We start from the raw sequence: 144,179 nt of genomic DNA on the forward strand, positions 1-144,179 counted from the left end.
CCAGATATGTAAAATGTAAGCTCCATAAGGACAGAGATTTTTCAGTTTTTTTTCTTCATGTCCCCAATGCACAATTTTGGCACATAATAAACTCAATAAATATTTATTAAATTGAATTGATAGATTCCAGATTAAGGAAATACACTGAACAAATAGGAACTGGATTCAAAAAACAGGTATTTAATATTGACTAGAACAAAGGATGCCAGATGAATACTATAAGAAATAAAACTGGAAAAGTAGGCTAGATGCCAACAATGTCAAATACTGACTGTTACTTACCAGCTGTGTCACAATCTCAATTCTTTCATTTACAAAATAGTGGTAATAATATATCTACCTTCTTGGATGTTGTGAGGAAAATGTTTTTTACCTGGACTTTTGCAACAGCTTCATAACTGATCTTCCTACCTTCAATCTTTCCCTTCCCAATCTTTCATACAATTGTCAAAATAATTTTCCTAATTCATATCTCTCATCTGCTTAGAAACCTTCAGTGACTGCCTTTTATTAGCTATAGAATCAAAATTAAAATAAAAATTCCTTAGCCAGACATTCATGGTTAATTCAAAATAATATCTGGAACAAAGATTTTAGAGTTAGGAAGGACTATTTCTAGTTCAATATTTTCATTTTTTCAAATGAAAAACTAAGGAATGAACATAAAAGGATCCCAAGTAACAGAAAATGGCATAAGCTCATCATTGGTTGTTGGGTTATTCCAGACTCTCAGTAAACACAGAGATTCAGAGCAAGAAGGAACAAAATCATCTGTCCAGACCCCTCATTTGGTAGACATATAGGTCAAATGACTCACCAAGGTCACATATAATACAGATCCCAAATTTTCTAATTCTAAAATCAATGTTCTTTCTACTGCATCACATAATATGCATATAGTGAACACCCTCCCAGCATTATTTATCTCCTGTATACCTCCTTCATACTACCTCACATTCATCTGGTCTCATGTCCCTTCTTCACATTCCTATTTTCATACTTTTGATCATACTATTCTTCTCACTGAAGACTCTCCACCAAATTCTATTTCTCCCAAACTTTCATAGTCATCCTAAATCCCAGCTCCTCTAGGGAGTACTTCTCTTTTAATCCAGTCTAGTGACCTCCCTCTGCCACTCATGTGTGTCCTTGGAAAAATCACTGAACCTCTTTGGACCTCTTCTTCCTAATAGATAAACTTAGGTGTTTGGACTAGATGACCTCTGAGGTGTCTTACAACTATAAATGTTTCTATGAAAACTGAGAGTCAGAATCATATAATCCAAAATTATTTTTTCATACAGTGTGTTGTGCTGTTTTCACACACACACACACACACACACACACACACACACACACACAAACACACAGAAAGTCTCTCATCTCTTCTCCCAGATTGTGAGCTCCCTGAGAACAAAGGTCAAGTCTATTCCTCCCATGTCTTCCCCTGACAGATGGTGAATTTCTTAATTCCAAAACCCAGGTCAGTCACAGACTCTTAGTTTGAAGAGAACTCAGGGGTCATCTAGATCAACACAAAACTGAAAAAGGATTCCCTCCACAATATACCTAACAACTCTAATCAATACTAAGTTTTCCCTTACATCAAACTTATAACACTCTCTGAAGCTTCAATCCAATGTTTATAGTTCTAATCGCTGGTCCAAGTAATATAATTTTATTCTAATTCCTATTGTAATCCTTGAGATTCTTAATAATAGCTATCATTTCTACTCCCCACTTTACTCTCCTCAAGTCTTCACTCTCCCTCCTAAGTAAAATATACCTAATGCTTTTAAAAGTCCTTATATATCATATTTTCCAGTTCTTTCATTACCCTTTCTGTACACCTTTCAACTTAGTGATGTCAGAATCATTTCTTCCTTGGATCTGGACATTGTGATTTTTTTGAACCTAAGTAAAGGTTTTATATTTTTATCTTTATTAAATTTGATCCTGTTAATTAAGTACAGTGTTCTAGTCTGTCAAAAATCTTTATGCAACTTAGGTTGCATCTGGTAGCCAGCAAGTTAGTATTCCTCTCAGATTTGTATCAGATGCAGATTTGATAATTTTATACCTTTATCCCAATTATTGAAGCTTTCTTGATATACTTATGTGGATAAGTGTGACCTGATGTGGATAAAGTGACCTGATATGTGGATAAGTTAATTAAGTTTCCCAAGTTTCAATTTCTTTACCTATAAAACAAGACAACATATCCTCTATGGTTCTTCCCAGTTCTTGGATCTATGATACTATGAAAAGTTGCATATGACTATTTGGGGAGTCAAGTCATAAAAACTTCCAAATCCACTTAATTTTACTTGTCTAGATTATATTTTTTCATTTTCTTACAGGAACAGCATGAAAAACTCTGTCAAAGACTTTGCTAAAATTTTACTAAACTAGTCAGGTAGTCCTGTAAGTAAAAAGGGGAGAGGGGTGGCTAGGTGGCACAATGGATAGAGCACAGGCCCTGGAGTCAGGAGTGCCTTAGTTCAAATCTAGCCTCAGACACTTGATAATTACCTAGCTGTGTGGCCTTGGGCAAGCCACTTAACCCCATTGCCTTGCAAAAACCTGAAAAGGGGGGGGGGGAATGTGGCTAGTTTGAATTGATTTGTTAATAATAATTATGTGATCACTACCTCCAATGTTCACTATTTAATTCTTTGATAAAGCTTTCTAAATTTCTTCCAGGAATCAAAGTAAAATTTATTGGCAGACTTTTCTAGTATGTTTTAAACATCAGGACAGTCACCAATTCATTGTTACTTCTCCCTTTAACATATCTCCCATTTTCCTCCTCAGTTTTTCAAAGACCTCTGATAGTAGTTTGTCAGTCACACCTACTAATTGTTTCTGTATCCTGGGAGGTTGTGTCAAGTCTTAGTGACTTGAAGCCATCAAGAACAGGTACTCTTTCTCAAGTTTCTCCAGAGGTGATAACCTCCTGTTCATTTTTGTTCTGGGTTGGTTTTTTTTTTTTTGAGTCTCTTTATAGAAAACAAAATCAAAATAACAGTTGAGTTCAACCTCTCCATCGTGTGTTGTTCTCTAGTGACCACTCTGATCATTAATCCTGTCCTTTTTTTCTATCTTCCTTTTTTCCCCCAATATAATTTTTTTAAACCATTTTTGTCTGTAGTTTAAATACTAAAGTACAAAATAAATATAAATAGTGGAAAATGTGAAAAGAACAAGAATAAAATTCTTATTCTGGAAAAGTGAATGAATATCAGCAAATCCCAGAGTAAAAAAATTAAACACCTCCTTTAAGGTCTTTGAACACAGCACTAATTAACAGCCCTAAATCACTCCTGCACCTAGACCCTACTTTTAATACTATGTTCTGCTCCCACACACTCCTGAACCTAATCTAACATTCCACTAATTCATACAGGAAATTTCTGCTTCACAAGCACACATAGGAATATCAGTTCCATTACTATGTCTGTGTGCCAGATTGTGAGCTTCTTGAGATTAGCATATAGGCCTCAGGCTTTTATTCATTCAATTCAATAAATCATTCAGTAAAAATTACCATGTGCAAAGAATTGAGCAAGTCACTGAGCACACAAGGAAAAAAAGATAAAAATGTTCCCTGCCTCCAGGGAACTTATATTCTATTAAAATTCTCTTCTCCCAAAGCACAGCTTGAGGTGTAGGGAGTGTTCAAGGAGTACTAGAATCTCTAGTGTGAGGGCCTGAAAAACTTTCATCCAACCTGTGACTCCAAGAAGCTCTAGCATGTGCAGCAGCTACATCCCAAGCATGTGAGCAGATAAGGACAATTTGTTCCAATGACTATGAAGGTGGCTGGAGCAAGCCTTGGGGAGCTCTTAGAGTTTGATCAGATATAAATATGGCAAGTCCACCTCATTTAAATCCTCTTCAAAAGCAAAGAACAAGGGGCAGCTAGGTGGCGCAGTGGATAGAGCGCCAGTCCTGGAGTCAGGAGGACCCGAGTTCAAATCCACCTCAGATACTTAATAATTACCTAGCTGTGTGACCTTGGGCAAGTCACTTAACCCCATTGCCTTGCAAAAAAGAAAAAAAACAAAAGATAAGCAAAAGCCTAGCTGAGCTCATGGTATAAGGATGTGTATACTCACTTGGTGATGGTGTTTGTTGATTGTTAACCTGCAACCTACCCCTTCAGTTGGCTTTTTTTTTTGCACAATTTGACTAGATATCATATTGAATATTACTCTACAATTGAATAAAACAAGTTTTGACCTTCCCATGACTTTATGGAATAAAACCAGTTGGTTTTTTGCTATTTTTGTTTTGTTCTGGTTTTTTTGCCTCATCAACACAACAATGATTGTAGTACTCATACAAAATTTAGTCCAAAGTGGGCCCCAAGCAATGTAGAGTGTGAAGAGAAGGGTATCTTTTCTCCTTTCCTCAGAAAAGGTTCTAGTTGGGGTTTCCATGAACTAGGTTGGGCTGTTTTAGCTCTGTGTTTTAGAATGCTTGAGTTCTTATTAAAACAGTGGTAAAAGTCATAAAAAGACAGACTACAAAAGACCAACTAGGAATGCAAAAAAGTCTTGAATTTACTTCTATGCAGATACATTGTAGGAAAATTTGTCTGTTGAAGTCACTCTTCTCCTTCTCTGAGAAGTCTTGGCTGATTCTCCTCAGATGACAAGTACTCCTACTTTCTCAAATTTTTCTGTTGTTCTCAAGGTCCAGACTTGTACCTATTATAGTCCAATTAATGCCATACATATTTGTATAAAAATAAGATTCTTGACAATCACCTTATGTCCTCAATAATAGAGATCCTTAATGTTTATGAGGTTGAATTATGAAGCATTACAAAGTGTGAAATGTTGGGCATTAGGTTGTCCTGGGAATTTGTGTTGGGAGTAAAGGTTGTTGAGTGGATGTACTGAAATTGAGACTGGACTGGATATGAGGATATGTCAAGAGTAAGGATATGTTGAGAATGACAAAGCTCAGTTTGTGAGCTCAGGAGTGAAGTACTGGGATGGAAAATGTGTTGAGTTGGAGAAGTTTCTAAAAATGAGGATGTGCTGAAAGTGAGTTGCTTCTAAAGGATAAGACCTTCACAAGTGAAACTACATGAGAGTTCTAGCCATAGGAGGCATCCCCACAGAATGAATAGGGCACTGTGCAAATGGAGGTCCCAGTAGATCCAGCTACCAATGCTTTTCACTATTTTAAAATATATTTTCTATCTCTGGGCCTCAATTTCCTGTCCAACACAACTTCAGGGTCTCATGAACCAAGGGCTCAGCGACTTTACCTTTTAGCCATTCCTTTTACATTTTGCCTCAGGGGATAGACTCCTAGCTAGGCAAGTTTCCTTCCTGTAGAGTCCTTCATTCCTCATATTCTTACCAGCATTATGCTATAAGATTTCCTCTGCTTTCCCACCCAGCCTGAGGCCATTACCTCCCATCACCAGAGCACCCCTTTCTCAGCAGTCAGCACCCTCCTATTCCTTTTTTCTGAGAATAGGAGATTGGGAATTGAGAACTGGCCATGGTTCAGTGGCACAGGCACACTCTCTGGGAGGGAATGGGCTACTATTTCCAAGTGTGAATAGTATTCAACTGGAGCAGACTATCTTCTACTTATAAGAGGCTTGTCTTTCTTAGGGTGACAGTGCTATTGAGGACTCCTGAATGAGGATGGGATCTTGAGGCCCCCCCCATACCCAGTCTGTTGTACTTCGTACTCTTTCCACCACTAGCCTCCACAGCAATGGTATCCTAAGTAGTGTCTTAGCATTGCTTTTGATGAGTTCCCCCCCGCCAATTTCCCAGAATTCCTAATTATGGTTCAACTACTAGGGCTCAGTGCTAAATACCCAATAGTAGTTTAGTAGATAAGGGCCCCCCCCAACACCTTTGACTTTGATGCCCCATTATGGTTATTAGTTATAAGGGCCCAAGAAGGAGTTACTACCTGGAGGGGAAAAAAAGGAAAAAGTGCGGTCAAAAGCATCTTCTGGGGGGGAGATGATAGGGAGATGCTGAAGTGCAAATTGCACTGGATTTGGAATCAGAAGACGAGTTCGAGGTAGAGCTCTGATACTTACTATACCATCTTGAATTGATCACTGCTCCCCTTATTTTCCTCAACTGTAAAATGAGGTCAGGTTTAATGATTATTGAGATGCCATACAGTTTTAAATCTTATAGTGCTTTGAGTATTTCTGCATCTCTGTTGCCCCCATGTGGCTAACTAATTTCATGGTTCCCTGTGAGCTCTTCTGGTCAAAATTTAGTATTGAGGGGGGCAACTAGGTGGCACAGTGGATGGAGTCAGGAGTACCTGAGTTCAAATCCAGTCTCAGACACATAATTACCTAGTTGTATAACCTTGGGCAAGTCACTTAACCCCAGTGTCTTGTAAAAAACAAAAACTAAAATAAAAAAAGATTTCATATTGAGGATAGAAGGAAAATATTCCAGGCCTCTAAGACAAAAAGACTTCTTCCTGACTCAGAGACACCTACTCCAAGACAAGGTAAAAAAAGTTTGAATGACATGATAGAGCTTCCAGGGTGTTGGAAGTTTTAATTGGACAGAAAGGACTTTTCCCTTCACTTGCCTTAAAATTGTTAATTCTTCCTGTTCAGGGCTGGGCATTCGTCTGGGTCTAGACAAGGGTCTGGAAAGAGAGTAAGGTGCAGAGGGAATTTCTATAAGAGTGGTCTCCAAGGCCTGGGATACAGGGTTGGAAAGTAGGCCCATAAGCCTAGAAGAGCAATGTTTCATGTTTCACAAGTGACCTGGATGCAATATACTTGAGACATCTCCCTCTAAGGCTTGGGGTGAGATACAGACTGCTAAAGGGCAAAGTGTGAGGTGACAGATTGAGAGACATCTAGGATGGAATTTATGGAAATTTAGGGATTATCTAATAAAATTTTCTTGTTTCAGAGATGAGAATCAATGATAGAGCCACTACCAGCTCAGTAACTGGCATATAGTGGGTGCTTTATAAATGCTTTTTGATTGGATTGATTGATTGATTGGTTAGAGGTCCAGGAGGTCTGACTCCGAACCTAATATTCTTTCCATTATACCAAGCTTCTTATATCAAGGGTTTGAATAAAAGACTGTGATGTCTCATCCATGTAAAATATGCCCTGAAGATTCTGTCTAATGAGAATCAGACAACTTCAGAAAGGGAATGGAGTTTAAAAAACAAAACTTCCCTAGATTAAGTTCTGGGTCCTCTCTAGCCAAAGGAAAGTGTGCCCTCTGGCGCCTACCCTGAGACATACCTGGGTCTTCTAACTGTATCATAACAGTCTGACTGCATCTAACTGCAGGTCTTTTGCAGGGTGGGGAGTCATAAAGGGAGGAAGTCAGAGGCCCATGATTGCTTTTATTTGTCCTTTCTTTAAGAGGACTATGACATCAGGAAGGAAATGTTGTGACTTGTAAGTGAATTAGATCTAAATAAAGGCATGCTGTACAAAGTCACCAGCCTCGCTCTCTCCTCCTGAGCCACTGGGTCCAGTGGCCAGCTATTGATCAGGACAAATGGAGATGGTCCCAAATGCAGTGGAAGGTCTTGGTCTTTTTAAGCTAAGGTCTTTCCCCAGGTCTTAGTTTGGTGTTTCCTATTCAATAATTAAGGCTAGATAAAAATGACGCAAAGAATGGTCTCTTTTACTTAGTCAAAAAAAAAATTGGGGAGGGAAAGAGTCTCAGGGTTTCTGGTCAAAATAGGGGCCCATACAAGGATATAGGGAATAGTGACATGTTAGGAAATTGGATGTTGAAAAAAATTTCAGGAGCTTTCCTAATTAACTGGGGATCAAGAGAACTTAGGCTATCCCTGCTCTGAACTATCAGATCCTAGAAAGGCAGAGGTCTTTCTTCTATGTGGGAAAGATTAATATCAAGGTACTGACCCATAGAAGGAAGGAGAGGATAGTCCCACTTCCTTCTGTTCTAATCAGACCACATCTGGAATATTATGTTTAGTTCTGGGTGCCACATTCTAAAAATTATAAGCTAGAGATGATTCTGAGAAGAATGGATGGTGAGGAGACTCGGCACCATGCTTTGAAGGATCAGTTGAAGGAACTGGAAAAGTTTGCCTCAGAAAACTGGTAGGAGGAGCAGTGAGAAATGGGATGGGCTAGCTGTTTACAAGGATCTAAAGCACTCAACATGTGGAAAATAGATTAGACTTATTCTGCTTGGCTCCAGAAGCCAGAAATAGGAATAAAGAATAGTTGGAGAAAGAGAGAGAGAAAGGAAAGGAGGGAGGGAGAAAGAAAAAAGTACATATAAATATGCACATAAAGAAAAAATTCCTAACAGTCTATCCTTGGGAGTAGTGCTGGAAGTCTATGAACAAAAATCTGGATGACAATTTGTCATGTTAGGGGTCCTCTTTAAGTATAGTGGACTAAATGATTTTCCAACTCTAAGGGGGTCTCTGTCTCTGTTTCTGTTTCTGTCTCTGTCTTTCTCTCTGTCTCTCTGTCTCTGTCTCACTCTATCTCTGTCTCTATCTCTCTGCTTCTGTCTCTCTCTGTCTCTACCTCTGTCTTTCTCTCTCTCTCTCTCTCTCTCTCTCTCTCTCTCTCTCTCTCACACACACACACACACACACACACACACACATATTTGGTGGGGGGCAGTATTCACAAATCTCAAAGAACAGGAAGGGAAACCCAAGCAAAACCCAAACTTCTGTCACAGAATGTCTGGAGAAGAAAACCTGGTTCTAAAATGGGGCTCCTAAACACTGCCCAGGGTGAGTATTTATTCTGATCATTCCATCCCACCACAGTCCATAAGTACCATGCATCTTCAGGTTGAAGGGGAAATGGAGAAAGGAAAGACATGAACAAAGACACCCAACCATCCTTCGTGCTAACAGTTTAGGAATTCCACTGGACCTTTTCAGGACTAGAGGTCTGCAGTGTCAGATTCTTACATTCATATGTCCCTTCAATGTAATAAGGGGAAAAAAGGCATCCCTGAAACTAGTACAAAACAAATAAGACTGAGTTGCTCATTCTGGAGTCTGGTTCACTCTAGAGCAAAGAAACTCAATCTATAACCAAAGTTTGGTTTCTATTAGAAATAGGGTCAGGGTTCAGTCTCAGCCTATTTTCTCCAGGGTCAAATGCTCAGGAATCATTCAACAGCTTCCCAGAGGGAAGGATACTATTAAAGAGCCCCGTTCTGAATGCCTAGGTCAGAGCTCTTCAAACAACTCAGAAGTAGGAACAGGTAGGAACTAGTCTAGTGACTAGACAAGAGAAAATCTAGATTCAGGGACCATGATACTTTTGTATTTGTGAATGAATTCAGGAAGTCCAGAACAGATGGGTAATCTATATACTGAGGGTCTTTGGAATGGGGTATGTCTGGATAATACGGGTGATGTCTCAGTAAGATATAAAGTAAGTAAACATCTCCCAGGGAAAGTGACCTGGAGTAGGCAGATTAGGAAATCCTAAAGACAGAGAAATAGGAAGCTGCATTTTTACCACCCCCATAGAACCCCCAATTCATAGAGCCAATCTGCCACATGCATCTCACATACTTTGAGCCCATTTCTGAATCCCAAAAGTACCCTTGGACTTAAAATAATTGAATATTAACTCTGAAGGCCCAGATGGAATAGAAAATTGTGAAGGAGTCTTTAAAATGACAGATCCACAAGCCTAAATTCAGGGAACATGGGAAGTACTCTCATCCTCCCTTTGCTCTCTCTATTCAGCAAAGGGAGGATTCATTCCCAGGGCTACAGCTCAATTAGCCTGGCCTGGATTATGTAGCCCTGACAGTCCTTAAAATGCCCTGGAAAGTTCTCTGGCCCAGGTAGGGTGGTCCAGGGATTGGAGGATCCATTTGGTTTTCAGGGACACCCCAGATGTATTCCTGAGATGAAGAGACCTCGGGGATCCCAGGCTGAGCCTGAGCGTAGGAAAGACAGGAGCTCCTCCCATTCTGGCTCTGGCCCTGTGTCCCATGAGAACTGCATTTGCTCCTTTCCCACCACCAGTCCCTTCACAGATTCATGTGCCCGAGCTTCATCCACATGAGCAGGGGCCATGGGCTGCAGTACCTGTCACGTGTCCAGTGTGTCCCGAGTAGGGGAAGGCCCATGTGGGGCCCCAGGGCCACTGTGAATCGGTGGTGCATGAGGCACTGAATTGTGTAACAATTGGGGTGGGGGGGGCTGAGGAGGTTGCAATTCCAGGGCAAGTGCCCCATGAGGGGGTGGAAAGTCGCGAACCTGGCGCCGGTACTCCAGGAAGGTACAGGTCTTAGTAGCCAAAGCTACCACATTCTTGCCAATGAAGATAGTAGAGACTCGGCTGTCATGGAAGAGCACCATATTGGCAGCACGCACCAGGACAGTGACCACATTGACAGTGACCAGGCTGAGCACAGGGTAGAGCATCATCTTCTGAGGGGAAATATGCTCACCCTGCATGCTGATCTCACTGAGAGACACACAGGGTAGGATGAGCAGCAACATGTAGCAGTAGAAAAACATAAGACCCTCAGCCCAGAGAGGCAGCCCTGTGCGTGGAGGCTCCCAAAGGTTGGCCTGAATGTCCAGCAGGTCAAGCAGATCTAGGGCCACCCAGAAGAGGCGGCCACGGAGATCCTCTTTTTTGCGGAAAGTGCGTACATACTCCATGCTGTCTAGGGCCACAAGCAACAGGAAGAGGCCTGGCACACACACAGACAATAGGAGAGTCAGTGCTTTGCGTGCAACTGGATCAGCAGCCCCACGTCGGGTGGCCTTGTAGTTCTGGAAAATGAAGTAAAGCTTGATCTGTAGCACAAAGATATAGAGGAACCAGAGGATCATGGCATAGCCACGCTTTGCAGTTCGCACCTCTGCCCCAACCCACACAGCCACATAGCGCAGGACAAGCAAGAAGCAAACATCACCCACCAGCACGATGATACATACACCAATCTTCCGTGGACCCTGGCTCTGTTCCACAAGGTAGGCATCCATGAAGGCCATGCTACTCATGATGACCACTGTGGTCAGGCACACATGGCGCTTGTCTGGTGGTGGAAGCACCATGGTGAGCCTGAGCTGCCTCTTGGCCTTCTTCCTTCCTCCAAGAACCTCACATTTGAGGGTCAAGGATGCAGTCAGAATTCTGAAGTTGACTCTCTAAGCCCTGGGCTCCAAGTCAACCTGCCAAGTCCCTTTTGGAGCTTGAAATCAGGTTCCTCAATCTTAGGATCTGTGGTCAGTCCCTTCTCAAAAAAATGGAAGGTAGCCAGAGATAAGGGCTTCTTCAGTCCTCAGCACCCTCCAAGCTCCAGATGCAGCTTGATCCAAGACTTTCATCCAGCCAAAATGGAGAAAAATTCCTTCACACCATGGAGAATGAGAGACTTCTTCAAGAATGAGATAATGACACAGGGGAAACCTTCCTAAATGTAGGGATGATAATGAGCTAAGCACCACAACTGTGCTCTGGAGCTTCTCTGTGGGCCTTCATCTGTCTGGCCTCCAACACCACTCCTTCAGACCTTTCTCACAACTGGACCTTGATCTGGGCTCCAGTACCACCTGAGAAAAACAGAAGAAACATGGTGATGGCATCAGAGTGCGGTCTTGGCTACACGAACCAGTCCTAGGAAGAGACCCTCCCCTCACTTAGGGACCTAGACTGAGTTTAAGGCAGCCCTTTCTTCTGGATGAATGGTCAACCAGAGAGGGATCCCTATCCATGGGGTTTTCTACTATCACTAATACTTTTTCAGCATTTAATCCTCTATCTCTTGGTCATGCCCCAATTCATAGCCTTAGTCTCCATCTACATCCCAGGGACTCCTCAGTGATTCTGTCCCTTCTACTCCCTCAGCTTTCCAGTTCTTTAAGCTTCACAGCCTCAGTCCCCAAGTCTATCAGCCCTCTTTGCTACTTCCTACAAGATCATCTAAAGAAATACCAGGCTGAGTTTTCCTTCAGCAGGTGGCCTGTATTCCCATAAATGTCCTCAAAACGTGCCCATTGTAACTTTCAGGCTCTGGAGAGCTCTGAAGGCCAAGGGGAATGAATCACTTCTAAGATTTTCTATTGATTAGAACTTGAAGCTGATATGCATATTAGAGATTATTTAATTCAAACTTTTCATTTGTTAAAAAGGAGGTGTTACCAAGAGTCTCAAAATGTTGTGCCTCCTTACTTAGTGGAAATTTTAAAATAATTTTTCTTTTCTTTCTCATTTTTCATAGAATCCTAAATACAAAGTGAATGACAATGTTGTTAATGATATTAATTTGTCTGTTTTTCTGTTTTATTTGTTACAATTAATTGCCTTTGCCTATTACTGTATAGATTATATATTTAATGATAATAAATGCTAGCATTTATATATCACTTTAAAATTTGGAGACTGTTTATAGATATTCTTTCTTTGATACTCATAAGTCCACTGGAGGAAAAGTATCATTTTTATCCCTATTTTACAGATGAGGAAAATGAAGCAAACAACAAGGATTAACTGATTTTGGTCCACGATCATACATCTAATAAATTTGTAAATATAGATTTGAATTCAGGTCTTCCTGACTCTGGGCCTACAGTTCTATTCACTATGTCCTCTAGCTAACTAAATAACAACTTAGCATTATTAGTTTGATACCTATAAATTTTACATCATCACTGTTTTTAACATGGAGATTGATAGTTTTAATAAGTATTTTGATGTTTTGAACTGAAAATCTATAGAGGTCTCCTGATTTTAAGAGATATTCAGAAACTGAAACAAAGTGCCACCTTAATACAAAAGTTAAAAGAAGCTCAAAAGTAAAAAAGCAACTTAAGAAGGCTGAAGTATGGCCATTGGGATTTTGGGGATCACCAAATAGGCATAGGAATTTGGGAGTCACTGAAAGATGAATGAATTCACACGCTCTCCCTAGGATGTTAAAACTGTTCAGTATTTTATTATAGCTAATTATGACAAATATTCAGGTTAAAACTCCTAGAAAAGTAGTAGCCACTTTAAGAATAGGTTAAGTGAAGTCTGAGTGAGAGTGAGTGAGAGAGAGGAGGGAAGAAACAGCCCCGGCCATGGGGCATGGGAGTACATGGCCTAGGAAGGAAAGAGAGATGCAGACATCCTGCAAGGCGGAAGGTGGAGACAAGAAGATCCCAGAAAGGGCAGTGCTTCCTGTTAAATGCCCTTTTGTGGTAGGCTAGACAAGGAGTGGCCCTTGGGGAGTGGTCTTACACCTTGGGCCAGGTATCTTCCAATGGCAAGCTACATGCTGGTCCTTCCTGTCCCAAGGTGCACACCCTCTAAGTTCAACATGTCATGCCAGCATCTATGGGAAGGTGAGATGAAGGGGAAATCCCTCCCCCTGTGATGGGAACCAGGTAGAGGGTTGAAGGCTGGGAGTTGGAAATGAAGAGACAGGATATAAATTTTACATTAAATAATGAAACAATAAGGGTCAATTTACATCTCAAAAGCAAAGACCCTCCATCCATTTAACAGCCTTTAAGATTACAGAATTTGTTTCTGCTGTATTCTTAATTCTCTTCATCAGAAATCCAGGGAAGCTAGGGGGCGTAGTGGATAGAGCCTGACCCTGGAGTCAGGAGGGCCTAAGTTCACATCTGGTCTCAGACACTTAGTAATTACCTAGCAATGTGACCTTGGGCAAGCCACTTAACCCCATTGCCTTGCAAAAAAACAAAAAATAATTAATTAATTAAAAGAAGGTTGAACTCCAGCTTGCTTTTCAGAACAAATGAAAAACATTTATTAGTCCCTGGTCTTAGGGAGCTTATATTCTAGTGTGTAAGGGTGGTGTGAGGGAGTGTGTATATATACACATGGACATATTTAAATATATACACACATATATACGTATACATGAGTATATGTTGATGTAGATAAAGATGACATAGATGGTTAAGGTGGCCAGGGAAGGGAATTAATGGTCCAGCAAATCGCAAAGATGGAGAATAATCCATTAACATACTCTTTTAAAGAGGCAATAGTTGTGGTATTTGATTACATTTCTTTGGGGGGGAGGGAGATGGTATACAGGGTGGAATATGACCAGTGTGAAGCCAAATTTCGTTGGGGTTTTTTTTGGCAAAGCAATGGGGCTAAGTGACTTGCCCAAGTCACACATCCAGATGTCTAAGGTCACAGCTAAACTCAGTTCCTCCTGACCCCAGAGGCAGTGCTCTTATCACCTAGATGCCCTGAAACCAAATTTCTTAACTCCTTTTAGTTATGCCCTCTGGTGGTCCACTTTGGAAGTTGTAGCAGCACAGAAGAATTTCTGTCAAAGGTGCTCCATAAAATAAAGCAAACACTGTTATATAAAGACCCAATAATTTTGCTTAAGTCTTGGGAGAACCCCAGTTCAGATGAGGAAGAGGAAGAATAGTGGCTAGAGGCAGTATACTTACAGCCAAACACCTCATTTGTAAAGTCCTTTAGAAGAAAGAGATCAACTATCAAGTTTAGTAATAATAGTAGTGCCTATGCTATCAAGCAACTTAGATACAGATGCAGAAAGATCAACAAATCATCAAAGAATTAGAAACATTAGGTCTATAAACAAGTTAAATTTTAATGTAGTAGAAAAATTTATTTAGCTAGTTGTAAACATTGATAAAGTATATTAAATTTTGCTTTGTCCTTTTTGATACATATATTTAGAGTTTTGCATTTATGTATTATATTCAGTGATACTAATTATCCATTGTTATCATATTTAAGCATTATCACTATTACAATATTGCAGTTTTCTCATTTAAATCTGCCTGTCAAATGGCACTTTGTATTATAAAAATAAAAAGATTCCCCCAGTGGTTTTCAAAGGATTTAAATTTTTTTTACAATGGGGAGAAAAGGAACAATGGGGAGAAAATGTAAGCCTCTTTCACCAACCATTTAGCTATGGGCCAATAACAAGAAAGCTACAAAAGACTTGTGGACTGTATAGAAGTCCCACACATTTAAACTATTATTATTTTATTCAAAAAAAAGATTCACAAAACATGAAACTAAATATATTTGACAATCAAGAAATGGCATTATTGATGAGTCACTTTTGCATAGTCTCTGTATGATCAGATCACTGACTTTGTTAGAGTAAAGATCAAAATTAATGCAAAAATAAAAATATTCTTATTTTTACAACATTCAGTTAAAAACAATCCAATTTGGCATTTTAAAATGAATTACTGATTTTTTTAATGGGATATAAATAATGGAAACAACAGACAATACATACATAGTTGAAGAAGTTCAACCAATGCAAAGGAATTGGCCTAATGAAGAGATACAAAGAACTTTAAAAAAAGCATGTTTGTCAGTAAACATTTAGTCAAGTGTTTGTCATATGTGCTATATGACAGTTAAGAAAAACAAAAATAATATAAACTCCTTTGTAAAATTTAATACAAGAAGATAGTAGAAGATCGAAATCAGCATTTTCTCATAAAACTAGTTTTTTAAAAAAGCTTGGTAATGGGCAGCTGGGTGGCACAGTGGATAGAGTACCAGCCCTGGAGTCTCTAGGACCTGAGTTCAAATGTGAACTCAAACACTTAATAACTGCCTAGTTGTGTGACCTTGGGCAAATCATTTAACCCCATTGCCTGTCCAAAAAAAAATACTAATATATTTGGGAGCAGCTAGATGGCACAGTGGATAGAGTACAGGCCCTGGAGTCAGGAGGACTTGAGTTCAAATCCAGTATCAGACATTTAATAATTGTCTAGCTGTATGACCTTGGGCAAGTCACTCTTAACCCCATTGCCTTAAAAAAAATTTTTTTTAAAAGCCTGGCAATCTAAGTAATATAAACTAAGAAATCTAAAGAAAATTAAAACAGAATGGATGACAGACAAAAAATTGAAAATGATATAGAAAAAATTTATCATGAAAATAACTAGTATTTATAATGTACTGTTTTAAAAATATTAATTCATTTTATCCTCATAACAACCTTATGATATAGAGGCTATTATCCCCTTCTTACAAATGAGGAAACTGAGGCAGGTAGCAGTTAATATGAAGAGGGTCATATAGAATCATAATCAGTAAGTATCTGAAGCAGGATTTGACTCAGTTCTTCCTGTCTCTAGGTCTAGTACGGCCAATGGTAGCCAATGGCCACCTAGATGACAAATTTTTTTTCATCATTAAGTAAAGAGGAGCCATATTTTGATTCCAATATCAGTATGCCAGATATACCAGATAAGGTAGAAATGTCACTAAGAACAAAGCCAGAAAAATAAAGTAGATTAGACTTAGTGTACAAAAAGGAGATCTACACAAAAGGTTTTTTATTGTTATATAGTCATTTTTCAGTCACGTCCAACTCTTCGTGACCCCTTTGGGGGTTTTCTTTGTAAAAAATACTAGAGTGGTTTGCCATTGCCATTTTCTTTCTCAGTTCATTTTACAGATGAAGATACTGAGGCAAAGAGTGTTGTGTTACTTGCTCAGGATCACATAGCTAACGTCTGAAGTCACAATTGAACTCAAGGAACCCAGTACTCTATCTACTGCATTGCCTACCTGCCCCACACAAATTTGATGAAGAGAAGATGCCAAAAGCATGAGGGAAAATCCTCAGACCTTATCAATACTGGAAAGATGACTAACTTGTTTCTACTTTCCCATCTAAATAAAAATTTTATGAATAATAATAAATTATAAAATAAAATTATTTTCTATACACATATAACAAAGACATCCTTGATGTATTGATGTATTATAGAGAATAGGCAGATTTTTACAAGTCGTTACACAGTAGATCACATCTTTACTATGACACAGCTGTTTGAAAGATATATAGAATTTAAGATTTCACCATTCTTTTTGTTTGTTGACTATAAAAATAAGCTTTTGAATCAGTAGAAGAAAATTCTGCCTTGAAAGCTCTTCTTTTATAAGGTGTCTCCCATTATTAAATTTTTGTAATACTTCTTGAATGACATAACAGATAACTTTGATGCGTATCTGATCATTATTATCAGGCAAAATATAAAACAAGAAGATATTTTTGTTAAATGTGTTCATAACTGTGATAGAGAAGGCCCAGAACAGAACCCAAGTTGAAGAAAAATTCCCTATAAATGGTGAGGTCCTCCAGATGGTCCTGTTTCAAACAATACTGCAGAGCCTCCTGGAAGAAATCTATAACCACTCACACAGGACTGGATATTGATGGACAACCTATGGAATTGACCTATCAGGAAACAAAATTTGTACAGACACTGCAAAAGGATAATTGAGTTCAGAATTAAAGAAGAGGATTAAAGTAGACCAAAGTGACTATGAGCAATTGCAGAATTCCTTCAAGGATCTTCTAAAGCAGTGTTGTTGAAGGACTGTGAGTTCTGGAGCAGTCTAGTCTGTGAAGAATTAAAGTTATGTGTCACTCAGGATGCAATGCAGATTTACAAGATAGAAGGGTTTTCTTATCTTTATTGTATAACTTAGCACTCCATCAATTAGAAGTGATGATGATGATGGAACTCATTGCTTCACCCTTGATTTTATTGGAAAGAAATGTACTTCTTCTCTATTATATTTAATGTTGGCTCTTGGTTTTAGAAAATTATTATTTACCACACTAATGAAAAGTCTATTTGTTCCATCATTAATGTGTATTTTATTTTAAGAAAAGTTTTAATATAATCATAATTTCTTATATTCCTGTTATTAATGTGGTCAATTATAACTATAAACTATAAAGGTATATATAATCATGTTTATAAAATTATGTACCTAATAGCATTCCTGCTATTAAATCCAACCTAAAAATAAGATTTGTGATATATTGCCATAGTCTCTACTAATATTTTATTGAAAATTTTAGCATCAAAATTCATTAGGGATATTGGTCTCTAGTTTTCTTTCTCAGTTTTGATTCTTCCTGATTTAGAATTGAAGACCAAATTTGTATAATAGAAGGAATTTGTAAGAAATGAAGAAAGAGAGCTTCAGGTATTCAAATTATACATATCAGTATTGTAAAAATGACCAATTCTAAAAAACTTTGAACTTTTAATAATAAAATAAACAACAATGATTCCAGAGTACTGATGAAAAATAATACTGTACACACACACACACACACACACACACACACACACACACACACACATATATCACCTCAGAGAGATAACAGACTAATATGTGAAATAAGAAATGAATTTTTGGACATAGACAGCATGAGAAATTGTTTTAACTCTAATATAAAAATTTTGTTTTTCTTCCTTTCTTTATCTATTTATTCCCAGCGGATATGAGTAGTAATATGGATGTGGGTAGAGTAGATAAAAAAATCTTGAAAACTGAAAAAAAATTAAATTAATAAAATAAGGAACTATGAAGAAAAAAAAAACAGACCAAAGACTATTGTCAAAGTACATGACAAAAGTGAAGAATCATTGTTGAATAATTAAAGTCCTCCTGAAATCAAGAGAAAGTCAGGGAGGCCCCCAACATGTTGTATAGACCCTTGACAAAAACTTATGGGAGGGGTGGCTAGGTGGCATAGTGGATAAAGCACCGGCCCTGGAGTCAGGAGCACCTGGGTTCAAATCCGGTCTCAGACACTTAATAATTATCTAGCTGTGTGGCCTTGGGCAAGCCACTTAACCCCATTTGCCTTACAAAAAAAAAAAACTTATGGGAAGGCATAAGCAAGGGTTGAACGACATGGGTTGCAACCTACATGGTTGGAGACCCTCCTTGATTTATGAATGAATACCGAAGTTATATCATAGATGGAATTCATATGAAGAAATCAGAGTTGCTTAAATAATTGAGTATACAACTACTTCCACTCCAACAAGCATTTTTGGTACCTACTGTGGGAAAAGCACTGGGTTAAGGACAAGAATACAAAGACAAAATGAAATATAGTCCCTAACCTCAAAGAGTTTATATTCTACTGGAAGAATGTACATCTCGTTTCTTGAACATGGATCACTCTGTTTAAATAAGCATGTTTCTCATTCAGGAGGCTCTATAATGCCTCAGTTAGGCACCATATATAGAGCTTCTAAAGGACCTCACCATCCCTTGTCCATTTAGACTATGCCTCAATTGATGCTAATAATCAATAGTTCACTGAAAATAGTTATCTCTCTGGCTTATTCTTATATATCCTGTACTATACAAAATTTCTATCAATGACTTAGATCAAGGATAGAGAACATGCTGGTTGAATTTAGAGATTATACAAAAAAAATGGAAAAAATGGACTGGAGGATAGAAGTGGGATGCTAAAGAATCTCAAAAAGTAGGGATATGTCAAAACTAAGAAAAATAAATGTAAAAATCTTACATTTGCATTCAAAAAAAATCAAGTACTAGAGGGGTGAGACATGTTAAGACAACAGTTAATGTGAAAAAGACCTAGGAGTTTCGGTGGACTGCTAAATCCATTTGGTAACATAAAAGTCAAATGCGACATAGCAGTGAAAAGTCTAAAGATATCTTAACTTATATTAACAAAAATAAAATATCTAGAAAGAGGAAAACTGTAGTTCTACCATTACTGACCAGCGGGGCAGATCACAATGGAGTCCTGCATCCTATTTTTGGGTACCATAACTTGAAAAGGATACTGACATGCTTCAGTGCCACCAATCAATCAATCAGCAGTTATTTTTTAAGCAACTACTTTAAGCCAGGCTTATGGTTGGCACTGGGGATAGAGAGTCAAAAAAGAAACAGTTCCTTTATTCAAGGAGCTAATATTTCATCATGGGAGATATGAACACATATAAGTAAATACAAAATAAACAATAAAAATGAGACAATTGGGGCTGGGGAAAGTAAGACACTAGTAGTTTAAAAGAACAAAAAATGTCTTATGCAGAAAATGAAATGAGCTAAACTTTGAAGGAAAGGAGGAATTCTAATAGGGAGAGAAGAGAAGGAAAGGGATTTCAGGTGAAAGCCTGGAATAAGAAGATATGGCATTAGGAGATAGCGTGTTGTATGTAAGAAATGGGGAAAAGTTCAGTTTCATAAACTATGGAGTTCATGCAGAAGAATATATAATAAGGGTGGAAAAGGTAGACTTGGTCCAAAAGAGCTTTAAATGTTAACATTTGAATTTAACCCTAGATGTAATAAGGAACCATTAAAATTTATTGAGTAATAGAGCAACATTCAGATAGGTCATTAAAGAAAAGCCCTTTGATAGCTGTGTGATCAGAGGGAGGAGAGACTTGAGGAAAGGAAACCAATTAGTAACTGAGAATTATTCCAGAAGAGAGTGATGAGGACCTGAGCTACAAGAAGCCATATGATTTTTTTAAAAGGAAATAGAAATGAAAGACAATGTAGAGGTAGAAAAAGACAAGGATGGGAGTTAGGGGATGAGGATTACTCTTTGTGGTAGTATACACAACAGAAATAGAAAAATTCATGGAAGTATGTAGGGGAGATAGATGAATTTTATTATAGACATGTTGATTTTGAGAGGCCTTCAGTTTGAGGCCTTGAGTTTGAAATAAACCATTGATGATTAAGATCTGGAACTCAGAGATACTAGGTCTGAATATATAGATCTTAGAATCATCTGAATAGAGATAATATTTAGACTCAAAGATGATCATGAGGTGAACAAGAAAGAAAATATAGGATAGAGAGAGGGCCCTGGTCCTATGGGGGCGGGGCAGATCCAAGATGGTGACAGAAGAGTCTCTCTTAGGTGCTCTCTCTCAAAACTTATAAAATAAGGACTCTAAATTTTCAAGAGACAGAACCCACAGAGGAATCCAATGAGGCAATTCTTCAGCCCAAGGTAACCTGGAAAATAGCAGAAAGGCTCGGCTCCACAGGGTTAGAGGGGTGGCCAGAGTGAAAGAACTTCAGCCTCTCAGAGGCAGCCCCAGGACACTGGGAGCTGCGTCTTACAGTGGGGGGGGGGGGCAGTTTCCTGACCTACACTAAGGGAGTACAGGGCACAACCTGGAAGATCAGCATGGGGTCTCTGCCAGGAGAGCCCAAGAAGCCCAGTTCTCAGGACACTCAGCAAGCAGCATGACTGCAGCAGCCCAAATCCAGGAACTGAAAGCAGGTGGAGCTGGTAAGCAGGAGCCCCTAAGGCAACTCAGCCTTGAGTGCTCAGCCTAGGTAGGGGAGTAAAGAGAGACTTCCAAGGTCTGTCCTCTGGCCCCAGAACAGGATTCTGGGGCTCTGACCACACTCAGATCCTGATCACAGTCTAGGCTCCCCATAGAACAGCAGCCCCCCCTCCACCTCAGCTTAGGCCAAAAAGATAAAACGGTTTAAAAAATTATTGAGAAGAAGAATGCTTTAAAAAGCAGAATTGGCCAGATGAAAAAAGAGATAAGAAAGCTCTCTGAGGAAAACAAATCCTTCAGATCTAGAATGGAGCTGAAGGAAGCTGCTGACTTTACAAGAAGTGGGGACACAATATTTCAAAACCAAAAGAATGAAAAAACAACTGATCTGGAAAACAGATTCAGGAAAGATAATTTAAAAATTATTGGAATACCTGAAAGTCATGAACAGGAAAAGAGCCTTGACATCATTTTTAAAGAATTCCTACAGGAAAATTGCCCTGATCTCCTAGAAGCAGAGGGAAAAATAGAAAATGAGAGAATCCACCAATCTCCCCTGGAAAGAGATCCAAAAATACAACCCCCAGGAATATTATAGCCAAGTTCCAGAACTCCCAAGTCAAAGAGAAAATATTACAAGCAGCCAGGACACAATTCAAATATCATGGAACTGCAGTCAGGATCACACAGGACTTAGCAGCAACTACATTAAAGGCTCATAGGGCTTGGAATACAATATTCCATAAGACAAAAGAACTCAGAATACAACTGAGAATCAGCTACCCAGCAAAACTGAAAGTCCTCTTCCAGGGGAAAAGAAGGACTTTCAATTAGCCAGGGGAATTTCCAATGTTCCTGTTAGAATGGCCAGAGCTGAACAGAAAGTTTGATCTTCAGGTACAGGACTCAGGTGAAGCAGAGAGAGGAGGGGAAGGGTAAAATATGAGGGTCTTAATGATGATGAACTACATGTATTCCGGCATAGAAAAATGATACTGATAATACTCATAGGAAACTTTTCATTTAATAGAGCAGGTAGAAGGAACTTTTATGGATGAAGTACAGGAGAGAGCTGAGTTTGAAAATACAATATATTGTAAAAATGGAGTCAGTATCTAAAAGGGAAGTGCACTGGGAGTAAGAGAAAGGAGAGGTAGAATAGGCTAAGATATTTCAAGATTTTTTTTTATTACAATGAGCTATTTCCATGAAGGGGGGGGAGGCAAGGGGAATGAGAAAACCTTCACTTTCATCAGAGGTGGCTCAGAGAGCAAACAGCATATATACTCAATGGGGTATAGACATCTAGAATAAGAAGGAGAAAAGAGGGACAGGGGGATGGGGAGGGATATGAGTGATGGAGGAGAGGGTGAACTGTGGGGGGAGAGTGGTCAGATATAACACATTTTCGTTTTTACTTCTTGCAAAGGGCTGGGATTGGATGGCCTGTCCCAGACCACAGGCCTTAGGGGTGGTAGGTGGGGCTCGGGACCTCTTGGCCCCAGGGCCAGTGATTAGTCTGCTGTGCCACTCAGCAACCCTACAGCACATTTAAGAAGAGGGACAGAGTGAAAGAAGAGAGAAAATATAGTATATGCTAGTGAGGAAGCACAAATGGAGGGAGTTGTGATCAGCAATGGCAACTGTAGAAAATTATGGAAGTAGCTTTTGTGATGGACTTATCCTAAAGAATGTGATCCACCCATGACAGAGCAAGTAATGTTGGAACACAAACTGAAGCACATTTTTATTATTATTATTGTTGTTGTTGTTGTTGTTGTTGTTGTTATTGGGGGGGGCAGATGGGGTTCGGTGGCTTGCCCGGGGTCACACAGCTGGGTGATTGTTGGATATCTGAGACCAGATTTGGACCTGGGTGCTCCTGACTCCAGGGCCGGTACTCTGTCTACTTTACCACCTGGCCACCCCTACTACTACTATCATTATTATTATCATTATTATTATTATTATTATTATTTTATTTTATTTTATTTTATTTTATTTCTGGTTTTTTGTTTTTGTTTTTTCAGGGCAGTGGGGTTGGGGGTGCCTTGCCCAGGGTCGCACAGCTGGGTGATTGTTGGGTATCTGGGGCAGGATTTGGGCTCAGGTGCTCCTGACTCCAGGACTGGTGCTCCGTCCAATGTGCCACTTAGCTGCCCCTATTATTACTATTATTATCATTATCATTATTATTATTATTTATTTACTTACTTACTTACTTACTTATTTTTCCCTCTTTCTTTTATTGCTCTTGAGGGTCTATATTTTTGGGGGAGGGGCTATTATGTTTACTCTTTTATTTTGGGGGTGGGCTTTAGGTTTTTGCAAGGCAAATGGGGTTAAGTGGCTTGCCCAAGGCCACACAGCTAGGTAATTATTAAGTGTCTGAGACTGGATTTGAACCCAGGTACTCCTGACTCCAAGGCCAGTGCTTTATCCACTACACCACCTAGCCACCCTTATGTTTACTCTTAAACAAGAATATTTTAATAATGTGTAAAAAACATCATTTGTACAAAAATAAAATAAATATAAATTTAAAAATTAAAAAAAGAGAGGGCCCTGGGCATAGGGTTTCCCAGAATGATAACCAGATGGTAAAGGAACTGAAAACTGAAAATTGTGCTACATTAGGATCACTTGAACAAATATGGAATGATTAGCCTAGAGAAAAGAAGAGATGTTAAATAGAAGAATGATTAAACTTTTGCTTGATGGCAAAAATAATAAAAGTGATCAGTTTTGTTTCCATATAAGGAAAGATGTCCTAACAATTAGTTGTCCAAAAGTGTAATGGATTTCCTTCTTTAAGTTGTTTAGCACTAATTTGCAGGCATTATAGTATTCAAAAGGATAACTTATCTAAAATTCTGTAAATGGAATTTATGCTCAAAATTTAAATTAGATGACCCCTGAGTCCTCTTTCATTTCCAAGATTTTTGTGTTTCTATGATTCTATGACTTAAGGTGCAAGTAGAAAAGAGCCTGGCTCTCTATACTCTCCTTAACTATTACACTCTGTCATACATGCATTCTGCAACCATTTATTAAGCATCTAAAAGATCTAAAGCTCTATATACATCTCAAGTGTTTACATCTTTATACAAACTTGTCCCTTTCTCCCTCATCCAGGACTCAGTCTTCCATTGATAGGCCTGTTGAGACTGAGTCAGAGACAACTATTATACTTAATTTCATCCTCCCCTGTTCAGTTCTCTTTGACCTCAGACCTGCAGGAACTGCTATCCATAGTAAATATTTTCCTCACTTATAACTAAAACACTGCTCTAAGGTTGTTGTCATATCACCAAAATATTATCAGTTTCTGACTCATTAAAACATCACTCTCAAAAAGAGACTGGACTAAAAATTACCTAGCTGTGTGACCTTGGGCAAGTCACTCAACTCCATTGCCTTGCAAAAAGCAAGAGAGAGAGAGAGAGAGAGAGAGAGAGAGAGAGAGAGAGAGAGAGAGAGAAGAAAAGGCTAAGTATTATTCCAGAGCAGAAGGAAACATGTAAAACTATTTAATTCGTGTCTCCACCTTTATTTCCGGGAGCTAGAATCTTCTGTTGTTTTCTCTGCCTGCCTCTCTCAGTACCTTTTTTTTTTAAGGTTTTTGCAAGGCAATGGAGTTAAGTGGCTTGCCCAAGGCCACACAGCTAGATAATTATTAAGTGTTGGAGGTCAGAATTGAACTCAGGTACTCCTGACTCCAAGGCCAGTGCTTTATCCACTATGCCGCTTAGCCACCCCTCTCTCAGTACCTCTTTATGAATATGTACTACTATATGAATATGTACAAATTTCTTTGACTCTCATTCCCTTCCTCTGCCTCTTCCTCTCTAGTCCTTCTATTGTCTCTTTCTGACTGTTTTTTTATCTCTGTGTCCTTCCTTTCCATCTTTTCCCATCTGCCTCTATTCCTCCATTTCTGCCTTTCTTTTGTCCTTCCCAGGATTAGAAACTGGCTTCTCTATTTCACTTACTCTATTAAATTCATCATATTTTTATGTCTAACTAAATCATTGCTTCCGCCTTGATTTCAGAGGCCCTCTTTTCTTTTCCCCTTTTCTTCCTAGACCCAATTTTATGCTTTAAACTGGTTCTTATACTTTTCTTCATCCAAGGCTCCTAGTCTCCTCCTAATAGTCCTAGAACCAGGCCTCCCCCAAGGGAATTGGGAAGAGAAGGTATAGCAGTCTTGCCCTCTAAATCCTGGACAAAACTATTCAACCATTTTGTGTCACTATTTCCCAAATTCAGACTTTGTCACCCAGGCCCTTTCCCACACTCAAGCCATTCCCCAGGTACCTATACTCTGCTTCCCCATTATCTTGGGTCCTTACTCTCAAGACCCAGAGCCTGTGCTTGTCCCCTCCCTCACACATACTTCCTAGGCCACGTTTACATTTAATTTTCTAAGCATACTACTCTTACTACAATAGAATGTAAAATCCTTGAGGAGAAAGTCTCAGTTATATCTTCAAATAACCATCTTTCATCTAGCACCCAGTAGGTGTCTAATAAATGTTTGTTGAATGAATGAGCTTATGAATGCTCTTCAAAAACAACACTGGTGATGTATCCAATTTGACCCCATTATAATTCATGGATTATCTTCTTCACTCTACTCTAATCTTTCCCTCTTCCTCCTTAAGAGACTGTTGGCATCTTCAGACTCCAGTCCCATACAGACATTCCCAAAGAGAACTGCTTCCCTAAAGTCTAAAAAGGAAGAGAGGTCTGTCTGATTGACCCTAGCCCACCCCTCCCCCACGCTCCTACCCCATGATAGGTCGGTTTAAGGTTGTGTTTTAGCTCCAGTGCTAAATCACCCAAATACTGCTGGGGCAGACCTTATGTTCTGAGTCCCTCAACCCTGACCCAAAAGCATTTCTCAAAACTCAGGTACCTCCAGTTCTCTCAATCTTTAATCCCAATCACTTGGGGATTCCTGGTGCACCCTAGTATTTGATTCATTGCCTAATTCTTGGCCTAATTGCCCTCTCCCCTATTTACAAACCCCCACTAACTCCAGTTCTCCTATCTCTGCCCCGCAATTCCCTCCATCTCCATCATCTCTCTTCCTCCTATATCCACACCTCCCCCTCCAGAGAAAGGAGATGCGGGGCCTCTGGATGGAAGTGGGGGGAGGGGAGCGGCTAAGCCCTCCGGGGCAAGGAGAAGGGTCCTCTCATCCGCAGGCCCATTCCGTTCTGTGTCAGATGCTCAGTTCACTAGCCCCAGGGATGTCCCACGTCACCCCAAGCCCTTCCCGGATCCAGGCGCACTTCCCCCCAATCTCCTGGTCGGGCTGCGGCCCACCTCCCTACCAGGCACCACCACTGTCCAGGTGCTGAATCGTCTCTGCTTCCAAGGCTCCCGGGTCCTTGCAGGCGGCAATCAGAGCGCGGGGTGCGGGCCTGGGCGGCCGGCCCCGGCCCCGGGCCCCGGGCCCCAGTCTAGAGCAGGGCTTTGCAGCAGGCGGAGACTGTGACTGGATGGCGGGGGCGGCAGTGGTCCCAACCCTTGCTGGAGCTAGAAATGCGGCTCCTTCCTCCGCCCCTTTCCCCTCCCTTAGCACCTCCCCCCCTCTCCGTCCCCTCCAAGGTGGAGCCCCCTCCTCCTCCCACCCCCCCCAACCTCCAGCACACTGCGTTCTCTTCTGGGAAGATAGCCACGCCTAGTCTTAAGATTGGGGGTGGGAAGACCGGGATGGACAGAGAAACGGCCCCAGGGTCAGACGTGGGAGAAATCGCCCAAATCAATTGAGCCCTAAACCCAAGCAACCTGGTACCCCTCCCCCACACCTTCATCCAGTCCCGCCCCTCTGTCCGAGCTGGTTTCTAAGGCGACGCTGGCAGAGATGCTCCCGGGAACTATTTGGATGGGACTAAGGATTCTCTCACCATCTTCCATCCCAATAAGGCATCCCTCAGTGGTGCGGGGGCCCTCCAGCCTCAGGTCAGATCTTGGATGAGAATGCAGATTCATAGACTGAAACTTGGGGTTTCTTTGCCCACAAAACACAGGCAGACATACAGACATTTTCTTTCATAGACACAGAGGAAGAATTTGGAGTTTTATTTATCCATAAGCACAAATCAGATGAAGGAGAAATCATCTGAGGTTTCTAATTTCAGGGCCCCTTCCACTCCTGCTTCTAAGTCTTAAGGAGGCTCTCAGATTTACTTCTAAGTCTTTCTTCCATGAATCTGAAGGCTTTATCTCTAAGTACTCTCTTTACACATCAACATACAGCATTCTGCGTGTACAATATTTTATCCTTTACAAAAGTCTCAACCTCTTATGTCACTAAACTTTATCTGCAATCTGATCATCACACTTTTCATATGGATCACCATCCAGTTCCAGCATCTTCCAGTCACATCTCTAGAAAAAGAAGTTAGCCTGATGTGTCTTTAGGACATTGAGAAGTGGTTGGTGAAGAAGTAGTAGGAGATATAGCTAAAAAGTAGTTTGGAACCAGACTAGAAAGGACCAGAAATGTTGAACTATCTTTATGAGAGTCTATGCACATTATTAAGAGAATACTGGGGCAGAGTTAAGATAATAGAGAGAAAACAGGAAGTTTTCTGAGCTCTCCCAAAATCCCTCAAAAACAATAGTAAATAAAGCCCCTAAAAGGATTCTGGAGGGACAGAACCTACAGAAAGGTAAAGTGAAACGATTTTTCCCCACTCAAGATATCTTAGGACTTCAGAAAAGATCTGGCTCACTTGGGTAAATGAGGAGGACAGTCCAATGCAGACCAGATGCAGAAAAGTCAGCAGGAGGATCTTAGTCCCAGTACAGATCAGCAACTGAGGCTCCTAAGTCCTGGAAGTAGGCCATCTATGAAGCTTCCAACCCCAACACTGAAGGCATACTGTGAGCCCCAGAACCCCAGCACAACAGGTACAACTAGGCTACCTCTCCCCAGCTCAGCAAGCAAGCTCCATCACCTCAGGCCCTAGCTGAAAGGCCAGACCCCTGGCCTCCAGCACAAGAAGTCTAGGACAGTGCCCTCTGTATCCCAGGAAGAAAACTCAACTTCAAAAAATGAGCAATAAACCAAAAAGTCCCCTAAACATAGAAAGCTTCTATGGTAACAGGGAAGATCAAAACATGAACTAAGAAGAAAAATGGCAAAATACCTAGATGTGAAGCCTCAAAGGGGAATATGAATTGGTCTGAAGTCCAAAAAGTCCTCTTGGAAGAGCTCAAAAAGAATTTTAAAAATCAAGTAAGAGAGGTAGAAGAGAAACTGGGAAAAGAAGTAAGTGTAATACAGGAGAATTATGAAAAAAAAGAGTCAACAGCTTAGAAAAGGAAGTCCAAAAAAAAAAAAAGACTGAAGAAATGGTATAGTGGATCAAAGGATATACATAATTTTATTGACCTTTGGGCATAGTTCCAGATTGCTCTCCAGAACGGTTGGATCAGTTCACAATTCAACCAAAAGTACATCAGTGTCCTAATTTTCCCACATCTTTTCCAACATTGATCATTTTCCTTTATTGTCATCTTAGCCAATTTGATAGATGGGAAATGGTACCTCAGAGTTATTTTAATTTGCATTTCTCTAATCAATGATTTGGAGAATTTTTTCAAGACTATCAATAGCTTGAATTTCCTCATCTGAGGAAATTCCTTTTCCTTATCCTTTGACCATTTATCAGTTGGAGAAAGACTTGTAGTCCTATAAATTTGATTCAGTTCTCCATCTATTTAAGAAATGAGAGCTTTATCTGAAATGCTGGTGGTAAAAAACTTGTTTCTAGATTTCTGAGTTCCTTCTTTTTTTTAAGATTTTTTTTTTCTTTTTGCAAAGCAAATGGGGTCAAGTAGCTTGCCCAAGGCCATACAACTAGGTAACTATTAAGTGTCTGAGGCCGCATTTGAACTCAGGTTACTCCTGACTCCAGGGCCAGTGCTCTACCCACTGCACCACCTAGCCACCCCTCTGAGTTCCTTCTAATATTGGTTGTATTAGTCTTGGTTTATGCAAAACCTTTTTATCTTTACCAAAATTATTTGAAAGGTTAACTATTCCTTGCTCTCCTAATTGGCTTATAGTTTCTTCCTTTATGGCAAAAGTAACTTCCCAAATAATAAATGGTTAAAAGCAGTTTTCAGATGAAGAAAAAAAAGCTATCATGTCATACAAAAAATGCTCTAAATTACTATTAGAGAAATAAAAATTAAAGCATTTCTAAAGTATCACCTATCACATCAGCTAACATGACAGAAAAGGAAAGGATAAATGTTGAGAGGATATGAGAAAACTAGGACACTAATGCACTGATTGTGGAGTTGATTCAGCAAAACCTCTCTGAATCCCAAGAGATCATAAAAAAAAAGTAAAAGCAGCTGTTTTTGTTGTGACAAAGAATTGGAAATTGAGGGAATGCCCATCAATTGGAAAATGGCCAAACAAACTGTGGTTTAAGAATGTGATGTAATAATATTGTACTATAAGAAAGATTAAGCCAGCAGATTTCAGAAAAACTGATATGGAAAACAGATTTAGGAAAGATAATTTAAAAATTATTGGAATACCTGAAAGTCATGATCAGTAAAAGAGCCTTGACATCATTTTCAAAGAATTACTACAGGAAAATTGCCCTGATATCCTAGAAGCAGAGGGCAAAAATAGAAATGGAGAGAATCCACCAATCCTTCCTATTTGATTTGACCCAACATTTAACAAAAGCTGACACATATCAGGTATTTAACAAATGTATTGATTTACTCTTTGTATCTCACTATCCTTATCTAAAATGATGGTATATACCAGTTGACCTATAAGTTCCTTTCCAGATATAGTCTATGATCCTATGAATTTTCACTTTTAAGATTGCCTATCTGACCTAAGTAAGTTCAATAATCATGAGAAACATTGAAATGGCTCTCTCTTTACCATTATTTCCTCTTATTGGTTAGTTATTATTATCATTAGGTGATTTTCCATGATCTCTAAAAAGTGATACAAAACAAAAAGTGAAGGCGATTTCCAAGTTGGAGGGAAGAAGCTAGGAAACTATTACAGCTTTTCTCAAAAAAAAATTTAAATGAAACTCCTACACAGACCCTGAAGCTTCAGATCCCACAAAAAAAAAAGTGAAACAAGTTCTCAACTCAAGATATCTCAAGAGGAACCTCAGAAAAGCTCTGTCTCATCTGGGTAAAAAAGAAGGGGAAAGGGAGAAGAAAAGGGAAATGGGTCGATAGAAAGAAGGGTTGAACAAGAAACAACAAACAGAAGCAAAGCACTAGTGAGGAAGAATGAGGGGAAAGAAAAAGAAAAATATAAATAGGGTAAGAGAGCATAGAGGGAAATACAGAGTGAATAATTATAATTGTAAATGTAAATGGGATGAACTTTCCCATAAAATGGAAGCAGAGAGTAGAATAGATTAATCCAGAAGCCTACAATATGTTGTTTATAAGAAACACATTTGAAGCCTGGAACAAAATACATTATTCTTCAGTTGAAGTAGAAAAAGCAGGAGTAGCAATCCTGATATCACACAAAGCAAAGGCAAAAAACAGATCTCATCAAAAGGAGGCAATAAAGCAATATCAATATTAAACATGTATGTACCAGGTGGTATAGCAACCAAATTCTAAGAGAAAAAGCTAGATGAGTTAAAAGAAGACAAAGACAGGAAAACTATAATAGTGGGGAAGCTGGATAGAGACCAGTCCTGGAGTCAGGAGGAAATGAGTTCAAATCCAGCCTCAGACACTTAATACTTAGCTGTGTGACCTTGGGCAAGTCACTTAACCTCATTGCCAAGTAAAAATTAAAAAAAAATAGGAGAGCTCAACCTCCCTCTCTCAAAATTAGATAAATATAAACACAAAATAAACACAAGAAAAGAAGATGAATATAAATTTAGAAAACATAGATATGATAAACCTCTAGAGAAAATTGAATAGAGATAGGAAAAAATATATACCTTTTTATTTTTTTTTTGCAAGGCAAATGGGGTTAAGTGGCTTGCCCAAGGCCACACAGCTAGGTTATTATTAAGTGTCTGAGACCAGATTTGAACCCAGGTACTCTTGACTCCAGGGCCGGTGCTTTATCCACTACACCACCTAGCCGCCCCTTAAAATATACCTTTATCTCTGTAAAACATGGCACCCACACAAAAACTGACCATGTACTGGGGCATAAAAAAAACTAATAATCAAATTCAGAGAGGCAGAAATATTACATGCATCATTTTCTGATCATTATGCAATAAAAATTATATGTCATAAGGGGTCATGGAAAAATAGACTAAAAATTATTGGAAACTAAATAACCTAATTTTAAAGAATGAGTGGATCAAACAACCAATCACTGAAATAATCAACAATTTCATCCAAGGGAATTACAATGAGACATCTTACCAAAATGTGTGGGATGCAACCAAAACATTTATTAGGGGAAATTTATATCTCTAAATGCTTATATGACTAAAATAGAGAAAGAGGAGTTTGATTAAGTGGACATACAACTAGAACAAATTAAAGATCCCAATTAAATACCAAATTAGAAATTCTGAAAATCAAAGGAGAAATTAATAAAATTGAAAGTAAGAAAACTATTGATTAATAAATAAAACCAAGAACTGATTTTATGGAAAAAAAAACAAAGAAAATCAAATTACCCAGTATCAAAAATGAAAAGGGTGAACTCATCATCAATGAGGAGGAAATTAAAGTAATAATTTGGAGACATTTTGTCCAACTGTATGCCAATAAATCTGAACATAAATGAAATGGATGAATATTTACAAATATTTACAAAAATATAAGTTACCCAAATTAACAGATGAGGAAATGATCCCATTTCAGAAAAAAGAAATTTAAGAATATTTTAAAAATTTAAATCCCAAGGAAAAACCCCAGGGACAGATGGATTCACAGTGAATTCTACCAAATACTTAAGGAACAATTAATTCCAATTCTATACATAAACTATTTTTTAAAATAGGTAAAAAAGGAGTTCTGCCAAATTTCTTTTATGACAGCAATTTTGTACTTTAACCTAAATTAGGAAGAGTCAAATAGACAAAGAAAATTATAGACTAATGAATACTGATGCAAAAAATTTTAAATAAAAATTTTAGCAAAGAGATTTCAAATTTTTACAAGGATAATACACCATATCAGGTAGAATTTATTCCAAGTATACAGAGATATATCAATATTAGGAAACAAATCAATATAATTGACCATATCAATAACAAATTTAAGAGATATCATGATTATCTCAATAGATGCTGAAAAAGACTATTTCAGAATACATTTTTATTAAAAACATCATATAGGAATAAATGGAGTTTTCCTTAAAACTATCAATAAGAATTATCTGTAATGGAGATAGACTAGCAGCATTTCCAATAAGATCAAGGGTGAAACAAGGTTGCCCATTCACCATTACTATTCAATATAGTAATAGAAATGTTAGCTCTAGCAGTAAGAGAAGGAAAAAAACTGAAGGAATTAGAATAGGTAATGAGGAATCAAAACTCTCACTGTTTGCAGATGATATGATGGTATACTTTGAGAACCCTAGAAAATCAATTAACTTGAGAGGGGGCAACTGAGTGACACAGTGGATGGAGCACCGGCCCTGGAGTCAGGAGAACCTGAGTTCAAGTCTAATCACAGAGACTTAAAAATTGCCTAGCTGTGTGACCTTGGGCAAGTCACTCAAACCCCACTGCCTTAAATAAAAATAAAAATTAATTTAAAAAAAGGAAAAAAACTACTTGAAACAATTAACAACTTCAGCAAAAAAGCAGGATAAAAAAGAAATCTCAAATCATCAGTATTTCTACATATTACCAATAAAGTCCAAGACCAAGAGATAAAAAGAGAATTCCATTTAAAGTAATTATAAACAACATAAAATACTTGGAAATCTATCTCTCAAGACAAACCAGAAATTATATGAATACAATTATAAAATACTTTTCACAAAAATAAAGTCAAATCTAAATAATTGTACAAATGTCATTTGCTCACAGTTAGGTCAAACTAATATAATAAAAATGACAATTCTACACAAATTAAATTACTTATTCATCGCCATACCAATCAAATTATCAAATAACTATTTTACAGAGCTAGAAAAATAGTAACAATTACCTGGAGCAACAAAAGGTCAAACATATCAAGGGAATTAATGGAAAAAATGTAAAGGAAGGTGGCCTAGCTGTACTAGATCTAAAACTATATTATAAAATTGCAGTCATTAAACTGTCTGATACTGGGTTATGAAATAGAGAAGTGAGGGAAGCGAGATTATGTGAAAAATTGTAAAATTCAAAAATAAATAAATAAATAAATAATAAAAGGAGACAATTGGGGAAAAAAGAGAGAAGTGGATCAGTGGATTAGATTAGGTACAAAAGAAACAGTAATAAATGACAATAGCAATTTAATTCTTTGATAAACCCAAATTCACTAGCTTCTGGGTTAAGAACTCACTATGCAACAAAACTGCCAGGAAAACTGGAAAATAGTATGGCAAAAACTAATCTCAGTTCCACATCTCACACTCTGTACCAAAATAAGGTTGAAATAGGTACAGGATTTAGACATAAAAGGGTGATATCATAAACCAATGAAGAAAACAAGAAATATTCTTTTAGATTTATGAAGAGGGAAATTTATGATCAAAAAAGAGGTAAAGAACATTATAAATTGCAAAATGGATTTCAACTACATTAAATTAAAAGTTTTTCTACAAATAAAACCAATAGAGCCAAGAACTAGAAGGAATACAGAAAGCTTGGAAACAATTTTTACAGCTAGTAATAAAGGCTTCTGACAAAGGCTTCATTTCTCAAATATATATAGAGAACTGAATCAAATTTATTAGACATTTCTAAGTCATTCTCGAATTGATAAATGGTCAAAGAATATAAACAGGTAGTTTTCATTTGAAAAAATTAAACCTATTGATGGTCATATGAAAAACTGCTCCAAATCATTATTGATTAGAAAATGGAAATTAAAACAACTTTGAAGTACCATCTCACACCTATCAAATTTACTAAGATGACAAAAAAGGAAAATGATCAATGTTAGAAAGGATATGGGAAAATTTGGACACTAATACACACTTGGTTGAGTTGTGAATTGATCCAACCATTCTGAAGAACAATTTGGAACTACAGCCAAAATTTAATCAAACTATGCATACCCTTTGATCCAGAAATACACTTACTAGGTCTATATCCCTAAGAGATCATAAAAAATGGGAAAAGTTCCAAATGCACAAAAATTTTTATAGTAGCTCTTTTAGTAGTAGCAAAGAATTGAAAACTGGGGTGGGGGCGTGAATGGAGCCAAGATGGCAGCAGGAAAAGAGCCTCTCCTAGGTGCTCTCTCCAAAATATTTCAAAAATCTTAAAATTATGACTCTAAATTTTCAAGAGAAATAACCCACAGAAAGATCCAGTGAGGCAGTATTCTATCCCAAGGTAACCTGGAATATAGTGGAAAAAATCTGTTCCACAGGGTTAGAGGGGCAGCCCAGTCACAGTGAAGAAATTTCAGCCTCCTAACAGCAGCAGTTTTCTGACCTGCACCCCAGGGTGAACCAAGCACAACTTGGAAGATCAGCAGGGAAACCTCTGCCAGAACAAGTGCAAAGCCCAAGCCCTGAGTGCAGGCATGATACTTAGAACAGCCGGCAGCCCAGATCCAGGAAATGGAAGCAGGCAAGCAGGAGCCTCTAGGCAGCTGCACCCTAAGTGCTCTGCCCACCAAAGGTAAGGGAGAGGAGGATGGAGAGGAGGAAGACTTTTGAAGTCTGTCCTTTGTCCCTGAAATATGACTCTGGGGCTCTGACCACATTCAGATCTTGATCACAGTCTAGGCGCCCCCAATAGAACAGGAACCTCCCCCACTCAGCCCCATGGCAGAGAGGTGCACTTGTAGTCATTCACAGACCAGGAGAGCAGTCAGAGCCTCACATACTGAGGTCCTTGTGGGGATGTCTCAATAAAAACTCAAAAGCTCAGGAAGCACCCCAAAACCAGCCACAGGCTAGTGAAATGAGTAAGCAGAAAAAAAAGAACCTAACCATTGACAAACACTTTGTCTGTGATTCCAAGGAGGATCAAAATACTCAATCTGAATATGAGGAAGTACAAGCTTCTGCATCTAAAGACTCCAAGAAAAATAGAAGTTGGGCTCAGGCTGACAGAGCTCAAAAAAAATTTTGAAAATCAAGTAATGGGAAAAAGAAATGAGAGATGAAGGAAAAACATGAAAACAAAGTCAGCAGCTTAGTCAAGGAGATACAAAAAGAAAATACTGAAGAAAATAACATGTTAAAAATCAGCTTAGGTCAAATGGATAAAACAGATCAAAAAAATTATTGATGAGAAGAATGAAAAGAATGCTTTAAAAAGCAGAATTGGCCAGATGGAAATAGAGATAAGAAAGCTCTCTGAGGAAAACAAATCCTTCAGATGTAGAATGGAGCTAAAGAAAACTGATGGCTTTGCAAGAAATATTTCAATACCAGAAGAATGAAAAATTAGAAGAAAATGTGAAACATCTCATTGAAAAAACAACTGATCTGGAAAACAGAATCAGGAAAGATAATTTAAAAACTATTGGAATACCTGAAAGTCATGATCAGGAAAAGAGCCTTGACCTCATTTTTAGAGAACTCCTACAGGAAAATTGCCCTGATCTCCTAGAAGCAGAGGGCAAAATAGAAAATGAAGAGAATCCACTGATCTCTCCTCAGAATGAGATCCAAAAAAAACAACCCCCAAAAATATTATAGCCAAGTTCCAGAACTCCCAAGTCAAAGAGGAAATATTACAAGCAGCCAGAAGGACACAATTCAAGTATTGTGGAACTGCAGTCAGGATCACACAGGACTTAGCAGCAACTACATTAAAGGCTCATAGGGCTTAGGCAAAAGAGCTCAGAATGCAACCAAGAATCAACTACCCAGCAAAACTGAACATCCTCTTCCAGGGAAAAAGATGGACTTTCAATGAACCAGGGGAATTTCAAATGTTCCTTTTGGAATGGCCAGAGCTAAATAGAAGGTTTGATCTTCAGATACAGGACTCAGGTGAAGCATGGAGATTGGAGGAGAGGGGGGGAAATATGAGGGGCTTAATGAGGATGAACTGCATGTATTCCTGCATAGAAAAATGACACTGATAATACTCATATGAACCTTCCCAGTTAATAGAGCAGGTAGAGGGAGCTTTTATAGTTGAAGCAAAGGAGAAAGCTGAATTCGAAGATAAAATATGGTGTAAAAATGGAGTCAATAGAAAAAAAGGGAAATGGAATGGGAGAAAGAGAAAGGAGAGGGGGAATAGTCCAAGATATTTCACATAATAAGATTTTTTTTTATTACAATGAGCTATTGCAATGATATGGAAGGGGGGAGGCAAGGGGGAATGAGGGAACCTTTGCTCTCATCAGAGGTGGTTAGGAGAGGAAACAGCAAATATACTCAATGGGGTATAGACATCTAGAATAAGAAGGAGGGGAGAGCAGGGGGAAGGGGTGGGGATGTGCATAAAGGAGGAGAGGATGGACCATGGGGGGAGAGTGGTCAGATATGACACATTTTCTTTTTTACTTCTTGCAAGGGGCTGGTATTGGAAGGCCTGCTCAGGACCATAGGGCCAGGTGGATTCTGGGCCTAAGGGGTGGTATGGGGGCTCAGGGCTTCTTGGCCCCAGGACCAGGGATCTGTCTGCTGCGCCACTCAGCGACCCTACAGCAGAGTCAGAGTGAAAGGAGCGAGAAAATATAGTTTATGGTAGTGGAGAAATAAGAAAGGAGGGAGTTGCGATCAGCAATGGCAACGTTGGAAAAATATGGAAGTGACTTTTGTAATGGACTTATCATAAAGAATGTGATCCACCTGTGACAGAGTTGTTGGTGTTGGAACAAAGACTGAAGCACATTTTTTTGTTATTATTAGTTGGGGGAGGGTGCGGGGCAAGTGGGGCTCGGTGGCTTGCCTGGGGCCACATAGCAGGGTGATCTTTGGGTGTCTGGGGCCGGATTTGGACCCAGGTGCTCCTGGCTCAAGGGCCAATGCTCTGTCTGCCACCCAGCCACCCCTACTATTACTGTTTTATTTTATTTGGGGTCTTTTTTTTTCTTTTTGGTTTTTTGCAGGGCAGTGGGGATCTGGTGGCTTGCATGTCACACGGCTGGGTGATTGTTGGGTTTACAAGGTTGGATATGGTCTCGGGTGTTCCTGGCTCCAGGGCTGGTGCTTCGTCCATTGCGCCACCTGGCCATACCTACAATTTATTACTATTATTTTTTTTTATTTTAATTTTCTCTCCCCTTTACTTTTTTCACCCAAGCAAGTCTATCTATATTCATGGGGGGAGGGGTATTTTGTTTACTTGTAAACAAGAATATTTTATTAATGTAAAAAAAATTTGTACAAAATGAGAATAAAAAAATAAATTAAAAAAAGACTCACATGAAGCATAGAGAGTGGAGAAGGATAAATTATGAAGAACTTAATGATGAACTGCATGTATTTCTGCATAGAAAAAATGATACTGATAATACTCTTATGAACGTTCTCATTTAACAGAGCAGGTAGAAGCTTTTATAGATGAAGCACAGGAGAGAGCTGAATTTGAAGATAAAATATATTGTAAAAATGGAGTCAATGGCTAAAAGGGAAATGTCCTGAGAGTAAGAGAGAGGAGAGGTAGAATAGGCTAACATATTTCATATAAAATTTTTTTTTGCAATGATATGGAAGGGTGGAAGGGGAAGGGGAACAAGGGAACCTTCACTCTCATCAGAAATGGCTCAGAGACTAAACAGCATGCACACTCAATAGGGTATAGACATCTAGAGTAAAAAGGAGAGAAGGGGAACAGGGAGTGGGGATGTGGGTGATAGAGAAGAGGATAGATCATAGGAGAGAATAGTCAGATATAATGCATTTTCTTTCTTACTTTTTTGCAAGGTGCTGGGATTGGGTGGCCTATCCAGGACCACAGGGCTGGGTGGTGCTATGTGGGCTTGGGGCCTCTTGGCCCCAGGGCCAGTGCTCTGTCTGCTGAACCACTTAGCTACTCTACAGCACATTTTAGAAGAGGGACAGAGTGAAAGAAGAGAAAATATAATATATGGTAATGGGGAGGAATGGATGGAGGGAATTACAATCAGCAACAGCAAGTGTGGACAAATATGGAAGTAACTTCTATGATGGACTTATGATAAAGAATGTGATCCACCTGAGACAGAGCTGATGTTATCAGAACACAGACCAAAACACATTTTTTTCTCTTTCTTTTACTTTATTTCTCAAGAGGTCCTATATTTTTTTGTGGGGGAGGGGGTATTATGTTTACTCTTAAACAAGAATATTTTAGTAATGTACAAATAAAGTCATATTAACCCCCCAAAAAAAGAAAGAAACTAGGAGGAATGGGAATTCAGGGAAGCATGGAAGTATTTGCATGAACTGATGCTGAGCAAGATAAGCAGAACCAAAAAACATTGTACACCCTAACAGCAACAGGGGGGTAATCATCATGCTTGATGGACTTGCTCATTCCAATCAGTGCAACAACCAGGGACAATTTTGGGCTGTCTGCGATGGGGAATACCATCTATATCCAGAGAAAGAATTGTGGAATTTGAACAAAGACCAAAGAAAGACCTGTAATCTAAAAAAACAAAAACAACACATTATCTTATTATACAATTTTGCTATCTCTTATACTTTATTTTTCTTCCTTAAGGATATGATTTCTCTCTCATCACATTCAACTTAGATCAATGCATACCATGGAAATAATGTAAAGACTAACAGACTGTCTTCTTTGGGGGGTTGGGGGAAGGAAGCAAGAATGGGGTAAATTTGTAAAACTCAAAATAAATTAAATCATTTTTTGAAAACTGAGGGAAGGCCTATCAATTGGGGAATACCTAAACAAGTTATGGAATATGTTATATAAATTGTTCTATAAGAAATCATGATGTGTGGCCTTGGGCAGGTTTGTATGGCCTTGAGAAAGCCACTTAACCCCATTTGCCTTGCAAAAAGAAAGAAAGAAATCATGAACAGTCAGACTTTAGAGAAGCATGGAAGGACTTGCATGAACTGGTGTTAAGTGAAGTGAGCAGAACAAAGAGAGCATTGTACACATTAAAACAATATGAAATGGGGGCAGCTAAGTGGTGCAGTGGATAAAGCACCAGCCCTGAAGTCAGGAGGACCTGAGTTCAAATCCAGCCTTAGACACTTAATAATTACCTAGCTGTGAGACTTTGGGCAAGTCACTTAACCCCATTGCCTTGCAAAAAGAAAAAAAAAAGCACTATGAAATGATCAACTATGATGGATGCAGCTCTTCTTAGCAATTCAGTGATCAAGGACAATCCTGAGAGGCCTGATGAGGAAAATGTCATCCACATCCAGAGGAAAATTATGAATTCTGAATGCAGAGTATACTATATTCACTTTTTAAAACTTCTTTTATGGTTTTCTTTCTTTCTCATGGTTTTTTTCCCCCTTAGTTCTAATTCCTCTTTCACAACATGACTTATATGGAAATATGTTAAACACAATTGTATATGTTTTGCCAGATTGTTCACCTCCATGGGGAAGGGGGACGGATGGGAGCATGGTAGAAAAATGTGGAACTCAAATTTGCAAATGGATGAATGCTGAACATTACCTTTGCACGTAATTGGAAAAATAAAATTTAAAAAAAAGAAAGAAAACAAAAGGTCCTGAAGAATGAGACATGTACAAAGTTCTTTTGTTCAGAGAAAAAGGAATTTAATTTTTCAAACTATCAATGAACTTAAGTTTGGTTCTTTATAAAGTAGTAGAATTAGCTATAAAGGAGTTCAGTTGAATTAGCACTAAGCCTGAAATGAGAATCTAAGTTCTAAAACCTTCTAGTTACAGCTATATGACCAGGAGAGAGTAATTTAGCCTCTCTGAAGCTTTGATTATAAAAGTCTTAAGAATCACTACAAATCATGAGTTTATCAAAAAAAATTATGCCAATATTTCATTTCCTTGAGAAAAATTATAGATGAATGAATGAAACAGACATGTTATATTAAGGTTATAGCAACACAACTGACAATCTCTCATGCAAGCACCCAAGATCAGTGAATGACAAGAATTTATTGTCTACTATTTGCCAGGTACTGATAGATAATGAAGTTCAGGCACATAACTACATAAGCAATACTGTCTGGCTGAAAGATAGTTACTGACATTTCATTCTGCTAGTGTATGGTGTTTTCCTGACCATGTTCCAAGTAACCTTGACCTAGCTTTCTGTTTACCCACTTGGATTCAATTTGAACCATACCTTTCCCATACCTTTTTGGTGAAATTAGCTAAAGTTAACTACTGGCACTCAGTAGACCCCTTCCTGGTTATGTTCTAATCTTTCCCAACAGCATAGTTAAGAGTGGCTTAGGAACTGGTTGAATTACCAAATGGCAATTAATATCGAAAGATAAGTTAGGTTACAATTTCCCAGGCACCTGTACTTTATCCTATTCTATTTAGTAGGTCTACCAATTATGGAAGTAAAATCAATTCAATTCAACAAACATCTATTAAGAACCTAAAACACCCAAGTAATTGAGAATGCAAATCTAAAAAATGACAATCTGTGCTCTCAAGGAACTTACAGTCTATAGGAGGATGGGGAAAAAGATAAAAGATACAAAGTAGAAAATGATGGGAACACAAAGGAGATTCATACAGCACCCTATGAATGATGTTTGACCTTTATTCTCGAAGAAGACCACAACATCAGAGAAATGATGCCATGACCTACACATGAATTGGATCTGAGTGAGAGGATGCTATGCTAAGTCATCAGTCTTATTTTCTCTTCCAGAGTCACCTGGGTCCAGTAGTCAGAGAACAGGACAAGTGGCGATGGCCCTGGATGTAAGGTAATCAGGGTAAAGTGACTAGCCCAGGGTCACACAGCTAGTAAGGATCAAGTGTCTGAGGGCTGATTTGAACTCAGATAATCCTGACTCCAAGGGCTGGTACTCTATCCACTGCACCAACTAACTGCTGAGGGTTACATGTAGGAGCTGAGTCTTGAAAGATGATCAGTGTGCAAAAAGATGAAGATGAGGAAGTAGAGCATTCCAGGGATGAAGGAACAGCTAATGGAAATATATAAAATGGAGTTGGAGAAGAAAAATGAAACTTTGAGCATGGGAACAACTTCTGGCTAGAGCATAAACTACATTAAAGGGAGTTTAAGGCTAGAAAGGTAGTTTAGAATCATATTGTAGAGGGCCTTAAATGCCAGATGTAATACAAGGCAAGGACATAGTCCTGGTCTGCCCAGGTCAAACCCACATCTGAAGTATTCTGATACTACATTTTAAGAAGGTATAGACAAAAATTACACAAGTCCAGATTGTGACAGGGATGTGGAAGCAACTAAATTCTTGGAAACCATATAGAAGGATAAACTGAAGGAATTAGGTATGCTTATCCAGAGAAGCCATGGAGTAGACATGATCACGTCTACATATACCTAAAAGACCCTCATAGGGAAGAAATGTTAGTACTATTTGTTTGGCCCCAAAGGTGAGAGCTAGAACTAATGGGTTAAAGCTATGAGCAGGCAGAACTCCTAGAACTGGAGATCCTCCAGTGGAGAGTGATCACTATGCTTGGAAAGTTGTAAACAAAAAGGTAGCCTAGGGAGAGAAGCACAAAGAGACAGAGATAACTACAAAAGAAGCGATTAGTGGCTGGCAAAAGATAGCTCTAGTCTCCTCTGAGTTCTAGCTCAGATTCTTGGTTTAATTCTTCCCTCCACAATCATGATCATGAACTGGCACAACATCTGAAAGAGGGCAAAATTTCAAAACTGAGACCAGACCAAGAAGGCAGAGATTTCGCCTTTCACTGCCTAGGATATGGTGGTGGGATCCAGATGACTCCATCCACTTCATGTGCCAGAATGGCCAGTTCTTCTTGACATTCCTTCTGTAACCTTCTGAGTGTTTTCTCCAGGCTAGTTTCTTCCTTCTTTAGTACCTGGATTATTTTGGTCATTTGGTAGGTCCCATTATTCCCAGGCTCTTCAGCCTTTCTAAATACGAGTCTCTGCAGCCTGTGGGACCAGGTCTTGAAATAGTCCTGCTCCAGAGCTACCAGCTCACACTCCACAGCCTCCTGGATTTCCTTCTTCCTAGCAGTACTTAGCTCTGGCAGCCTTGGGAGACTCTTACACTTCCTGACCTGAAAAAACAAAGAAGCCATAAACAGTAAGGTCCATTAACATCATACATCATTAGGCTACTTCCAAAACCATCTCAACTAGCAGGGGAATCTTACATTAGAAATGGATACAGAAAGTCAGCTGGGGCCTCTTGGTTATAATTGAGCTCTAAAATCACCAAAATTTCACTAGTGTCTTTCCTTCAGGTTAAGGCAGTGAAAGTCTAGTTTATCAAGGCATTTTACCCATGGCAGGGGAGAGGGAGTCACTCCCTAACCAACAGTAATAATATCTAGCATTTATCAGTATTTATTCTGTGTCAGGCAGTGTACTAAGTAATTTACAATTATTATTTCATTTGATCCTTCACAACTGATTGGTCCTCTACTTCCCAGTGTCCTTGGTCTTCCCAGGCATATTTGCCATATAGCTTCCAAGTATTCTGTAGGGGCAGCTAGGTGGCACAGTGGATAGAGTACTAGTCTTGGAATTAGGATAGGAGTTCAAATCCAGTCTCAGACACTTGGCGCTTTCTAGCTGTGTGACCTTGAGCAAGTCACTTAACTCTGATTGCCTCACATTCAGAACCATCTCTAGTAGTCCTGATTCACATCTGGTCACTGGACCCAGATGACTCTGGAGGAAAAAGTAAGACTGGTGACTCAGCACAGCACCCGCTCACTCAAATCTAATTCATGTGCTTTTCATGGCATCACCTACCTCCCTGCAAGAATGAAGGACAAACATCAAGTAGGTGGTATTAATATCTCCATATTTTCAGAAAAGAAAATTCAGGCAAAGTATTTGAGGTCACCTTTGAACCCAGACCTTTTTGACTCTAGTATCCTATCTACTGAATCACCTAGCTTCTGAGATATTTGTGCATGAAAGTCATGTGACAAACCAGCTTACAACAAAATGCAATGAATACTGATTTTAAATTTTGAAACAAAATCCTTTCAAATAGACCATAATGATTTATTTAAAAGATCATTACTTATGAACAAATTGGATTCGTGCCAGGGATAAACACATGGTTCAACCCTAAGAAAACAATGAATATTATTAATCACATTAAAATATTTCCAAATCACAAGATTAGTATAAAAGTCTCTGACAAAGTACATCCATTTATTTTCTATTATATTTATAACTCATTATTAATTTCAATCCAGGCTCTTTATTACCTCATTCATAGATTGTCAGTAAGTCAGTCAATCCTCAAAGTACAAGTTCCTATATCTTGGGCAGGACCCACTCAACTAGGAGACTCTACTTCTGTTTGGAGTGTAAACAGAATCTAATCTAGTTAAAATTTTTGCCCTAAGGAAATAATTCCAAGTCCTTGAACCCCTCCATTGGAATATAGGGTGACCTAGCTTATGAAAAAGAAAACCAACCAGATTGATCTAGGAGGAGATGGATTCCCAGTCCAAATTGCTGGAGGCAGTTGATTCTCATGATCAAACCTTATTCTCAGCAGGAGTTGAAGACTTTTAGCTCACTTCCTCATTTAAATGTTCACTAATCAGGATTGAATTCTCCTGCCCTGGGAATTCCCTTCCAAAAAAATATTTAAGGTTTTTCATTGTTTCTATTATATATCTTTGGCTACCAGCAGAAACCACTGATCATTATTTTATTTACTATTAACTAGTCTAAATAATTAATTACTAATTATCCAGAAACCATTCATCAGAATCATCAGACTATGGAAGGAATCAGAGCTTTTAGCGCATATGGAAAATTTTTCATAAGGGGGAACTTTCTGTTAGAACTTTAGCTATGCCTCAACTCTCTCCATATTACTAGCACTTAGATCTTCTCTGGCTAAGTTTATATGATCCATATCTGCGTTTGTGCTATTCTCTGTTAGAATAGGCTCAGATTACCAGACAAGGCAGGGAGTCCTTGGGAAGAATAAAGTTGGAAACAGCAACAGCAACGGTCACTTACTACTGAAGACTTGTTCATCTCATGACCTTTTCATCACAGACACTGTCTTCCATTTACCTAAACACAGTAAAACTTCCTGGATGCATCCTAATAGCAAGCATTGGTATCTATTAGACTATGTGATTATAAGAAGAGACAGGATGTGAGAGTACAAAGGCAATGTGTGGTGCAGAGTGCTGGACTGATTATCCTCTCTAAGCTAAATATTCACATTCAACCAAGGTAATATGAAAACTAGAAGAATTAATATCAAGAGATTAGAGGGTCTCTCTGAGCCAGAACATTTTGTTGCTAACTTGGAGGGAAAATTGAGCCAAAACACAGTTGACAACACTGGAACAGTTGGCAACAGTGGAAGAGAAAAAGAGTGGGCAGCTTTCAGAGACCTAGTATACGGCACTAGTGTCAGAACACTCGGAAACACTGAGACTGGTTTGATGAAAATGATGGGGAAATACAGAAACTGCTAAATGAAAAACAAGAACTCCACAGGGTTTGATTTCAGGATATCTTATCCATTTCTAGGATTTAATTCCATCAAAAGTAAAGGACAGACTTCCAGCTAAGATGGTGGAGAGAAGACAGGCACAGTTCTAAAGTCTCCTGATCTTTCCCCATCTATCATACGAAACAAAGGTCTTAACAGAAATCTGACCCACAAAACCCAGAAAGAAAAGCCAGAAGGAAGAACATCTACCTCAGGATTTGTCTCCCACAGCACCCTTGGGTGAATCCAGGCAGTGAGTCTGGGTGCAGAGGGTGGATCAGCCCTGAATTGGAAATCAAGTAAATGTCCTTCAATTGGGGAATGGCTTAGCAAACTGTGTTATATGTATGTCATGGAACACTATTGTTCTATTAGAAACAAGGAGGGACAGGATTTCAGGGAAGCCTGGAGGGATTTGCATGAACTGATGCTGAGTGAGATGAGCAGAACCAGAAAAACACTGTACACCCTAACAACAACATGGGAGTGATGATCAACCTTGAAGGACTTGCTCATTCCATCAGTGCAACAAGCGGGAACAATTTTGGGCTGTCTGCAAAGGAGAGGGCCATCTGTATCCAGATAAGGAACTGTAGAGTTTGAACAAAGTTCAAGGACTATTCCCTTTAATTTAGAAAAAAAAAACAGATATTTTGTTGTCTGATCTTGTTACCTCTTAGACTTCTTGTCTCTTCTTTAAGGATATGATTTCTCTCTCATCACACTCAATTTGGATCAGGATACAACATGGAAACAAAGTAAAGACTGACACATTGCTTTCTGGGGGGGGGGAGGTAAGTAAGATTGGGGGGAAAATTATAAAACTCAAATAATGTCTTTAATAAAAATAAATTAAAAAAACAAAAATTAAAAAAAAATAAAAGAATCCAAGGATACCTCCCTTGTCCATCTCTATAAAGATTAATGGGGATTGAATGTGACAATCACAGGGGTATTTCTCTTTTAGTCATTGCCAGAGTCCTTCTCAATAGGCTGATACTTCACCTAGATGATGGTCAACTCCCTGAGAACCAGTGTGGCTTCAGAAAGGGTAGAGGAACAGTTGATATGACTTTTGCTGCCTGACAAAGCTAGGAAAAATGCCAGGAACAGAATAGAATAGAATAGAGGTCTGTAAACATTTGTAGAACTGACCAAGGTCTTTGATACCATCAGTCATGAGAGCTTATGGAAAATTATGTCAAAATTTGGTTGCCTGGAGAAGTTCATCAGTATTGTACATCAGTTCCATGATGGTATGCATGCCTGGTTTCTGGATAGTGAACAATGCTCTAGAGATTTTCCAATGGAGTAAAGGATGTGAACTTGTTTCCATACTTTTTAGCATGTTTTCAGCCATATTATCAAATGCCTTCACTAAGGATAAACATGGCCTCAAGGTCAGGTATGGCACTGATGGGAAATTCTTAAACTTGAAAAGGCTACAAGCCAAGACCAAAGAGGAGGGACTGACTACAAACTGATTACAGAGTTGCTGTGCTGACCTCATTGCTATATGCCTATGAAACCTGGACAGTCTACCAGCGCCATGTTAGAAAACTGAATTGCTTCCATTTAAATTGTCTTAGGAAGATTCTAAAGATCATTTGGCAGGAGAAGATACCAGACACTGAAGTCCTTTCTCAAGCTAGACTGCTGATCATTCCATCATTAATTACTACAGAGAGTGCAACTATGATGGACAGGACACATTGTTAGAATGCCAGACATATGCTTGCCAAAAGAACTGTTTTATGGAGAACTTACATAGGGCAAGCAAGGAGGTAGGAAGAAGCGATACCAAGACATCCTGAAGGTCTCATTGAAAAACATTAGAATTGATTGTACAGCATGGGAGACACTGGCACAGGACTGCCTGCCATGGTGTGCCCTCATCAGTGAGGGTGCTGGACTCTATGAGGAATGCAGAATTGAAGCAACTCAAAGGAAATGTGACATCCATAAATTTAGAGTACCCACTCCAGGTGTTCACATGGGCTATTTGTGCCTGATCTGTGGTAGAGCTCTCTGAAGTCATATTGGTCTGATCAGTCAGACACACTGTAAATAGTGATGTCCGTTTTGGTCTTTCATAAAGAAGGACAAGAACCAACCATTCTCAACAGTAGAAGGTTTATAATAATAGATGAACCTTGGACATTTCAAAAATGTTTATTCAGTAGAAGAAAAAAATCACATTAAAGTAGAGGAAATGCTAAAAGAACTATGTCCCAGGGGCAGCTAGGTGGCTGGTGGACAGAGCTCTGGCCCTGGAATCAGGAGTACCTGAGTTCAAATCCAGCCTCATACATTTAATAATTACCTAGCTGTGTGGCCTTGGGCAAGCCACTTAACCCCATTTGCCTTGCAAAAACCTAAAAAGAAAAATTATGTCCCATAATTAACCTGTTCTGTCTGCACTGACCAAGTTCCTTACATTAACACTTGACACTTACCCCCTCCCATCCCATTGGCCTTGACTTCAGGTACAAGACAAACCTCCTATCAACAAACAATGGATAGCCCACCCTAGCCAGGAAGGATTAATTCTTTGAGTTACCACCCCTCATCTACCCATTCCTAATTACCTCTTCTGCTCAGCTACTGCCCTCATCACCATATCCCTAATTAACACATCAACCTGCACCTTTAAAAGTTCAATCAGTACAGCTGCTCGTTTTCCTTTGGGAAGCTAGCCTGGTCTTGGGAAGAGTCATTCTCTAAATAACCTCTCATGCTCCTCTACCTCTCTTTATGTTCCTTATTCCCCTACTGCTGCTTCTGTTAATCCCCTTAGTAGATAAATGGATTATAACTGTCCCAACTGTCTGTACTCTTTCTTAGCTCCTGCTAACCACAGCAATATCTTAAAAAAACTGTTTTGTCCCTAAATTCTTCTGGGTTAGAGTCAATCTTTTAAGTGAATTTTTTCACATTTGCTCAAATCTTTGAAACCCTTTTTCCAGACACATTTTCAGACATAATTCAAAGCTTTTAAGAGAAAAGGGAATCTTAGAATTTAAAAGAGAATTTGAGGATTGCCTAAGAAGGAATAATGCAGGAAGAAGAGGTAGGAGTTGTGTATCTCAAGGATAGATTTTCTTTTTACCAGATGTCAAGATCCCAGGATTTCTTTAAAGGTTCCCTTCACTGATTTTATAAACTGAATTTCTATTGATAAATTATGCAACAGAAATTTAATGACTGCTAACTGACTACTTGAAGCCAAGTATAAAAATGAATTTTGTAATAACTCAAAGAGTCACTGCTGGTAGGTAAATATTCCTCCTGTTTCCTTATCCCTAAAATCTGTGAACTATTAGGAACAAGATCTCAGATTTCAGAATTCCATACTCTCTGATGGTATTCTGTTCCCTACAAATTCCTCACCCCAATAAATATTTAAAACTATAAAAATATGTTTTTGTTCTTTAAAGGTATGGTTGATCAGTTTCTCTATAATAACCTCAAATGCAAACACCAGTGTAGCAAAGCAAATATGAGGCAGAGAAAAATGTTCTATGCTGATCATGTTAAATAATTAACATTTCTTGGGGAGGCTAGGTGGCGCAGTGGATAAAGCACCAGCCTTGGAGTCAGGAGTACCTGGGTTCAAATCTGGTCTCAGACACTTAATTACCTAGCTGTGTGGCCTTGGGCAAGCCACTTAACCCTATTTGCCTTGCAAAAAAAAAAAAAACCTTAAAAAAAATAATTAACATTTCTTTCTGTGCTGATTCCATCCCTTTGTTCAAAATTATCAAAACTACTTGATGCCTACCTACAAACCTATATTTTGAACCACTGTCCATCTTAATGAAACTACTTTAAGACACTAAATTGACCCCTTAGGGTATATGTTATATATGTATATGTTATCCATTCTTTAATACCTCCCTAGCTCCACCCAACGCCTCCCTTATACTTTTCACAGAATGTACATCTCTACCTACTCCCCCTAGATTAATCCTAGCCTTTTCCCAGCTAACTCTGCTTATCCCCTAGGATCAGCCCAGTTGCAATACCCTTGCAACTGTCCTTAATTTTTTCTCTATGTGCTGCTTTCACTTTTTTGCCTATTCTCTTAGGATTAGTCCCATTGCAACAATCTCTCAAATTTCTTCTGCTAAATTTCCCTAAAAAAAACTTAGCCTATATTACTACTAAATTTATTTACTTGTACAGTCACAGTAATTCATAAATAAACTTTTTAGTCCCTAAATACCTCTGGGTCAAGAGTTGATCTTTTAAGTTAATTCATTCACATTCTCGAACCCTGGACTAAACTACCCTGCAATATTTCCTAGCATCACTAAAATTTCAGCAAATTATGTATAAATGTATTAAGACCTTTGTGAAAGCTGAATGTATATGAAATTATGCAAATTATGAAAAATGCAAAAAAATTTAATTTTAAAAACAATTAATTATAGCTCAGGAAAAGAAGAGTTGTGATAAGACAGCAGTTAATATGTGTTAATATAATCAATAAATAATGTCAATATTATGTGAAGTCTGGCTGAGTAAGTAAAGGAAAATTAGGTAATTTTAGTAATGAGTTTAGAAAATTTGGAAAAAGAAATAAGAGCAGGGCAGCTAGGTGGCACAGTGGATAAAGCACCGGCCCTGGAGTCAGGAGTACCTGGGTTCAAATCTAGTCTCAGACACTTAATAATTACCTAACTGTGTGGCCTTGGGCAAGCCACTTAACCCCATTTGCCTTGCAAAAAAAACCTAAAACTAAAAGAAATTGGAGCTTGTGGGAAAATATGGAAATTAGATAAGAAGGCTTAGATTTTTGAACCATAAAAAAATTTTTATGAAACTCCATTTGAAAGTCAATAGACGGGCAGCTAGGTGGTATAGTGAGTGGATAGAACACCAGCCCTGGAGTCAGGAGTACCTGAGTTCAAATCCGGCCTCAGACACTTAATAATTACCTAGCTGTGTAGCCTTGGGCAAGCCACTTAACCCCACTGCCTTGCAAAAACTTAAAAAAAATGAAAGAAAGTCAATAGAGGGGCAGCTAGGTGGTACAGTAGATAGACCTGAGTTCAAATCCGGATTCAGACATTTAAAAAATAATTACCTAACTGTGTGACCTTGGGAAAGTCACTTTGTCCCCACTGCTTTGCCCAAAAAAAGTCAATAGACAAAGTTATAGAAAGATAGGAGAAATTTGATAATTTACTAAGTTGACAGATTATTGTCACTTAAAACATCTATTGCAATGCATTAAATGAAAATAGTGAATTCCACAACATAAAATGCTTGGAATAAATAAGCTCTGTATAAAATATAATACAAAAATAAGCGAAATTATAAATTGAGGTTCTATATGATAACATTTGGAAAACAAAAGCAGGGATAACTAATTTTAATCTGATCTCATTTTAAGTGAAACATTATTAATATTATAGTATAATAGTCATTATAGTTAATTATATGGTTTTAAACTGTTAACTGAGTTATATGATTTGCAAAAATAATGCCTAGTATTAATTTAATAATTCATTGTTTAGAAATAATACAAGAAAAGTGAACTATTCCTTAATTCTTTTGGAATATAAAATTAATGTATATATTTTTTAAATTCTTTAGATATGTAGGAGATAGTAATAATGTTTTCTATGAAGTTAGCACAGCAAGGAACCCTTTAAAATGTCACTTTTGAAATTTAGTATGCTAAAATCTTAATAGATTAGCACTTAATGTAATGCTAAAGAAGGAAATATTCTTTTATCTCAGCAGTACTTGACACCTACACAAAAAACTGACCATGTATTAGGGTATTAAAAAAGCCTCACAATAGTACCACCTCACACCTCTCAGACTGGCCAATATGATAAGAAAGGACAATGATCACTGTTGGAAGGGCTGTGGGAAATCTGGGACACTATTACACTGTTGGTGGAGCTGTGAACTCATCCAACCTCTCTGGAGAGCAGTCTGGAACTATGACCAAAGGGCAACAAAAATGTGCATACCCTTTGATCCAGCAATACCACTACTGTGTCTATACCCTGAAGAGATGATGAAAAGGGGTATAAACATCACTTGTACAAAAATATTCATAGCAGCATTATTTGTGGTGAAAAAGGATTGGAAATCAAGTAAATGTTCTTCAATTGGGGAATGGCTTAGCAAACTGCGGTATATGTATGTCATGGAACACTATTGTTCTATTAGAAACCAGGAGGGAAGGGAATTCTGGGAAGCCTGGAGGGATTTGCATGAACTGATGAGATGAGATGAGCAGAACCAGAAAAATATTGTATACCCTAACAGCAACATGGGGGTGATGATCAACTTTGATGGACTTGCTTATTCCATCAGTTCAATAATGAGGGACAATTTGGGGCTGTCTGCAATGGAGGATACCATCTGTATCCATAGAAAGAACTGTGGAGTTTAAACAAAGACAAAGAACTATTATTTTTAATTTAGAAAAAAAAATGATATCTTATCTGATCTTGCTTTCTTATACTTTGTTTCTTACATAAGGATATTTCTTTCTCATCACATTCAATTTGGATCAATGTATAGCATGGAAACAATGTAAAGACTGGCAAATTGTCTTCTGGGTGGGGGAGGGAAGAAAGATTAGGGGAGAAATTGTAAAACTCAAAATAAATAAAAGCTTTAAAAAAAAGCCTCACAATAAAATCTGGAAAACCAGAAATATTAAATGCATCCTTTTCAGATCATAACAAATAAAAATCACATTCAATGATGGGCATGGAAAGATAGATTAAAATTTATTTGGAAGATAGAAAGAAGTCAGGTCCTTCCCTAAGCTTGCCTAGGCTTCCCTAAGAAACAATGATAATTAAGCTTATATATAGATTCTGAAACTACAGAACCCAAAATAGAACAGAGTGGAATATTATCTAGCTTTAAGAAACTTCAGAAAAGGTCGGTATCACTAGGGCTGAAGGTGAAGCATGACCTATGACGGGGAACTAAGTGGAGCACAACTCAAAACAGGGAGTTTAGACCAGTCTGGCCAGGATGCAGAGGAGGCCAGTTTGAGGCTCTCAATCATGTAGATTTGCCATGGATCCCAGCTCAGTAGGTCAAAGGCACAACAGACCAACTGGGGGGCTCCAATAACGGTATGCCAGACCAAAATGAGTAAAAAAAAGTCAACAAAAAGGACATAAGGAAGATCACAATACCATCTCAGAAGAGAATGGCAGAAAAAGTACTACATGTGAAGTACCAGAAGGGAGTATGAATTGTCACCAGCCCAAAAAAAAGACTTTTCTGAAATATTCTCTGATGTCTGAAGAACTAAAAAAGGATTTTAAAAATCAAGTAGAAAACTTGGGAAAAGAAATCTAAGAGAAATTCAACATCTTGCAAAAGGAAGCATAAAAATTGACTGAAGAAAACAAATTCTTTAAAAATACACTTGAGTGGGGTGGCTAGGTGGCATAGTGGATAAAGTACCATCCCTGGAGTCAGGAGTACCTGGGTTCAAATCTGGTCTCAGACACTTAATAATTACCTAGCTGTGTGGCCTTGGGCAAGCCACTTAACCCAGTTTGCCTTGCAAAAACCTAAAAAAAATAAAATAAAAGTAACATGTGAAATTACTTAAAAATTAAATAAAACAAAATACACTTGAGTAAATGGACAAAGAAAAGAACTCTAAAAAGTAGATCAAATGGGGTGGTAGCTAGGTGGTGCAGTAGATAGAGCACTGACCCTGGAGTCAGGAGCACCTGAGTTGAAATCTGGTCTCAGACACTTAAAAAGAAAATAAAGTGACCTTAGGCAAGTCACTTAATTCCACTGGCTGGCAAAAGCAATAAATTAATTTTAAAAATAGACCAAATGGAAAAGGAAATGCCAAAACTAATTTAAGAAAATAATTCAGTGAAAAAATAGAATTGGACAGGTCAAAACTAATGAGAAGCTAAGACACATCAAGATTCAGTCAAGCAAAATTTAAAAAAAAAATGAAAAACTTGAAAAAATGTAAAGTATCTCAATGGAAAAACTGACCTAGAAAAAAGATCCAGAAAGATAATTTAAGAATTATTGGACTACCTGAAAGCCATCATCAGAATAAGAGCCAGGACCATAACTTTCAAGAAATTATCAAGGAAAACTATTCTGATATCCTAGAACCAGAATTAAAATAGTCACTGAAATAAGCTACTGCTCATCTCCTCAAAAGGAACCCAAAATGAAAATGTCAAGGAATATTGTAGACAGATTCCAGAATTTCTCCTATCAAGAATAAAATAATGCAGGGAGTCAGAAAGAAACAATTCAAATACCAACAAGCCACATTAAGGATTATGCAGGATCTGGCAGCACCAATATTAAAGGATTGAAAGAGTCTGGAATATGATGTTCTGAAGGGTAAAGGAGTATGGGTTACAACCAAGAATCAATTACTCAACAAAACTGAGCACCCTCTTTCAGGGGAAAAGAATGAACATTTAACAAAACAGAAACTTTCAAATTTTCCTAATGAAAAACAAAATTTGGGGGGGGTGGGGCAGTTGGTACAGTGGATAGAGTACCAGCCCTGGAGTCAGGAGGACCTGAGTTCAAATCTGATCTCAGATACTTAATAACTGCCTAGCCGTGTGACCTTGGGCAAAGTCACTTAACCCCATTGCCTAAAATAAAATTTAAAAATAAATAAAAAATAATAAAAAGAAAAACAAAATTTGATGTTCCAACCATGAGACTCAAGAGATACATAAAAAGGTAAACATGGGAAAAGAAAACAAATGTTATTCAATAAGATTAAACTAGTTGCATCCGTACATGGAAATATGATACTTATAACTCTTGGGAACTGTATGTCTATTAAATTGAGTATACGTAGAAGGTGTGGGCATAAGTTTTTTTGTTTTTTGTTTTTGGGGTTTTTTTTTAGATTTTTCAAGGCAATGGGGTTAAGTGGCTTGCCCAAGGCCACATGGCTAGGTAATTATTAAGTGTCTAAGGTCGGATTTGAACCCAGGTAACTCCTGACTCCAAGGCCAGTGCTGTATTCACTGTGCCACCTAGCCGCCCCAGCATAAGTTTATTTTGATGGTATGATAAAAAATTAATTAAGATATTAAAAAAGGATCATACTGGGAAGGGAGGAAGAGGGAGGCAGAATAGGATAAATACAGTCCCTGAAGAGAAAGAAAGGACTATTTCAATAGAGGGAAAATAGGAAGTGGTTAAGAACTGACTGAATCTTAATTTCAACAGATTTGGCTCAAAAAGGTAATAACAAATACACTCAGTAGGGATTAGAAATTTACAGAAAATAGGAGGGAAATGGATGGGAAGGGAAGAAGGGGTTAGATAAAAAGAGAGAAGAAAAGGAAGGTAAAAGGAAAAGGGAAAAAGGGGAAAGAAAAGAGAGGGATACTGAAAGAATGGAGAGCAGATTGAGGGAAGCAGTAGTAAGAAGCAAAATACTGGTAAGAAGGAATAAGTTGAAAGGAAGAAGTACGGGGCAGCTAGGTGGTACAGTGGATAGAGCACTGGCCCTGGAGTCAGGAGTACCTGAGTTCAAATGCAACTTCAGACACTTAATAATTACCTAACTGTGTGGCCTTGGGCAAGCCACTTAACCCCATTTGCCTTGCAAAAACCTAAAAAAAAAAAAAAAAAAAGGAGAAAGTACAAATGGAGGAAAGTTAAGATAGAGGATAATACAGATTAGTAATCATAACCATGAATGTGAATGGGATGAACTCTCCCATAAAACAAATGAGGATGGCAGACTGGATTAACAACCAAAATCCTACCATATGTAGTTTACAAATAACACATTGGAAGCAGAGAGTAAATGTAGAAGGCTGGAGAAGAATATATTATGCTTCAGCTGAAGTAAAAAAGCAGAGGTTGTGATCCTGACCTCGACAAAGAGAAAGCAAAAATAGATCAAATTAAAAGCGATAACCGAAGAAACTATACATTCCTATAAAGTACCACAGACAACAAAGCAGTATCAATACTAAACATAAATGCACCAAGTAGTATTGCATCCAAATTCTTAAAGGAATTAAATTATTTACAGGAAGATATAGATAGCAAAACCAAACTGATAGAGGACTTCAACCTCCAGCTCTCAGAATTAAATAAATATAAAATAAACAAGAAGGAAGTTAAGGAGGTAATTAGAATTTTAGAAAAGTTAGAAAATCCTAGAAAATAAACTAAAAAACTACTTGAAACAATTAGCAACTTTAGCAAAGTGGCAATATGTAAAATAAACCCATATAAATCATCATCAGCATTTCTATATGTTACCAATAAAACCCAAGAGCAAGAGATAGAAAGAGAAATTCTACTTAAAGTAAATGTACACAGCAGAAAATACTTGAGAGTCAACCTGACAAAATAAACCTATGAACTATATAATAACAATTATACACTTTTTACACAAATAAAATAAGATCTAAATAACTGGGGAAATGTCAGTGGCTCAGGGGTAGCCTGAGCTAATATAATAAAAATGACAATTCTACCTAAATTAATCCTCTTATTCAGTGCCATATCAATAAAATTACCAAAATATTATTTTAAAGAGCTAAGAAAAACAGTAACAAAATTTATCTGGAGAAACACAAGGTCAAGAATATCTAGGGAATTAATTTTTTAAAAAATGCAAAGGAAGGTGGATTAGCAGTACCAGATCGAATATTATAATTCAATAATCATCAAAACTGGTACTGCTAAGGAATAGAGTGGTAGATCAGTTAGGTACAAAAGAAACAGTGCTAAATGACTACAGTAACCTATTTGATAAACTCCAAAGTCTCCAGCTTCTGGGACAAAAACTCACTATTTGAAAAATAGGGGAAAATGGAAAAAAATAGGGAAAATATTATGGCAAAAACTAGACAAAGACCAACATCTCACATACTATACCAAGATAAAGTTTAAATGGGTATAGAATTTAGACATAAAAGGTTGTACCTTAAGCAAATTAGAAGAACAAGGAATATTTATCTGTCAGATCTATACAAAGGAAAGGAGTTTATGACTAAATGAGATGGTGAGAATTATAAAATGCCAAATGGTTAATTTTGGTAACATTAAATTAGAAAGATTTTACAAATATAACCAATGCAACCAAAATTAGAAGGAATGCAGAACATTTGGGAGATCTTTTTTCTTTGTTTTGTTTTGGCAAGGCAATGGGGTTAAGTAACTTGCCCAAGGTCACACAGTTATTAGTGTCTGAGGTCAAATTTGAACTCAGATCCTCCTGACTCGAGGGCCGGTGCTCTATCCACTGCGCCACCTAGCTACCCCTAATGCAGAACATTTGGACAATTTTTACAGCTAGTATTTCCAATAAAGGACTCATTTCTAAAATACATAGAGAATTGAATCAAATTTATGAGCATAGAAGTCATCCTCCAATTGACAAATGATCAAAGGATATGAATAGGCAGTTTTCAGATGAAGAAATTTAAGTTATCCATAGTCATTTGAAAAAACGCTCTAGGGGTGGCTAGGTGGCACAGTGGATAGAGCACTGGCCCTGGAGTCAGGAGTACCTGAGTTCAAATTTGGTCTCAGACACTTAATAATTACCTAGCTGTGTGGCCTTGGGCAAGCCACTTAACCCCATTTGCCTTGCAAAAAACTAAATTAAAAAATGCTCTAAATCAGTATTTTTTACTGAACTGATAATTTGAGGTACCACCACAGGAGATGTGGGAAAACTGGGACAATAATGCCTTGTTGGTGGAGTTATGAACAGATCCAACCACTCTGGAAAACAATTTGGAATAACACCCAAAAGTCAATAAAACTGTTAATACCCTTGATCTAGCAATACCACTACTTGGTATCTGTATCCCAAAGAGATCATAAGAAAGGGAAAAGGATGCACATGTACAAAAGTATTTATAGTAGCTCTTTTTGTAGTGGAAAAGAATTGGAAAAGGAAGGGATGCCCATCAATTGGGGAATGACTGAAAAAATTATGATATATGAATGTGGAGTGCTAGTATTCAATAAGAAATCAGGAGTGGCAGCCCTAGAGGAGGCCCTGAAGGATCTGAGTTCAAATCATCCACATCAGACTCTTGAATAGATGCCTAGCTGTGTGACCTTGGGCAAGTCATTTAACCCCATTGCCTTAAATAAAAACTTTTTAAAAATTAATTTAAAAAAATCAGGAGTGGGCCAACTTTAGGAAAGTCTGAAAAGATTTGCATGAACTGATACTGAGTGACCCAAGCAGAACCAGGTTGAACACAGTACCCATTAACAGCTGTGTGTCATCACATCACACATCAACTGTAATGGATCAACTATGGTGCCTCTCAGCAGTTCAGTGACCAAGCACAATTCTAAAAGACTTGTGATGGAAAATGCCATTCACATTCAGAAAAAGGACTGTGGAGGCTAAATGCAGATCAAAGACTATTATTTTCCTTTTTTTCCTATTTTTCCTCATTTTTTTTTCCACTCTAGCTGCGATTCTTCTTTCACAACATAATATGGAAATTTGTTAAACATGATTGTACATATGATTTTTATCAGACACTTGCTGTCATGAGGTAGGGAGAGGAAAAGAAGGGAGGAAGAAAACTGGAATTCAAAAGCTTACAAAAAGGTGAATATTGAAAATTATCTTGGCATGTAATTGAAAAAATAAAATAATTCAAAAAAAAAAGAATTAAGTTTTCTCCAGTTACTATTTTCTTCAAACATCCTTTATTGAATATAATTTTATTATAGTGTGTGATGCCTCTTTTGCTAAGTTCTTTATTCCTCAACAAATAATCAGTTTTTGTAAGAGTGCCATACATCGTTGAATTGTTCATTAAACTCCTTTATGTTCTCATTCAAATCTCTAACTATCTTTCTCTAAATTTTCTAAAGTTCTACTTAGTTCCTTAATTTATTTGTTGTTTAACATTTGGCTATATTTATCCAGGTTTGCAAGTCATACATTGAGTTCCTCCACTGTCACTTTTCTCCTGCAATTAAATAAACTTTTCTTTAAGCATTTACATACCTTAGCTGCATATGTGTGTGTGTATTTTTAGTATTGATATTGATTCATTATCTCTTGTAGCCTTATCTGAAATCATGATTGCTACTATCATTTTTAGTTCAGCTGAAGCATAATATATTTTGTTCTAGACCCTCATTTTAAATAGATGTAAAACTTTATGCTTAAAATGTGTTTCTTGGGGGCAGCTAGGTGGCACAGAGTATAGAGCACCAGCCCTGGAGTCAGGTGTACCTGAGTTCAAATCCGGCCTCAGACACCTAATAATTACCTAGTTGTGTGGCCTTGGACAAGTCACTTAACCCTATTACCTTGCAAAAAAAATGTGTTTCTTAAAATAACAAATTGTTGAATTCTCTACTGTTTTTATATATGAATGAAATGGATTACTATTGTTCTAGAAGAAATGATGAGCTGGCAGATTTCAGAAAAAACCTGGAAAGACTTACATGAACTAATGATGAGGAAGTGAACAGAACCAGGAGAACATTTTACACAACAACAACAACACTATGTGCTGATCAACTATGATAGACTTAGCTCTTCTCAGCAATACAGTGATCAAAAACGATTCCAAAAGAGTTGTGATGGAAAATGTTCACATCCACAGGAAGATCTTTGGAGACTGAATGCAGATCAAAGCATACTATTCACTTTTTTTAATTTTTTTTCTTTCTTGTGGTTTTTCCTTTTTGTCCTGATTTTTCTTTCATAACATGACTAATATGGAAATATATTTAACATGGTTGTGCATGTATAACCTATATCGATTGGTTACTGTCTTGAGAAGAGGAGAGGGAAAAGAGGGAGGGTGAAAATTTTACCAAAAAAAAGTTGAAAACTATCTCTACATGTAATTGGAAAAAATTAAAATACTATTAAGATAAAAAAAAATTCAGAGTTCAATAAATCCAAAAGTATATTATTACTTAAGAAACAACTCTTTGTCGGGCAGCTAGGTGGTGCAGTGAATAGAGCACCAGCTCTGGAGTCAAGGACCTGAATTCAAATCCAGCCTCAGATGCTTAACAATTACCTAGCTGTGTGACCTTGGGCAAGTCACTTAACCCCACCATTGCCTTGCCAAAAAAACCTAAGAAACAACTCTTTGCATGATAAATATGGCTAGGAAAATTAGAAAGTAGTCTGGTGAAAATTATATATGTGACCTTAATAGTAAAGATCTCATCACAAATAAATCAGAATTTTAAAAATATATATTTCCAACCTGTGAAGATATTGTTAATCAAATAAGGGATAGAAGCAATTACAAAAATTAAGAGATCATTTTGATTGCATGAAATTGAAAAGGGTTTACACAAATTAAATTAATGGATTTAAATAGGAAGAAACTTAATTGAATATGAAAAAATCTTTATATCAAATTTCTCAGATAAAATTTTGGTATTGAAACTATATAAGACAACTAAGAAATACCTACAGGATCTACAGGGAGACAGAACAATATTCTCATTCTCTACAGTCTTTGACATTGTTTATACTCTCTCCTCTTTGAAACTTTTGAAGTTACTGGAACATCACTCTCCTCTGCTTTTCCTCCTACCTATCTGGATCACTCCTTCCCTGCCTCCTTTGCTAGACCTTTCTCCTGATCATGCCATCTAACCAATGGTGTCCCTCGGGATTCTGTCCTGAGCCCCCTTCTCTTCTCCCTCCATACTACTTTATTTGGTGAACTCATCAGTTCCCATGGATTTAATTAAGGGCAGTTAGGTGGCACAGTGGATAGAAGGCTAGGTCAAGAGTCAGGAAGATTCATCTCCCTGAGTTCAAATCTTGCTTCAGAAACTTCCTAACTGTGTGAACTTGGGCAAGTCACATTGCCTTGAAGTCAGGGCCATCTCCAGTTGTCCTGATTCACATCTGGTCACTGGACCCAGATGACTCTGGAGGAGAAAGTGAGGCTGGTGACTGAGCATAGCATCTCCACTCAAATTCAATTCACATGTTTGTCATGGCATCACCACCCTGAGGTCATGGTCTTCTTTGATATGAAGGACATCTACCTATCCTGTCCCAATGTCTTTGCTAACCTCTGATCTACAACTATCTACAACTATCTTTCAGACATCTCAAACTGGAAGTCCATTAGACAGAATAAACTCAATATATCCAAAACTTATCTTTGTCTTTCCCCCTAAATGTTTCCCCATCCTACCTTCCCTATTCCTGGAAAGACCAACATCATTCTACCAACCCCTCAAGCTTGAAACCCTGGAGTCATACTGGACTCCTCATTCTCTCACTCCCCATATTCAATCTATTGCCAAGATCTGTCATCTTCACCTGTGTAAAATCTTTCAAATACACCCTATTCCTTCTTTTGAAGCTGTCACCTCTACTATGTCCCTCATCATCTTAGGATTTCATTATTACAATATCCTAATGGTGGGACTACCTGCCTCAAGTTTCTCCCCACTTCAATCCATCCCCCATTCATCAACTAAAATGACTTACCTAAAGTACAGGTCCAATCATATCACTGTTTCTACTCAATAAACACCAGTGACTCCCTACTGTCTTCAAAAGCAAATAGAAAATGCTCTGCTTGGCATTCAAAGTCCTTATAACCTAGCCCTGCCCTATCTTTCCAGTCTTATATCTTACTTTCTAACATACTCTTCAATCCAATGACACTGGTTTCCTCCAACACCATGCTCCAAATCTCTTCTCCAGGTATTCTCTCTGGCTGTGCCCAATGCCCAGAATACCTTCAATTATCTGCTCTGACAACTGGTCTATCCTCTATTAGTACTGTTCAAATATTTTTCAGTCATGTCTAACCCTTCAAACACATGTGAGATTTTCTTGGCATTTTCCTTCTCCAGCTTGTCAAAATATTTTGGAAATACCATTTCTCAGAGCTAAGGTCCAGAGTGCAGGCTGTACCCTGAGCCTGGCATAGCAATAACCCTTTGCCCTCTGGATGACCTCACCCTCTAGCAAAGTGTTTTGGTGTTCACTGAGGGATTAAACTCCCCTTATTTCCCCTAGGTATAGCATTTATTCACAATTCCTGTTCCATATACTCCTGTCACAATTCCTGTTACTGTATTCCTATTCCTGTCACAGAAATCTGGTTGTGCACACCACAAAGCAATCATATCCCCAAGACTTGAGACAATGACTGTTCACATGGGACTCAAGAATGCCTATATTGTCCCAAGAAATGCCAACCATAAGGACTGTCTCAAGACTTAAGATTCTATATAAGTGGTTGCAGCATTAAAGTCCTCCTTCTTAGGAGGTGGAGTTTCTAGCTGCAAGCATCATTTGCCTCACTCTAAAATTAAACTTCTGTTTCCTGACTTTTCTGTCTCTAGTCTGCTCTATTTCAGCTCCAGTCACCACAGGTTAGAGGCTAGTTCTGGTTCAACTTACAAGCTTATTTTACAGATGAGGAAACTGAGACAAATAGGGTTAAGTGCTTTGCCCAAGGTCACAATGCAAGTAAGTATCAAAGGCCAGATTTGAACTGAGGAAGCTGAGACTTCCTAACTTCAGGCCAGACACTCCCTGAGGAAGGTAAGAACTTTCTACAGATTCTTTCTGTATTCCCAGTCTTAGCACAATGTTTTAAAAAGAAAAAAGTTTTTCAAGTAGCCCAATTATTAAGTTATCATTCCTTTATTGTTTGGGGTTTTTTCAATTAATAAAAATTCACCTTTTCTCCCACTGAGAAAGAAAAACAAAATGACTATTAGCATATATATAGTCAAGTAAAATGAATTGCCACATTGGTCATGTACAAAAATAATAATGTCTCAATTTTTATCAAGTGATGAGCAGCATCTTTCATGATGAGTCCTCAGGAAAAGTGGTTGGTTATTCCATTGATCAGAATTCCTAAATCTTTCAGATCCATCTATATAATCTTGGTCAGAGCTCTACAAGTTCCTAGTCTGGATCTAGATCTGAACAATACACTTGTGGACTTAATCCTTTTTTGTAGAACCAGCAGACAGTTGATAGAATTAGCCATTATCAGTCATTTGTAAAGTTCTGCTGGTTCAAAGTATCAGAAGACAGTACAGGTTCCCCATTGGCCCAGGATTCTAACCCTAGGTATTTACCCTCTTGAGTCTTTCTAGGGGGAACCCTCCACTTTTGCTGCTTTGGGACATAGCATTTCAAACTATATACATTCTATTTCCTAGTTTTATAGACACCAGTCCTGGCTTTACTAGAGGACCTCTATTATTATTTCCTGTTGGCTTCTGGCTAACTTTTGGGGCTTTTGTGATTCTTATTCAATTTCTTGGGGGCAATTCAAGCTGATCTGAGATACTTCCTCACTGTATGACACTGGACAGGTATTTAACTCTGTTTGCCTCACCAGTACAATAAGCTGAAGAAGGGAATATCAAATCACTCCAGTATCTTTGCCAAGAAAATCTCAAATATGATTACCAAAAGTTTGATATGACTAAAAAATGATGACAACAAATTCAATTTCTTGAACATTTTTTTTGGTCTGGTACAAATTTCAAAGTTTACTGGCATAACTAAAGAGAAACTAGATTGTCTGCCTAGGGGAGGAGGGAGAGTATTACAAGCATTGAGGACAGCCAGAAAGATGGAACATCTTGCTTAAGAAAGCCAGTATCAACATACTAGAGAATGTGGCAGGTAGTAAGATACAAAAGGACTGGAAAGGTACATGGGGGCTAAGTTAAGAAGGGCTTTGAATGCCAAATAGATCATTTTATAATTATCACAGAAGTGATAAGAGAGCCACTTGAATTTCTTGAGTAGGGGAGTTAACACAATTGGACCTTTGTTTTAGGAAAATCACTTTAGTGGGTGGATGAAGGATGGATTGGAATGGAGAGAGACCCTGAAAAATGGGAAAGGTGGAAGGGAAAGGAGGGGCACAGACAATGAGTTCTACTTTAGATATGTTTTAGATTGGAGGTCAAACATTAGACAAAAATTAGGGTTTTGTAAGGAATGGCAATGAGATAGGTGAAGAGACAATAGATTATGATTGGAAAGGGAATTTCAGAATTATTGAACATAGAGATCATTTGTAAATGATGGCAAGAGAAAGGATATGACCATATTAGTGTGTGACTGAGGAGAGATGGAGAAGTAGCTCATAGGATCTGAGGAAATGAATAGTTAAGGTATTTAAGGGAGAGTCAAAATATACGTATGCTGATGTCCTTTATATAAGGGCAGGTGTTAGGGAGGAGAGAAAAACTGTAAACCAGATACAAAATTCATTGAGAAGGGACGGCTAGGTGGCGTAGTGGATAAAGCACCTGCCTTGGAGTCAGAAGTACCTGGGTTCAAATCCAGTCTCAGACAGTTAATAATTACCTAGCTGTGTGGCCTTAGGCAAGCCATTTAAACCCATTTGCCTTGCAAAAATCTAAAAAAACAAAAAAAACAAAAGAAAATTCATTGAGAAAGAAAAGGGAGTAATGGGGGGAGGGGTGGAGAAGGAGGAGAAGGAGGAAATGTACAAATAAAAAGTACCAGAATTTTTGATTGTGTAGTAGATATAAATAGCATGAACCTCAAAGGAAGAGAGTTTACTGAGTAACAAGATAGAGATAGAACCTAGAAATATCAATGAAGAGTAAGGAGTATTCAGATTCCTTTGCCTCACCCAGGAAGCAGAGGAGCATTAGTAAAGATTCAGCCAGTACTGAAAAGGGTGCCAGGGAGACCAGATCATCTGAGGGAGTCAAGTTTAGTAAGAGATAGTAGATGAAAGAAGTGGAAGAGGAAAGGATTTAAGAGGAAAAGAAGCTTTTTGCCTATGGAAGAAACATTCTAGTGGGTCCAGAATTGCTGAGATGTAAAGGACATGATCAGATGTGAGAATGTTCATTGAATGGAAGTCACCACTTCTCTTCCCAAAGGAGGCTAGAGATGCAGTTGGAGGCAAGAGCAGTATGAGATGGTAGGCACATGACCAGATGATAAGTCCTGCTTTAGCACTCACAAGAATGAAGATTAAACAAGAAAAGAAATATAGCAGAAGATGAAAATTGAGTCTGCAAACAGGGAAAAAAAGTCCCCCTTTTCCACCAACCTTCCTTTTAATTTTCCCTCAAGAAAACTGGTACTACAGAAGATGGAATGCCTGAGATCAAAAGGATCCTTGCTCCTCTTTACACTAGAGGTTCCCTACATCCTCGTTGTGAGAATGGAATGGCAGCAGGAGGGGAAAGTGGTCTTGTGCTAGCATAGCTCTAAGTTGTTACTTTGGAGCAGATGGAAGACACTTTACCTCCTTCCCTCAGGAGAGTTGAAATCTCCAGCAAAGAGACTGGAAGGCAAGGTCTGCAGTCAGAGGTACATTTGACTCCTTTTCTCACCTGAGGCGGTTGGAGAGGAAACACTAGCAGGAAATGGTATATGTACATGAGAAAGTCCTTTATTGAAGATGTCTTGTCCAGTCCCTTGCCACCCTCCTTCTAGGGAGGTGCTGTGCCCAGCAGATGATGGAAAACATAGGCACTCCTAGTTGGGAGGAAAATTTGGCTCCTCCTCTTACCTGAAGACTAAGTGTGTTATTAAATTTTTATTAATTGGTTGTTGATTGAACATGACTTTCAAATGGTCATCCAGTCACTCCAGGTAGCGCTCCAGTGAAGGCAAGTCACTGCTGCCTTTGAGATAGCTCTGATTGTTAAGAATCTTTCCCTTACATTTGAGTTCTAAAGGTCAGGGGAAAAATTGTGCTCACTTACCTGATAATAAGGAATCTTCTAGTATGATGTTCCTCATACCTGTCAGATTGTGCCATTTCCTCCTTCCTCCCACCACCAAGAGGGAAAAAGGAGTCAGAGGTTCAGAATTGAAATTGTCCTCAGAACAACTGAGAGTTCACTGAAGATATTAAAAGCATCACCTGAGACTGGCTGAATGTTTACATCCTAGAATCCCTCTCTAAATTCCCTATCCCTTATCCTGAATACCGAAGAGATACTGACTTCCTAGAGCCTGAGTCAGATCTCAGGGATACAGAAAAAGAATCAAGTGACTCAGATCAATTCAATGAGGACAAGGATTGAGCTAGGAATGGAGCAGACCTGAAAGAACAATGTAAGTTATTAAATCAAACAGTCTCCAAATCCCAAGACCCAAGTTAAGCCTCTGCCAATGTGGGCCTAATCCTTACCTTGGTGTACCATGCTGCTCTCTGCTGATTCACAGCCTCCTCAAGCCTTTGCCTCAGTGCCACTAGGTTCTTCTGTACTCTGTCCACCTCCCCAGTTATGTACGTAGGGTTGCAGTATTCTAAGATCTCTGGCAAAAATACATCCTGCTTAATGGTATTAGGAATACCTACAGGACTTACATCCAGCACTGTTTCCTACAAAAAAAGAAAGAAGTCTCAATCAGGTAACTGAACTTCAGTCCTGATTCAGAATCATTTCACTCAAATCCCTGCCCGCCAAATCCGCTCAACCCTCTCCCAAAGTAAATGAATCAATACTCCAGGTTCCTTCAGGCTCATCCTTGCTCTTAAAAAAACAAGAGACACTTGGCCAAATAAACAATATACTGCTATAGCGGTCCCAGTCTTGCAAAGACTTGCAAATGCCCAACTTTAAGAAGTTTGGGAAGGGGGAAAAGGAAGGCGGTACTAGAAATGGCAAAATGAAGAAAATGAAGTAACAAGTAAAATCACAAACATTCAAAAAACTGCACATACATTTTACTTTAATTTGAGGGTTTGTTTGGTTTTTGTGGGGTTTTGCAAAGCAATGCGGTTAAGTGACTTGCCCAAGGTCACACAGGCAATTATTAAGTGTCTGAGGTCAAATTTGAAGTCCTCCTGACTCCAGGGGCCCATGCTCTATCCACTATGCCATCTAGTTGCCCCAACTTGAGAGTTTTTGTAACAAATTCTGTATAAACACTAGTGAGTTGATTTTCCTCCTAAAAAAATGCTTGATCAGTCTCTACCTGTCTTTGCCCAATTCTATTATCTCTGGGTCAGCCATTCAGAGAATTCTACTCTCCTAGCCACAAACTAGGAAGAAATTTTTGCAGGAAAGTGAAACACTAGACATCCTTTGCACAAGCACTGATCAAAAGCAGCTCAATCTGTACACTCCAACAAATTCTGATTTTATAAGTATACCATCTCTCTTATCCCCAGCCTCTGAATCATTCTCTAATCTCTAATAAAGCAACATGAATCAATCTTGATGGACTTGCTCATTCTACTAATGCAACAACCAGGGACAATATTAAGATATCTGCAATGGAGAATACCATCTGTTTCCAGAGAAAGAATTGTGGACTTTGAACAAAGACTATTACCTTCAAATTAGAAAAACAAAGCCATTATCTTACTATATAATTTTGCTATCTCATACTTTATTTTTCTTCCTTAAGGATATGATTTCTCTGTCATCACATTCAACTAAGATCAATATATAACATGAAAACAATGTAAAAACTAACAGAATGCCTTCTGTGGGGGGTGGGAAGCAAGAATGGAGGGAAAAATGTAAAACTCAAAATAAATAAAATTTTTCTTAAAAAAAAAAGCAACAGAAAGGGCAGCTAGGTGGTGCAGTGGATAGAGCACCGGCCCTGGAGTCAGGAATAACTGAGTTCAAATCTAGTCTCAGATGCTTAATTACTTAGCTGTGTGGCCTTGGGCAAGACACTTAACCCCATTGCCTTGCAAAAACCTAAAAAAATAAAAAATAAAAAAAGCAACAGGAAGACACAATAGAGTTATGAGTCTGGAGTCAGGAAGAACTATATTCAAATCTAGACTCATATACCAGCTGTGTGATGTTAAAAATTCATTTAACCTTTTTCTGCTTCAGTTCCCTTATCTGTAAAATGGAGATATCACCCACCTGACAGGATAGGGTAAAATAAGATATTTATAAAGTACTTTATAAACCTTAAAGTGCTATATAAATGCTAGCTAAGTGGCAGTAGTGGCAGTAATAGTAGTAGTATTATCGTTTCCATTCATCATCTTCTCCTCAAATCTCCCATAAAATGTTACAATCTTAGGACTAAATGGAAATTTTTGAGGACCTCTTACTCAACCCCAGTTGAAGAAGTCTCTACTCCAAAGCTTCTAAATCTTTTTTGTGTCATGGGCCCCTTTTGACAATCTGCTCAAGCTCATAGAATTCTTTTCAAAATAATGAGGATTGGGAGGCATGGGAAGAGGGGAAGGGGGAGGGTGGTAATTCATAATTGAAGGAAATGTTAAATTTCAGAAGTTAATGAAAATAAAGATGTAATTTTTTTTCCTATTCAAATTCATGGGTTCTCTAAAATCTATTTATGGATCCCAGATTAAGAACCCTTTCTATCCACCTTTCCTAATTAGCTTCTGCAGTGTACAATCAGTGAAAGGGAATTTTCTACCTATTGAAGCAGTACATTCCCATACTGGACATATTCAGTTTTTAAGTTACTAAAGTCCTGCGGATTCTACCTCCAAATTATTAATCAAATTCACCTCCTCCTCTCTTATTTACTCTGCCACTACTAGCAAGAAGTCTTCATTACCACCTTCCTGGACTATTGCAATAGTTTCCTTATAAGACTTTTCATCTCAACACTCTCTCTCTCTCTACTCCAGTCTGTTTTTAACTAAGTTATCTAAGCTCAAAAGCCAGGAGTGGATCCCCACTCTCTAAGCAAAATTCAAACTCCCTTGCCTGGAATTCAAAGACCTCCTAAAATCTTGTGCCACCCTATTTTTCTAGTTATATATGTAATCCTCCAATAAACTGTGAATTCCAAAAGGTCAGAGGTCCTCTACTATCAGAACTTTATATCTCCTTCAGTACCAAGCACTATGTTTAAGGACTTAATTAGTAAATTAATAGTTAATCAATTAATATATATTTGTTGACTTGATTGAATAGCTAAACCAAAGCTATTTCAGAACTAGAAAACGTATACTGGTTTTTCCAAAGGGCAAAATGTAGAACATCAAATACAGCCACCAAATCTCATCACAATGTGTGTCCAGAACTAAAATAAGATAAAGGGGGGAAAAAAGTCAAGAAGGGAATGAACAAAGCTCAATGACAACCTACGAAAAAGTCAAAGAAGTCTGGAGTAGAATAACCAGAAGAACACAGAATGTAGACTCCATGGTGAAAGGAAAAAGTTGGGAACAATACATTGAGATGTACTCAACAGAGAATTCAAAAGCCTTCATCTTCAGGCAAAGATCAGAAAACCTGGATTCAGTTCTCTCTAATAATTTAATGGATTGCATGCACCTAGTATCTCCGTGTATTCAACAGTCACCTTTAGTGCTTGGGATCTTTATCTCCAACTCCTCCCTGTGAGCTACTCCTACCTCTCTACAATCTCCCTCTCCAATTCTCCCCTTTCTCCCTCAAGAACTCTTCCCCACACCCAACTAACTTATCTTTATCTGAACCACTGTCATCAATCCTTGTCAGTTTTCTCTCTATCCTGTTCTTCTACTCCTACTCAATCTTTTCTAGCTCATTTTTTGCAAATCTAGGATTTTCCTTATCCTGACCTGCATAGGGATGACCACCCCAATCTCCACGAATCTCTGCCTTCAATTTAGAGAGCTGGTAGCAGCTCTCTAAATTCCTACTTGTTGCTGCCCCACATTCCCTGTCTTCAGGGGAAGTCTCCTTCTCCCACGCACAAACCTCTCCTCTCTCTCCAATCCCTTCTTTCTCATTTGGATATTCCCCTAACAACGGACTGTTTGAAGGGGGAGATCTACCACAATGTTTTTTCTGAAACCCCATTTCCTTAATTTTCTCCAGCTCCTTCTCCCATTATGGCTCCTTCCACTTTCAACCCTACAAATCTCTGAAAGAAAAAGGCCTTGCCAAAAGAGGGAAGCTCTTCTCTTGTCTCCAAAATTACTCCTTCTAATTCATCCTGTTCGTTCTTGTTCGTTCTCTCTCTCTCTCTCTCTCTCTCTCTCTCTCTCTCTCTCTCTCTCTCTCTCTCTCTCTCTCTCTATTCCCTCCCTCTTCCTATCTCTTACTCTCCTCAAACTCCATAGTGGCAATAAGTCTGACAGTTCACACATTTCTCTATTGTAGCATGGATAAAAATGCCTGATATGAGTTTGGGATCCATTCTTGGTCTGGTTCATGGTCTTTCTCTAGGTACTGGCATGGTATACTTTGTACCAGGTCCTGACCCCAATGACTACCCCTCTCTACTTCCCTATGCCCAGGTGGGCTGGAAAAATGACTCAATGTGACTTTTGCTTAGATTTTTTCCCCATCACAGCACATTTTCTAGATTTCTTTAAGGTTTATGAGGAGTGAAAGCTCCTCATTGCACTGCTTCTTGCTACTCTGTCTTTCTCTAGTAAAGTTCTAATTGCAAAATGGTAAGTTATGAATCTTTCCATGTGTGCCTCCTTCTACTGCAGGAGACAACAGCCTTGAATTCTAACTCCAATGCTTTTTTATCCTATGGCCACTCAGTCCAACTCTAATCACAGTTTTGGAAAATACTTCAAAAAGGGAAGTGGTAACCCTAAAAGTCAATATGACTTCATCAAGAACAAATCTATAATTCCCCTTTTTAGCAAGATAACTAAGTTGATAGAGATCAAGAGAATACTTTAGACATTATATAGACTTCAAGGAAGTATTTACAAAATCTCTCAAGCTATTTTTGGATATAAGATGGCAAGATGAAAGCTAGATAATACTGCTGTTAAATGGGACTGTCAATGACTCAAAGGAAGACTTCTAATGAAGTGCCCTGAGTATCTATCCCTCATGCTACTCAACATTTTAAGCAAAATCTTGGATCATGGCATAGATAGCAAGCTTAACAAATTTATAGACAACTATCCTTCCCAGCTTCATGTTAATGTATTGTATGAAATCCAAGATCCAAAAATATCTGGGCCTAGAACAATGGATCAAACTTAATAAAATAGAATATAATGGAAAAAAATAAAATTATATATATATATATATGTATATACATATAGATAGATAGATAGATAGATAGATAGATAGATAGATAGATAGATATAATTCTATAGTAAACTTCAAATTCAACTTCCAAAGAACAAGATTAAGAAGACCAGGTTAGGGTAGCTAGGTGGCACAGTTGATAGAGCACTGGCCTTGGAATCAGGAGGACCTAACTTCAAATCCAGCTTCAGACACTTAGTAATTACTTAGCTATGTGACCTTGGGCAAGTCACTTAACCCTATTGCCATGCAAAAACCAACAGAAGAGGAAGAAGAGGAGGGAGGAGGAGGAGGAGGAGAAGGAGGAGGAGGATATATAAAATTCTACAGTAAACTTCAAAATAAACTTTCAAAGAACAAGACTAAGAGGACCAGGTTAGGGTAGCTAGGTGGCATAGTTGATAGAGCACTGGTCTTGGAGTCAGGAGGATCTAACTTCAAATCCAGCCTCAGACAATTAATAATTACTTAGCCATATGACCTTGGGCAAGTCACTTAACCCTACCGCCATGCAAAAACCAACAGAGGAGGAGGAGGAGGAGGAGGAGGAGGAGGAGGGGAAGGAACTGGCTAGATAATAACTCATGAGGGAAAAGTGGAATCAATAAAACAACATAGGAACCAAAAAAGCTAATTCTACTCAAGATGAATTAAAGGAGCTATGGTGTCCAAAAAAAGAGAGAGATAAAATTTCCATTATACTACACCCTAATCTTGCCACATAGGGAATAATGAGTTTAATTCTATGCACCACTTTTTTGGACAAACATTGGCTGTAATGTACCCAGAAAAGGTTAATCAAAATAAAGAAAGAACTGCAGAATATTCTATCAGTTTCATAAAAATAATCTTTATCACTTGAGAGTGTAATCTTGTGGCAAAGTACTGAAATGGAATTATGAAAAACTGAGTTTGCATTATGCCTCATGGTCTTAATACTCGTATGATGCTGTGTAGGCCATTTAAGATAGAACCTTCTGGATCTAAAACTATGATCTTAATCTTTAAGGATGTTTAACCTAGAAAAGACAAGATTCAATGAGCACATGACATCTGTCTTCAAGTATTCAATGAGCTGTCATGAGGAAGAGAAATTAATTTAGTTCTTTTGGTCCCACAGGACAGAAGAAGGAGCAATAGGAGGAAGTTAAGAGAATCAATTTTAGTATTAAAATTTTGAAAAACGTCATAAAAATAGAGCTGTCCAAAAGAAGAATAAGTTGTCTTGAGAAATAACAGCTTCCCTCTCATTTAGTCTTTTAACTACAACTGAATGAGCATTTGTTTGGACTGTCATAGAAAAGATTTCTGATACAGAAAGATCCACCTTACATAAACCTGATGCAATGTGAAATAAACAGAACCAGGAAAACAATATACCCAACGTAAATGGAAAGAACAAATAACGAAACAATAAAAAAAAGAACAAAAAAATGACTGGAAAAGATATGAAAAGATACCTCCTCCCTTAACTCCTTTGCAGAGTGTATATGTTTGCTGGAGGGAAGAGTAGCCACGTTTGTGGAAGGAATAGTATTTTCTGATTGACCTAGATTTTTTCTCTTCCTCTTTTCTTCTTTCCTCTTTAAAAAATTTTTCCCCTCCAGGAGATGAGTAAGAGAAGGAAATGAGGGATAAAAGCAATGCAAAGACAAAAGATATCACTGAATATTTTTTTTAAAAGGCATACAGGCAGTGGAGAGCTCTTGTTCACCAGATATCGCCAGTTACATAGCTTCTGAATTAACTTCTAATTCCTAGATTCTAGGTTTCAGGACCTCCTATGCCAGAAGCTATCAGTATAGTTCCAATCTCAGGTCCTCCCAGAATCTTACAATTTCAAATATACATCTGATCTTCCATACATTCTGACTATCTTACAATATAGCTTCAAATCATAAACTAACTCTCTCTTTTCTTACTTCTCTAAGGTTCTCTCTTAACAATTAAATCCCTTTTTTTTGACAGTCGTTATTCTAATTGCTCCCTCTTTAGCTTCTGACACTATCCATCACCCTTTCCTTCTCTATACTCATACCTGCCCTGTCACAATTCAATAAACATTTATTAAGAATTACTATGTGCCAATTGTCTTCTAAACTGCCCCGATCATTCCTTCTCAGTCCCTTTTGCTAGATCCTTCTCTTCTCTAAGGGGCTGTTCTGAAACAACTCTCTCTCTCTCTCTCTCTCTCTCTCTCTCTCTCTCTCTCTCTCTCTCTCTCTCTCTCTCTCTCCCTCCCTCCCTCCCTCCCTCCCTTAGAGTGATTTGATCAATTTAATTAAGATCTATATCACCACCTAATTGATCTCCTTGCTTCTAATCTCTCCCATCACTAGTCTAACATGCCTTTCCCTAAAACTTCTCCCCTTAAAATTTCTCAGTTTAATTAGCACCTCTCTCCTGAACTCCAGGAATTAATTATCTAGTGCTTGTAGAATATCCTGTCATTACTTCAAGCTCAACATGTTCCAAACAGAACTCATTTTCCCCAAAAATCTGTCCTTCTTCCAAACTTCCACATTTAACTTGGGGCTATCACCATCCTGGAGTCATCAATTGGAAATCTTGGAGTTGTTGTCCTGGCCTCTACTCTTGCTCAATTCTTTTACCAATCAATTAGCTACATCTTATTGATTCTCTCTCCATTACATCACTTAAATCCATATAGCCTCTATCCTAATTCAGATCTACATCATCTCCTAATTGATCTCCTTGCTCCAAATCTCTCCCATTACTTTCCCCAAAATTTCTTCCCTCAAAATTTCTCAGTGTTTCCCTAATCAGTGGCTTCAAGAATCAAATACAAAATCCTTTGTCTAAAATTTAAGCAGTCTACAACCTGACTCCCACCTGCTTTTCAACTCTGATTTCATATTACTCTTCTTCATGTATTATTTATTCTAATCCTTTACTATTCCTTTTATATACATGCACTTCATCAACTGCTCTATACCTCTGAACAATTGGAAACCTATGTTTAGAATGTATTACTTCCATACCTCCACCTCCTGGAATAGCTGTATTTCTTCAAAAAATTGCTCAGATGACACTTTCTAGATTTCTCCTAGTTCCAGCCATGTTGAAATTATCTTAAATTCTCATCCAACCATTCTGGAAAGCAACTTGGAATTATCCCTCAAAAGATCTTAAACTGTATATATCCCTTGACCTGGCAAGAAAGAGGAGAAAGGACTCAAAGATACAAAAATATTTAGAGGAGTTCTTTTTGTTGTGACAAAGAATTGGAAATTGAAGGAATGTCCAATTGGGGAATGACTAAACAAGTTAAGATATAGGAATATAATGGAATATTACTTGCGCTGTAAGAAATGATGAAGGGGATGATTTCAAAACATATATGAACTGATGAAAAGTGAAGTGAGCAAAAACAGGAGAACAATTTCTACAATATCAGCAATACTATAAAGAGAACCAACTTTGAAAGACTTAATAATTTTCATCAATAAAATGACTGCCCACAATTCCAAAGGACTCACGTTGAAACATGCAATCCAAAGAGAGCTGATGGATTCAAAATGGAAGGAGAAGCATATCTTCTCTCTCTTTTTTCTGACATGGCTTAATGTGGAAATTCATTTTAAATGACTTTATATATTTGTAATAAGTTTTGTTTTCCTTGCTTTCTCAATGGGAAAAGGAAGGAAAAGAGAAAAGGAGATAATTCAGAACTGATAAAAGTTTTTAATAAATTATTTTAAGTTTTTAAAAAAGGAATCACAATGTATTATTTTGTCTGCAATATGTCTACTTATTTGTGTTCCCATTCCATTCCTCAAGTAAAATATAAGCTCTTTAATGGTAAGAATTATTTCATTCTAGCCTTCATATTCCCAGCACAGAGCCTTGTACATAATAGGCACTGAAAAATCAGTTGAATTAAAAAAAAAACCTCCAAGTTCATTTATTTCAATCTATTTTTTTAACTTGAATCTGTGATTTCATTGACAATGAAAAGCCAGTGGGGAAAATTTGCTCTACTAATGTAGATCTGTAACTATTCCATTACTTAGAGAGAATTGCTTAGAGAACTAAGAAGTTGGAGGAATTTTCCAGGATCAAAAAGGCCAGTTTCTATCAGAGGAAGGACATAAACCTAGGTCTTTCTCATTCTTTCTATACATACCTGTACCAAAATCCCTTTTACAATATCCCTAAAAAGTGGTTATCTAAATCAGCTCAAATTCAAATGATGAACCTAATACCTTACAAAGTACCTCTTTCTACTCTTTGAAATATCTAATTTTTTGTTTTCCATTATATCAAGTCTAAATCTGCTTCTCTGTAATTTCTACCAATAGTTCCAATTCTACTTTCTGAGGATAAGCAGAATAAGATCTGAGTTTTCTTCCATTTGATAACTATCACATGAAAATCTCATTCACATCTCTTCTCTAGTCTAAATATCCATAATTCCTTTAGTGATCCTCTATGGTCTCCAGCTCCCTCACCATTTCCAATAGCCTCTTAAACATATTCAAGAATTCCAAAGTTCATCCAAAATGTAAGATCCAGGACTTCCGGCCAAGATGGTGAAGAGAAGTCAGGTCCTGTGCTAAGGTCTCCTGATCTTCCCTCATAAATAATATGAAACAAACCTTTTAGTGGAAGTTCCATCGACAAATCCCAGAAAGAGAAGATAGTAAAACAACACGTACCTCAAGGTCTGTCTTTGGGGATTGGGGGTGTGGCGAGTGCAGAATGCAGACAGCCAGCGGGGGAGGGGCGAGAGCCAGACTAATATAAGGCGGGGGGGGGGGGGGGGGGGGGGGGGAGATTTGCTGTGGGAACCACTTCACTCTGAGAAACAACCAGAGAGTGGAGGCGTGGCCATGGGACTGACAGGAAGGGGTGGAGGGTATGTTCCAGCCTCTAGCACCCCTACTGGCCAGGAGGAGATATTACACCCAGTGAGAAAAGCCTCCAACACCCTCTACTAGCCACTCAGTGAGCAAAGCCTCCAGGACCCCCTACTGGCCAGCTGGAGATACTACACTCAGTGAGTAAAGCCTTTAGGGATCTCAATACCAAACCTCTATGAACCAGCCCCTCCCTCAACACAAGATCTTAGGAAAATGAAGAAAAGCCATCAGAAAGGGGGAAACCATAGAAAAATTCCTAGAAGGAAAAGACCCTAATTCAGAGAGACAAAGAACCCCTGAGGAGAATATGATTTGGTCTCCAGCACAGAAAGATTCCCTTGAAGAAATCAGGAAGGAGTTTAAAAATCAACTGAAAAATTTGGGAAAAAAACCCAGGAGAAAATTAACACCTTCCAACAAGAAAAACGAATCCTTGAAAAATACAATTGGATGAATGCAAAAAAGAAAATAATTCTCTCAAAACCTCAAATGATCAAAGGGAAAACTTGTTTTTTAGATTTTTCAAGGCAATGGGGTTAAGTGGTTTGCCCAAGGCTACACAGCTAGGTAATTATTAAGTGTCTGAGGTCGGATTTGAACCCAGGTACTCCTGACTCCAAGGCTGGTGCTCTATCCACTGTGTCACCTAGCCGCCCCTCGCGCCACCAAGCCGCCCCTAAAGGGAAAACTCTTACAAAAATAGAATTGACCAATTGGAAAAGGAGTTGCAAAGGGTAAATGAAGAAAATTCTTCCCTAAAAACAAGAATGGAGTCTATGGAAACCAATGATTTTATGAGAAAATAAAAATTGTTAAACAAAACCAACAAAATGAAAAAAATGGAAGAAAATGTTAAATACCTCATCAGTAAAACCACTGACCTCAAGAATAGATTGACTAAAGGTAACCTAAAAATTATTGGTCTTCCTGAAAACATTGAAGAGAAAAAAAGCCTGGACTCAAGATTACAAGATTTAGTGATAGAAAACTGCCCTGATATCATGGAACCAGAGGGAAAAATAGTTACTAAGAGGGATCCCAAAATGAAAACACCAAGGAATATTGTAGCCTAATTCCCAGAACTATCAGATAAAGAAACAATTTACATATCATGGAGCCACAGTAAGGATTACACAGGACCTGGCAGCATCAACATTAAGAGATCGAAGGTCCTGGAATGCAATATTCTGAAAAGTAAGGGAGCCTAGAATGCAGCCAAGAATTCACTATCCAGCAAAGCTGAGGCTTCTCTTCCAGGGCAAAAGATGGACATTTATTAGAATAGGAGAATTCCAACATTTCTGATGAAAAGACCAGAGCTTAATAGAAAATTTGGACTTCAAACAGGAGACTTAAGAGACACGTGAAAAGGTAAAACTAAAAAAAAAGGGGGGGGGATTGTTATCAAGTAAGATGAAACTGGCAATATCCCTACCTGGAAGAAAGACTTTAACAACTTGCAAGAATTGTAACTCTATTAGAGAGAATTTAATTATCCAGAAGAGATGGATATACATGACTTATTTGAAAAACTGTTACCCAATAAGATGAAACTGGAAATATTCTTACCGGGAAGAAAGACTCTAATAACTCTCAATAATTGTAATTCTAGTAGAGAGAATAGCCAGAAATGATGGACACTCATGACCTTTCTGTGACTCAGATAGAATGATTTAAAAACAATACTTCCTTAAAAAGGAGGACAGTAAAGAGATGAGAGGATAAAGGAGACTGAATGGGGGATATCTCATTACATTACAAAGGACTTATTGCAATAGAGGGGAATATGAGGAGGTGAGAACTGCCTGAATCTTACTATCATCAGATTGGCTTAAAGTTAACATATACACACTCAGTTAAGAAACTTATCTTACCTTTAAAGTGTTAAAAGGGGGAAAGGGAAGGGGGGAGGAAAGGAGGAATCAACAGAAGGAAGGAAAGGAAGAAGGGGCAAAGCGAAAGGGGAAAAAGGGGAAGGGGGTTGGATATAGGAGGGCAAACACACTGAAGGTGGTAGTATTCAGAAACAAAACAATGGGGAATATGGATAAAGGAAAAAAAGGAGAAAATACAAACAGAGGGAAGATAACATGGAAGGCAATAAAGAGTTAGTAATTATAACTCTGAATGTGAATGGGATGAACTCCCTTAAAACATGAACATATTGTAGAGTGTATTAAAAACCAGAATCCTACAATATGCTCCTTACAAGAAACTCATCTGAAGCAGAGAGAAAGATATAAAGTAAAGGTAAAAGGTTGGAGAAAAATATATTTGGCTTCAGTTGAAGTGAAAAAAAGCAGGGGCAGCAATCCTTATCTCAGACAAAGCAGCTGCAAAAATAGATATTATTAAAAGAGATAAGGAAGGAAACTATATCCTCCTAAAAGGTACCATAGACAATAAGGTAATTTTAATACTAAATATGTATGCAACCAGAAGTATAGCATCCAAATTCTTAGATAAATCTAACCATAAAATAAACAAGAAGAAAATTGAGTAGGTAAATAGATTGTTAGAAAACCTAAATATGATAGATCTGTAGAGGTTATTGAATGTGGACAGATTTTCTTGCAGGACATGGCACTTGCACAAAATTTAACCATGTACTAGGGCACAAAAACCTAATGATCAATTACAGAAAGGCAGAAATAGTGAATACATATTTCTCAGATCACAATGCAATAAAAATCATATGAAATATGGTACCAGGAAGATACAGACCCAAAACTAATTGGAAACTAAATAACCTCACTTTAAAGAATGAATAGAGCACCAGCCTTGGAGTCAGGAGTACCTGGGTTCAAATCCAACCTCAAACACTTAATAATTACATAGCCATGTAGCCTTGGGCAAGCCACTTAACCCCATTGCCTTGAAAAATCTAAAGAAAAAAAAAAAGAATGAGTGGATCAAACAACAAATTACAGAAAGAATTATTTTATCCTAGATGATGACAATAATGAAACAACATACCAAAACCTATGGGATTCACTCAATGCAGCTATCAAGGGATATATTATATCTTTAAATGCTTATATGAATAAATTAGAGAAAGATGAAATCAATGAATTAAATATGCAACTAAAAAAATTAGAGAAAGAATGATTTAAAAACCCTCAGTTAAATACCAAATTAGAAATTCTAAAAATTAAAGGAGAAATGAATAAATCGAAAGCAAGAAAACTATTGAACTAATAAATAAAACCAAGAGCTGTTTTTATGAAAAAAAACAATAAATTGATAAACTTTTGGTCAATTTGATAAAAAAAAAGAAAGGAGAAAACCAAATTGCTAGTATCATAAATGAAAAAGGTGAACTCACACCAGAGGAGGAAATTAAAGTAATAATTCAAAATTATTTTGCCCAACTCTATGCCAATAAATTTGATAATCTAAATGAAATGGATGAATATTTAAAAAAATATAAATTGCCCAGGTTAAATGAAGAAATTAAATACCTAAATAACCCTATCTCAGAAAAAGAAAATTCAGAAAAAGAAATTCAACAAGCCATTATTGAACTCCCTAAGAATAAATTTCCAGGGTCAGATGGATTGACAAGTGAATTCTATCAAACATTTAAGGAACAACTGGTTCCAAATCTATATAAACTATTTGTAAAAGTAGGTGAAGATGAAACTCTCTTTCTATGACACCCATATGGTGCTGATACCTAAACTAGAGTTAAAACAGAGGAAGAAAATTGTAGACCTATCTTCCTGATGAATATAGATGCAAAAATCTTAAATAAAATATTAGTAAAAGTACTACAACAAATTATAACTAGGATAATACATTATGACCAAATATGATTTATTCTAGGAATGTATGGTTGGTTTATTATTAGGAAAACTATCAGTATAATTAATTATATCAATAACAAACCTATCAGAAATCATATGAATATATCAATAGACGCTGAAAAAGTTTTTGACAAAATACAGCACCCATTCCTACTAAAAACACTAGGGAGCATAGGAATAAATGGATTGTTCCTTAGAATAATAAACAGAATCTATCTGAACCCATCAACAAGCATTATATGCAATGGGGATATGCTAGAGGCATTGTCAATAAGATCAGGGGTGAAACAAGGATACCCACTATCACCACTACTATTCAATATTGTATTAGAAATGTTAGCTTCACAACATGGGCGAAATGATCAACCTTGATGGACTCGCTCATTCCATCAGTGCAACAATCAGGGACAATTTGGGGCTGTCTGCAATGGAGAATGCCATTTCTATCCAGAGAAACAACTGTGGAGTTTGAACAAAGTTGTTCAGGAGGATTACCTTTAATTTAGGGGAAAAAAATTGATATCTTATTGTCTGATCTTGCTATCTCTTATACTTTATGTTTCTTCCATAAAGATGGGATTTCTCTCTCATCACATTCAATTTGGATCAATATATACCATAGAAACAATGTAAAGACTGGCAAATTGCCTTCTATGGGGCGGGGAGTAAGATTAGAGGGAAAAATTGTAAAACACAAAATAAATAAAATCTTTCAAAAAAATTAAGAAAGTGAAAAAAAAGAACTGTTAGCTTCAGCAATAAGAGAAGAAAAAGAAATTGAAGGAATTAGAACTGGGAAGGAAAAGACAAAACTCTCACTCTTTGCAAATGACATGATGGTATACCTAGAGAATCCCAAAAAATCATCTAAAAAAACTACTAGAAATAATTTGCAACTTTAGCAAAGTACCAGGATATAAAATAAAATCTCATAAATCCTCAACATTTCTATATATGATTAACAAGATGAAGCAGAAATAGCTAGGAAGAGAAATCCCATTCAAAGTAACCTTAGAAAATATAAAATACCTGGGAGTCTACCTGTCAAGGCAGACTCAAAAATTTTTTAAAAACAATTACAAAACACTTCTCACACAAATAAAATCAGACTTAAATAACTGGACAAATATCAACTGCTTGTGAATAGGCCGAGTAAATATAATAAAAATGACAATTCTGCCAAAATTAAACTACTTGTTTAGTGCCCTTCAAATCAAAATTCCAAAAAATTACTTTAATGAGTTAGAAAAAATTGTAAGAAAATTCATATGGGGAAATAGAAAGTTGAGAATCTCCAGGGATTTAATGAAAAAAAAAGTACAAAAAAAGGTGGCTTAGCCCTACCAGATGTAAAATTATATTATAAAGCATCAGTCATCAAACCTAACTGGTATCACCAAAGCAATAGAGTGGTGGATCAGTGGAATAGTCTAGATATAATAGCAGGAATTGATTATAGTAATCTGCTGCTTGATAAACCCAAAGAGTCCAGCTATTGGGATAAAAACTCTTGGATAAAAACTGTTGGGAAAATTGGAAGAAACTATATACCAAGAAACCTATACCAAGATAAGATCAAAATGGATACAGGATCGAGACATTAAAAAAAACATTATAAGCAAACTAGAAGATCAAGGAATAGTTTACCTGTCAGATCTATGGAAAGGAAAGTGGTTTATCACCAAGGAAGAGATGGAGAACATCATTAAAAACAAACTAGATAATTTTGATTACATCAAATTAAAAAACTTTTGCACAGATAAAGCCACTGTAACCAAGATCAAAAGAAATGTAGTAAATTGAGAAACAATTTTTACACCTAGTGTTTCTGACAAAGGACTCATCTCTAAAATATACAAAAAACTGAGTCAAATTTTTCTGAAAAAGACAAGCCATTCCCCAATAGACAAATGGTCAAAGGATGTGCAAAGGCAATTTACAGATGAGGAAATCAAAGCAATCCATAATCATATGAAAAATTGCTCAATCACTAATTATTAGAGAAATGTAAATTAAAACATCTCTGAGATACCACCTCACACCTCTCACACTGGCCAATATGACCAGAAAGGACAATGATCAATGTTGGAAGGGATGTGGGAAATCTGAGACACTAATACATTGTTGGTGAAGCTGTGAACTCATCTAACCTTTCTGGAGAGCAGTATGGAATTATGCCCAAAAGGCAATAAAAATCTACATACCCTTTGATCCAGCAATACCACTACTGGGTATTCTGAAGATATGAAAAAAGGTAACAACATCACCTGTACAAAATGTTCATAGCAGCTCTGTTTTTAGTGGCAAAGAAATGGAAACTGAGGGAATGTCCATCAACTGGGGAATGGCTTAACAAACTGTGGTATATGTATGTGATGGAACACTATTGTTCTATTAGAACCCAGAATGGATGGGAATTCAGGGAAGCCTGGAAGGATCTGAATGAACTGATGCTGAACAAGAACACTGTACACCCTAACAGCAATATGGGAGTAATGATCAACCTTAATGGACATGCTCATACCAACAAGGCAACAATCAGGCACAATTTTGGGTTATCTGTGATGGAGAATGCCATCTATATCCTGAGAAAGAATTGTGGAGTTTGAACAAAGACCAAGGACTATTACCTCTAATTTAAAAAAAAAAAATGTTGTCTTATTATGTAGTTCTGGTATTATCTCATACTATATGTTTCTTCCTTAAGGATATGATTTCTCTCTCATCACATTCAACTTAGATCAATGGATACTATGGGAATGATGTAAAGACTAGCAAAGTGCCTTCTGTGGGGAGTGAGGGGGAGGAAAGCAAGATTGGGGGAAAAATTGTAAAACTCAAAATAAATAAAACCTTTCTAAAATTTAAAAAAAATGTAAGATCCAGACTTGGTTATAGTACTCTTGATCTGTCTAGAGAAATCTGACTACAGCAGGATCTCCATTGCTCTGAAAATTATACTAAAGGCTTTTGAGACTCCCAAACTCATTCAGTTTGCAGTTAATAAAACTATCAGATCTGTTGTCTAGTCCTCTCTATCATCCTGTACTTTCAATGTTTTCTGTTTTTTAAACTGATATGTATTATCTTTATATTTATACACATATTATCTTTATATTACATATTATCTTTATATTTAACCATCTTTTTCAATCCTGCCATCCAACTTAGTAGTTGTTGGTCCTAACACAGAAAGAGACTGAGGGGAAGAGTTTGACAGAGATAGTTGACAAATTAACTAAAGCAGGGGAATGCTGCAAACACAGCATTAGTGAAGAGAATTCAAGCTTATAAGAATCCATGCCATCCACTTCTGAAATTAACTGTCACTATCTGAACAGAGACCTAACTAAAAAGAGGTGCATAGGTACCCGACTTTAATGTCTCTCATGACAACCCATCCACATGCTCTCAGAAGCGCTGACTCAAAAATATCCATGTGGGGGCAGCTAGGTGATGCAGTGGACCAGCCCTGGAGTCAGGAATACCTGAGTTCAAATTCGGCTTCAGACATTTAATAATCACCTAGCTGTGTGACTGTGGGCAAGTCACTTAACCCCATTGCCTTAAATTAAAAAAAAATCCATGTATATCCTTGTTTTCCTTTCCCTGAAGAGAAAATGAAAAAACACTGCAGATACAGGAAAAAAATTTGCATTTCTTATTTCAAAGCACAAAGCATAGATGATTCTGACCAGGCTATACAGAAGGGGAGCTAGCCCAATTATCTTCATTTTTTTATCTAGTTGGCTAATCCTAATAGTATTGCTGAAACCCAGGCATACTTTTTTCTTTCATACCTGCCTTGCCAAAGCAAAAGTTAGTTCTATCTGTGTGTCTCTTAGGACCCTGAGTTTCTGACACATTTAATATATGCGAAATAATCATTGTCTCTCTCCTAGAGCCAATTTGGGAGGTTAAAGAGTGTTCTGGTTCTGGGAATGTTTTTTTTTTAAGTGACTGAATCTGGTTCTGGGCTACTGCCCTAACTTAAATCATTTTGTCTTACCACCATGAACTATACCACAATTCTTGAAGTTAATTTGATTCTGACTATGATTACCCCAAATCCCAGCAGTGATTTTAATGAACAATTATTATTTCATCCAATTAAGAGGTAATTTTAGTACCTGAAAGCAAATAAAATTTAATGCTATTTATGTTTCTGGTTCTTCTAAGGCTGATAGTCTACTTAAAATCAATGAAAGCCAGAAAAACAAAAAATCAAATTCTTACCATTATTCAACACAGTTCAAGGAAAGATGTGCAATTTGAACATGTTATTTATTGAGGGGAGAAAATGAAGTTGTTTGACATTATAACTTAGAAATAAAGTTCAGAAGTCATTAACAAATCTGAATTTCCAGGTACAAAATAAAATACATTCATGTACTGAAGTATAGACATGTTCTTTGATAACACACAGAGAACTGATTAGTCATTTGTTAATCTGTCCTCTTCACATTAATCCCCAAGGATTGGAAAGAATACTGATGACTTATCAGCTAATAGCACTAAGGATAGGAGAGTCCAAGGGAAAAAAAAAGAAAAGTCACTATCAGATCCTCCTATTACTAATTTACCATCCATTGCCAGTATACCAGCTCCATATGCTTCCACTCCAGAAAAGCTTCCAGGCAAGAGTTTTCTGATTCCAACTGCAGCAACAGCTTAAACAGAAAAAAAAGCCAAAATGAAAAAAAGGGAGAAATCAGGAGGCACCTATATAGAACATCACCTTCTTAGTCACCCAGACTCAGATGAATGGTCTCTCTGCTTCAAGTCTCTCCCCACTCTGGTCTATCCTCCACTCAGCTGCCAACATAACCTATCTAAAACTCAGGTCTGATCATGCCATCCCCCTGTTAATAAACTCCATTCCCTATAGACTCCAGGATCAGATATAAAATCTACATTTGGTACTCAAGCATTTCATGACCTGACCCCCTCTCATCTTTCCAGTCTGTATACTTTACTTAATATTCAGTCTTAAGGTGATATTGGCCTCACTGTTTGTTTCTCTTGAAAGATTTGCCATCCTCCAACTCTAGAACATTTTTCCTGGCTCTCTGCAAGCTTAAAATTTTCTTCTTCGTGTCTCTGTCTCCTGATTTCCTTCATGACTCAATTAAACTCTTACCTTCTGCAAGAAGTCTTTCCAAGTTTTCCTTAAACTTCACCAAACACACACACACACACACACACACACACACACACACACACACAGAGTTCCCATTTTACATAAATTTCCACTATACAAATTTATATAAATAATTCTGAAAAGGGAAAAAGATGGACTTTCAATGAACCAGGGAAATTTCAAATGTTCCTGTTGGAATGGCCAGAGATGAACAGAAGGTTTGATCTTCAAATACAGGACTACAGGACTCAGGTGAAGCATGGAGAGTGGAGAAGGGGAAAATATGTGGGACTTAATGATGATGAACTACATGTATTCCTGTATAGAAAAATGATACTGATAATACTCATATGAACCTTTTCATTTAATAGAGCAAGTAGAAAAAGCTTTTATAGATGAAGCACAGGAGAAAACTGAATCTGAAGATATAACGTGGTGTAAAAATGGAGTCAATAGATAAAAAGGAAATGAAATGGGAGAAAGAAAAAGGAGAGGAGGAATAGGCTAAGATAATTCATATAATAAGATTTTTCTTTATTACAATGAGCTATTGCAATGATATGGAAGGGGGAAGGCAAGGGGGAATGAGGGAATCTTCACTCTCATCAGAGGTGGCTAGGAGAGTAAACAGCATATATACTCAATGGGGTATAGACATCTGGAGTAAGAAGGAGAGGAGGGGGACAGGGGGAAGGGGGGGTGTGAGTGAAGGAGAGGATGGACCATGGAGGGAGAGTGGTCAGATATAACACAATTTTTTTTATTTCTTGCAAGGGGCTGGGATTGGATGTCCTGTCTGGGACCATAAGGCCGGGTGGATGCTGGGCCTAAGGGGTGGTATGTGGGCTCAGGACCTCTTGGCCCCAGGGCCAGGAATCTATCTGCTGCACCACTCACCTACCCTACAGCAGAGACAGAGTGAAAGGAGAGAGAAAATATAGTACATGGTAGTGGAGAAGTGCAAATGGAGGGGGTTGCAATCAGCAATGGCAACAGTGGAAAAATATGGAAGTAACTTTTGTGATGGACTTATAAAGAATGTGATCCACCCGCAACAGAGTTGTTGGTGTTGGAACACAGACTGAAGCACATTTTTTATTATTATTGGGGGGGGGGGGGACTTGTAGGGCAAATGAGGCTGGATGGCCTGCCTGGGGCCGCATGGCTGGGTGATTGTTGAGTGTCTGAGGCCGGATTTGGACCCGGGTGCTCCTGGCTCAAGGGCCAGTGCTCTATCCATCACCCGGTTGCCCCTACTATTATTATTACTATTTTATATTATTTTGGGTCTTTTTTTTTGTTTTGTTTTGTTTTGCAGGGCAATGGGGTTGGGGTGGCTTGCATGGGGTCACACAGCTGGGTGACTGTTTGGGTATATGGAGCCACATTTGGGCTCGGGTGCTCCTGGCTCCAGGGCCGGTGCTCCATCCACTGCATCACCTGGCCATACCTACAATTATTACTATTATTTTTTTAATGTTAATTTTTTTCTCTCCCCTTTAATTTACTGCTCATGCAGGTCTATATTTTTTGGGGGAAGGAGGTATAATGTTTAATCTTAAACAAGAATATTTTATTAATGTGTACAAAATAAGAATTAATTTAAAAAATAATTCTGAAAAAAATGCTTATTTCAAAAAAAGGCTGATAACTTAAAGGTACATTTCTGTTTCTCTCTCCCCCTCCCCCCTTCTCCCCCTTTCTCTCATTCTCTTCATCACTACCCCTCAGGTCAGCTCTCCATGGATTCCCACCCATTCACACCAAAAGAGAGAGAGAGAGAGAGAGAGAGAGAGAGAGAGAGAGAGAGAGAGAGAGACCCTTAAAAATTGCCCTCCAGAACAGATGACTGAGAGACTATCACTGTCCCAAGATGGGGACTTGGCTTGAGGAGTCAAGATGGTTAAGAAACAAAAAGGAAGTTGCCTGAATTCTCCCCAATTCCCTTAGAAACAACTTTAAATCTCACCTCAAAATGAATAGTGGCATAAGAGAATCCACAAAAGGAAGGGTAAAACACTTTTTTCAGTCCAAGATAACATCAAACAACTGCAGGAAAGGTCTGTCCCACAGTCCAGCCCAAGCAGTGCCTAGTCAAGCCAGGAGAAGACCCTAACCCTAGCACAGATAAATAAGGCAAGGCCCTGCAGCCTTGGGTCAACAGACCAGTGGTACAGCAAGTCAGCTCAGAGGTCTTTAGTCCTAGCACAGCAGAAGTTTTGAGAGAATTAATTTCTTTTTGCATTTGCCCATTTGAAGATCTGAGAGATCTGTTTTCTTGTTGCAAGGTAATGTCTCTCCCAAATTTTCTAGTTGATTTTTAAACTCCTTCCTTATTTCTTCAAAGAAGTCTTTCTGTGCTAAAGACCAGATTGTATTCTCCTCAGAGGTTCCAGGTCTCTCTGAGTTGGGGTCTTTCCCTTCCAAGAATTTTTCTATGGATCCATCTTTCCACTGACCCTTCTTCATTTTGCTAAGACCTGAGTTGGGGTGGGGGGGAGCTAGTTCACAGGGGCTTGGGATCGCTAAAGGCTTTACTGAGTACAGTTTCTCTGGCTGGCCAGTAGGAGGTGCTGGTTGCTTTCTCTGGAGTGTCTGTGACCTTGGTTGAGGCCCTCTCCCTTTCCTTGAAGGGAGGAGTTGGAGCTATTGAATTCTTTTGCCCTCAATCAATGGTGGGCTTTACCCTGGCCTGAGGTCATTCCTCAGCTGGGCTGGTTCTTCTGCTCCCACACCTGGGCCTGAGGCAGAAGTAGTTTGCATTTGTTTGTTAGGTAAGAAGTCTGAGTTGTAAATGGGACTCAGACCAGAGGAGCCCAGGGATGGTGTCTGCAGCTCTCACGCTCCAGAATTCCCCCCCCAGCCCTGTCCAGGATCTCCAGGGGGACAGCTCCAACACCAGTGCCTCTGCTCCCCCGAAGACTCATGTCCCCGCGGTCTAGCCCCACCTCTGATCCAGCAGGTCTGGCTCTCCCGCCCTCAGACGTCCGGTTCCAATTCAGCTGCTAAATCTCGCTGATTAGGGCTGATCCTCCCTCAGAGCCCAGACTCAACCACCCAAATTCGGGTCAAAGCTGCTGCCAGAGACAAATCCTGAGGTAGATGTTCTTTCTCCTGGCTTTTTTTTTCTGGGTTTTGTGGTCGGATTTCTTTTAAGAGGTTTGTTTCATGTGATAGATGGGGAAGAGATCAGGAGACTTTAGAACTGTGCCTGTCTTCTCTCCACCATCTTGGCCAGAAGGAGAGATTGATTTTCAACAAGATTAAAATGTTTACATTTTCTTTTGGCGGGGAGGGGTTTGCAAGGCAATGAGGTTAAATGACTTGCTCGAGGTCACACAGCTAAATAAATATTAAGTGTCTGAGGCTGCATTTTAACTCAGTTCCTCTTGACTCCAGGGCCAGTGCTCTATCCACTATGCCACCTAGCTTCCCAAAATGTTTATAATTCTATATGGTAGTATAATATTTGTAACTCTTAAGAACTTTATTACAATAAGGGCAATTAAAAAGAAGAAACATAGACAGAGGGTGTGGATATAAGGTGTCTTTGATAGAATGGTACCCAAAAACACAAAATAAAAGGGTGAGAAAGAAGACTGCACTGGAAGTAAAAAAGGGGGTGGGGAGAGTAAAATGGGGCAAAATATCCTACATAAAAGAAATATGAAAAAGTTATTATAACTAAAGAAAAGAAGAGGGGGGGAAAGGATAGGGGCAAAATTTAAGCCTTAATCTCATCAGAACTGCTTCAGACAGGCATCCATGTTTCACCTCTGATTTTATTGGAAGGCTTAAAAAGATAATAAACTAGAAAGCTATCTTCATTTAGTTAATGCTTGTTGGTGGCACTAAATATTTTTATTATTTTAAGTAAAGTTTCCTTTATTCCTATGCTCTAGAGTATTTTTAATAGAAATGGGTGTTGCATTTTGTAAAAGAAATTTTCTATTATTCTCGATTTAGTAAAAAGACTTTATGAGATAGTCATGATGTTTAATTAATTAATTATATGGTCAATTATGCTAATATTTTCTTCATGTTGAACTAGTCTTGCATTCCTCATGTAAATCTTACCTAGTCATTTAATGTTTGCCCTTCATTTTCTTTTTTAATTTATTTTTTTATTAAAGATTTTATTTGAGTTTTACAATTTTTCCCCCAATCTTAGTTCCCTCCCCCTACCCCCCCATGGAAAGCAATCTCAGTTTTTGTTTCCATGTTGTACTTGATCCAAATTGAGTGTGATGAGAGAGAAATCATATCCTTAAGGAAGAAACAAAAAGTATAAGAGATAACAAGATCAGACAATAAGATATCTGGGGATTTTTTTTTCTAAATTAAAGGGAATAGTTTTTATGTCCTAGTACATGGTCAATTTTTGTATAAGATCCATGTACTGCAGAGAAAAAGGCATATTCCCTTCTATCCCCATTCAATTTCCTACATAAGTCTACCATATCTAGTTTTTCTAACAATCTATTTACCTCCTTAACTTCTTTCTTGTTTATTTTATGATTTGATTTATCTAGAACTGAGAGTGGGAGGTTGAGGTCTCCCACTAGTAGAGTTTTGCTATCTATGTCTTTCTGTAGTTCTTTCAGCTTCTCATCTAAGAATTTGAATGCTATCTGACTGGGTGCATATATATTCAGTATTGAAATAACTTTATTGTCTATGGTACCTTTTAGGAGGATATAGGCAATGGGGTTAAGTGGCTTGCCCAAGGCCACACAGCTAGGTAATTATTAAGTGTCTGAGGCCAGATTTGAACTCAGGTACTCCTGACTCCAGGGCCAGTGTTCTATCCACTTCACCTAGGTTCCCCTTTCCTTATCTCTTTTAAAGCTATCTATTTTTGCAGCTGCTTTGTCTGAGATAAGGATTGCTACCCCTTCTTTTTTCACTTCAGCTGAAGCAAAATATATTTTGCTCCAGTCTTTTACCTTTACTCTATATGTACCTCTCTGCTTCAAATGAGTTCCTTGTAAGCAGCACATTGTAGGAATCTGGTTTTTAATCCACTCGGCTATTTCTCTTAAGGTAGAGTTCATCCCATTCACATTCAAAGTTATGATTACTAACTCTTTATGGCCCTCCATACTATCTTCCCTCTGTTTGTATTTTCCCCCTTTATCCATATTTCCCAGTATTCTGTTTCTGAATACTACCCCCTTCAATGTGATTGCCCTCCTATATCCACCCCCTCCCCTTTCTTTCCCCTTCCCCCTTTTTTCCCTTTTCCCTTCCCTTCCTTTTGTTACTTCCCCTTTTTCCCTCCCCCTCCCTTTCTCTGCCCCCCTCCCCTTTTTTTTCCCCTTTTAGTACTTGAAAGGTGAGATTTTTTTAAGTTAACTGAGTATGTGTTTAAGTTGACGTTAAGCCAAGTCTGATGAAAAGAAGATTCAGGTATTTCTCATTTCCTCCCTTCTTCCCCTCTATTACCATAGGTATTTTGTACCTCTTAGTGTAATGAGATTTACCCCCATTCAATCCCATCCCTCCTCCCATCTCCTTCCTGTCCCCCTTTTTAAGGAGGTAGTGTTTTTAAAATCATTCTGAGTCATAGAAATTTCTGAGTATCTGTCACTTCTAGCTAAGTACATTCTATCTTAATAGAGTTAAAATTCTTGAGAGTTATTAATTAGTCTTTCTCCCAAGTGGCATTATAGCCAGTTTCATCCCATTGGATAGCAGTCTCATAGATAGGTCATGAATGTCCATCACTTCTGGCTAGGTATATTCTCTCTGTTAAGTTACAATCCTCAAGAGTTATGAGAATCTTTTTCCCCATGCTGGGATATAGCCAGTTTCAACTTATTGGATGCAAGTTTTTTTTTTCTTTACCCCCACTTTTTTTTAACCTTTTCATGTGTCTCTTGAACCTCCTGTTTGATGTCCAAATTTTCTATTTAGCTTTGGTCTTCTCATCAGGAATTTTTGGAATTCTTCCATTGCGTTAATTGTCCATCTTTTCCCTTAAAAGAGAAGGCTCAGCTTTGCGGGATAGTGGATTCTTGGCTGCATTCCAAGCTCCCTTGCTCTTCGAAATATCTCGTTCCAGGCCCTTCAATCCCTTGATGTTGATGCAGCCAGGTCCTGCACAATCCCTACTGTGGCTCCTTGGTATTTAAATTGTTTCCTTCTAGTTGCTTGAAGGATTTTCTCTTTTATCTGACAATTCTGGAATTTGGCTACAACATCCCTTGGTGTTTTCATTTTAGGATCTCTTTCTGGAGGGGATCACTGTATTCTTTAAATAACTACTTTGTCCTCTGGTTCCATGGTATCAGGGCAATTTTCCATCACTAGATCCTGTAATATTAAGTCCGGGCTTTTTTTCTCTTCAATGTTTTCAGGAAGTCCAATAATTCTCAGGTTGCCCCTCCTCGATCTATTCTCGATGTCAGTGGTTTTGCTGATGAGGTATTTTACATTTTCTTCTATTTTTTTCTATTTTTTTATTTTGTTTGATAGGCTCTTGCTGTCTCATGAAGTCATTAGTTACTACAGACTCCATTCTTTTTTTTAGGGAGGAGTTTTCTTTATTAACTTTTTGCAATTCCTTTTCCAATTGGTCAATTCTACTTTTGCAAGAGCTTTCCATTTGACCAATTGAGGTTTTGAACTATTTTCTTTTGCATTTGCCCAATTGAGGATCTGAGAGATTGTCTCATTTTGTATTTGTCCAATTCTATTTTCCAATGATTTGTTTTCTTGTTGCAAGGTGTTAATTTTCTCTTGGGTTTCTTTTTCCAAATTTTCCAATTGATTTTTAAACTCATTCCTTATTTCTTCAAGGAAGTCTTTCTGTGCTGGAGACCAGATCATATTCTCCTCAGAGGTTCTAGGTCTCTGAATTAGGGTCTTTTCCTTCCAAGAATTTTTTCTATGGATCCACCTTTCCAATGACCTTTCTTCATTTTGCTAAGACCTTGAGTTGGGGAGGGGCTGGTTCAGAAGTTTGGTGTTGGGATCGCTAGAGGCTTTACTCACTGAGTGAAATTTCTCTGGCTGGCCAGTAGGAGGTGCTGGTTGCTTTCTCTGGAGTGTCTGTGGTCTTGATTGAGGCCTACTCCCTTAGCCTGAAGGGATCGGTTAAAGTTGTTAAATCCTTTTGCCTTGGGGGCGGTTAGGTGGCGCAGTGAATAGAACAACAGCCTTGGAGTCAGGAGTACCTGGGTTCACATCCAATTCTGTTGAAAGTAAGGTTCAATGGATGGCTAGGTGGCACAGTGGATAAAGCACCAGTCCTGAAGTCAGGAGTACCTGGGTTCAAATTCAACCTCAGACACTTAATAATTACCTAGCCGTGTGGCCTTGGGCAAGCCACTTAACCCCATTGCCTTGAAAAAAAAACCCTAAATCTTTTGCCTTTAATCAATGGTGGGCTCTAGCCTGGGGTAAGGTCATTCCTCTTCCTATTGTCAGCTGGACTGGTTCTTCTGCTCACACACCTGTACCTGAGGCTGAAGTAGTAGGTAAGTGTGTTTGTTCTGGGAAGAGGCCTCAGACTCAATGGAGGCATGGACTCAAGAGTTCCTCAGACCCGAGGAGCCCAGGGATGATGTGTCCACCGCTCTCCTGTACTGGAACTCTCCCCCCACCCTGCAGGCAAGCTCCAGAGGGTCAGTACCAACACAAGTGCCTCTGCTCCCCAGTAGACCCAAGCCCCCACCCCACCGCTGATCCAAGTAGGTCCTGCACTCAGGTTCCAATCCAGCCCTTTATCAGGCTGATCTGTGGCTGATCCGCCCTCTGCTACCGGACTCACCCAGGACTGCAGAAGACAAATCCTGAGGTAGATGTTCTTTCTCCTGGCTTTTCTTTCTGGGTTTTGTGGGTTGGATTTCTGTTAAGAGGTTTGTTTCATATCATAGATGGGGAAAGATTAGGAGACTTTAGAACTGTGCCTGTCTTCTCTCCGCCATCTTGGCCGGAAGTCCCCCTTTGCCCTTCATTTTCAAAGAAGACCATAACATGAGGAGGTGATGCTATAACAAGCACATGAATTGGATTTGAGGAGGTTTTTAAATAAAACTAGTTTTTAATTTTTTTTATTTATTAGTTCAATGGCATTTTTTACTTTCAAATTCATTAATTTCTCCTTTGATTTTTAGAAATGTCAATTTGATGTCTATTTTAGGATTTTTAATCTATTCTTTTTCTAACTTTTTTTGTTGCATACCCAATTTATTGATTTGCTTTTTCTCTATTTTTATTGACGTCAGCAATTAGATATAAATTTTCCCCTAAGTACTGCTTTCGCTACATGCCACATCCATAAATTTGTGTTCCCATTGATGTCATTTTCTTTAATGAAAACTATTATTTTTATGATTTGTTCTTTGACCCTTTTTTTAGGATTAGATTATTTAATTTACAATTAATTTTTAATTGATATATATCTTATTTTTCTTGGGGGGGATTTTTGTCAGTGTTTTCTGTGGCCTCCATTGGGCAGAGGCATGGGGAAAATGAGTGCACAACTATTGGCTAGTACCAACAGAGAAACACTGCACTACCACATGAGTACACTCTACATCTGGCAGAGACACACCTTAGCCACAGGACTAGAGGATCCAAGAAAGGGGGGGCAGGGACTTGACACATAGCCAACCCAAATGGATGCAGCAGTGGGGCAATTCAGCAAAAACTTAGAATCATACACACACACACACACACACACACACACACACACACCCTTGACAGCAACATGGCACTACCTCACAGGAAGCAAGGCCTCCTATCCCAAGACGAGGATAGGATACCTGGGAGCCAACTGTCCATAGATAACAAACATCTTGAGCCTTCCCCAGGAGAGTTCAACCAAGGGATGGTATCCCCAGAAGGCAATCAACAGGGGAAGAGTCAGGAAAACAGTATAAAAATTATTAGAATGTAAATGTAGAAACCAACAACAAAACAATCAGAATTGAATGCTCTGAAAGTATGATAACCAAGCTTGATCCCAAAGAAGAAATATAAAAAAGCCCCTCCTCCAATTTCTTAGTTTAGGTGGAAAACAACAGATTGCAACAACATATATAATGTTATACATTTCCAATATATTAGTCAGTTTTACTGAACAGCTTCCCCCCCCCCCCCCACTATATTATTATTTGTTATAAAGGAACTGGTTCTCCCAGAAGGTAGAGCTACATTGGGAAATGTAAGTGACATAAAATTTATCAACTAAAAAAATTTTTAAATAACACTTTTCCTGGGTCTAAGAAATCCCTGCAGTTTTACTAGTCTTACTTGCTTGCTACTTTCTGGGAACCTGAGTAGCTCTGTTTCAAGTACAGAGAGATGGCCAATGCTCTGGTCAGGATGACAGTGTCTTGTGTACAAATGAATCTGAAATACATAAAAATTAATTTAAAAAATAAGCAAAAGTTAACATTGTTCATTTCCAAAAAAGATGGTAGGAGGAGGGGCCGCTAGGTGGCGCAGTGGATAAAGCACCAGCCCTGGTGTCAGGAGTAACTGGGTTCAAGTCTGGTCTTAGATACTTAATAATTACCTAGCTGTGTGGCCTTGGGCAAGCCACTTAACCCCATTTGCCTTGCCAAAAAAACTAAAAAAAAAAGAAAAAAAAGATGGTAGGAGGAAAGCTTATTAAAGAGTGCAGCCAACTAATGCTCCCCAAGTAAATAAAAACTGGCATACCAAAACAGAAAGAGAAGGAAAAAGGGAAGAGAAGGGAGAAAGATGGAGTAAGAAGGAGGGGGGAGGGACAGGGGGAAGGGGTGGGGATGTGAATGAAGGAGGAGAGGATGGACCATGGGGGGAAGAGTGGTCAGAAATAACACATTTTCTTTTTTACTTCTTACAAGGAACTGGGATTGGATGGCCTAACTGGGACCATAGGGCCAGGTGGATGCTGGGTCTAAGGGGTGGTAGGGGGGCTCAGGGCCTCTTGGCCCCAGGGCCAGGGATCTATCTGCTGTGCCACTCAGCTACCCTACAGCAGAGTCAGAGTGAAAGGAGAGAGAAAATATAGCACATAGTAATGGAGAAATACAAAAGGAGGGCATTGAGATCAGCAATGGCAACAGTGGAAAAATATGGAAGTAATTTTTTTGATGGACTGATCATAAAGAATGTGATCCACCCACGACAGAGTTGTTGGTGTTGGAACACAGACTGAAGCACATTATTATTATTATTATTGGGGGGGGGGGGGTGCAGGGCAAATGGGGCTAGGTGGCCTCCCTGGGGCCGCATAGCAGGGTGATTGTTGGGTGTCTGAGGCCAGATTTGGACCCAGGTGCTCCTGGCTCAAGGGCCAGTGCTCTATCCGCCACCCAGCCACCCCTACTACTATTACTATTTTATTTTATTTTGGGTCTTTTTTTTTTTCTTTTTTGGTTTCTGCAGGGCAGTGGGGTTGGGGTAGTTTGCATGTCACACAGTTGGGTGATTGTTTGATATACGGGGCCAGATACGGGCTCAGGTACTCCTGACTCCAGGGCTGGTGCTCCATCCACTGCGCCACCTGGCCCTACCTACAATTATTACTATTTTTTTATTTTAATTGTAATTTTTTTCTCTTCCTTTATCGCTCAAGCGAGTCTATATTTTGGGGTGAGGGGGTATTTTGTTTACTCTTAAATAAGAATATTTTATTAATGTATAAAAAATTATTTGTACAAAATGAGACTATTAAATAATAAATAAATAAATAAATAGATAAATAAATAAATAAAAGAAAAAAGGGAGAAAGAGAGAGCAAACATAATAAAATACTCAAAAAATAATTTCAAAAAAAGAAAAGGGTAATAAGCAAGAAGAAAAAAGTCTCTAATATTATAAACAATTTTGCATTGCTAAAATATGCCAAAAAAAGTAACAAATTAATTTCAACTATTCAGGAAATGAAACCCAGCAAAATTCACATCAGACTAGAAAAAAAACTATCACCTTAAAGGAAATAAAGGGAGATCTCAGGTCTATAAAGAAAAACATGAAATTCTTGGTGAGAGTTATCAGTAAAATTGAATCAAGACATGAACATCAGTATCTTGGTGCCTTGTTTTCAGCATTTACAATCCTCTGTGTAATTTGGCTTATTTATTTTTATAACTGTCAACTTTCAAATATTATTCCTTAAATGTTAATGAGATGATCTAGCTTAAATGAGTCACTTGTAAAACTTTCTATAAACCAATTTTTCCCTACTGCCTCTCACTGGTTTATGAGGTGATCATCTTATATATATTTACAGTTTTTTTAGTAGATTGGATTAGAGTTCTTTTAATTATAGAAGTAGTTTCTCATTTTTATTCTAATCTGCTGCCACTCTTTCTACTCTCCTCTCCTATACCCACTTTTTCATTGAAATCAAGTACACATTTGTTTAATTTGGACTGTCTTAAAATTAATTTAATTTTTCTGCTTTTCTTCCTTTAAACAAATGTTTGTCATGAGCTCTGCCAAGTGAGATGACCAAATATCCCAGAAAATCATTTCCTGTTTTAGGATTCATGATGAAACCATTTCTGCAATTTTTTTTACTCTTCTAGTTTTATTTATAGCAAGAATATTATTGATATGACCTTCAGTTTTTCCACATAATATGTTGCCTTGGTAATTGGACCACTGTCCCACTTTTAAGAATATCAACAGTAAAATCAATGTCTATAGATAGTCTCTGTAATTCCCTTTCCTACCACTCAATCCATGCCACTAAAGGAGTCCTAGCACTCACTTGGATAAGCATTGAGAACGTGCATTTACCTCAAGGCTACTGTGAGGCATCACAGCAGGACTTTAGTGAGAAAATACATGATCATTTCTATGAATCCAATAACACTCTCAAAATTAATTTGCATTTTAATAATCAATATTAACATCTGTATAAGTTTGATAAATAATAATAAATCACATTGTAAAAGATCATATGTTCACTATACAAAAGATGTGTTTGTTGCTTATGGTCACCCAAATATTTTGTTGGAAATAAAGATAAAAATGATAAAGAAAAAAATGAATCAAGACAGAGCGATAAAAATCAACAGCATGAAAAAAGTTATAAAAATTATAAAGACATTCAATTTTGAATGTTTGTTGTTTTTATATTTACATTGTAGTCAATGTGTACAATGTACAGTTTTAAATACTGCTTCCTTCAATTTGAATCAGGTCACATAAGTCTCTTAAATCTTCACAACTTACAGTATCAAAAGCCTTGGTCAGATCCACACAAGCTGGTTAACTAGATTAATTTTGAATGCCAAACTTATCCCAGTTTCATGGCACTCTTCTTCACTGTGACCACTCCAGAAAAACATTTATCTAGCTCCAAATTCAGTAAGCTGGCCTTCATTTGCCAGTCTTATTTCACTCAGGGTTGCCATTTGTATGCAATATCTGCTGAGTCTTCATGAAACAGGAGCTGTTCATCTTTAGGTCTCCTGGATTTTGTGTTGTCTATAAGTGTACACACATTCCATGTAATGATGGTGAGTGGAATCATCTTTGCAGAAGGTTTTGTGCTAGTTTTGTGTTTCAACATTTGAGACAGGTAAAAATGGCAAAATTGTATAGAGGACTTTTGATTCATGTGTAAATTGGTTTTATATGAGGCAGAGTTGCACAAAGTCATCAACCTCACTCTCTTTGCCAGAGTCATCATAGTCCCAGTGGCAAGACAACTGGTGATGGTTTGAGATGCAGTGGATGACTTTAGCATCTTTGATATCTAACCAACCTTTAAGTGCTCCACAGAGGCTGCTTCAGCTGCTTTCATGGCTATTAGAATGAATTGTTCTTAGTCCCCCCATTCCACCAGGGAAAGAGTTCAAATACTTGGGGTAGATACCCCTCCCAACTCACCAGTGGTTATCCTCAACCTGGTTTACCATTTCTGCCAAATGGTCTGACACCTGTGCATGATACAGCTTCTTGGAGTCAAAGGTCAGAGATGGGTGGATCAGGTGGACACCAAAGTGTAAAGCAGCCCTAAAAAGGGTTCAAAAGCCCTCACACCAGAGATACTAGGCTTCTTTTAACACAACCACACCCCATATGTGTGTGTATATATATATATGCATATATGTATGTATGCATGTATGTATGCATGTATAGCTATATGCATGCTATCATACATACTTTATGCTGGATACTGTGGAATACCAAAATAAATATTTATCTGAACATCATATAAACAGGTAAAATGTATTTTGTCCTATTAATTTATAGAAGAATGAGTTACTGTGCTATGGACCATGAATACAAATAAAAGGTAAAACAACAGTCCCTCCCCTCTAGGACAATCTAAAAAGGAAAGACAATATGAGAATAAATAAGTATGGTAAAGACAGTATAAATAGATAATCTGAAAGAGGAAAGGCATTAGCTGCTAGGACCCTTTCCTGATACCTTATTGATCTGAGTTGAGCCTTTTAGGAAGCTAGGGAAAATGAAGAGGTAAAAGTGAAGGCTATCAAGATCCCCAAGTCCAGACCACTCCTCTCACTTCTTTTTTTACTATTAGGAGACATAACATTTTCAAGAGTCAAGGTCCAGCAAGCAAACTGTGCCCTGAGCTTGGCATGTCAACAATCCTTTGTGCTCACCCATTTAGAGCAGACACCAGTACACATGGCTAATTTCCCTCCTCCAAAAGAATAAAGTAGTCAATTTTTTTTTCCTATATCCTCCTTAGTTTTATTTTATTTTGTTTTTCAGAATTAATGGTTGTAGCATAACCTCTGTGAAAAACCTCTGGAGTTCTTTGGTCTTTAATTTCAAAGAGGAAAGAACATCCAGACATGTATAGAAAAAAATAGAAAAAGGAATGTTTTGTGTGAGAAACTGCAGATAATGTAGCTTGATCATACTATTCATGGCAGAAATTAAGGTAGAAATTAAAGTGTAGGAAGACTGGAAGAGTAGAGCTAAGTGGCACAGTGGATAGAGCACTGGCCCTGGTGTCAGGAGGACCTGAGTTCAAATCCAGTATTAACTAGCTAATATGACCTTGGACAAGTCACTTAACCCCATTGCTTCACAAAACAAAACAAAAAAAAAGACTGTAAAGGTTAGAAATGGAGCCAGGTCACAAAGAATTTTAAATGCCAAATAAATAAGTTTATCTTTGATCTTAAAAAAAAAAATCACTGAAGTTTGCTAAATCAGGAGGTGTCATTTTAGAAAAATCACCTTGGCAGCTGATAGATTAGATAGTGAGGATATATTAAAGTGAGGAGAGACTTGAAGCAATAAAACCAAGGGATGAGGGCTCAAGCTAGAACTGAAAGCGTGAAAAGAGAAGTTATAAAACTAAAAACAACTTCAGATAAGGAGGCCCATTTTGGACGTGAACTGAGTTTGAGAGTGCCGATGGAACATCCAGTTAAAGATGTTCAAGAGGCAGTTGAAGATGTATAACTATAGCACAGCAAAGAGATTATTAGGGATGAACAGACAGATCTGGAGACATATGATGATTGGACCCATGGGAGTTGATGAGATCACCAAATGAGATAATATAGAAGAAAAGAAAGAGCCTAGCACATAATCTTGGTGAATACTGATAATAATAGAGAAGTCAATTAATGAGACAGAAAAGGAGCAATGAGACAGATAAGAAAAACAAGGCAGCAATGTCACAAAAACCTAGAGATAAGAGGATCTAGAAGAAGATAATGATCAAGCAGGTACAAAATAATATAAACATTTGTATTTAAAAACAAAGGAAAATATAGTAAGAGGAGGCCAGTCCTTACCTTATTCAGGAGAATACATTGTTCTTGCTGGCTGGCATGCAAATTTCGCCAATGGAAACGCAATTTCCCAAGAAGCCAGTGAATATAACGAATGTCTACACGTCCCTTAGGGCCAAGGGCCAATGGGACTGGATAGCTGGTCAGGTCCTTACACTGAAAATGCATCATATATATTTCTCAAAAATATGCCATACTAATAATGCTATTCCAAAATATATCAATACATGCTCATGTACACACACACACACACACACACACACACACACAGATAAACACATTCTTTGCTCCTACAATCATTCCCACTCAGTAATTCCAAAATGGCAACATCTCCCCAAGAAGCATCTTAGCCACCCACCCCTAACCAGACCATGACTCCAACCATCTTTCTCAACTACCTTGTCCTCTCCCCATACCTCTAGCCAATGCCTCGGAAACCCTCAAAGCTAGTTCCATTCAGGATATACCTTCATAAATCCCAATTGTACATAGGAAATTCCTGCAACTTAGTCATACTCCAGCATGCTCCATCCACCCTTCAGGTAATACATCACCCTTGAAACTCAGTCCTACTCTGTACATATCCCCTAACTATAATAAATAAAGCTCTAATAGCTCAGCTTTAATGACAAGGAAGATCAAAGCACACACTCAGAAAAAGACAACAAAGTCAAAACTACTATATCCCAAACCTCAAAGACAAATATGAATTGATATTAGGCCCAAAAAGAATTCCTGAAAGTGCTCCAAAAGAAATTTAGAAATAAGAGAGGTATATTAAAAAATTAGGAAAAGAAATGAGAGCTGCAAAAAAAATCATGAAAAAAGAATTAACAGCTTCATAAAGGAAGCACAACAAAAATGAAAAATTAACCATTTAAAAAAAAGAGAATGAAAGTTAAGAGGCACAAAAGTTTACTTAAGAACTTCTAAAAAAAGGCAAATTGACCAAATGGAAAAGTACTAAAATTCATTGGAAAAAAAGAATTCCTTAAAAATTAGAATTGGGCAAATGGAAACTAATGCCTTAAGAGGCAGCTAGGTGAACCAGTGTATAGAGCACAGGAGGAACTGAGTTCAAATTCGGCCTCAGACACTTAATAATTGCCTAAGTGTGTGACCTTGGGCAAGTCATTTAACCCCATTGCCTCAAATAAATAAAAAAAAAATTTTTAAAACTAAGGTATCAAGAAACAATAAAATGGGGCAGCTAGGGTAGCACAGTGGATAGAGCACCAGCCCTGGAATCAAGAGTACCTGAGTTCAAATCCAGCCTCAACCACTTAATAATTACCTAGCTATGTGGCCTTGGGCAAGCCACTTAACCCCATTGCCTTGCAAAAAACAATAATTAAATAAACAAATAAATAAGAAACAATAAAACAAAGTCAATGGAATGAAAAAATAAATGGAAAACAATTGATCTGAAAACAGATCAAGAAGAGATCATTTAAGAATTAATAGCCTGCAGAAAGCCATGATCAAAAGTAAAACTGTCCTGATATCTTAGATCCAAGGGGTAAAGAAATTGAAAGAATCCAAAAATTACCTCCTGAAAAAGTTCTCAAAAATGAAAACTCCCAAGAATATACAACAAAATTCCAAAGCTTCCAGATCAAGCAAAAAATACTATAAGCATCAATAAAGAAACAATTCAAATATTGTGGAGTCACAGTCAATATAACACAAGATTTAACAGCTTCTATGTCAAAGGACCAGAGGGCTTGGAATATGATATTCTGGAAGGTAAAGGAGCTACCATATTTCCCTGAAAGTAAGACTAAGTTGTATAATAGTTTTTGCTCCAAAAGATGCATTAGGTCTTATTTTCAGAGGATCTCTGGAGATAGGGAGTCATTCCTGAAATCATTATTTGATCTATTCTTCTCTCTGCAACAAAGTACTTCGTGTATTAACACAAGAAGTGCCAGCTGAATCTGGAGACTAGCAGATCTCTTTGGTCACCTCACAAAACAAGTGGCATCTTCTTATAAGTGCTTGTGTGTACCAGGCTTTTTCGGTTTCAAGAACATAAATCCAAGAAATTTTATATTTCTTTTGCCCTTACTGATTAAGTAGTAGGGCTTTATTTCCATTCATGTTATTCATGCATTTTGTCTGTACTCCAATGGGTCATCTAACAATAAGTTTCCAGTTCATCTGTTTATATAGATGTTTACCTTTCATCCAAAAACTTGGAAATTTGGGAATTTACAAATAATTATAATTTATATTATCATTTCTTTAACTATTAATGTCAATAAAATTATTTATTTATATTTAATTCATATTAACATTATTATTTTGTAAGTCAATGCGTCCATCATGTGTAGCAAAATGCAGCCCTCTAGCTGATAATCTTAACTGGGCTTATGTAGTGCTTATATTCCAAGAAACCTGAAAAATCATGTTAGGTCCTATTTTCCAGTTATGCCTTATTTTTCGGGGGAGGGTAGTACATCCAAGAACCCAGAAGAATCATGTACCTAGCAAAACTGAGTATAAACCTTCAGGGAAAAAAACAGACCTAATGAAATAGAGAACTTTCAAGATTCATGTTAAAAAGACCAGAGCTAAATAGAAAATTTGACTTTTCAATATAAGACTCAAGAGAAGCATAAAGAGGTAAATAGGAAAGAGAAATAAGGGATGCAATAAGGCTAAATTATTTACATTCCTATATGGGAAGATGATACTTTCAACTCCCAAGAACTTTCCTATTATTAGGGAAGTTAGGACTATACAGAATCAAAGGATGTGAAACTAAGTTAAATATGATGGGATGATATCTGAAAAAATAAAATTAAGGAATGAGAAAGAGAATGTACTAAGAGAAAGAGGAAAGAAGAAGAATGCGGTAAATTATCTCACATAAATTTTTAAAATGGAGGACCAGATGGGGGAAATGGAGAGAGTACCTGAAACTTTCTTTTTTTTTTAGGTTGTTTTTTTTTTCTTTGCAAGGCAATGGGGTTAAATGGCTTGCCCAAGGCCACACAGCTAGGTAATTATCAAGTGTCTGAGGCCGGATTTGAACTCAGGTACTCCTGACTCCAGGGCCAGTGCTCTATCCACTGCGCCACCTAGCCATCCATTGAACCTTACTTTCAACAGAATTGGCTCAAAGAGGGAATAGCATACACACTTAATTGAGTAAAGAAATCTATATATCCCATAGGGAAGTAGAAGGGTAAGGGAATAAGATAAGGTGGATGGGGAGTTCTGATAGAAAGGAAGGAAGATTAAGGGAGGTAGTTGTTAGAAGCAAAGTAGAATAGGCTAAGTGCTTTACAAACTGGGAGGTGGTTATTATTATTCCCATTTTTCAGATGAGGAAACTAAGGCAAACAGAAATTAAGTAACTTGCAGTTAGTGTCTGAGCAAGGTGGCATTTGAACTCAGATCTTCTCAACTCTAGGCCCAGGGTCCTATCTATTGTACCACCCCACTGCCCCTAGGTAGTCTCTGAGATTCCTTCTAATGCCAAGATTCTGCCATTGGCTAACTGTCTTTTTCACTATACTTCCAACATGAGTAAAGAGAAGCTGTTCTGGGATTGATAGGCTGGTAAAAGCTACAATTCACTAGCTGAAGTCTAGTTAGGCAGTAAGTAACTACATAGGATCACAGATCTATGGATTTCCTGGGAAGCAGAGCCACCTACAGGTATAGGGCAGAAACACCTGTCTTATGCAGTTCATGTATCAGAATGCACATTCATGGTGCTCATGTATACCCACTGTGGCACACATGGTGGGAGCATGAAATTCCCTCAGAGCAGAAACAGATTTGCTACTCTTTAATACACTTATAATTTGCTTGGTTGCAATTCATGTCTCTCAGGTCCAGTGTGAAATGAAAAGAGAGAATTAAATGGTTGGGGAGGGAAAGGGGGAGAACCCTGATATATAAGGTTAGTGGCCTGAGTTTCCAGAAAATGATCAGTGGATGAAAATTCACTGGATGCTAGGCAAGTCTAACATACAAGCATTGCTTGCTATACTAGGAAAAAAGTTGCAGAAGATTTAAAACTCAGAAGGAATGGGAATATGTTCTAAGATCTGAAGCATTAAGGAAAATCTGTTCTAAGTTAGTCTGAAATACTAGTTAGTAATAGAGGGGTTAAGTTTCACCAAAAGGAGAAAGCAACTTGCATGTAACTGAAAAAGGACATGACTACCAACACCCAGGGTAGATATATACACAAAGTTAAACAGGGCTACCTACCTCTAGTCTGTGATTAGTGTCTAATGCATCTTTGTTTCATTTTACTTTACTTTAGTTACCTAGTAAAGCTAAGTGATAAAATGGATAAAAGAACCAAGCCTGGAATCAGGAAGCCCCAAGTTCAAATCCAACCTCAAACACTTACTAGTATAGGTAAATCATTTAACTTGCCTATCTAACCTTTCTCAGTTGTAAATTGATAATAGCACCTATCTCCCAGAGTTGTTATAAAAACAAAATGAGATATTAATAAAGGTCTTGGTCTGGCATAAAGCTGATGTTTAATAAACGTTTAATCAACTTCCCCTCCCTTCTCTAGTTGTCATTGTCTTAAAGACAAAAGTTTGTAGAATTCTGAAATTGCAAAATCTAGTGGAAGTTGATGGCCACGAGAGAAAAATCTAAAGCAGGTGTTTGGGTCATCGAGAAAAACAATTCCTTAAAAATTAAAATTGGACAAGTGGAAGCTAATGACTCCATGAGACACCAAGAAACAATAAATTAACAAAGTCAAAAGAATGAAAAAAATAAAAGAAAATGTGGATTATCTCATTGGAAGACTAAACTGGAAAACAGATCAAGGAGAGATCATTTAAGAATTAACTGGAACTTACATAGCAAAATGGATTAGAAACCAGAATTCAACAATATGTTGTTTACAAAAGACACAATTCAAACAGAAAGACACACACAGAGTTAAACATGATTAATATGGATCTATGTTTAGCATGGTTATATATGGACAGCCTATATTAGATTGCTTTCTATCAGAGGGAAAGGGGAGAGGAGAGAGTAAGAAAAATGTGAAACTCAAAATCTTGCCAAAAAATGATTGCTGAATGTACTTAGAAAAGTAAATAAATATTTTTTTAAAAAGAAAGAATAAAAAGATGCACAGGGGTTCGGTGGATCTGGTTAATAAAACCAATAAAGGGCCTTGTACCCAAAAGATACTTTATTAAATGAATAAAGATCAAGCTGAACTCTACTTTCCAATGAACAAAGAGACTTTTAACATAATTTTTGAGATATAATGAAATTATGTAATTTTTCTGAACTCTATTGATTTAAAACTATTTATTTCCCTGTACTTAGAAGCACTGAACACTGGTAGTATATAATTGCTAACTCTAAGACAGGAGAAAAAGCCAAAGGTTTGTTTTCTATCAAGCAGTGGGCCGAGAAAAAGGAAATTCAGGTTGGAAGTATTGGGTTATGATATGAGGAAGAAGTAGAAAAGTCATTCCCTGGAGATCAAGGAAGAAAAGTTAACAGGTATCTCCTGTGCCCAAACAATCCCCAACCCCCAAGAATGAGAACTCACTGAGCATATCCAGACAGCATCGCCTCGGTGTGTACAGTTTAGGCAAAGAAATCTCTCTGGCAGACTGAGGTATGCAAGTAGCCAAGAGAAGGCCAGCAACAACTCACAGCTGCCATGAGAGTCAACTTCAGGAATCTGGTAAAAATGTCTTCTCCCATAGCCATGGCAGTAGAGTACCCATTTCACAAAACGGATCTGGCCCTCTGTGAGGAATAAATAAGAATAGAAGTTCAAGTCTCTCCAGCACATTCTCTCTTTCTTCCCTTACTAGTACCCTAAAACCCTGAGAGACTAATCTCACCACTCACCATCCCATTCTACTCAGTCCTTCTTCCCCTGGTCTAAATCTGGCCCATTTCTTTACAAAGTCCATGCTGGCCTATCAAGCTTAAAGTGATTATCTTCTCTGAAATCTAGCCTTTAACAACTTAAATCCTCATCTGGGATTTTGCACTTATCATACTGAGTCTTGTAGAAATGTTTATCTTTTTAATACAAAGAGCATCCCTCTATCCCCAAGTTATGAGCTCCTTTTGGGCAGGGTCTAAATCTGATCCTTCCTTTTCAGAATCACATAATGTGAAAATTCAGGAATTATCAGATTAGAAGGAACTTCAAAAGTCATCTAGGGCAGCACAGCAGATAAAGTGCTGAGCTTAAAGTCAGGAAGACCTGAGTTCAAATCTGTTCTCTGACATTTATTAGCTTCATGACCCTAGGCAAGTCATTTAACCTCTCTGTCAGACTCAGTTTCTTCAACTATAAAATGAAGATTATAATAGCACTTACTACTCAGTGTTACCATGACAATTAAATGAGATAAGATTTTAATTATTTAGCACAGTGCCTGACACATCTAGTAGACCCGAAATAAATATGCATTTCCTTTCTTCCAATCTGAACCTGAGTAAGAAATTTCCTCTAACAAATGTCATCCAGTCTTTGTCCAAAAGCTTCTATAAAAAAAAGAATCCATTACTCACCCAGGAAGCCCATTCTATATTGAAGGACCTTAAATTGTTAGGAAAATTATCAACCCAAAATTTTCTTCTTTACATCTTTATCCCTTGCTCCTAGTTCTGTACTCTGAAAAAAGGAGGAAAAAGTCTTATCTCTTTTCCATCTGATGGTCCTTCATTATTCCTTTAAGTCTCCTCTTTTCCAGGATAAACATCCCAATTCCTTCAACTAGGCCTCATCTAGAATAACTTCAAGGTCTTTCACTATTCCAGTAAGTCTCCTCTCTAGTTTATCCATTACCTTCCTCACACTGAACATAATATTCCAGATGTGATATGACCAAGGCAGAACAGAACTAACCACTCCCCAGTACTACATACTATACCTACTCAGATCCATTACCATTTTTTTGGCTACTACTATTTGTTGATTCTACCTCTGCACACCCTCAAATCCTTTGGAATTGCCATTTCCTTCATTCTAGAGTTTCTCTTTTTTTTTCCTTAAAAATTTGATTTATTTTGAGTTTTACAATTTTTCCCAAATCTTACTTCCTTCCCCCCCACCCCCCCACAGAAAGCAATTTGTCAGTCTTCACATTGTTTCCATGTTGTACACTGATCCAAATTGAGTGTGATGAGAGAGAAATAATATTCATAAGGAAGAAACAAAGTATAAGAGATAACAAAAATCAGACAATAAGATATCAGGTTTTTTTTTCTAAATTAAAGGGAAAAGTCCTTGAACTTTGTTCAAAGTCCTCAGTTCTTTATCTGGATACAGATGGCACTCTCCATTACAGACAGCCCCAAATCAAATTGTCCCTGACTGTTGCACTGATGGAATGAGTGAGTCCATCAAGGTTGATCATCACTCCCATGTTGCTGATAGGGTATGCAGTGTTTTTCTGGTTCTGCTCATCTCACTCAGCATCAGTTCATGCAAACCCCTCCAGGCCTCCCTGAATTCCCATCCCTCCTGGTTTCTAATAGAACAATAGTGTTCCATGACATACATACATATACCACAGTTTGCTAAGCCATTCCCCAATTGAAAAAACATTTACTTGATTTCCAATTCTTTGCCACCACAAACAGGGCTGCTATGAATATATTTGTACTAGTGATGTTTTTACCCTTTTTCATCATCTCTTCAGGGTACAGACCCAGTAGTGGTATTTCTGGATCAAAGGGTATGCACATTTTTGTTGCCCTCTGGGTGTAGTTCCAAATTTCTCTCCAGAAAGGTTGGATGAATGCACAGCTCCACCAACAGTGTAATAGTGTCCCAGATTTCCCACAACCCTTCCAACAATGATCATTATCCTTTCTGGTCATATTTGCCAGTCTGAGAGGTGTGAGGTGGTACCTCAGAGAAGTTTTAATTTGCATTTCTCTAATGAGTAATGATTTAGAGCAATTTTTCATATGACTATGGATTGCTTTGATCTCATCTGTAAGTTGCTTTTGCATATCCTTTGACCATTTGTCAACTGGGGAATGGCTTTTCTTTTTAATTTGACCCAGTTCTCTGTATATTTTAGAAATGAGTCCTTTGTCAGAAATATTAGTTGTTAAGATTGTTTCCCAGTTTACCACATTTCTTTTGATCTTAGTTACACTGGTTTTATCTGTGCAAAAGCTTTTTTAATTTAATGTAATCAAAATCATCTAGTTTGTTGTTAGTGATGTTCTCCATCTCTTCCTTAGTCATAAACTGCTTCCCTTTCCATAGATCTGACAGGTAAACTAGTTCTTGATCTTCTAATTTGCTTATAGTATTGTTTTTTTATGTCTAAAACCTGTATCCATTTGAATCTTATATAGGATGTGAGGTGTTGGTTTCACCTAAATTTCTTCCATACTAACTTCCAATTTTCCCAGTAATTTTTATCGAAGAGAGAGATTTTATCCCAATAGCTGGACTATTTGGGTTTATCAAACAGCAGATTACTATAATCATTTCCTGCTATTGCACCTAGTCTATTCCATTGGCCCACCACTCCTAATTTCTTAGCCAATACCAGACAGTTTTGATGACTGATGCTTTATAACGTAATTTTAGATCAGGTAGGGCTAAGCCCCCTTCTTTTGCACTTTTTTTCATTGAATCCCTAGAAATTATTGACTTTTTATTTCTCCATATGAATTTACTTATAACTTGTCCTAACTCATTAAAGTAATTTTTTTTGGAATTTTGATTGGTAGGGCACTAAACAGGTAGTTTAGTTTTGGTAGAATTGTCATTTTTTTTTTATTAGCTCTACCTATCCATGAGCAGTTGATATTTGACCAGTTATTTAAATCTGATTTAATTTGTGTGAGAAGTGCTTTATAATTGTTTTCAAAAAGTTTCTGAGTCTGCCTTGGCAAACAGACTCCCAGTTATTTTATATTGTCTCACTTTACTTTGAATGGGATTTCTCCTTCTAGCTTTTCCTGCTGTATCTTGCTAGTCATATATAGAAAAGTTGAGGATTTATGAAGGTTTATTTTATATCCTGCAACTTTGCTAAAATTGCTAATTGTTTCCAGTAGTTTTTTAGAAGATTTCTTGGAATTCTCATCATGTCATCTGCAAAGAGTGAGAGTTTTGTCTCTTCCTTCCCAATTCTAATTCCTTCAATTTCTTTTTCTTCTCTAATTGTTGAAGCTAACATTCCTAATACAATATTGAATAGTAGTGGTGATAATTGGGCATCTTTGTTTTACTCCTGATCTTATTGGGAATGCCTCTAGCCTCTTCCCATTGAATATAATGCTTGTTGATGGTTTCAGATAGATACTGCTTATTATTCTAAGGAACAGTCCTTTCATTTGTACACAATCTAGTGTTTATAGTAGGAATGGGTGTTGTATTTTGTCAAAAGCTTTTTCAGCATCTATTGATATGATCATATAATTTCTGATAGGTTTGTTGTTGATATAATTGATTATACTAACAGTTTTCCTAATATTGAACTAACCCTGCATTCCTGGGATAAATCCAACTTGATCATAATGTATTATCCCAGTGATAACTTGTTGTAATTGTTTTGCTAAGATTTTATTTACAATTTTTGCATCTATATTCATCAGGGAGATATGTCTATAATTTTCTTTCTGTTTTAACTCTTCCTGGTTATAAGCACCATATTGGTTTCATAGAAAGAGTTAGGCAGAGTTCCATCTTCCCCTATTTTTCCAAAGAGTTTATATAGAATTGGAACCAATTATTCCTTAAATGTTTGGTAGGATTCACTTGTGAATTAGTCAGGCCCTTGAGATTTTTTCTTAGGGAGTTCAATGATGGCTTGTTGAATTTCTTTTTCCTTAATCTCCTCCTCATTTAACCTGGGAAACTTATATTTTTTGTAAATATTCCCCATTTCACTTAGATTGTCAAATTTATTGGCATAGAGTTGAGCAAAATAACTGATTATTACTTTAATTTCCTCCTCATTGGTGATGAGTTCCCCTTTTCCATTTCTCATTTAATTTTTAGAATTTCAAATTTGTATTTAATTGGGGATTTTTAATTTGTTCTTTCTCAAATTTTTTTAGTTGCATATTTAGTTCATTGATTTCCTCTTTCTCTAATTTATTCATGTAAGCATTTAAAGATATAATATATCCCCTGACAGCCGCTCTGAGTGAATCCCATAGATTTTTGGTATGTTGTTTCATTATTGTCATTATCTAGGATAAAATGATTAATTCTTTTTATAATTTGTTTTTTGATCCACTCATTTTTTAAAATGAGGTTATTCAGTTTCCAATAAGTTCTGGGTCTATATCTCCCTGGCCCAATATTTCATATGACTTTTATTGCATTGTGATCTGAGAGAGATGTATTCACTATTTCTGCCTTTCTGCAGCTGATCATTACATTTTTATGTCCTAGTACATGGTCAATTTTTTGTATAAGTGACATGTACTGCAGGGAAAAAGGCATATTCCTTTCTATCCCCATTCAGTTTCTTCCATAAGTCTACCATATCTAGTTTTTCTAACAATCTATTTACCTCCTTAACTTCTTTCTTGTTTATTTTATGATTCAATTTATCCAAATCTGAAAGCAGGAGGTTGAGGTCTCCCACTAGTAGAGTTTTGCAGTCTATGTCTTCTTCCTGTAGTTCTTTCAGCTTCTCCTCTAAGAATTTGGATGTTATGCCATTGGGTGCATACATACACACACACACACACACACACACACACACACACACACACACACACACACATATCACATATATTCAGTATTGAAATAACTTTATTTTCTATGGTACCTTTTTAGGAGGATATAGTTTCCTTCCTTATCCCTTTTTTTTTAAAGGCAATGGAGTTAAGTGGCTTGCCCAGGGTCACACAGCTAGGTAATTATTAAGTGTCTGAGGCCGGATTTGAACTCAGGTACTCCTGACTCCAGGGCCAGTGCTCTATCCACTGCGCCTAGCTGCTCCTTTCCTTATCTCTTTTAAAGCTATCTATTTTTGCAGCTGCTTTGTCTAAGGATTGCTACTCCTGCTTTTTTCATTTCAGCTGAAGCAAAATATATTTTGCTCCAACCTTTTACCTTTACTCTATTATATGTATCTCTCTGCTTCAAATGAGTTTCTTGTAAGCAGCATATTATAGGATTCTGGTTTTTAATCCAATCTGCTATTCGCTTACATTTTAAGCGAGAGTTCATCCCATTCATATTCAAAGTTATAATTACTAATTCTTTATTGCCCTCCATGCTATCTTCCCTCTGTTTGTATTTTTCCCCTTTTACCCCTCCTTTATCCATATTCCCCAGTATTTTGTTTCTGAATACCACCCCGCTTCAGTGTGTTTGCCCTCCTATATCACTCCCTCCCCTTTCTTTCCCCTTTCCCTTTTTCCCTTTTCCCTTCCCTTCCTTTTGTTAGTTCCCCTTTTTTTTCTCCCCCCTCCCTTTCTCTATCCACCCTCCCCTTTTCCTGGAGTTCTTTCTCTTAAACTCTTTCAATCTACTTGTACTTAACAGAATCATGGCTCCCCTCCCCATCTCCTAACCCCCAAATAATACAGCATCCTCTTCCCCAAATACTGTCATACTGGTCAGAAAAGGCAACAAGAATATTGTTCTCCACTGTAACTTCTATTTTCCCCTTCTGTCATTGTCAATTCTCTCCCTTTTTACCCAATATAAATCATAGTGATTATAGTTTACCAGCTCCCAAATCATTCTTCCTCCATTCTCAAAGAGTTAAGCATCCAGCTCCTTGTCTCCCTCAATTCCTGTCCTTTCATATTCATCTAGATCCTCTCTCAGATACCCTCCCTATCTTCCCTGTCCTTTAATTTTTCTCAAATCCCACAACTTCTCTTCCATTCTACCTCAAATATGCACAGGAATGGTTACACTCAGAATCATTATCTAAGAAAGTTCCAATAATAAAAAATGATGACATTCCTTTATCTTACTTTAAGCAACTATCTTTCCATCTTTCTCTATGCCTTATCTGTCCTGAACTTATTCTTTGTCCACAAGTTGTTATCAAAGAGGACCATGTCATCAAATACATGACAGTGTGTCTTATACATTAAGTTTATTACATGAGGGGAATGCTATACAAAGATATCTTTCTCACTGCCTTTTTTAGAATTCTTTCACTTCATGGCCTGATTAATAAGAAACAGGACTTTGGTGAAGATCTGGATATGGCAAGAGTCCTTGGTCTTATGAGTATGGCTTCCCTCCCTTATCAGTGAGGCACCACAGCTCTCCTACAATGCTGAGCAAAAGTAAGAGCATGTGATTTTTGGCAGCAAAAAATGGCAACAAGGCACATCCAAACTTGTCTCTTAATGGACTAATCATCAGTTCAGTGACTTTTGTAAATAGTTTTTCTCCAGTAAGATAAAGCTAACCTGTTTCACAATGGACTACTCAACAGTACGAGACAAGCCTAAAAAGTAACTAAACGGACAAATTGCTCCATCAACTAAGAATGGCTATGCACCATCACCCACATGATGACTGCCAATGCCTCCACTACTCAATATTTTCTTAGATTCCTGCTCTGATCTCAGTTTCTCACTTTCTCAGCTTGTCCCTAGAGTTAACCAAGGTCAGCTCCTCACTATTCTCTACTTTTAAATTACCATTCATTCCTTGCCAAGTTCCAACAATGGATTATTCTCACCATCCACTTCCTCCCTCCCTATTCACCTGATGCTGGATGGGGTTGGAAGAAGTCATAGAACAAAAGTTAATGAAGAATTACAAATTTGTAATATATCCAAGCTAACATCAAATGGACTCTCACCCTATAGCAAGGTAATTCTTTTATTCCTCGATTCCCTCTCTTACCACAGAAACCATCCCCAACCTTCTCTTTTCTCAACTCCTTTCCTTTTCCCACTCCTTTCCATTTCTCCATCTTCTCAGTTGAAAGTCTTGTTTTATTTTACTGAGATAGCTAAGATTATTTGAGCTCTCTCTCCTTTTCACCTCAACCACCTTTACATCTCCTATTCTCTTTTCTTCCAATCAGATAAAGTGGTATGCCTTCATTGGCAAGGTCAACACCTCTACATGTGTCCATCCCATCCCCTCCCCTCTTCTCCAGCAGATTGATTTCCCCAATCAGTCTCCTCTCATCTTCAACCTCCTCTAGACTGACTCCTTTTCAACTGACTTCAAATATGCCCTAGGCTCCACATTCTCTACTAGACCATAGGCCCCATGTTAACATATATGTGTGTGTGTGTCCTCTCTCACACTAGCTTCTAGAAAAAGATAGTCCTCATTGCTTTCACTTCCTCCCTCATTTAATCCTCCAACCTTGCTATCTGGCCTTTGATTTCATCACTCAAATGAAATTGTTCTATATATGCTTGGCAATTAGCACAGCAAAAATGATAATGATCCTAAAGTTTCCAATTACAATCTCTGAATTGTCAAATTCGATGGGGGATGGAATTCTTAGACTCTCTCCTTCTTGAACTTCTGGCTATATTCAACATTGGTGACCACTATCTCCCCCAATATTGTCTATGAGTTTTCATAACACCACTCCTTTCTGTTTGATATCTCCACAGTGTCACAACTCTCTCCTCCCTAAGTTTTCATGACATTGTTCTCTCCTAGTTCTTCTATCTGCATGATCGATCCTTCTCAGTATCTGATCCTTCTTGGTCACTTGGTCACTTAGTCACTTTTTCTAAATTAATAAATTACAATAATAGCTGCTGTTAACATAGTACTTGCTATGTGCCAGGCAATAGGCTAAATCCTTTATAATTATTATCTCATTTGATGCTCACAAAAATATCACCAAATTTTATAATTCCTATTTTTCCCATTAGGAAAGTGAGACAAAGAAAGGTTGACCTAGGTCACAAAGTTAATATCTGAGAATAGATTTTAATTCAGTTCTCCCATACTCCAGACCCAGAGCTCTATCCATTGTGCCATTCAGTAGTGCTCAAATCGGTCTCCAAAGTACTCATGTACCAGGCACAATGCTATGTATCTCCCGGTACATGAGTAGATGTATGATAAAAGCTTGTTAATGGGCTGTTGAACAATTAATAAAATATTGGATTTGCATTCCATTATAATAGGTTCCATATGCATATGTGCATATACCCATCTTGACCTCTTGAAAACGATTTTTCTTTTAAAAAACCTCAAACCTCAGACGCCTTTAAACATTCTTGCTTGTTCCTACATTGAATTCTCTGAAGTGGAGGAGGAGGGGGTCTGCTCAGTCCCTCCAGATTTAATGATGACTAGGAAAAGAGGAAAGGTGGAGAGAGGGCTGTAGTTTCTCTAGGTCCACCGACTGGGAGTTCAAGAACGGGCTCCGGAAAGCAGCAGCAGCAGCAGGAAAAGGTGGTGGCTGTTACTCACCGAGGGCGTCCGGGGGCTGCCTGGGGACCCCAGGATCCTCCTGATGAACGAGCCAGAGGAGGGAGAAGAGCAGAGACCAGAGCTCCGCGGCCTACGAGAGGAGACTCGGTCAGAGGAGCCCCTCCCCCACACCCGCCCAATGCCCCGGGAGGGGAGACCCCAGGCCCTCTGGACACCGTCTCCTCTCACCGCCTCGGGGAGGTCGAACTTGGCCTTGCGCAAGATCTCGGGGCTGAGTCCTCCAGGTAATGCTCGGCTCAGAGCTGCGATAGTTTTGGGGAGGGCCCGGGGCCCCAAGTCTCGCCCCCGGTGCCGGCCCAGTCGCCCCATTCGGAACCAACAACTTGCCCGCCGTTTCTTCCGCAATCGCCGCACCCAATCAGAGCGTCCCTTCTTCTTTCTCCCAATCACCGGAGCTAGCTGAAAGCTTTGTCCCCGCCCCTGACGCCGAGAACCAATCACGACCAGCAAATTCTGAAGGGCGTTTCCGCTTATTTAGGAGCGGGTTTGCAACGGCTTGAAAAACGATCTTGCGAGGAAACCGCTGGAAAGGGGCCAAGACGACCGGCCCAGACTCAGTCCTCTCGGTCAAATCACCTTCCTCTCACACGAGCTTGTTTTTACCTAGGTGACGCAGTGGACAACCAGGCCTGGAAACAGGGAGACCCGACCCGAGGTCAAATTTGATCTGTGTGACTGGGAAAATCACTTAAACTCTTTATGTCTCAGTTTCTTCAATTGTAAATTGGGGATAATAATACCAGCTGCTTCGCAGTGTTGTTGTCCAGGTCAAACGAGATCGCAATTGTAAAGCACTTGGTGTAGAGCCTGGCAGTATAAGTGCTAAATAAATGTCATTTATAGATATAAATAACATGCACGTATATATAATATGTGTGTATGTTCTTACACGTGTGTGACTATTTGTATATTATGTGCACACACGTAAATCCTTTGACAGTAGGGATTATCTCAATTCTTTCTACTTCTTTCTACTTGTTACCTGGCACATAATTGAACGAAGACTCATGATTGAATGATTCATTCAAACCAATTCAATCTGATAAACACTTATCCATCACTCCTTGAGGAAAAAAAAGATACTTTCCCCGAATGTAATCTACTAGTGGAGGCTGGATGGAAGAAAATTAATGTACATAGGATCTGGTTCAAGGCAAAAAACCTTTGAAAATTTTTTTGTTTTGTTTTTCCACAACAGAAATCTTTTTTGATTATTAATATTCATTTATTTTCAACTTTTTTTCAATTCCAAATTCTATTCCTCCCTCCAGACTCTTCTATACCCATTGAGAAGGCAAATAATATAACAATCATTTTACATATGAAGTCAGGTAAAACATTTCTATATTATCCATGTTACAAAAAAAGCAAAGAAACAAATATAAATAAAGTAATAAAAGTATACTTCTGAGTTCATAAATTTTGTCTCTGAAAGTAGAGAAAACTTTTCATCATGAGACCTTTGGAATTCTTATAGATCACTGTATTGATCAGAGTAATTAAAAGTCTTCCACAGTTGAATGACCTTAAAATATTACTGTTGCCATGTAAAATGTCCTCCTTCTGCTATTTCACTTTTCATCAGTTCATATTAATGTCTTCCCAAGGTTTTCTGGGGAAACCATCACCTTCATCATTTCTTGTAAAACAATAATATTCTGTCAAAATCATATACCACAACTTGTTCAGCCATCTTCCACTGATGAGCATTCCCCACAATTTCCAATTTTTGCCACCATAAAAAAACTGCTATAACTATTTTTGTACATATGAATCCTTTTCTTTTTTTAGTTTGATCTCTTTGGGACACAGATCTATCAGTGATATCACTGTAGTTTTTGGCCCTTTGGACATAGTTCTCAATTGTTTTTCAGAATGATTGGACCAGTTCACAAATCCATCAACAGTACTTTAGCAGGCTTACTTCTTCACATACTCTCCAACATTTATCATTATTTTTCTTTTCTGTAATGTTAACTGATGTGATAGGTGTGAGGTTGTTTTGATTTGCATTTTTTAGTTTGTGGTATCCTACAGCATTCTGAAAGCTGCCTGTTCCTATTCTTTAACTATCAATTCATGGATAGCTCTAATTTTTAAAAGTTTGATTCATTTCCTTATATATTTGAGAGAAACTTGCTGTCAAGAAATTTTCCCAGTTATCTGCTTTCCTTCTAATTTTGGCTACATTGGGATTTTTTTGTGCAAAAAGTTTTCGATTTCATGTAATCAACATTATCCATTTTACTTCTCATGATACTTTGTGTGTGCCTCTCTCTCCCTCCCCTGTCTCTTGGTCTCTGTCTCTCTGTCTCTCTGTCTCTCTCTGTCTCTCTCTGTCTCTCTGTCTCTCTCTCTGTCTCTCTCTGTCTCTCTCTGTCTCTCTCTCTCTCTCTCTCTCTCTCTCTCTCTCTCTCTCTGTCTCTCTCTCTCTCTCTCTCCCCTAGTATTAGTGTGAGATGTTGGTCTATGACTACTTTCTGCTAGTCTGCTTTCCAGTTATTTCAGTGTCTTTTGTCAAATAGTGAGTTCTTACCCTCCCCCCAAGCTTGAATCCTTAAGGTTTATCAAACATTAGGTTACTGTGGTCACTTACTCTGTATATATTTTGTACCTATCTATTCTATCCAATATCAGAGACCTTTCCTTCAATCTCCTAAATTGTTTTGGGCTATGTCTCTCCAGAATTGGATTGAGGTGTCATTTTAAAACTGTTTGTAGTATCATTTTAAAACTAGTGTTTCCATTATTATGCCATCTACACTCTACTTATGCTGTGAGGTTTTAAAGTAAATTTAAAGCAGTTTAGCATTCAGTTTTGGCAATCTGGGGGTAAGTTGAGATAATGGTGAGTCAGGACATTGCATAAGCATAGAGGTGACCAAAATGGAATTCAGTTTTGCTAACCAAAGTCAAAGAGGCAAAGAAAAAAAGTAGTTCTGATGTTGCTGAGCTTCCCAATTCCTTTGGGAGAATTCATTTGGATGATAATATTTTGACTTTTTTTCCTTTTTTCTTTCATTTTCTCCTACCTGAAGAGAGCATATGATAAAAAAAAATCAAAATTTTCCTGTTCTTCAGAGTTAGTGATCATTTCTATTCAATTTGTTTTGAATTTCCCAATTGTATAAAATTATTAAACATAACTGCCCTTCCTTTGTGAAGGGAAAGGCATAAAAACTAGAGAATAAAGACTGGAAAAGTTATTAGAGAGAGAGAGAGAGAGAGAGAGAGAGAGAGAGAGAGATTAAAATTTAAACCTTTTTGATTCTATCCTGACTGGGGTGTCCTGAGCTAAAAATGAAAAAAGAATCATAAGGAATATGTATTTTATAACTTTCCAAAACCAAAGCAAAACAATGAATTTAAGAGTTTTCCTAGCAAAAGTCTAAGTCATGAATAAGCAGCTTTTAGTGGTGGAGAGGAGCTAAATTAGTAGAGACAGAAAATACTTCTCCCAGATTTAGGCACTTCATCCAAGTTTATTCTCCTCCAGCAGAGTTGAGTCAGAAGCAGAATGCAGATTTTTGTCTAAAAGAAAATCATCCCTCTCCTTTTCTAAAATGAAGATTTAGGAAAGTATGACCACCTAGGTGAAGGTGAAAGTCAACTAAGGAGGAATTATTATTTTTCCTCTAATCATATCTAATCCATCTCTTATAGCTACTTAAGTATTTAACTTTTATGTTCTCTGTTTCTTGGCTATCCAGTATTTCATTTTAAAGGCATTCCTATAACATCCTAGAGCACATTCTGGGTCTTTTCATCAGGTTCTTCATCTTGTTTAGCAATTCTATTCCAGTAGTAAGGAGTTTAATAACTAATTTCCAAGTACCTACTTCTGTATTATCTCTTACAGGATTTCAGATGACTTCACAATTTCAAGCAACATCATGCTCCTTTATAAATAACTTTTCTACTTATAGTTTCCAAAGAATCTGTAATAGGCTAAAAAACATTTTCATATCCTTTCATAACTCCCAAAGTTAACAATGTTTTTTGAGAGTACATATCCATCTCTATTCCAGAATTGGGCAACCATAGTAGTTAATCCAAACATATAATAATCTGCAATTATTGACTCATGTCTGCCACAATGCTTATAAGGGTGCTAATAAAACAGTCACTTATATTACCGTATATCTAGGCTAACAATTATTAAATATAAATGAGTTCCTCGATTGAAACCATTATGTCATAAGGGCCTGAATTATTTTGTTTTTGTTTTTGCAAGGGAATGAGGTTAAGTGGTTTGCACAAGGTCACACAGCTAGGTAATTATTAAGTGTCTGAGGGCGGGATTTGAACCCAGGTCCTTCTGACTATCTGCTGTGCCACCTAACTACCTCTAGACTGGATTATTTTGAAAACATCTTCTTACCGTCTTGACTGCAAAGGTATGCTAGAGTCAGTTCAAAGAGGCTCACTTGAACCAACAGTTAAGTTTTCAGTGTGAGCATTTACATCTCAGAAATAAGTAAATGCTATAAATCAGAACTTAATTTATTGTATTATTGATTGTACAGACTTAAGAAAATGATGAAGAAAATGTTAATAATGCAGATTAAATTTAAAAGAATACATATTGGAAGGCAGAGTCAAGATGGTGAGAAAAGATGGACTCACCAAAGCTCTCTCAAATCTCTCCAAACAACTTTAAGTAATGTCTCAAAATAAATTATGCAACAACAGAACCCACAAAAGGAAAAAGTGAAACAATTTTCCTATCTAAGACAATTTAGAAGGTTAATAGGAAAGATCTGTTGTACTGGGGAAAAGTAGAACACAGTCCATTGCAGGACATGCCCCAGCAAAGTGGCAGAAGACCTTGGGGGTGACTGAATCAGATAACAATTTTATTTCTTTACCTCTCAGCCCAAGGGAGGTAAAAAAAAAAACCCTTTACCAGGCATGGGGTGCAGAACTCTGTTGCATTCCCATATTTGTATCTTGGGTTGCAAGGTCAAAATGAGTACTAGCCTACCAGAATTTGCAACTAGTAGAGGAGCTGGGACCCTGATCACAGTTCCAGAGCTGAAAAGAATGCCTGTGGTCACAGACCAGAATACAGGCCAGGAAAGCAGTCAACACATTTATCCCTAAATCATAGGACCTTGGAAGAACCAAAAACTTACAGATCCCCAGAATTATCTCTGAAAACAGCTGTACCAAAAAAACCTGAAGCTTAGGACAGTGACTTCAGAAATAGATCCCCAATTTAGAATAAACTTCAGAGTCAGGAAATAAGCTAGAAAAATGAGCAAACAATGGGAAAAAATCCTGATTATAGGAAGTTACCATGGGGACAGGAAAAATCACAATAAAAAGTCAGAAAAATAAGAAAGTCAAAACTGCTACATTCAGAGCCTCAAGGAAAAATAAGAATTGGTCTCAGGTCATAAAAGAACTAAAAAGGATTTTAAAAATCAAATAAAAGAGGTAGGGAAAATTGGGAAGAAAAATGAGAATGATGCAACAAAATCATGAAAAAAAGTAAACAATTAGGTAAAGACACACTCACAAGAAACAGTAAAGAAAATAAGAGCTTAAAAAACAGAACAGACCAAAAGGTAAAAGAAGCAGAAAAATCCAGGGAACAGAAAAATGCCTTGAAAGGTCAAATGGAAAAAGATTTACAAAAATTCACTAAAGAATTCCTTTAAAAACAAAAGTGGCCAAATGGAAAAAGAAGTACAAAAATTCACTAAAGAAAAGATCTCCTAAAAAAATAAAGCTGGTCAAATGGAAAAGGAAGTACAAAAGTCCACTGAAGAAAATAATTCCTTAAAAATTCAAATTCAGCAAGTGGAAGCTAATGATTTAATGAGACATTAAGAAAGAATTTTTTTAAAAAAGAAGAATGAAAAGGGACAGCTAGGTGGTGCAGTAGATAGAGCACAGGCCCTGGAGTTAGGAAAACCTGAGTTCAAATCCGACCTTAGACAATTAGTAATTACCTAGCTGTGTGACCCTGGGCAAGTCACAACCCCATTGCCTTAAATAAAATAAAATTTTTTAAATGATTGATAAAATAGAAAATATGAATTATCACATTGGAAAAATAACTGACTTGGAGAGATAATTTAAGAAATAATGGATTAGCCTCAACTTTTCTATATATGACTAGCAAGATACAGCAGGAAGAGCTAGAAAGAAATACCATTCAAAGTAACCTCAGACAATATAAAACACTTGAGAGTCTATTTGCCAAGGCAGACTCAGAAACTTTTTGAAAACAATTGCAAAACACTTCTCACACAAATTAAATCAGATTTAAATAACTGGGCAGACATCAACTGCTCATGAATAGGTAGAGCTAATATAATAAAAAGGACAATTCTACCAAAACTAAACTACCTGTTTAGTGCCCTACCAATCAAAATTCCAAAAAATTACTTTAATGAGTTAGAAAAAGTTATAAGTAAATTCATATGGAGAAATAAAAAGTCAAGAATTTCCAGGGATTCAATGAAAAAAAAAGTGCAAAAGAAGGAAGCTTAGGCCTACCTGATCTAAAATTATATTATAAAGCATCAGTCATCAAAACTGTGTGGTATTGGCTAAGAAATAGAGTGGTGGACCAGTGGAATAGACTAGGTGCAATAGCAGGAAATGATTATAGTAATCTGCTGTTTGATAAACCCAAAGAGTCCAGCTACTGGGATAAAAACTCTCTCTTCGATAAAAACTTCTGGGAAAATTGGAAATTAGTATGGAAGAAAATTAGATTAGACCAACACCTCACACCCTATACCAAGCTAAGATCCAAATGGATACAGGATTTAGACATAAAAAACAATATTAAAAACAAACTAGAAGATCAAGGAGTAGCTTACCTGTCAGATCTATGGAAAGGGAAGCAGTTTATGACTAAGGAATAAATGGAGAACATCACTAAAAACAAACTAAACGATTTTGATTACATTAAATTAAAAAGCTTTTGTATAGACAAAACCACTGTAACCCAGATCAAAAGAAATGTTGTAAACTGGGAAACAATCTTAACAACTAATGTTTCTGACAAAGGACTCATTTCTAAATATACAGAGAACTGAGTCAAATTTTAAAAAAAAGCCATTCCCCAATTGACAAATGGTCAAAGGATATGCAAAGGAAATTTACAGATGAGATCAAACAATCCATAGTCATATAAAAAATTGCTCTAAATCATTAATTATTAGAGAAATGCAAATTAAAGCTTCTCTGAGGTACCACCTCACACCTCTCAGACTGGCCAATATGACCAGAAAGGATAATGATCATTGTTGGAAGGGTTGTGGGAAATCTGGGACACTATTACATTGTTGGTGGAGCTGTGAACTCATCCAACCTTTCTGGAGAGAAATTTGGAACTACGCCAATGAGCATACTCTTTGATCCAGCAATACCACTACTGAGTCTATACCCTGAAGAGATGATGAAAAAGGATACAAACATCACTTGTACAAAAATATTCATAGCAACCCTGTTAGTGGTGGCAAAGAATTGGAAATAAAGTAAATGTTCTTCAATTGGGGAATGGCTGTGGTAAGTATATGTCATGGAACACTATTGTTCTATTAGAAACCAGGAGGGATGGGAATTCAGGGAAGCCTGGAGGGATTTCCATGAACTGATGCTGAGTGAGATGAGCAGAACCAGAAAAACACTGTACAGCCTAACAGCAACATGGGGGTGATGTTCAACCTTGATGGACTTGCTCGTTCCATCAGTGCAACAATCAGGGACAATTTGGGGCTCTCTGCAATGGAGAGTGCCATCTGTATCTGGAGAAAGAACTGTCAAGTTTGAAGGAAGACCAAAGACTATTCCCTTTAATTTAGAAAAAAATCTGATATCTTATTGTGTGATCTTGCTATCTCTTATACTTTATGTTTCTTCCTTAAGGATATAATTTCTTTCTCATCACATTCAATTTGGATCAATGTATACCAGGGAAACAATGTAAAGATTGGCAAATTGCCTTCTGTGGGGGTTGGGTGGAGGGAAGTAAGATTAGGGGAGAAATTATAAAACTCAAAATAAATAAAATCTTTAAATACAAAAAAAAAGAATAGATTAGGCATTACTGATTTAAAAAATGCAAATTAAAACCACCATGATTTCTAATTCATACCTATCAGAGATTGACTAAAAGGACAAAATAGGAAAATGATCAGTGTTGGAGAGGTTGTGGGAGGACTGGGACATTGATTCAGAGCAATATGACACTATGCCCAAAGAGCAATACAATTGTTCATTTCCTTTGATGCAGTACAAGGCCTACATCCAGAAGAAATCATAAAAATTGGGAAAAGTCCCACATGTTCTAAGATATTAATAGCAGTTCTTTTTGTAGTGACAAAGAATTGGAAATTGAGGGGATGCCCATCAATTGGGGAATGGCTCAATATATTATGGTACATGAATGGTATGGAATATTATTGTTCCATAAGAAACCATAAATGGTTAGGCTCTAGAGAAGCATGAAATGAGTTATAGGAACTGATACTGAGCAAAGGGAGCAGAAATAAGAAAATTGTACACATTAACATCCAGAGGAAGAAAAACAAAACCAAAAAACCTTACAGAATCTGAATGAATACTACATTCAACTTTTTTTTTTAGTTTGCGCAAGGCAATGGGGTTAAATGGTTTGCCCAAGGCCACACAGCCAGGTAATTATTAAGTGTCTGAGGCCAGATTTGAACCCAGGTACTCCAGGGCCAGTGCTCTATCCACTGTGCCACCTAGCTGCCCCTTACATTCAACTTTTTAAAAATTTCTCTTTTTAAGTTTTTCTTTTCTATCTCATGTTTTTCTTGCTTTTGCCTTAATTTTTAATTCCTCATATGGAAAATGAGTAATCTGTAAACATGTTAAACACAAATGTGTATGTACCAATTATTTGGGTTGGGAAGGGAAGGTGGAAGAAAATTATATAACTTAAAATTATGCTTATGCATATGGATAAATGTTAAAAAAAACTTCCATATCAAGTAATTGGAAAAATATCAATAAAAAGAGAATTATTGGATAAAGGAGAAGATTCTGAGAAGATGACAGAGGTCAGAAAACTTTTGGTTCTCCAAACTCCTTCACCAAAAAAAAAAAGATATAGGGGCAGCTAAGCCGTTTAATGAATAGAGTACCAGCACAGGAGTCAGGAGACCTGAGTCCAAATCTGGCCTCAAACACTTGAGAATTACTAGCTGTGTGACCCTGGGCCAGTCACTTAACCCAGATTACCCTGCAAAAAACTTTTTAGAAAAGATATAGATCATATCCTCAGAGGGAATGTAGAACATCAGAAATAAATAAAAGTCAGGGTAAAGTAATTGTTTTCCTAAAACAACTTGTGAAGAACCCTGGAGGTCTGGCCTGAGTGAAGTGGAAACACCTCCAGGTCAGTTCTGCAGAATCAACAAACAAGAAAGGGGGGGGGGGGTGGAGCAGCTGGGCTGGGGAGGCAGCCCAAGACCCCTGATTGAAGGGGGATTAGAAGATTGAAGGACCTCTATTGAGGGACTCCAAAAACAACTATGCTGACTAGATAAAGCCTCGGCTAAGCTACTGCTGCAGGGGCGAAAGAACTAGCACATACTTAATGAATTCTATAGAAGGACAAGGACCCTACTGGCTGTCGACACTTGCAGCAGAGTCAAGTCCCTGGTTTTAGTTCCTAGGCAGAGAGAAAAAGCCGTAGCTTGCAACCACCAGAGGGAGCAAAAGCATTTGCCAGATAGGAGTCCCTGGCTTAGAAGAGGAGAGTCCACGGTTGAGTCCCAAGAAAGACCTCAGACAATTAGAGTAAGAAGGCCTGAGACTTGGGGCATCATTTCCCATCAATAGGGACAAGAACTTGATTATACTAATAGCTACTAAAAACAAAATAATAATAGTAATGATGATGATAATGATGATGATGATTAAGCAAAGGGGAAAGTCAGCTACTAAGGAGATAAGGAAGGTCAGAATTCATATTCAGGTGAAAATAATGAAGCTAAAATAGTCACTCCTTTTTCATGGAGGAACATCAAATGGTCCCAAGCACAAAAAGAGTTCTTAGAAGAATTCTAAAAGAACTTTTAAATAATCAAATAATAGAGATTGAGGAAAAATTGGGAAAAAATAAGAACAATCCAAGAAAATTATGAAAAGAAAGTCAACCAACTAGAAATAGAGAATCAAAAACTTAAGGAAGAAAATAATTTCTTGAAAATTAGAATTGGCTTAACCCCATTTGCCTTGGAAAAAACCTAAAAAAAAAGATGGAATTGGGGGCGGCTAGGTAACATAGTGAATAAAGCACCAGCCCTGGAGTCAGGAGTACCTGGGTTCAAATCTGGTCTCAGACATTTAACAATTACCTAGCTGTGTGGCCTTGGGCAAGCCACTTAACCCCTTCTGCCTTGCAAAAAACCTAAAAAAAAATAGAATTAGGCAACAGAAGCTAATGACTTTCTAAGACACCAAGAAATAATAAAACAAAATCAAAAGACTGAAAAATAGAAGAGAATGTTGAGTGGGACTATAACTGAGTGTAGCCTCCCTCATGGTTCCAATGAATCTTCCTTTTTCCCAAAACCACATCAGTAAGAGTTGCAAAAGTTTCTACATCCCCAAACTGAAGTGGCAACAAAGATTATACAGCACTGTGCTGAAAGGATATGGAATTACCTCTCTTTGAGAGGATAAAACAAAATCAGAATATGCAAATTATTATGTAAATAGGGCTTGAAAATGCTTTGCACTGATTGGCTTGATGCTTGGGGAAAGAGTGTGAGCCCAATCTAGCCAATAGGTAGTGGACCTGGGATTGGGATTGCATTTAGGAATTAGGATTACATCAGGGATTAGGATAAAAGGGGCTTGTGTGCCTCCCATTTGCACTCCTCCCAGAGCTGTAACTCATATTATAGAGGTTGTGCCTCTACTTGAAAATAGCAAAGAAACTCCTTTTTATTCTACATCCAGATCTTCTGATTATTCTGTTTAAGGAGAACAGTATAACTCACTATTCTGATCACACATACAATGTGAAATATTCATCAAAAAAAATCCAACGGCTCTAGAGAACAGATCAAGGAGAAACAACATAAGAATAGTCGCACTAGCGGAAAAGTACAATTTTTAAAAAAAGAATATTGATAGAATATTGGAAGAAATTATCAAGGGATATATCCCTGAGGTTCTAGAACAAGAAAACAAAGCAGAATGGGGGGGGGGGGGGATCCACCATTTACCACCTGTAAGAAATCCCAGGAGGAAAACAGAGGGAAAACTCACAAAGCCTAGTTTGAAAGTTCTGAGATTAAGGACAAAATATTGCAAATAACAAGAAAAAATAATTTAAATAACATGGAGCTACTACAAGGATCATACAAGACTTAACACCTACTGTGTTGAAAGATCATAGGTCTTTGAAATACCATATTTCATAGAGCAAAAGAGCCACAGATAACTAATCCAGCAAAGTTAAGTATGATCTTGAATAAAAAAAAGGACATTTGACAAACTGAAGGCCTTTCAGGTATTTTTGATAAAAACAGTAGAATTTAAGGATATAGGACAATAACCTAAGTCATACTTAGTACTAGCCATGACCCAGGTCATCATTTTGGGATTCAAAACAAAGAAGAGGAATCCAAGGTTGTCAGCTGTTCAGTAGATACTGGTGGCTAGACCCTGTTAAGGAATCCATGCTGTGTAAACTGTGCATATGGTTTTTGGCACATAACCCTTTTTCTTCAGTTTGGTTGAGAAAATCAAAGGTCACCTAAAAATTTTAAAGTAAAAAAGGTAATCAAGAATAAGCAATTGGGGACAGCTAGATGGAGCAGTTGATAGAAAACCAGCCCTGGATTCAGGAGGAACTGAGTTCAAATCCAGCCTCAGTTACTTAATAATTATCTAGCTGTGTGACCTTGGGCAAGTCACTTAACCCCTATCGTCTTCAATAAATAAATAAATTTTTAAAAAGAATAAATAATCAAAGAATAGGAAAATGCTTTTGAAACACACAACCTGGGGTTTCCCCCTGCCCAAATGGACACTCTCCTCCTAGATTCATGGAGCAGACATAGCAAATGTTTCTTTTATAATCATAAAAGATTTATAATCATAAAAGGCCATTCATTTAGCATCTGAATCTACAATCAGAATGCATTTGGAGGTCCTCAGCTCCCTCAGTTTGCACTTTCACTACCAACAAATAGGCTTTCCTGTTCTGCCTCTCCCTGCATTAAGTTCAATCATAACTGACATTTAAGTAACTTCCCTTCTTCTCCCAGAAGACCCTCCTGGAATCAGACAGATAGATGATTTATTTTTACTCATGCTAATTAGTAGATTAAAACACTTCTCAATGCATTTGTAATAGGTTAGAAAAGGCTGCTTCATTAAAGTTCAAACTCTGTTTCCTTCAGCATCCAGAGAAGGTAAAGATTCAATTTTTGTCATGGGTGCCATGAACTAATATGATGAGAGGAGAAAAGCTATCTTCCTCTTATCTTTCCTTTTCTTCCGTGATTCCTAGAAATGAACTTAGGGCTTTGTTTTGTTCTATTTGGTTTGTCCTTTTTGAGTTATCAATACTGGTGGTAGAATTCCACTGGACTTGGAAGGTCAAGCCATGTCAAGTTTAGAGGGAGACCAATCTACATATTGCTGCCAACCCAAGAGGAGAAGCCAGAGTGATTTGAGTCTCAAGCCCAAGAAGGGCTTTGAATCTGAAGCTTAATGGAGATATGCTATATAGCAACTGAGTTGTACTGTGAACCTAATCCTCTTCTCTAGAGTATGAGGGGGGTGGAGCCAAGATGGCAACAGGAGAGGATTCCTCTCTTAGGTGCTCTTTCTCCAAACTTATAAACTAAGGACTCTAACTAAATTTTCAAGAGACAGAACCCACAGAGGGGTCCAGTGAGGCAGTTCTCCAGCCCAAGGTAACTTGGAAAAGAGTGGAAAGGCTCCGTGACCCCCGGGTTGGAGGGGTAGCCCACCAGCCCAGATCCAGGAACTGGAAGCAGAAGCCAGTAAGCAGGAGCCCTCAGGGCATGAGTGTTGAACCTAGGGAAGGGAGTGGAGAGAGACTTCCAAGGTCTGTCCTCTGTCCCTGGAACAGGACTCTAGGGCTCTGACCACATTCAGATCCTGATCACAGTCTAGGACCCTCCCCACCTCAGCCCCCTGGCAGAGGGGTGCACTTGTGGTCATTCACAGCCAGGAAGGAAGACAGAGCCTCACACACAAATAATCCTTGTGGGGGGGAGTGCCCCAATAAAAACTCAAAAGCTCAGGAAGCACCCCAAAACCAGGCACAGGCTGGAGAAATGAGTAAGCAGAGAAAAACAGGGAACACCATTGAGAAATACTTTGCCTATGATCCCAAGAAGGATCAAAACACTCAATCTGAAGATGAGGAAGCACAAGCTCCTGCATCTAAATACTCCAAGAAAAACAGAAATTGGGCTCAGGCTATGACAGAGTTCAAAAAAGACTTTGAAAATCAAGTGAGGAAGATAAAAGAAAAATTGGGAAAAGAAATGAGAGAGATGCAGGGAAAACATGAAAATGAAGTCAGCTTCTTAGTCAAGGAGATCCAAAAAATTGTTGAAGAAAAATAACATTTTAAAAACCAGCATAGGTCAAATGGATAAACAGTTCAAAATATTGAGGAGAAGAATGCTTAAAAAGCAGAATTAGCCGGATGGAAAAGGAGATAAGAAAGCTCTCTGAGGAAAACAAATCCTTCAGATGTAGAATGGAAATGAGGGAGGCTGCTGATTTTGTGAGGAAATCAGGACACAATACTTCAAAACCAAAAGAATGAAAAATTAGAAGAAAATGTGAAACATCTCATTGAAAAAATAACTGATATGGAAAACATATTTAGGAAAGATAATTTAAAAATTATTGGAATACAACCTTTCTGGAGAGCTGTTTGGAGCTACACCCAAAGGGCAACAAAAATGTGCATACCCTTTGACCCAGCAATACCACTACTGGGTCTATATCCTGAAAAGATAAAGAAAAAGGGTAAAAACATCACTTGTACAAAAATATTTATAGCAGCCCTGTTTGTGGTGATAAAGAATTGGAAATCAAGTAAATGTCCTTCAATTGGGGAATGGCTTAGCAAACTGTGGTATATGTATGTCACAGAATACTATTGTTCTAGTAGAAACCAGGAGGGACAGGAATTTAGGGAAGCCTGGAGGGATTTGCATGAACTGATACTGAGTGAGATGAGCAGAACCAGAAAAACACTGTACACCCTAACAGCAACATGGGAGTGATGTTCAACCTTGAAGGACTTGCTCATTCCATCAATGCAACAATCGGGAACAATTTGGGGCTGTCTGCAAAGGAGAGTGCCATCTGTATCCAGTTAAGGAGCTGTGGAGTTTGAACAAAGTTCAAGGACTACTCCCTTTAATTTAGAAAAAAACAGATATCTTATTGTCTGATCTTGTTACCTTTTAGAATTCTTGTCTCTTCTCTAAGGATATTATTTCTCTCTCATCACACCCAATTTGGATCAAGGTACAACATGGAAACAAAGTAAAGACTGACAGATTGCTTTCCATGGGGGAGGGGGAGTAAGATTGGGGGGAAAATTTTAAAACTCAAATAATATCTTTAATTAAAAAAAGATTGTAAAAGTTTTAACAGGAAGCTTGGAGGAGTTGGAGAAGGTATCAGTACCCCAAAACTGCTCCAAAAAGAGTCTAAGAACCTCAATCGGTATGAAGAGTAAAAGACAAATTTGTTTTCAATGAATATGTAATATTTTTTCTACCAGAATCAAGTGATTGCTATCTATGTTCTTAGTGTATAAAAATATATTTTGTGTGACTTATGTAAAAAAAAGAAATAAAATCACCATTGATTTAAAAAGAAATTATTGGAATACCTGAAAGTCATGATCAGGAAAATAGACTTGACATCATTTCCAAAGAATTACTACAGGAAAATTGCCTTGATATCCTAGAAGCAGAGGGCAAAATAGAAATTGAGAAATTGAGAGAATCTACCAATCTCTCCAAGAAAGAGATCCAAAAAAAAAAAAACCCAAACCCCCAGTTTCAGAACTCCCAAGTCAAAGTGAAAATATTACAAGCAGCCAGAAGGACACAATTCAAATATCACGGAGCTGCAGTCAGGATCACACAGGACTTAGAGTATGAGGTATGTGTAAGGTGGTGGCGGATAGGGATGGAAATTATGTCTCCAAATTGTTGGGGGTAGGAGGGTAACATTTGTACAGTCAGTTCTGCAATATTGTGACATATACTTTCCCCAAAAGGGACCACATAATAAAAAACACAGGGCATTTTGAAAAAAAATGGGTTTAGGGGTACCACCCTTAAAAACATCAATGACATTTAAAAAAGATAAAAACCTAATAAGAAAAGTGTTATGGTCAAACTGACTATGTTTACTCTAACACCTATTTACTTATGAAATAAGTATTCCTTTTAAAAACTAATATGACTGTTAAGTGGTTAAAAGGAACTAGAGTGCAGAGAACATCCTACAATTGGGGAAACAACATCAATTGTGGCCAGAATCAATGGCAAATAGTTTATACCCTTCCAAACCCCCTTCATGGAACTGAAAAGCCCTAGGGGAGGAGTGAAATACACCTGGCAGTGGGAGCCAGAGTACATATTCAATGGAACTTTATTAATTGAAGTATACAAATAATGCTCTTCTCTAAGAACCATGTATGCCTCCCTCTGAAGTGGTCATTTGGCCAGATTTTATCAGACAGTACTGACCTCAAGTCATCAACAGCTGCTTCAGTCTCATGCATGTGGGAAATGCAAAAGCCAGTCCTAGAAATAAGCTAAAAGGGGCCTTAGGTGGATTTTTAATACTTTAAGCTATGAATGTTCCTAAACTGTTTACACATCATTTTATTTGTAGTTTACTTCAAAATTATTTTATGTGTCAAAAGCCAGATCCTCCTGGCTCCAAAGGTTACCACTCTATCCAACATAATATTGTTTTTTCTTTTTTTTTAATTCTATCCACTATGTCAAAGAATATGTGTATCATGTAATTACCCATAACTCTATGTGCCAAATGTTTACATTTAACAATTATATCTCCCCCGCCTTTGTTTCTGCTGGGAGAACTGGGAAAGCATGAATTAAAAGTCTGACAATATCAAACAAGACTTTTATAGGCTGGGAAATAGCAGTGCAGACCTGGGTTAGTTTGGAATTCAATTTAAAAAAGTACAAAAGTTAGGTCATTTCCCACTTTGACTTTGAATTGTGGTCCCAAAAAACTGTCAAAAGATAATAAGAATATAAAATGTTTTTAGGATTTTGGTAAGTTTGCTCCAAAGACTCCAGCTAATCATTCAGGCTATGGCTTTTATATTTTTTTATCCTTCTTAACTGCTAAAGAACTTGAGAATAGCTATACCTGAGGGCATAAGAATGTTGGGGGGAGGTTGCATTTTTTTTAGTTAAAAATCTCTCAAGTTCTGAGTACTCCATTGAACCAGATACAAAAGGGAACTCCACACCCTTCAGACCGAGTCCTGGCCAGATAGAAGTTATATCTCATCTTTTGATCTCCCCACACTAGATGAAGTAATTCATAGTGAGGTTGGATCTCTCAGAGCCTTGCCATATCTGACTCCTTAGTTTGAGGGGGATGGAGTGAGAAAAGAGTTCCCAACAGACACAGGTGGTTGCCATAGAAGAAGGAGACAAGTGGAATACTTTCTGGTCTGGGATCTTCCCTTCTCCCTTCCTCAAATTGTAATCCATGCATCTCATAAGCAACACTGCCAAGCAAAACTGTTAGATGGTTAAACCTCTGTGGAATTCATGGAAAAGTGGGGAAACTGGGGATATTATAGTTTCCATTTAATACCAGTACCGGAACCTCTAGGATCCAGTATCCTGAATACTGGGCAGGGACCCCAGGGCAGTGGGGAGAGACTAAAACCTGAGCCCCCAAGACAGTAAATTCCTGGCTTGGACTAGCCTGGACTAATTCAGGTTCTTCATCTATCCATTGTACTATTGTTATTATATCTTGACTGGTCTTTTGAAATCTTTTTCTTGACAAGTACTCTTTCTATTGATAATATTAGCAAAATGTTTTTCTCTTTCCCACACTTCAAGTTTAATAGGCATTTATCAACATTTTCTCTATCTTATAGTTTTTATTTTATTACAGAAGAGTTTAAGTTGTCATGTCTCATTTAGATAGAGTATAAGAATATTTCTATGTCTATAAAATTATTATCCTATTTTTAGAAGTTCTTTTTTCCTCTCCAGATAATTAAAGTTAATTTGGAGATTTCTCATGATCTCCAAGCTTTATTTCCGCAATTTAGATATTTTTGTTAATGTGAAACTATAGCTAGAATAATGTAGTACAATTTAAAATCAATAGTATTCTATACATTTGCAGCCAGGACCTGGTTGTAGGGTAGGAAGTTCCAAGAGAGACAGCTGTGGTTCTTTCAAGTGAGGAAATCACTAGGGTCTCTGATTCAGGAAGAGGGTAAGAAAAGGCTTAAATTTTAATTCACAGAATACTGCAAAAGGTTCACAGGTTACTGCAAAAAGTTACAAGTTAACTGGACTGGTGAAAATATAAAGGATAGTTAAGTACGGGGGAAGGGGAAAGGGAGAGAAATACAGTTGTAAATTAAACATCTGGGTTGATTCGCTAAGATAACCTAAATTCAGCAATTTGGAAAAGGTGAGCAGAACTCTTTTAGGGAATATAGCCCACCTTCTGTGCAAGAAGGAGTTGGGGGGAGGAGTAGCATGACACTCAGAGAGACTAAGGAGTGACTTATTGTATGACATGGGGTTGTTTTCCTGCATTTGCCTGAGGAATGCAGAACTGTAGAGAAACCTTAAATTCTCAACTTAAGGTTACTGGGAATTAGGGTCTTTGATAACTCAAGATAGCCTTAAGGAATTTATGATATATAACTAGAATAGCCTGGTGAGATAACTTGGAGAAACTAGTTTAGATAGGATTATTTTAGTATAAAAGATTAACTATTTTTAAAAGGTGCCTATTTTTTTAGGTACATTCCTTGATGATAGGGAGTTTGCTTGTAAGAAACAATAGAGGGGCAGCTAGGTGGCGTAGTCGATAGAGTACCGGCCTTGGAGTCAGGAGTACCTGGGTTCAAATCCGGTCTCAGACACTTAATAATTACCTAGCTGTGTGGCCTTGGGCAAGCCACTTAACTCCATTTGCCTTGCAAAAACCTAAAAAAAAAAAAAAAAATAGAGAGAAAGGAAAGCATTACGTTAACAATCTTAATGCAGAAGAATAGTGGGGGGGGGGGGATTACAACATTTCTCTATGCCCAAGAGTTCTTCTGTTTCATATTTACATTTACCAAATGGAGAACATAAAAATAAATTTGAAACATGAAATAATTTTATTATAGTATATTAAAATTCTGACCTTGAAGGACAAATAGACAGGGTATATTCTAATCTTTAAATAGTGAGTATACATTCAAGGTTTCATTACTTTGTAACTGAGATTGTATTTGAAATTCCTGTTTTAGAAGAGATGAAATGGTACCTCAAAAATTCAAGACTGCATGCTCAACTTAGGAAATTAATAGAGTCTATAATTTTAAGTACTTGTAGTGAGTGGCCCTTGGGATAACTGGGATTCTGTATTATACCATTTGTAACTGTAGACCTAAATTTTATTTTATTGAGATTATCCTAAACAAAATTGTAAAACAATTTCATTTAAAATGAGATGTGTTGATTTGTTTTTTTTTTAAATTATGACATCAGTGATATAATTGTAATAGAATATAAGGTAACACATTAGAATATTATATAACACATTAGGATATAACATAAGACACACAAAATATAATTGAAATAGAATCAACTTTAAAATATAATTGAAGTATGACATCAAGGTAAAATATTTACAGATTTTAAGAATAGGAGCTACTTTTCTAACTATAAATGCAACTCAATAGATGAATGAAATGATCTTTTCTTTTTTCTTTATGACAATTCAAAACGGCATTTAACCAGATTGATGTCATTTTTATGTCAGGTTTTCTAGGTTCAATTTGATGAACTCAGAAACCATCTTACACCAGAGTGCAAAGGTTAAAAAAAAAAGAACAAATGTATTAGGAAAATTACAGCAAACCAATAATAAATAAGAGATAGAGAAAGCATTGAATTCTTTAAGAGAATAAAGCCATATAGAGAAAAAAAATGTGCAGTAGCTACCTGTGCAAATTGTACAGGAAAAGCAAAAGAGTGAGGCATGAATCAGTTTCTCCTTAAATTCCCCTTGAGATCTGTGTAAGGGGACCACATTTAGGAAGGGTTAATACTTGGTTCAAGGTAACATTAACAAGGCATGTATAACTATCCTAGGGATGTGTGACCAAGGTCATTCATCATATACTATCTATATAGCTAGGTGTCGAGAGTGACTTACACTTCACAAAAACATAGGGAATGTCTGTTGCCAGAAATTGGGTTTACAAAAGACAATATAGAAGAGAAAAAGAGAAATATCTTAACAGTACAGGAAAAAATTATAAAAATTTATTTCCAATATAAAAGATTACAATATTTCTCTGTCCCCATAGTTCCTCAGCTTCAATTTGACTGGCAATAAGTTTTGTTTTGGGTCTATGTTTTAAATTCGTGATATTGATTTGTATTCATATTGTCCTTAATTTCCAGCATGGCAAATTTACGAAATCCTTGTATAGTATATGCTGTTAATTTGAGAAATGATACCTAGAATATAATTTTTGTGAATATTAATTTTCTTTTGTTCTGAATCCTGTCATTTTGTAACTTTGAACTCTTACCTAGCCCGAATTTTGGGGGTTAAAAATTGCCTTCAGTACTTCAAAGAGTATCTAAATAAAGATTCTGTATATTCTACCCTGAAACTAGACATGATATAGGACATTATATTACAGAGGAACTAAGCCTTTCCTCAATTCAACGTCGAAGTGGGAAATGACCTAACTTTGCTTATCACATAGAAATGATGATGATTGATGATTGCCCTTTATTCTCAACAAAGACCATGACATGAGAGAGGTACTACCATGACAAACACAGGAATTAGATTTGAGTGAGGGAGTACTATACTAAGTCACTAATCTCACTTTCTCCTCCAGAGTCATCTGAGTCCTGTGGCCAGATATGAATTAAGGCGACTGGAGATGGCTCTAGAAATGAGGCAATTTGAATTGCCATCCTCCTTACTCCAAGGCCAGAGCTCCACCCGCTATGCCTCCTAGCTGTCCCTAGATGATAAATAGGGGAAGAATTGTGTGACTATTATGAAAATTATGAAATTCTATCTGGAGTAGTATGTATTATAGTTATATCATTGAGTCAACTTAGTCAATTTTGAGTCAACACGTCGCATTTTAAAAGTTTTTCTTTTTTACTTTAAGGATTAACTAATATAGGTGTGTCCAACCTGCAACCTGGAGGCCACAGCAGTCCTCTGGGTCATTCAAGGGGGAAGGGGAGGTCCAAGCATTTGTTGTTGTGCTCTTTCTGTGGGTTGTATTATATTCTTGAATGGATATGAATTGGATATGTGACCCTTGAGGAGTTTTGGTCAGGTGATGTGTCCCAGAAGAGCTAAAAAGTCAGAAACCTCTGAACAAGCATCCATGCTAACAACACTCACTTGTTTTTCTGGGTTATGAGTGAAATATCATGTTTTCATTTTCTGCATAAAAACCTCAAAATTAAAGATTATTTTCTTAATCCTTAATAATTGCTATATTAGGACATCCACATAAGTGAATTAAAGGGGTTTTGGGTTTATGTACTTAAATTTTATTACACTATGAAAAGCAACTGTATCCTGCACTAAGTTATGAACAATGAAATTTACTTTGTGAAGTAGAGCTGTAATTTGATTTAGTCTGGGTTTTAAATTCAGATATAGCTATTTGAATTATTGTGAATCCAGTACTCTACCATTCAAGGAAAACCCTCTCTGAGTATCTGCAAGTTTGGATTTTCACAGTTGTCCAAGCAATTAAAGACCATCCTGAGTAGGCAGAAAACTGTTCTGCTTATTTCTATAAGAGATAACTGAATAATTCCTATACTTAATGACTGAATAAATTCCTATACCTAATGACATTTTAGAAAGGGAGAAATCCTAATGTTTTACATGTCTATATCATATCTGATAACATAAAATATAAAGTCGGAAGAGGAGACAGTAGTCCTGTTGCCAACTGGATCTTTTCAATTCTGACGTAGAAGAGATCTTATGGTTGGGTTAGAGAATCAAAGTAATTAATGATACCTTTATGTACCAATGTGTAACCCAATTGGTTGGTCATCAAAAATTTTACAATCTTTTGTGAGATTTCTGTAAATATTGTTTTTTCATTAAGCTCTTGGTTGGTATCTTTAATGATACCATCTACCCATGAGTTCAGTAAGATCCTAAAGAATAAATCTTCATGGATAAAACTGACTTTTTGTTATTTCATTTTCAGCTTAAGAAAATTATGGGGGGGGGCAGCTAGGTGGCACAGTGGATAAAGCACCAGCCCTGGAGTCAGGAGTACCTGGGTTCAAATCCAGTCTCAGATACTTAATAATTACCTAGCTGTGTGGCCTTGGGCAAGCCACTTAACCCCATTTGCCTTGCAAAATACCTAAAAAGAAAAAAGAAAAATTAAAAAAAAAAAGAAAATTATGGTCAACACTATGACTTTGACTTAGGCCGAATTTTTCTGACCATGGCAAGAAAAGTTTTTTAAAATGGATCTATTTATTACAATTATTAAACTGCCATATTGGAACGCAAGTATATAGGACCCTATTGCTTTGATTTGGCTTTTCCTTATTTCAACTTCTTATTCTAAGCAACTGGGGAAATTCTTAGACTTGACATCTCTTTGCTCAGTTTAAGAACTATAACTTCAGGAGCAGCTAGGTGGAGCAGAGGATAGAGCACTGAACCTGGAGTCAGGAGTACCTGAGTTCAAAATCTGGCCTCAGGGGTCAGCTAGATGGCACAGTGGATAGAGCACAGGCCCTGAGTCAGAAGGACCTGAGTTCAAATACAGCCTCAGACACTTAATAATTGCCTAGCTGTGTGACCTTGGGCAAGTCACTTAACCCTATTGCCTTAAATAAATAAAAATTTTAAAAAAATCTGACCTCAGACAGACACTTAATAATAAAAAATGATGTAATAAAGATGTGAAAGTTTTCATTTTTAAAGGATTAATAAGTTTCATTTTGGAAAAAATTTTGAAATTAGAATATTTCAATTTGAGAAGTGACTGCCTTTCAAATATTTTCTACTGGTAAAAGATAAGTTGTTGTCCCAGTTAAAAACAATCGAGAAGGCTAAATAAAGCTGATGTACATAAAGATATAAGTTAAAATTTATCCTGGAAATAATAAGGACTTGCTGAGCTTCTTTCAGGTCCCTCTGAGTATTTGTAGATGGCTATCCATACAAATACCTAAATACACAGCCTCAGAATATATTTCAGTATCTGTCTTAGATGTGTTTTAATCAATGGTTTGCAAAATCTCAAGTTGGACTGGGATATATATATATACAAATTATTTAATTTATTGTCAAGAGATTTTGAATCTTTTTTATTTCTATTTGAGGTTTCTTTAATAATGTTGAGAATCAGAAAGTTTTTTTATTTATGGCAATGGCTTAAGCAACTTGCCCAAGGTCACACAACTAGGCAATTATTAAGTGACTGAGGAAGGATTTGAACTCAGGTCCTCCTAACTCCAGGGCTGGTGATATATTCACTGCACCACCTAGCCACCCCCAAGATTTTTTTTTAACAAAGATATTTCTTCAAAGATTCTTTTTTGAAAAGGAGAGATTTTTTCCTCTAATTTACAGATAGTATTATCCCTGCAAAGGGATAAGATTCAGGTAAATATTTAAAAAACATGTAGTGTAAAGAAATTCTCTAAATTTTCAGATGAATTACAAATAGCTTTATTTTATTTTCTTTGTATATTTCTGATGTTTACAAGGTTAAGTCCATAAGGTATTATGACAATTACCATATGAATTAATTCCTAGAAGATCAATGTGATTAGGATTTGTAAATAAATTATGTAAAACTTATTGCTAGCAAGTTTAAACATCATTACCTAGAAATCTCCAGAACTGGTTTAGAAACTGGAAGTTGATCTTTCCGGGAGAAACTGGAAGGAATCTACCCTAGAAACACAGTCCATTCCAGGTACTGTTATCAAACAGCCCATTCCAGGTACTGTTAACAACTGACAAACAAGTGAGAAAACACAGAGAGGTTGGTTCAGGGATACATGTAACTGCGTTTGAGTGAACCAAACTATACAATTTCTCAAGGATAGACCCCTTGACATATAATTTCAAAGACAAAATTTTTCCAGAAGCAAATGCCATCATGAAGTAAACAGTTAAAATCAAGATGACAGAATTAGAAATCTGCTGTTTCAACATACATTGACTGAATATTGCACATATGAGTTTACCCAGACCAGTAATATTAAGCCAGCACCTGAATTGTAATATGAATTTAAGAAAGGGACTGAATTAAACTAAACATGAAAGGATAACTGATTTTGTCATTTGGAATTTGTTGTCAGGAACAGACAGGACAGCCTACTAATTGTTATTATATTGTTTGCTTTACTTTTGCATGCAATGGTTCCAATTTAACTATGTATCTAACTATGAAAAATGCCTTCCAGGAAACTTTAATTAAATTAAGATTATCTAGAGAGGAGATTGTTGGGATGTACAAGAATGTGGTCGAGATTATATGATCTGAACCAACCAACCAGGAACCTAGATAGAAGCTTCTGCAATCTTCACCTTGGGTTTAGTCAATTCCCATCAGGGTTAGAACCAGATAACGGTAACTCAATATAGGGGATGCAGCGTGAGAATGATTAAGAAATAGGACTGAGGCAAGAACTTGCATTCTCCAACTAGGACAAAGATAAGAATATGGGGATTAGGACCTGGGATAAGCACCTGGTCCGGTTAGTCAATCAAGAAGTATGTACTATAATTGAAGGGCAATTGTCATAAGAGAATTCCTGGCTTAACTTTTGTTGAAATTGAGTATTTGGGAGGACATAACTAATTCCATTTTATTATATAGTCACCATTTTCCTGTGTATGACACCTACATACACTGTAGGACGAACTGTGTAAAGTGGTTTTTCTTAAGTGTCTTTCTTTGCTCTCCTAATTGATACAAGTTTAATTACTAATTATTACTACCGTACGGGGAATTTAAACCCTAATCCAAAATGACTACTCAGAGTCCTCTCAAAGTGGCAGCAAAGAGTTAAAACTTAATTCGGTTCTTGCAAGAAGCCGGGCAGGTCCTAACTCTCTATGAGAAAGAGATCAGGAAAAGCCGAATTACAAAAGCTGAAGCAGGGTTAAAAAAAAACCACAAAAACCACACCCCATTCCCCCTCCTCTTTTCTGCTGACCCTTACAACAATTGGTCAAACTTGATGGTCTGAAGAGAAGGGGAGTGTACCTAAGCTTTCCCAGGAAGGTCTGTCTTTGTTTACATCTTATAAGGTTAGGGTGACATAATTCTTCTAGCTGGAGATCCGGGTTCTCAGGCTCACCTGATTCTTGAGAAATAGACACTGAGGCCTATGGCTTAGACTAATTTAACACTATGTTTCTGAAAAGTCAACACTTTTGCCCCTCACAATCCCTCCTCTTTTTATTATATTCTCTGCTGACTTTTCACCCATTCTACCCCTGTTCTGCTTGAATTTTTGTAATAACTCCTCACAATACTGTTCAATTTCTTCATCTCCACTATCTTGGCTTACAGGAGTCCAACCTGCTCTCCTATTTGGACTCGGTCTTCAGCCCGAAGTATTTGAGGGAGGATTTTATGAACTATACTAGTACCCAACCATATCATGCATGGTATACAGGTAGGGAGGATTATCAAGACTATCAATACTAGAAGTCCATACCATACTAATTGATGCCACCAGCCTCCCTCTGAACCAAGCCCACCATGAAGTATTAAAGGGAGAGTTTCAAGTCTGGACAGGGGCATGGGCTATTTTTCTAATTTCTGTGGTGATCTCCTTCACCAATTTTCCATAGTTATCAATTTTCATACAACAAGTGGACAAATTCAATTTTCCACAAACACCCCCTTCCTCAGACCACAGATAATCTAACACTGATCTGTGTTGTAGTACAGCTTCCCTAATTTGGGTGATCTCATCTGCCAATAAGTCCAGTGCCTTTGCCATTTGATTATTATAATTCCCACTACAGCCTGACATCTAATGATTCTATTTAACATATAGATTGGTGTCCTGTATCCCCAAGTCCCATCTTGCGCCCACATAGCAGGGCCACACTCCTTAATTATCCTTTGTGGGGGCCAGACATTCCCCTAACCATTAGCATCTCCAGTTATCGTTAGAGAAGTATCTATACTGTTTCTGGTTTCCTATGTCATCATATAATTGAACACCCAAAGAACTTCTTATTTGATCTGGGAGGGAAAAGAACTTAGGTCTAATTAATCCTATATAGCAGATCCCTGTCCAATTTAGTGGGAGGTGTATATAGGTTGTTTGACCACATACCCAATAATGCCCTTTTAGAGCTGGATTCTTTTTCTGGAAAATCCTGGTCTGATTATATTCTGTTACAGGGTAATACTGTGTATCCTGATCCCCTAGAGGGCCTCCATCACACCTCGTCTACCCATCATTTTTGTACTGGCATTTCCACAATTGTGGCCCTTCCTCCCAGCTACATCTCTCCATGCAAGGTTCTCCACCTCTATTTCTGGCACTCCAAAAAGTAATAAAGACCCCTTCCCATCCATTGTTGTTTACCCATCTCCAACTTTGGAGCTGAGTAATCAGGGGATCATTATTCTGATTATACTTTTTACATTCTACTATGGATAGATCACCTTTACATCTTCCCACTCCACTGAGTATATATTGGCAATGATTCTTATCCATTTTGTCAGTATGACATCTAACCCAGGTAGCATCATTACACTGTACATGGGTCCTATCCCAAGGGCCTGGTACCAACTGCAATCTGGCATTAATTGTATATTGTCAGTCTTAGCAGAGACAGTCCACCTGCAACTGCTTTGTCCTAAGTCAAGTCCCTTCCCAGTTTGGTTAAGGCAATACCTCCCTGTCACGGATTCTGCCAGTGGCCATTGGTGTTCTTCCTCCTCATTCCAAAATCCACTTCCACTATGTACTAAGGACTTTTTACTCAATAACCAAACAGGTTCAAGTGGAACCAGCACCCATGGCTATGTGCTGAACCCTTGAGGCCCCCCACATATCCAACAGTTAGTTACATTGAAAATATTAGCAATGGTTTGAATTAAATTCTGAAAAGTGTTCTCTTCAAAGGAGTCTAAAACTGAGGCCTGATATAACAATAGGCTCAAATTTAAGAGGGACACTCTGAGAACATGATATCTAAGGCACATTTCTGCAGGATTGTAGTCTTAAAGCAAAGGGGGCCAACCCCAGGGAGTGACACTGTAATTGTACCCAACATCCTTTATGTTATATACAATTATACCAGCTAGGAAGCAAAGGAGTGATAACAAAATTATAACAAAGGGGAGAATACTAAGAATCCTCCACTTCCTGGGCAAGGTGTTGGAGAGTCCATTAGTCCTATACTCATTTAAAATGCAGTTTCAATTTATTTGTGGGTTCAGAATCCACAGTCCATTCTTTTGGTGGATTCACAAATCTTTTTACTATGGTATGGTGGATCCAATCTTGCTCCTGGGTTCACACAGCAGTGTCTGAGATCAGGAGAACTTGAAACAGTCCTTCCCAATTTGGAGTCAACTTTTCCTCCTTCCACATCCAGATCAACACCCAATCGGCTGGTTCAAATTTATGGACTGCAAATCCTAAAGGAGGAGTCTGTGCAATAAGTCCTTTTAGTTGAATGTCTTTCAAATATTGGGCTAGTACCTTTATATATACTCCCTGACAAACTTGTCCTTATTATCTAAACTAGGATCCCATTGTTCAACTGGGCCAAGAAATGGATGGCCATACAACATCTCATAAGGAGATAACTCGATGTCCTGTCTAGACTTTATCCTGATCCTTAACAGTGCAAGGGGCAGGCATTTGGTCCAAGGTAATTGTGTCTCAAGAGATAACTTTGTTAACTGTCTCTTAATTTCCTGATTCATTCTTTCTACCTTGCCAGAGGAGGGCGGATGCCAGGGAGTATGTAGTTCCCAGGAAATTTCCAAGGCTTCAGCCAGGGACTGGAGAACCTTGGAGGTAAAATGTGTCCCTTGATTCGAATGAATCCTGTCCACCATACCATACTGGGAAATTACTTGTTCTAGCAGCATTTTGCTGACCATGGGGGCAGTTGCCCTTGAAAGAGGGAAGGCCTCTACCCAGGAGGTCAAATGGTCTGCTATGACCAACAGATATTTGAGGCGACCAACAGGAGGCAGCTCAGTAAAATCCATCTGTATGCTCTGAAAGGGTCGAGTTCCCAGAGGCTGTCCCCCTGCCACCATTCTGCATTCGGTGCTGGGCAGCCCTATTTGTCCTTAGACAAATGAGACACCCATCTACCAATTGCCTGGCTATTGTATGGAGGGCATGAGATACATACTTGGCTAAGATCACATCACACAGATTTTGGACTCCCTAATGACTGCCTTGATGTAAAGTCTGCAAGACTTGCCTCACTTGCTTTGTTCAGCACTTCCCATCCATCAGGCAAATGCTGATGGCCCTCATTGGACTCCTTAGCCCCCGAGTCCAACATTTTCTGCTTTTTTCTTATTGGTAAAGGATGGTGGAAAGATGCATGAAGGAATCTTTGGTATTAATAATAACATACCTTTCAGTCCTCCAAGCTTTCCTTCCCCAGCTCTCTGAGCCATCTCATCAGCAAGGTGGTTACCCCTAGCTTCAAATGAGTTCCCTGATTGATGTCCTTTGACATGTATTACTGCAATAATGGGGGTTTAAGCAAATTATTTAAAACTTCTTTTATTAGGGAATTGTGGGCCAAATCTTTTCCTTTACTATTTTTTTTTTTTTTTAGTTTTTGCAAGACAATGGGGTTAAGTGGCTTGCCCAAGGCCACACAGCTAGGTAATTAAGTGTCTGAGGCCAGATTTGAACTCAAGTATTCCTGACTCCAGGGCTGGTGTTCTATCCACTACAACACCTAGCCGCTCCTTCCTTTACTATTTATCATTCCTCTCACCTTCCATATTTTCCCAAATATGTGTACCACTCCCCAAGCATATTTGGAATCAGTATAGATAGTCCCTCCTTTGTTTTCCAATTCTTTTAATGCCTGGTTCAGTGCAGTTCATAAGTCTGAGCAGACCATCTTTTTGGAAGGTCTCCAGTTTGAACAACTGTATTTTTATTCCCACCTATTATAGCATATCCATTCATCCTTTTTCCTTCCACCACCCTCGAGGATCCATCTACAAACCAATCTTCCCCACGTGGAATGGGTGATTCCTGTAAATCCTCTCTCACTTTAGTCTGAAAATTCACAACTTCCAAATAACTGTTCTAATTGCTGAGAATCCTCAGGGGAAGCAGACAGAAACTCGGCTGGACTCTGGTTACAATCCTGAGTTGGTATCAAATCATCCCCTTTCTTAAGAGAATTGTTTCATATTTTAATATGCGAGAGTCCATTAACCACCTGCCAACTTTTTGGTTCAAAATTGTCCTCACCTGATGTGGTACACTCACAATAAGACCTAAAATTTCTATAAAAGGGCCACCATGTGTGGCTGCTCTCCTGTTATTTACGCTAGTACCCCTAAAGGCCACCCCTCTTCTGAATAAGTAGAAGGGCTTGTCTGGGGAGACAACAATAGTACCGGGGCAGAAACCAAAATAGTTCTTAATTGCTTAAAACTCTATCTTTTGAATCCCATAATATCCTATCTTGGGCTTTGCTCTAATAGATATTTATGCAGTGCCTTTGCATAGGAGTTGATCCAACTCTTGCAATGCCCTATCAATCCTAGAAATTTCCTCCAAGCCTGCTTATTCTTGGGCTTGGGAATATAGATAATATATATATATATATATATATAATATATATATATTCATACACACACACACACACACACACACACACACACACATACACATCCCTTCAACCCAGGAAGGATCTACCTAAATAAATATTCTACTTCCCTTCCAGTAAATTACAACTTCTCCCAGGACACTCTAATCCCTTCCACCCCAAATCATTTAATGCTCACTTCTAGAGAGAAGGGGGCAGGGATTGGTGTGCCTGATGGTAAAGATGCATAGGGAGGAAGGAGAGCAAGGAGGGGGTCCCATGGGTGAGGTGGGACCTCTCTTTCCTCCTTTTTCTCCTCCTGTGTTCTACTTAGGAATAGTTGGGTGTCCAGGAGCCAGAGTTGCATATAGCTCTTTTGGGGTTCAGCAGGTCCCTGTCATTCACAAATAAATTCAACCTTTGACATACCCAATCTTTGGCAGGGCCATATTCTGGCCAAATTACTCCACCACCCAAATTTTTATCAACCCATATGAAATAACAATATTTAATTAGCTTTTCTCTTATCCTTACTTTGATATTTTGGTGATTGGTCCCAATCTTGCAACTGGCTGCCTAATGGATTGTCCTTTGGTATTTCCTAATCTCCTGCTGCAGCATTAACTTCAGATTGTTCTTTTTTCCCCATAATTTAGCATGAGGTCCGCCACTGGCACCTCCGAGTCCGTGACTCAACAGTGACTCAACGAATTGTCCTAGTCTCTACTAGGCTCACTGGGGGTCACCGGCCCACCAGCAGTCACCCTAGAGCACTTGGTGCTCCAGTGAGCCAACTACTCTTAGGACTCACCAGATTTCGACTGCAACTCCACCGGCCAGGTTTCCTTCAGGGAAATTTTTCAGATCCGTCCCTGGTCTTTGCTTCCACTGAGTTACTCTGCTTCTGGTCATTTGTCTCAGGGAGAGGGAGACTCCCGGACCAGCATCAAGGACTGTTGGAATAAAACTCTCAACAGGTGCCTGCCCTTGATCTGAGTCAGGGGTCATCTCTCCCTGAGACCACTATCCTGGGACGAGTCCCCAAAAACTGTGTGGGGAATTTAAACCCTAACGCAAAATAACTACTCGGAGTCCTCTCAAAGTGGCAGCAAAGAGTTAAAATTTAATTCAGTTCTTGCAAGAAGCGGGGCAGTTACTAACTCTCTATGAGAAAGAGAGCAAGAAAAGCCGAATTACAGAAGCTGAAGCAGGGTTAAAAAAAAAAACACAAAAACCACACCCCATTCCCCCTCCTCTTTTCTGCCAACCCTTACAACAATTGGTCAAACTTGATGGTCTGAAGAGAAGGGAGGTATACCTAAGCTTTCCCAGGAGGGTCTGTCTTTGTTTACATCTTACAAGGTTAGGGTGACAATTTTTCTAGCCCGGTTCTCACACTCACCTGATTCTTGAGAAATAAACTGAGGCCTATGGCTTAGACTAATTTAGCACTATGTTTCTGAAAAGTCAGCGCTTTTGCCCCTCAAACTACTAATCATACTTTGGTATTAAAGGGGACCATGCCAACCAACCAAGATGTGGCATGACTTACTTACACAATTCTTTATTTTAGTAAAAGGTATCCTGTGCAAGGCATCCTTCTCACTTGCCTTTACCTGAACTCTTCCACCCATGTTCTGATTGATAGGAAATAGGACTCTTTGTGATGGTCTAGCTGCTGTAGGAGTCTCTTTGCCTTGAATTTGTTTCTCTTCTTCCCATATCAGTAAGGCACCACAGCACACCATCAGCACCTGACAAGCAACAGTATGTGGTATCCGACAACAGAATGTGACAACCCTATCCATCAAAACAACTATTCAAATTTTTAAAAGGGGAAGATTTAAATCTCTCTTATCTAGCCTGGTGGCAGTTCCTCTAGATGTAGTGAAAGTAATATACTAATGAGGACACTTTCCTTATCCATCCCCTGGAGCTAATATTATACATTCTCCTTAAGGAACTTAATTTTTTTTTTTTTTTTGCTTTATGCATTATATAATTACTACTAGCTGAATTATGAGGGACACACATTCCTGCTGGTGGGGTATGTCACACACACACACACACACACACACACACACACACACACAGTCTGAGTGTAATAAAAATCTATTCCCTGATTCATTCTGGCTTAATTGGTGTTAGCTAATCAAAGTAATTTCTAAATTCATGTAATAATATCCTAGGTCCTCATGTCTTCAGTGATAGGACCTTTGTTTTGGAATTTACTCAAGTTTGATTTCTATTCAAAACAGGGAAGATAATCAGTTGCTTACTCAGGAATGATAGAGTTCATACAACTAAATTAGCCCTTGGACTTTGCCTTTAAAAGGGAGAGAGGGGAATGGAGAAGCAAAT

The 144,179-nt window shown here is 37.9% G+C and overlaps 2 protein-coding genes across 5 annotated transcripts; both read right to left on the reverse strand.

Annotated features, from left to right (window-relative positions):
* Nucleotides 1-9,913: 9,913 nt before the first annotated feature.
* TMEM121 (transmembrane protein 121) lies at nt 9,914-11,556 on the reverse strand. Its single transcript, XM_074231432.1, has one exon. The coding sequence runs from the start codon at nt 11,065-11,067 to the stop codon at nt 10,090-10,092; it is 978 nt and encodes a 325-aa protein (XP_074087533.1). The 5' UTR covers nt 11,068-11,556; the 3' UTR covers nt 9,914-10,089.
* Nucleotides 11,557-36,392: 24,836 nt separating this feature from the next.
* TEDC1 (tubulin epsilon and delta complex 1) lies at nt 36,393-113,398 on the reverse strand. 4 transcript variants are annotated; one of them, XM_074213304.1, is made up of 8 exons: nt 112,878-113,388; nt 112,689-112,779; nt 103,869-104,071; nt 98,321-98,473; nt 92,847-92,945; nt 83,029-83,115; nt 64,950-65,144; nt 36,563-42,370 (listed from the first exon to the last, which is right to left on the reverse strand). In XM_074213304.1, exons 1-8 carry the CDS (start codon nt 113,016-113,018, stop codon nt 42,032-42,034), a joined length of 1,308 nt encoding a protein of 435 aa, XP_074069405.1. In that variant the 5' UTR covers nt 113,019-113,388; the 3' UTR covers nt 36,563-42,031. The 4 variants fall into 4 exon arrangements, with proteins under 4 accessions (XP_074069407.1, XP_074069408.1, XP_074069406.1 ...); XM_074213306.1 differs by lacking the exon at nt 98,321-98,473 and having other exon boundaries at nt 36,393-42,370; nt 112,878-113,398; XM_074213305.1 differs by lacking the exon at nt 92,847-92,945 and having other exon boundaries at nt 36,562-42,370; nt 112,878-113,394.
* Between the last annotated feature and the right edge of the window lie 30,781 nt (nt 113,399-144,179).

This window comes from Macrotis lagotis, chromosome 1 (assembly GCF_037893015.1).
Source record: "Macrotis lagotis isolate mMagLag1 chromosome 1, bilby.v1.9.chrom.fasta, whole genome shotgun sequence".
Taxonomy (NCBI): domain Eukaryota; kingdom Metazoa; phylum Chordata; class Mammalia; order Peramelemorphia; family Peramelidae; genus Macrotis; species Macrotis lagotis.

Excerpts from the sequence above, each read along its gene's own strand:
- TEDC1 (XM_074213304.1), bottom strand. The coding sequence starts at position 113,018 with ATGGGGCGACTGGGCCGGCACCGGGGGCGAGACTTGGGGCCCCGGGCC. Across the intron at positions 98,474-103,868 it reads ATGCTGTCTGGATATGCTCA|TGTAAGGACCTGACCAGCTA; the intron begins GTGAGTTCTCAT and ends ATGCATTTTCAG. Across the intron at positions 92,946-98,320 it reads AATGTATTCTCCTGAATAAG|ATTCATTTGTACACAAGACA; the intron begins GTAAGGACTGGC and ends TATGTATTTCAG.
- TMEM121 (XM_074231432.1), bottom strand. The coding sequence starts at position 11,067 with ATGGTGCTTCCACCACCAGACAAGCGCCATGTGTGCCTGACCACAGTG.